Source organism: Phaseolus vulgaris, chromosome 8, assembly GCF_000499845.2.
Source record: "Phaseolus vulgaris cultivar G19833 chromosome 8, P. vulgaris v2.0, whole genome shotgun sequence".
Taxonomy (NCBI): Eukaryota; Viridiplantae; Streptophyta; class Magnoliopsida; order Fabales; family Fabaceae; genus Phaseolus; species Phaseolus vulgaris.
In genome coordinates, this window is record NC_023752.2 from 9,207,658 (window position 1) to 9,325,311 (window position 117,654).

The window sequence follows — 117,654 nt, forward strand, 5'->3', positions numbered from 1 at the left end:
TGTATTGTGAGTGCCCCTGTAAAATTGAAAACTGGTTTCACGAAGAACAAGAAGATAAAATCTCTTGATTTGTTTTAACAAAATCAATTTCCCTATACGAATTATTATTTTTACAAGAAATACGAATTAGTTATCATTGTCAACAAATTTCAAAAAAAAAATATTTAATTGTAATATTAAAAATTGTAAAAAACATTTGAAAAATAATTTAAAATAAATTAAAATATATATTAAAATATTTATTTTTAAAAATTATAACCTTAATATTTAAAATATATAAATTATTAATATTATTATATAAAAAATATTAAATAAAAATAAATAATATTTAAATATTCATTATTACAAAAATTTAATTAAAAGTAACTTTTATTTCAAATTTAAATAATAATAATAATATTATATATTTTTATTTTTATAATCAACATTATTATTGTATAAATTTATGTTTTTTATAAATAATTATATATTCATTATTATAATTGTTCATATTTATTTTTAATTATAATTTTATTAAATATTATTATTATTTAATATTATTTTATTATCTGATATTATATAATCAATTATATATATAATCAATTAAAATATTTATATATAATAATAAATTAATTAATATATTTTATTATTATTTTTAAATTTAAATTATAAATTGATATTTTGTAAAGATACGTAAATACAGACAACAACAAAATGTAAATAACAAAAATAAAATACATTTACTATTAAAATGAAAAAATGGCCCTACTCTCTCCATGCTCAGTTTATTTGCAAGACAAAAAAAAGAAAAATGACATTGCTGAGGTGGTTTTCCTCTTAAATCTCAACATCTATGTGAGGAACAAGTTTGAACTTCTCCACTCATTTCTCTCAATTCTCCACAATTAGGTTGATATAAACAAATTTCCTCTGCAAATCAATGCCTTTCTATCCAACTAAATAATATTCACTCATATCCAAACTGAGCATTAAAGAAATTATGAATACTAGTTCTAGTTTTCATGATAATATTTGGGGTGAAGCATTTCTTTTAAAATATTTTTTACAAACTAGGATATTACATAAGAAAAAACATTGAGTTATGGGAAGGTTATCAACTTAATCTTAAATATCTAAGAGTGTGGGTATCTAGTTAAAGGGATGTTACCTTGTTCTAAGAAAAGGAAATATGTTCTAAAACTTCTTATCATATGTTTTTAGGTTATGCAGACGTAATATTGCTTATAGGTATTTTATGTTGGATTAGGATTCCTCAATCATATAATGAAACGAGAATAATGATGATTAAATAATACCTGGTAGACCCGTGATCGTATGGCTGAGGGACGAAGACATGATCTTGATCGGGTTCCCTGGTAGACCCGTGATCGTATGACTGAGGGACGAAGACATGATCTTGATCGGGTTCCCCTTTAGGGTGTATCGCTTAGAATGGAATTATGTGAGCAGAGAGACAAAGAGATGAGAGGCTCGAAAATCCCTTTAGGGAATGAGTTTCGACCGTGTGATGTTAGAATATGAGAGTGTCTCGTCTCTTTAGTTGTTTGGTAATCTCTATTTATAATACACCCAAGGGGAAACCCTAATTATTTATGGTAATAGTAATTACGTCTATCTAGTAATTACCAATAATATAAGGTAATTGATCAATTAATAAGATAAATAATCGTGAGGTGCCACATAATATTCTTACATTTTATTCTTAAAAATAATGTAATTGAACATAATATTATAGTATATATGAAAAATGTTGAGTTCTTTAAGCATATTTTTCCCTTAATGGTTAATGAACAACACACACATATACATACATATATATATATATATATATATATATATATATCGACAGTGATGTCGAGGATTTGAGGATAAATAAAAGACAAAGAAAAGAATTCTTCTTTGGAGATGACTTTTACACTTACCTTGTTAAAAATAATTCAAGAATTTGTTTAGAAGTTTTTTATGCTCCTAATGCAAAACATTGGAATAAGGCTAGTAGGATTAAAATTGATTCAATTAAGAAAAAAAAATACATGGACTTCAATAGATTTTTTTTAAGGAGTAAAACTCATTGGTTGTAAGTGAATCATTAAGAAAAAATATCATCTTGATGGACCCATAGAAAAAGATAAGGCAAGATTACTAGTGAAAGATTTTATTCAAAATTCAACATAATGATTACTTTGATAAATTTGTCCTAGTTACTAGGATTTCCTCGTGTTGTTAGCCCTAACATCTATCATAAGTTAGTTATTCACTAAATAGATGTTAAGACAATATTTTTGAATGGTGAATTAGAAGAACAAATTTATATGACTCAACTTGAAGGGTTGTTGTTTCAGGTCAAAAAAACAAAGTATGCAAACTTCTAAAATATTTATATGGACCGAAATAAACTCCAAAATAATGGCATGAAAAACTTATAATTTTTTGTGATAAATGTGTGTACACTAAATATGAAAAATGAAGTCATTATATATTTATACGTTGATGAGCTCAAATTTTGGTACATGTTATGATATAGGTTCTAGAACAAAATTATTTTTTTGATCTAAAAACATTCTAAAAACAAATTTATATTTTTTTGAGATATATCATTTTCCTATTAAACCATTCAACAACTATCTTTATAAAATTTCCTAATTGTTTTAACTAAACGAGTAAATGTCTATATTTGTCCCAATCTCCTTATTAAATGCAGGGTGCTGAATTTCTGTTAACTAAAAAATAAATGTCTATAAATCAATAATGGCCCAAAAGCAGAAAATAAGAAATAAATATTTAAATATAAAAGGAAAGTAGAAAGGTAAAATGTCCAAGATGGTATGGCACATATAAGTAATATTGCACCATGCTATATATTTAATAATGCAAAACATAAACAGTGTACTCAACAATGGCATCCCTAGTGGAGGGTGAGAACCAGTGAGTCCTAAGCTGAGCATAACCCCTAGCAAATCGAAAGAGGCCACTTCCACCAATCACAGGCATCTCCCTCTTCTTGTTGAACACAGGGTTTCTTCCCAGAATGGTGATGCTGCTACCATTATACTTCCCTTCAGTGATGGCAAAGTTCATAGCCATCAGCAAGGTAACCTCACTCTGGGACGTCGAAGCATAGAACCCCTGCGCCATCCCCACCAACTGAGAGTTCAATTGGGGTTCCAATGTCAAAGGGTTCTCTATCATGTTCACCGATCCGAACGACGTCGTTGAGTTCTTCCCTGATGAAACTACTTCTATGGAAGAAGGGTTGCGTCCACTCACCACGTCGTGCCAATAGAACCTGTGTAAGGGAATTCAAAACAACAATTCATGCAATAAGTAACTTTTAAAAACATTAGATCACAATTTAAAGATAAACCATGGATTTTTAAAGACTACAACTGCAGAAACAGAAACGAATGGTTATCTCGAAAAAATGGTGGATCAAAACCTAAAGACAGATTGCAATTTAGAAACAAATAGAGTGAAAAAAGAGAGTATGAAATATATCAAATGATGTAATAAAAATTTTAGGAACTGTTATTGATTGCAGTGTAAAGATTTTTTAAGTATCTGTAATGGCTGCAACTGTGAGCTTATTACGTTAAAAGATGTATATGGGAACTTAACCTGAAACGGCTGAACTTTTCTTGGTTTTCGTCCAACCCCGACATTTTGCGGTCTAAGGTACGGACGAAATCATGGGTTTCATGTGGTGTGGTGGAGATGATGGGAGTGAAGAGGAGAAAGAAGATGAAAAATTGGGTGAACATGGTTATGTTGATGAGATCACAAGATGAACTGGTTTTGGAAGGAGGGGTTAGCAAATGGAAAGACACGAGTCCTTATAATGATCACACACCAACCTTGCAACTAATGTACACGTAGTGGGTGTCACAATCATTTATCAATGGACACTTCTATGTAACATAACACCATGTAATTTCTATTTTTATATTTTTCAAAATGCTTCTCCATACTTTTTTTTTCTTGCATTTTTTATATCTTTTAATTTTAACATTTTGATATTTTCTTATAAACATTAGTGATTAAAATAAATTTTGTACTATTTTTATTAATAATGATCGTATTTTTCTTCGTTTATTTTTTTCACATTTTTTTAAAATCACAAAACTTAAAAAAAATAAACAGCCAAATGTGAAAATGGAATATAAAACTCAATTGAAATAGCATAGAAAAAAACCTAGCTATACATGAAATCATTATCTTATTTTATGTATTAGTTTTATGGTGAAATGTGCATATTGCAAGAATATAAGTGTTTATTGGACGGATCTAGTTATTAAAAATTAATCAGCCAATTTAAATATTTACTTGATGTTTGGAGTTGATTATTTATTAACATATTCATAAAAAAACAATAGTTAAAAACCAAAACTATTTTTTAAGTCAACCATAACTGCTAAGAAAAAACATAAGCCTTCAACACATGATCAAACATTGGAATTTTTTGTAGGGTTTTCTTTGATTCGAAGCAAAAAATCATAATATAATTAATACCTTGCTAACCTAAAGTTCTTTAATCATTGTCCTCTCAATGTCCCACAACTTCATAAACCATTTTGATGTGTTACTACCAACGCATTATAGGTAGTTTTATATCCACCTTGTTACCAATTATGTCCTTAGTAACAATTGTACAATAGTTTTGCTTATTCTACATACATATGTTACTAAATCACAAACATTAATGAGGACAGAAAAAGAAAACAAAATGAGTATTAATCTAAAAATTTTATTTACTTAGAAATATTTTTGTATTATAAAATCAACATTTTTTTTGTCTATTAAGTTTTTTTTCCTTTTAAGATATACTCTTTTTTTTTGTATTTATGAAAACAGTGTAAGAATTCAATGTAATTGAGATACAATTTAATTAATAAATACATAAAAATAAGTAATACACACCTTATCATTTATATACTGAAGGCTTAGTCTAGTGATTAGGTTGTAACATTGGTTACCTTACAAGTATGTTATAGCTTAGGTAAACAACATTATCTTAAACTATGAAAAAAAAATTAAAATTTTTATAGAAATTTATTTTTAAAAAGATTTAATTAAAGTTTAAGTATTTTATAAATTTAATAATTTCAATTGAGTTTTTATTAAAAAAATTATTTTATTTAGTTTTTAAAATATCTTTATTATTTAATTTTTGTTGTCAACTAACTAAATGATGTTAATATTTTTATTTTTATTTTCTTATCTACAACTCATCAATCATTTTACTCGTTCGCACATTTATTTTCCAAGAGTGAATTAATGATAAAATCAAATAATATTGGAAGGTATTTACATAAAAATAGAAAATACTTTAAAATTCAATTTTTTTTTCAATAAAAAGTCAAATTAAAACAATCAAATTTATATTAGTTAGAAATTAATTAATCATTTAAAATGTCTTTATATTATAAATAAATAACTAGTTTCAATAACTAGTATCATGCCTTTTTTTATTTTTATCATCTATATATAATTATGTTTAAAAATTAAAGAAAAGATGTCAATTAAATTAAAATAGTGTTTGTGTATCCAATTTTTATTTTTATCATTTATATATAATTATGTTTAATATTAAAAATTAAATTAAATATGTCAACTAAATTAAATAATAAGAAGAGATAAAAATTATATAATTTTCAAGTGATAAAGATATGAAAAAGTAAATTGTTTCATGTCGTGAGAACATTTCCATATCTAATAAATTATTACACGTTTAATAAATTGTTTCTTTCATTTCACATTTGACAAACTATTCCATATTTAAAATTTAAATTTCATAACAAATTTTTACCTAGTATTTAAAAAAAACAGTTTTTAATTAATTATAAGAATAATTAGTTATTTAATAAATATTTAATAAATATTTAAAAAATAGAAAATGATTAAAATATTAAAAAAAATTACTCCTCCACCTTTCTTTCAATTCAAAATTGTCACTTCATGTACATCAAATATTTTAAAAAAATAAAAAATAACGCAATTCTCATAATAATAAAATAAAATAAAATATTAATTTAAAGATAAAATAGAAAAAAATTAGAAGAGTTAAAAGAAAGAATATTTACGTTAAATATACGTTAAATAAGTGAATATAGTTTAATTGAGATTGAATCACCCACCACTTTATAGAGTCTCTTTCTATTTGTTCTAATTTTTTTCTCTCCTATTTTAAATTCAAACTTTTTTTTCCAATTTCTTTTTAGTGTTGGAAATATATCCTCAAAGTAGCTTTCTCTTTTTGAAAGTGTAAAGTTCCGTGACTTTATGTCCAAACCTATCAAATCTGATCCACAATATTTTCATACCTCTAAATATCATCTTTTATATTTTCATTTTCATGTGATTTTCAATTAATTATATACTTTTTATTTTACTCGTTAGGTTGTAATAAAAATTAAATATTTATTAACTTTATCGATTGTTAATATTTTACTTCATTCGATTTTCATTTCAGTTTGGGCCAGACCATTATGTCAGCTTTTTATTTATCATGTCTTTATTATATTATTTCTTTTTCTATTTCTTTTTCATATGTACATTTTCAACGCATATTTCCCCTTTTAATAATTTTGATGATAATCATACTTATTTTTAACTGAAAGAGAAAGATTTTTTTTTATATTAATTTTTCAATAAAAATGATTTTTTATTGATCTTATTTCATAATACTGGTTGATAACTAAATATTTTAATTTGACCATCAATAGTTAATAAATGTATATAACAACAATTTTCATAAAAATTATAATATTAAATAAATTTGAAGTCTTTTATAAATTTGATTATTTTTATTTTTATTTTAATAAAAACATTTTATTATTTTGATTATTCAAAAAAATTATACTTTTCAATCACTATTTAGTATTTGATTTTGTTGACTCGTCATTTTACATTGTCATTATTTACGTATTTTTACGTAAGAAAAAACAACATACTTAAAATTAAAGTTTTTCAATTAAGTTTTTAAGTTTCGATCGATTAAACATCTAAATATTTATATTTTTCAGTATTTTTATTTAATTTTATATTTAAGTAAAATAACATAATCACAATTTTTCAATCGTAATTACAATCACAAATTTATACAATAATAAAACAAATCTACACACTTTAATTATCTCTATAAAAAATATGTTGTTTCTTTTATATTAAATATTTTTTAATATAAATTCAATTAAAAATACTTAAATTTACTGGAAAATAAAAATTTAATTATGTTGTCTTTTAGTTTTTATGTAAAGACACACAAATAATGATAATATAATGATTATATTACTTTAGTTGATAATAAAAATAAATAAAAAATATAAAAAATTGAATACTTAATCTAATAAATTTTTCTAATAAAAATTGGAGGACTTCAATTTAATTAAATCGTTAATTAACTTCTGTTTTTATATTATTATAAAATTTCAACGAAAAAAAAAAGTGAAAAAGGTTATTATTTTTTGGTAATGATATTTTAACATTTTGCTCCACTTTACATCCAAAATAAAATATTAATATTTATAATAAAAAAATTTAAAAAATAAAAAAGTCCCTAATGAAAATATAAAGTAAAATATTAAAATAATTTTCAAAATTTTTAAAATTAAAAATAATTAAAATATTAATATTTAGTGGAGAATGATCATTTTCCTTATTTTTTCGCAGAAGCTGAATTTTATAATCAAATTCATAATTTTGAACTTTATGTGAGCAAACTTGCAGAGAAAGTGACAGAAGGTGGAAAAGACACTTCACATTAAAGCATAACTTTATTGTAATTTAAAATTTGACAGATATAATATAACTTTGTTCTAAATTATCATTTTTTAGTTTTTTTTTAAATCAAACGCTTAAATAATTTAAAGGTCTGTCACAAACTTTTTATATAGTCGAAGAAAAAGCTGTTACATAGCCATATTAGATAATAAATAAGCACGATGAAAGGAGAAATAAAAGAATATGCAAAAAAAATAAAATAAATGTGTGAAAAGTATATACGAAAAAAATAAAAAAATAAAATAAAAAGTTAATTTCTAATATATGGTGTCCTTACAAATAGGGCAAGGACAGATCCTTACAGCTCGTTCCCGTGAGGGAAAACAGTAACGTGACGTGACGTACATCTATTTTTTTATCTTATTTTCAATTTATTTTTTAGATTTAATTACTCATTTTTTATTTATTTATAAACAATCTATATTTTTATTTCTATATTTAAAATTATCTACTTTAGTCAGTATATTATTATTTTAATATTTTTAGTTTCTCTATATATAATTTTAGTTTTAAAAAAAATAGTTTCCAAATTCAAAGACACTAAAACAACTGAAAAATATTTTCCATTAATTTTTACTATTAATATTCTTGATCTTCAATATTCATCGACGATATAATTGTAGTCTTTATTTTCTAAATCTATGATATCCAATGCTTTTACTAGATTATTTTAATCTCGGTATTAACAAAGTGCTCTAATATTTATCTCTTCAATGTAATAGAAAAAAAAAAGATAGATACTAAAATTTTTCTTTGATTTAAATTAATCCAACTTTGATATTGATATTTTTTTATTTAATCACATTGTTTAACCTGGTAGCGCAAAATTGAATAATCATAAATATCCAAGAAAATAATTTTAATTTTAAACAATTACTTCTTTCAGTAAAAAAATAATATTTCTCTTTTATGTATATTTAACCGAAATCCATTTTCCATTTTCAATGACATTTTTTTATTTTACTTTTTAGAAATCAAAGTCATATTTAATTATTTTTACTTTATATTTTAGAAATCGAAGTTATCTTCAAAAAAACAAAATCGAGAAATTTAAGTCATCATAGTTTTTTTTCTTTTAGAAGAAATCAAAATCTTCTTTGTTTTTAACAGTTCGAAGTCATCTTCAATTTTTATTTTTTGTAAATCGAGGTCATCTTTCATTTTTATTTTTCTTTTGAGAAATCGAAGACATTTTTTTTCTTTTGACAAATAGAAGGTATTGTCAAATTTTTCTAGATAACCAATGCCTTTTCATTTATATTTATTTCAAAATTATTTTGGAAGATTAAAAGGACCTGGTTTTGCATTCGCAAATAACTTCATTAATCCGTTATAACTACGAGAATTAATAATGATGTTTGATTTCACAAAGTTTTTAACAAACAAGATTTCGAGCAAATTGAAAACAAGAGTAAGGTATTTTTATGCAAGGAAACTACTTTTGTACCATTAGGATGATTTGATATATAATATTTAAGGAGTTATGTTCAAAAAATTGTGTAAAAAACAAAGTTTGATGATTTTTACCTTTAGATAGAGATTTGAAAACAATAAATACAAAATTAACCGATATAGTATATTTTGAAAATTTTATATTTAACAAAGAACTATGTTTAAATTAAAATAAATAACAAATTTTAAACTAAAAACATAAAACAAAAAATGTTATTTACACGTAAAAAACATTAGTTTCGAATAGGACATGTAACACAGAAAAATAATTATTTTAAAGAGAATATGTAATAAGGAGAAGAAAATGATTTCAATATGTGAGAATAAGTTATTTAAACATGTAACATAAGTGAATTATTCTCTAAAGATGATTAAGTGGTTAAGCTATGTGGTACATTAGTGCATATGATAGTATGAACTTATATAATTTATACTATAGAGCCAATTGTAAAGTTTTAGGTAATTCAACACTTACAAAAATTCTTCTGAAACCTATAACAACATTTATCATCATTATTATATAAGTATATGAAAAATTGTATATTTTTATCCACTTCTAACTTTTGTATTTCTTTTACCTATATAAGTTTTTTTTATAACTTGTTTTTATTTCTCTAACTATATAACTTCTTTATCTTTTTATAACTTGTTTTTTATCCTTTACCATAACAATGGTATCACTAATACAAAAATAATTTTCATGGTGGTTTAAATAAATCTTTTTGTGTCGATTTTAGAACCATCATAGATATACTTGAGATAGAAAGCATGCACTTTGTCATAAACACTTTCTATGACATGCCTAAAAGATTTGTCATAGAAAATTCACTTTCTATGACTGATTTACCTTCAACCATCATAGAAAGTAACAATTCTAGGATAATTAAAATTACACCCGTCATAAAAAATTTAAGTTTTTATGATAGATAATATTTTAATTGTCATAGAATGTTATTTTTTATGACAGGTAGTGTTTTAATCGTCATAAAATATGTTACTTTCTATGATTGTTAAAAACAAATCAGTAATAGAAAATAATATTTTTTATGATAGGTTTAACAATAACTATGATAAAAAGTGTATTTTGTTTAAAAATAATAATTTTTTTATATATTCATTTTCCTACTTGCATAAACCCTTCATAATTTTCAAACAAATATTTTCAAAATAAAATTTTAACGTTCTAGTACATAAATAACTATAAACTTTAAGTTAATATGTTCACGTTCATACAAAATTATTTAAAAAACTTCTTTTGGAAAGCATGTTTAAAAAAGCTAGTCACTAGATAAAAGGATTCCTAAACAATTCAATCCTTGTTTTTTTTTTCATACTTCAACATCTAATTATCAATGTAATGTTTATTTTCTATTTCTAAATCCAATGTCCTTCCTAGTGTTGTAGTGACGTTCACAGTTACTTCAAATTCTTATTCTAAGTAAAAAAATGATAATAAAGAGTAAATAAGACACGTATGTCACAAATTTAAACATTTCATTTATTTCATTGCCTGTTATAACTTCATAAGAAATGGTTTACAATTTTCAACATAGTGTTTGTACAAATAAATTCACATAGACCACATCACAACACACACATAACATGACTTTCGTATAGAGGAAAGACCAAAGTATTACGAGAATGACCAAGTCTTACCACCTCGCACATTTATTATCTAGAATTTGAGTCACATACATGTCTAGAGAGCAATAATAAACAATTGCACCAAACTGAAGAAACAACATTTGTGATGTGATTATCAGAAGCAAAACTCCTCTAGCACATAACAGAAGCAAAGCACAGCCAAACTCACAAGTAATGTAGGATTCTTACTCTTGTTACCGCTACATAAACTAACAAGGTATGAGTTAAAGAACAAAAACTAAGAGAATATTTCATAAAACTCTATAGGACTTTATTAATGATGCGTTAGCAAAGCTAATTGAAGAATATTCCCACAAACCATTCAGAGCATTGCATGCCTATGTGAGAAAGAATTGGTAAGTTTTGTAGAAAATTATGAGAAAATGTTTCTTCCTAACAAATTGGGTAATGTGTACCATTGCAACTTCTAAGCCCCCACCTAAGGCAAGGCCATGAATGACAACAACAAATGGTTTCTTAGCTGTTGAGAAATGAAATGAAGAAATTTAACATAACACAATGAAAATGAATAAAAAATAAATAATTTCATAAAAGCAAAGTACCTTTAATAGTATCAGTTATAATTTATATTGATATTCAACCAAGTTTTGGACTCTCTATATAAGAATAGAATCCGATATTATATTGAATTACAAAACTCAGCATATTAAAAAGCAAGAACATACCGTAACTTATTTTTCAATTAGCCTTCTTGAATCCAAATAAAGCTTTAATACTTTAGTAGGCATTGAGGTATCACATGAAAAAGAATCAACATGTCATTAATAACAAAAAACATACAAATTTATAACAAATTGGGAATTAAATACCACACCCCTCCCCCGAAAAAAAGTCCATACAATGTCAATTGGTCTCCAGTAATCCTCATCAACAATACAAGTTCTTGCCCCTACTTTCTTATTTTTCTACCCCCACACCTTTCATAGGTGGTGGAAAGAAACGTGATTATATACCACATTCTCATCCATTTAAAAGAAAATTGTAGTATAAGTAAAGGCATATAATGGTTATAATTAGGCCAAACTTATGGCTTATTTGAATATGACCACTAAGTTAGAATATGCCATTTTTTTAAAGGTAAAAAGTAACACTGATACAGGATAACTGATGTACAAACTAAAGCTCAGGGAACACACCGACCATTGCAGTTGAATAGGGAAAACCTTAAAATTTCTACACAAAATATGGACTTGAACATATCACCTTACGATATATTAAATTGAAGAAACTAATAACTATTATATAAAAAAACAATCAGAATCCAAACCTATGTAACAGTAAAGTCCACTAAGAGAATTTAAAAGATGGAAAATAATAGAAACTAATCCAATATCAATAAAGTATTTACAAAAACAATGAAAAACTAGTGTATATATTTCCTCCAAGTTGTAAGTTACACATCTCGATCCAACAAAAACAGAATAATCGACTAACATCAATTCCAGACTAATATGATTGAATAACAACCCTAACATATAAAAGTGGTTATTCCAAATTAAGTAGAACATGAACACAGAGAGAGATACATAAAATATACTTAGATTCTATGAATGTATCAAGCATAAATGGCTACAATGAAAATGGAAAGAAAGAAAAAATGAACCGTAAAAGGTGTAACCAAAAAAACCAATGGCTTTGGATAAGTGCATTGACAATGACATATTTGAGGAAGTTTCAGCGCCTCAGAGAGGTGTCAAAAAAAGGAGTGAAAGTTGCATTGGTGTATAGGAATCGCTTTGATGCAAATGAAATCACACGAGATCGAATTTCCCATGACATAAGTGGATTTTTGTGAACAGTGAAAGAGAGAAATGGGTTCAAGTAGGGTTTTGCTCTAGCACCTTCCAAAAAGAATTATCAGCTTCTATTATAACCTGTTTGGCTAAGTGTTATTCCATTACTTCATATTAACGCTTTTTATTTATATTTATTAATTAGTAGTAGCGTATTCACAATTTAAATTGCTTTATAAAAAATATTTTTAATTATAAATAACATTATTAAATACAATTTATCACTTTGATTATTTATTTTTATAAATATTATTTAATGAAATTTAAACTTAAGATACTATTAATTAAAACCAGTTATTAAAGATATAAAAGAAATGAACATTTATTTGAAACCTAAAATATATGATACTTTTTATATTAAAAGATAAAAGAAGATTGTTGAATATTTTAAACTGAAGATTGTGAATGTGGTTTAATATGAAATAATGATTAATTGCTTACTAATTATACTCGATTATAAGTTCTTTTTGGACTTTAGATTTTTGGTGTATTTTGGTTGTTATAGTTTAGACAACAATTATTTATTTTTGCTTGATCTGGACTTTTCTATTTACACACCTTTTTGCTATTAGTTCTCCTTGTTTTACACCACCATCGAGATCTTCCACAAGGACTTCAAGGTCATGACCATCACTATTATGTGTGCTAAGGGTTGGAATGGAGTTTTGCTGATGCAAAAGTTGGAGATTGGGACGCTTGGAACTAATACAACATTACCGTGTGTAGATGACAATGGTAATGCTTCGAAAGTGGTTGATGAAGATGAAAGAGGAAGGAATGCAAAAACCTAAATGTAGTGAGAGGGGAAAAACTAACACGAGAGAAAATGAAGAGACTAAAAACAACGTGTCCATGCAAAAAAAAAGTTATATGTAAAAGTATTTACTATGATAAATTATTTTCAATGGATGTAACAACTATTTATTATGTCACTTAAAAAAACAACCAACATAATAAGTGAGTTCATATTTACAATTTCGTCATTGTTTCATTTATTATGATGGATAGATTATAACTATCATAATAAGTTAGTTCATATTTACAATTTTACCACCATTTCACTTATTATGACAGGTAGATTATAACCGTTGTAGAAACATAATTTTGCAATAGTGTATCAATAAGTCAAAGAAATGTAAAGCACTACATTTCAACAATGAAAGCACAACAACACTTCATTTAACTACAATGTCACCATAATTTTTCCATGTTAACATAACACAATACAATACTACATATTCTAAAACTGATAATAATATACAACTTTGTCACACTTCATGAACTTTTGAACAAAAACAAACTTTACTAGGAAATTCATATGATCACTAATCAATTACTCCATCGTCATTATTCATGATACAACTTGCATATCCTTGTGTTCCACCTTCATTAACTTAACAAATAACGAAATTAAAATGTATGATGAGAATTATGAGTGTCAAACAATCATGTTATGGATACTGCATTGCTAGAAATATGAATGACTTCGTAAACTTCAACTACAAGATGCATTGGTTTCTGATGTAATACATATGTAACTTCTCTCCCATTTGTACACATGTAATCACTTCCCATTATCTGTTTCAGGTGATCAAACATCACGAAGTTTTGAATCCCAAACTTGAATAAATACCACCTTCATATTCAACTTTGGCGAAAAATGAATTATGCACTTGAAGTTATTCCTTAAAAACCAATTTTGTTGGTATAAATTTAAGTACTACTTCAATTAGTTATGCCCACAAATTTATACGTATACAACAAGGGATGGGATTGACTCGATCATGTTGCTTTGGACAATTGTCACCTATAAATCATGTTTCCTAACATGCATTAATGTCATGCCAATGTCATCGCAAAAGTGTTGCCGACATGAATAGTGATTAAAAGAGTTATCCCTAGCACAAATGATGTGGTATGGATTACTTTAGACCTTTGTTACCCTTAAAAGATGGTCTCTAACACATATTAAGGATTATCAACATCACCTTGAAAGTTATGCTAATGTGAACAGTGCTTCGATGGGATGTGACTCTAATATGAATTTAGTGGATCGAGTTCTAATGGATAGGTACAACCTATAAAATGTGTTCCTAACCCATGTGATCAACTTGTTAACGTCTCCACAAAAGTGTTGTTGACATAAATAGTGCTTTGACAAGACTCCTCTTTGGCACAAATTTAATGGATCATGTTGCTTTGGACAACTGTCACCCTTAGAACATACTCCCTAACATGCATGAAGGATTTCTCAACATCACCATAAAATTTTTGCTTACATCATTAATGCTTAAATTGAATATGACCCTGCCATAAATTTAGTGTTCTGGGTTCCTTTGGATAAGTGTGATCTATAAAATTCTCTCACTAACATGCGTGAAAGACTTTGTCAATGTCATCGTGAAAGTGTTGCTAACATTTGTAATGTTTCCATGGGACATGTCATAACACATGTCATTCCAAATACATGTACTAAGTTATAAATTTCAACTATATGTTGTCATTTACATAACACTTTATCCTCTAAAGTCCATGTTTTTTTGTGTTTCAATCCCACTCTCACTTTCACCTATTTTATAAATAAACGACTTCAATATACGTCATTGTTGAAGATGGATGAAGTCTCTTCTCTACCTAGTGTTGTGTGTGTTTGATGTAGAAAAATAGCTAGTTTGCTTTGAAGTTTGTAATAGGTTTAGATGATCTTGTATGTAGGCTTGTATTTGTGTAAGGTTGCCTTTTGTTGTATGACCCATCCTAGATGCCTAACCAAGTCTAGATCAAGCACATGATGTGGTTAAAGGGTTTTTGAAAAGCTTTTAAAAGTGCTCTTAAAAGTTTTAAATCAGTACACAAAATAAATCTGTTTTATGGAGAAAGAATTGGTTTATTTCTTCTCTGTTAAAAGGCTTTTCTAAAATTCTGTTAGGGCACCACAAGTAAAGCTTAGTTAGTTATTTCAGTTAAAGCTGAGCTGGCCTGTTTGCTATATTTTAATCTGTTTCACTGTGAAAGAACATGTTTATTCTTTGGTCAGCTGAAAGGTTTTTCACAAGTTATTTATGGCACCAAAGGTACAACTCAAACAGTTATTTCAGTTAGCTGAGTTGGCGGTTTTCACAAAATAAATCTATAAAGTTCAAAAATGAATCTGTTGTTTTCATAACTGCTTTTCAACTGTTTTTTGAAAAGAAGTTAGAAACTGTTTTCTATATAAAGAAAAGTCTCTCTCACATGAAAAGGTGCTGAGCAATTACGTTTTTGACAGAGATCAAACAATTTCCATGTGAGAAGAAGGATTGAAAGATTTTTGAAAGGTTTTCTAAAGAGATTTTCAAGTGTGCTTGTTCTAGGAAACCTTTGATCTTGGTGAAGGTGCTGGTGCAGTTCTGCAGCAAATTAAACTACTGGTTTTGAGTTCTTGCATCTTCTTTTCAGGTGTAATCTTTTCTTTATTCTGGTTTGTAAAGGTGTAAGTGTTAGTCACTCCTTGATAGGGTTTCTTGGAGTGCAAGGTGTGTTGAAATAGGGTTTTTCAGCATTGATTGTGTTGTTCTTGTAGTGTTCAAGAACTGTTGTGTCTGTAAATAATTGGTACTGTTTTTTAGTGGATTCCACCTTGGGGTAAGGTGAGACTAGACGTAGCTCTGTATGAGTGAACCAGTATAAAAACTTGTGTGCCTTTTCTTTTCATCCCTGCACTCATTTCTGGTTTTGCTTAATTCTGTCAAGAACTAAATCTGTTCTTTTGAAATTGAATCTGTTAATTCTGGGTTTAAGTAAAAACTGTTCTTCCTGATTTGTTAATGTTCTCTAATCACAAATAAGACAGTTGCATATGATGGTTTAAGTGATCTGTGAACAAACAGTCTAATCATTAAAATCTGAGAAAGAATCATTCTCCTTAAAACCTTGTGTTGAGTAAATTTGTTTGATTCCTAAGCATAGTCGTATCCTTCATCCTCATAATATTCAGCTAATCTGATTCTGGTATAATTCTCTGTTGATCACAATTTTATATTGAACAAATTCAAATTGTGCTAGACTGCTCTGAAGAATCAATCTGTTTCATGTAAAAACAATCTGTTCTTTTTGCCTCTGGTATACTGAAAATTGTGTGTTCTTGCAAAAATTTTATAAGCTTAATTCACCCCTCCCCTCTTGAACTTAGACACTAATAGACCCAACAATTGTGCATTATGATAGTGTGATGAATGAATGCCTCATTGAAAGAGTTACTTTTATTTATGTAGCACTTATTAATGGATGTCGACCTTTCAACACCAGTTTCTACAATCATAGTCCACATTAAATCAAGCTTGTGTTATACAATAAGATATAAGAAGGCATGATTGGGAAAAGAGTTGACCATAAAAAAATGTATATGAGAATTGGGAATAGTCCTACTAAAAATTATCATCCCTCTTAAACATGATGCAACTTTATGTTTTAGGCTTTATTTGGAAGATCAATACCCAACTAGAATATCAAGGCAACTAGTTGAATGTGGACCACATTATCTTCAAGAGGGTCTTCTAGACCTTCAAACCATGTATTGATGATTTCAAATTTTACAAATCGATAACGTTCTTGTACGATAAATATAGTGGTGCATTATTGGTCACAATTTTACAAGATGAACGCAACAACGTATTTCCGATTTCATTCGCCATCTTATGTTGAGACTTGATTCTTTTTCTTGTGAAACTTGGGAACATATGTAACTTCACAGGATGACATCTACCTCATTTTTTACTGCCACAAATATCTCAAAAGTGTATACTCTAAAGATGATAGCAATTGAACTGACAACAATTATGTGCATGTTTACTTCGTTTGACGTATAACACAAAACTTCATGAGTGATTTAGAAATACAATACTTAAGAAAGATGTTGTGAACATAAGTAATTCTTTTGATTTATATTATCATTCAATTCATAATTTTTCATTTCTTTTTTGTCCAATTGTTTTAATAACTACATTTCCAACAAATAATTGAATAAAAATCCACATTTATTTTACTACTACAACATAATAAGAGAAGTAAATCCTAAGGTAGCAGAATGACTAAATGATATCACGATGGATAAATGATATCACGATGGACAAGTAGACTCTTTCATGGAACAACAATCGACGATGCGACATATGACTATAAATCTTGAAGAGTCGATCGACTTGATTCTAAAGAAAACAAGAAATCCTTCAATCTCTTCTATGGTGATGACACATACACCTGTTACAACAAGTTCTTCACATATAGGGGCAGGCAGATGACAACCATGATGATTGTTGGTCATATCTACTTTGAAGTGACAACAAAGACATTATATGATGCATAATATAAAACAAACACTCATATAATGCTTTCTTGAACATGAAATTTTTGGTGGAGGAAACACAAAATTCAAGAGAGGTACAACCATTAGGGCTATTTACAATCTTCTTGGACGATTTATGGTGGGACGATGGGAAATTCCGAAAACTACACATACCATGTCCCTATGTGTTTACTTCATGCAAACATGCACACAACGATTTTGCTATGTACAACATAATTGTGTACATATTGGAATAAGTCTCTCATATTTATGAAGGTTCTCTGGAGAACTCATAAATGAAAAGTATTGGTCTCCTTACACTAGGAAGATAATATACCTAAATCTAGAAATGGAAAGAGCATCAAAGGACATACCTAAGTTAGGCCAGATAAACACAAAGATTGACATAAGGGAACAACATTGTCAGTCCAAAAAATATTCTTACTATTACAAATCATAAAGAACATATCTCAAAATTGTTGGGGCATCCAATTCTCGTTGTTGGTTATGTTTTATTTAAGACAACATATTTTGTGTACAAGTTCTCAAATATTTAATGAATGTACATTTCATATTGTTTTCCTCTTCATCTTTAACATATACTTCAACATTGTAGTACTTAACAAAAAAATTCAATAATGAACAAACATCTAAAATATTTCACAATGACAATAATGTTACACAAACAATACCCCTCCAAAATTTGCTTTGAGTATATACAAAAAGAGTCCACATGTCTCCATAATGTGATTTATGGCAACACACGTTGGACATCGTCACATCAGTCACCTATAAATAGTTTTTTGTCAGGACACACAACTCAACAATGTGAATAGCCACATCAACCCTTCCTAAATGACTTTTCATCAAAGCACACAACACAATTATTTTTTGTTATATGCACCTTCACATCAATCCTCCATAATTATTTTTTGTTAGCACACGTTAGGAATATGTTCCACACGTTAGGAATCTCACCAACACCAATATTGTAATACCATTTTATCATTTTATATGCCTGCATTCAGACCTGTCAAACATAGTGATCTAATATACACCATTAATTTCACACGTCACAACAACCTGTTAGAATGGATGGCTTTAAACTAGAGGGGGGGGGTGAATTGTTTAAAGAGGGTTTTCGCAAACTTTTAATCCAAGAATGAAATTTCTTTGAGAAACAAATAATAAGAAATTCAGTTTTCCAAAACACAAAGTATAAACAACAGCACCAGAAAAACAATCGGTTGTTTATACCAGTTTGCAAATATTAAAACTAAATTTAAAGAGATCAATGATAGAGAAAATGCACACAGAGATTTATACTGGTTCACTCTAAACCCAGAGCTACATCTAGTCTTCTCAGAAACCACTGAGGAACTTCACTAAGCAATCAAACCTAGATCACTTACACCACAACCAAAGAAGTGACCTTGATCCCCTCAAGACACACACTTCTCTTCGTCAACACACCAACACTAAGAATGTTGATCTTGATCCCCTCAAGAACACACAACACTTCTCAGCAAACACACAAAGTTCCTTTCAACAGATACAAGGATTACACTTGTTACAAAAGCAAATCTGAAATCAATACAAGAGAAAATCCTATCTCACACTCTTTGATCAATCTCAATCTCTAAGCAATCTCAACTTTTCAAAAACTCAAAATTTGTGTTGTTTTTAAAACCCAAATCTGTTTTTCTATTTGTAAAACAAAGTTGTTGTTTGTTATCAAATCTTAACCAACTATTCATTGGATTTAATGATTAGTCAAAGCATTAAAAACTGGAGCGTAAACAGATAGAAAATCATTTAATGCTCAGTCAAAGCACAAAACAGTTTTTCTGTTATGGTACCAAAACAAACAATCGGTTGTTTCCACGAATCAATCGGTTGTTTTGGTTTTGACAACTCAACCATTTGAAAAACAGTTTTCAACCTTTTCTAAAATCACCTAAGTATAAAACAATCGGTTGTTTCGACAAAACAATCGGTTGTTTTTCACTTAGCTTGAAAAACACTTTTCTTTTAAAAGGATTGAGAATGTCTATGCTTTAGATTCAATCAAGAGTGGATTACATAAACAATCTACCCCATATCCTATCTAAGACAGCTCAGCAACAGCAAACACAGTCAGCCTTCAACATCCTTCAAAGGGTTTGGATTCTTCAAAGCTTGAACATCACTTGGTTCAACACAACCATGTCTATTTTTAGGCATTTGATTCCTCACAATAAATTTAACCATCCACCACACTAAAACCATTATGCTAAAATACATCCTTTTTACCAAACATACAAAATCTTCCATCTTTTCACAACTTGAAAATTCTTCTTCAAATGGACCAAATTTGTATCACAGACACAAATATTTTTTTTTTAATTCTAGTTGTGTTGTTGTCTTTGCAAATAGTCAAATAACAGAAACTATTGAAGCAATCTATTTAGAATGTCCATATCCTAAATTGTTTTGTATCTCACTCAACTATACCTTTTCTCATTTTGAAGGAAAAAGTGTGCTTTATTTGGGACTTTCCGATCAAATAACATTGAAGAAGTTGTACTGCTACCAATCTCAACTAATGAAACACGATCAATTTAGGTTCAATGTTTGTTCAAATATTACTAATGACAATGTTTCTCAATTGTTAATTTGGAAGTTTCAATTTTCATTTGTTACAATGATTGAACTCTACGTCATTTTAACAATATCCATGGAAGAATTTTATGGTTTCTAAACTCACCCACTACATCAAACTCTTGAACAAATCAATACTCAATCAATTCCACAAAAGCTATAATCTACTACATTGTAGGGATGGCAATGCGAGTTGGCCCACCCCGCGTAGAGATTGTAGGTTGATTTTATTGGCCAACTCACATAAATTTTTTTTTTAAATTAATGAAATAAAAATTATAAATAAAAAATTTGGACAAATTTATTTTTTGTTTATTAAATTAATATTTTTTTCTTATTTAGATGAATTAGGTAAATGATCTCATATTATTATTCTCTCAATAAATGCATAAAAAAATTATAATGATGTCCAAAGACTTACCGAGTTATAGAATCTGAAAGTTAAAATTTGTGTTTCGAATTGTACAATATTCTAGATTACACAATCCATATTTGTATTTCAGATTGTAAAATTTGGAATGGATAATTTTAGAATTTTTTAGAATATGAGGTGCAAGAAGAAATTATGGGGTGCAAACATAAATTTCTAAATTTTTAAGATATGCGGGTTATGCGAGCCTGTCTGTCCCGCACTTGATCCACGCATGTTGCGGGTTATACAGCGTGAACTGAAATGGGCCAACGAATTGAAATAAGCAATCCCTCTGTAATTTTTCTTAGCGGGTCGCGGGTCAATCGATAGAGTTCGTCCTCCTTTGTCATTCCTACTACAAAGCACTTATCCAACAAATCATCATAATAGAAAGTCCAAATAGTTACGGTCTAACATACAAATGTTGAACGCTACAAAAATATCAATCTCACACAACTACTTTTTTAATAAGTTATTTGACATATCTGAAGTACTGAAACAATATGGAGGAGACCGAAAAGAAGTTACAAAAATAAATTATAAACATCCAATTCAAGTTCTTAATTGAAAACTTATATTGAACTCAATATAAATACAAAATGATGCTCACATCATACAAATGATCACAAACAAAAAATTTACATAGGACAATAACAAATGAATTAGTTTGAGACTTACTATATAATACCTACATTAACCATTACGACATAAAAAATCTACACTTAAGTGAATGTGTATCGCTTTTCCTACAATCATAATTACATTCTATGAATTACAACTATTTTCTCTCGTACTCTTGATTATCACTACAAGAAAATCATTAAATAGAAACTAATTTTAGAGTCTAAAAATAATTAGTTGTTATAGTGACTAAACTAGAGACCATATTAAAGAATAAAAAAATTATTGATTTCTAAATTAGTTTCTATTATTGATAAATAGTTTATAAATTGGTATCAAGGTTTTTGTTACCAAATTTAGAATCTAAATAATTGGTAGTTTAAACATTGGTAGTTAATTAGATATTAATTTAGAAACTATTTATCAATAATAAAAATTAATTTAGAAACCAATAATTTTTTAGTCTCTAAATTATCTCTAACTTAGTCACTATACCAACTAATTATTTTTAATTTTTAAAATTAGTTTTTACTTAATGATTTTCTTTTGTCTTATTGTTGTAGTGTATTAAATAAACTATACTTCAATTAGTATTCAATACATATTCAAATTTCATTATGTTTTTTTCATTTAACTCTTTTCATAAATATTATTACATTAATTTCCTATCACAGGTTATTTAATATAAAATTATGTTATGTTTATACTAAAAATAATTTTCATTCCAATTACGATTTTTGTCTTAATTCCAGGTCTTCAAATTATAATTTTAACCCTACAATCATTATTTATTATTTTCAATTTTATCCCCAAATTTATAACATCAATTATATTTTTTTAATAATCATTTATGTAACATTCCTATTTTTTTTAGTCATATTTGTTAATATATTATGCATGCAATATCTAATTAACATGTAAACATGTATTAGGTTATCATATTTGTATCTCAAAAAGATATCCCTCTTCATAGGGAGTTAATATATACATCAAAAGTTAAAAAAAAAAAAACAAAAGAAACAAAACATTCAAAGGTAAATCTATCCAATACTCCAGCTGCTCACAGAGGAGCTCTATTACCTGCAATCTCATTTGCTCCCGTGTAAAACACGATCATCACAGATAAAGAAACAAACACAAACAAATAACAGGGTAAGCTAGCTATATAAAAAAATTTCTATATAATTTCAATGTCAAATTAATCAACATAATTCATCAAGTCTCATACAATTTCTCAAATCATCAAGTGTCTATTAAAATTTTATAATTCATCTTTCACATGTCAGACTTCTACTGACTCATAACACATAGACACTTGACTCTACTTCCGGAAGACTCGTGCATTGACTTAGACTCAGAGATCTGCACTTGTCATACTACATCACTGTGAAATCCGCACAGCTATGTGCATAATTAATCTCAATATCATCTCTCTCCTAGTATGACAAGGTTAATTCATATAACAGGTCAAGTTAATTATATTTCAAACAACTTACCCATTCATATGAACCTCCTTCAACTCTCACCACTTGAATAACTTCATCTATATGATTCCATTATCTCAGGAGAGTCAGGATATCTCCTTCTAGACGAATCCCTAGTCAATGCACATCCTAAACAATCTTAACACGGTAATTTCTTTCCTGAAAATACTATGTCTTGATTAGAATTCATATATTGACCTCATAATATCCACCATCAAACAATCAAATCATACCAATGATTAGAATTTCCAAAATACACAACAATTCATTGACTAATCATATAAATATCTAATTAAAGAGATTTTCAATTAACTATACATGAAATATAAGTTTACATACTTTATAAGAAAAAGTATATAGAAATAAATAAATCAATCTTTTAAAAGCAAATAAAAATTAGTTTAATAATTTTATTTTTATTTATTTATTTATTATTATTTATTTATTTATTTTGACTTTAGCTTGAGCTAAAATCCACCAGAGAGCACCCAGAATTTTAGCTTGAGCTAAAATTTGCTAGCTTGGGCTAAAATCCTCCAGAGAGCACCCAAAAATTTTAGCTGGAGTTAGAATTCGCTAGCTTGAGCTAAAATCCTCCAGAGAGCACCCAAAGTTTTAGCTTGGGCTAAAATTCGCTAGCTTGAGCTAAAATCCTCTAGAGGAACACCCATAATTTTTAGCTTGAGCTAGCACTTGCTAGCTTGAGCGAAATATTCAGAAAAATTCTGCATAACTTAATATACCTATTAGATTATAAATCAATATCTCATTCAATTCATAAATTATAAATCTACACATTACATTGACAGTTCCTATTCATCATGATACAATCACTCTCATTGAATCATTGAGTTATTATGTCCATTTATACATATATATGATTTCTAATTCCAAAACCATTTAAATCAAACAACCAATTCTCAATCACAACACTTTCAATTTCAATCAAACTACAATCTACTTAGAACAAGAAATCTTGCAACAAAATCTGGAATTGGTGACCCCGTCACACTCACATTCAAATCTTCTAACATAGGGTTCTATTGCAGATTTTAAACTAGCTTCCCTTACCTTTACTTGAGCATATGCTCACGAAGAGCTCCAAACCTACCAAAATCTTCAAAAGTAGCTTAACCTGCACCATAGAGTCCTGATAAAAAATCTAACTATATCTCTAAGACTCTGATCTACTAAAGACTAATCCTAAAACTAAAAGAGGCACATGCATACACTTAGATTGAGATAGACCTACAAGTTTAAAATTTGACTCAGAGAAGGGTAAAAATTGTTGACATTTGTACTGACTTTCTACTCAAAGCATCAGCAACTACATTAGCCTTCCCTGGATGATACATCTGTTGGAAATCATAATCCTTCATAAACTCCATCCATCTTCTTTGTCTCATATTCAATTCTTTCTGATCAAACAAGTATTTCAGGCTTTTATGATCACTGAATACCTGAAAATGAGCTCCATACAAATAATGCCTCCAAATCTTCAAAGCAAACACCACAGCTGCCAACTCTAAGTCATGAGTAGGATAGTTTCTCTCATGAACTTTAAGATGCCTTGAAGCATATGCAACTGCTCTTTTCTCTTGCATTAAGACACCACCCAAACCTTGATGTGAAGCATCACAATAAACCTCAAAAGGTTTTCCTGTATCAGAAATCACTAACATCGGAGCACTAGTTAACCTTTTCTTCAACTCTATGAAACTCTGCTCACATTTGTCAGTCCAAGCAAAAGGTTGATCTTTGCGAGTTAAATGTGTCAAAGGAACCACTATCCTGGAAAAATCTTCAATGAACCTTCTATAATAGCCAGCTAGACCCACAAAACTTCTTATCTCTGTGATTGTCTTAGGGCGTTCCCACTGAAGTTCTGCCTCCACCTTTGTTAGATCCACTGAGATCCCTTGAGCTGATATTACATGTCCTAAGAAGTTGACTTCCTTAAGCCAGAACTCACACTTAGAGAACTTAGCATATAATTGCTTCTCCCTCAGAATCTCCAACACTGTCTTCATATGTTTTTCATGTTCTTCCTCGGTCTTTGAATAAATAAGTATGTCGTCTATAAAGACTACAACAAACTTATCCAAGAAAGGACGGAAAATTCTATTCATGTAGTCCATGAACAGAGTTGGAGCATTTGTTACTCCAAACGGCATCACCACATACTCATAGTGTCCATAACGAGACCTAAAAGTTGTCTTCTGAACATCTTCAACCTTTACCAAAATCTGATGGTATCCAGATCTCAAATCAATCTTTGAGAACATTGAGGCTCCATGTAATTGATCCATCAAATCATCAATTTTGGGCAGAGGATACTTGTTCTTGATGGTCAACTTATTCAACTGCCTGTAATCTACACACAACCGAGTCCCTCTATCTTTCTTTTTAACTAGAAGCACCGGAGCCCCCCATGGAGATACACTTGGCCAGATGAACTGTTTTTCCAACAAATCTTCAATTTGTTTCTTTAGTTCTATCAACTCAGCTAGAGCCATTCTGTAAGGTCTCATTGACACTAGTCCAGCTCTAGGTACCAAATCAATAGAGAATTCCACTTCTCTCTTAGGAGGTAATCCAGGTATTTCTTATGGAAATATATCTATGAAATCCTTCACCACATGTATACTACTCATTTCTTCTTCATTCTTAACTTCCATCTGAGTTAAGATTACAAAGCATCTTGATCCTTCTTTCAATTCCGACCACACATGTAGAGCAGACATCATATCTAACTCCTTGGAATCTGAAAATACTATTTTCTGTTGACCACAATCTATGAGAATGTGATTGGCAGATAGCCAATCCATTCCTAGGATAACATCAAGATCCTGAAGAGGTAGACATATCAAATTTATTTTGAACCTGCGTCCCTCTACTATTACTGGATATTTGGAACAAACTATAGAGGTCAATACTTTTCCTGATGTAGGTGTAGAGACCAGCAGTTCAAACGACAATTCCTTAACTGGAAGACCCAACTCAGCTACACATAGACTTGACACAAAAGAGTGTGTCGCTCCAGAATCAAACAAAGCTTTTACACATCTACCAGCTATATGACAAACACCTTGTACTAAGTTACCTGACTGAGATGCTTCAGCTCCTGACATAGCAAAAACTCTCCATGCTACCTAAGGTCTACTGCCTTCACTCCTAAACTGTTGAGAATCGCCTGATAGAGTCATCCTATTCTTGTTAGGACAATCTCTAGCAAAGTGTCCCATCTTTTGGCATGTAAAACATCTTTTCTCTAGAGTCCCCTTGGGGCACGTATTGGTGGTATGTGGTCCACCACAATAAAAACATCTAGGTTTCCATGGTTGTTGCTATTGAAACTGAGGCAGAATTGCTCTTGCCTTATGATGTGGAGGTCTAGCATAAGGCTTGTGTTGTTGATGTTGTACCTTGGCCTTCCCATAGAAAGACCCTCCTGGATTTGATCTAATCACCCTAGAATCACCCCTTTCCAGGGTCTCCATCATCTTCGCTTTCTCCACTAAGGCATGAAACTCCCTCATGCACATAGGTGTTATGGTCTTCTTCAGTTCATGCTTTAAACCTTCTTCAAACTTCCTACACCTCCAAGCCTCAGAGGTAGCTTGGGTGTAGAATCTGGCTAGGTACTCAAACCTAGCAGCATATGCATTTACTGACATCTCTCCTTGCTCCAACCTGAGAAATTCAGCTTCCTTTGCAAACCTTACTATCTGGAAAATATTTCTCCAGAAATCTCACTCTGAAACTCTCCCAATCCAATACTTCAGCTCTGGCTTCCATCATCTATTGAGCTCCCATCCACCAGAACTCTGCTTCTCCAGACAATAAATATGTAGCAAAAACCGATTTCTTATCCTCGGGGCAGGAGGTTGCCCTAAAGATCTTCTCTAACTCCCTGATCCATTGGTCTGCTTGGTTAGGAGTGGCATTCCCACTAAACTTGGGTGGTTTGTGCCTCATGAACTCTGTCAGCCCCATCTGCTCCTACGACTTACTGACATGGGAAGTTGCTGCAACAGATCTAGTATTCTCCCAATGATGCATTGTTGCCTGGTGATTCTGAGTCATTGTCATATTCTGTTGTTGGATAGCATTTGTCATCATCTTGACAGCCCTGGCAATCTGGTTCATCTCAGAAGAAGGTTGGGGAGGGGTAGCAGGTCTAGGAGCCATTCTATAAAATACAAAGTAAAGATTTAGGATAAATCTTTAGAATTTTAAATTATGTAGTTTTACTAACAAACCAAATAAAACACACACACAAACAACTCCATAACCCTTAGGTCTCCTAAGGTTCGAACAACTCTGATACCAAAATGTAACATCCCTATTTTTTTTACCCATATTTGTTAATATATTATGCATGCAATATCTAATTAACATGTAAACATATATTAGGTTATCATATTTGTATCTCAAAAAGATATCCCTTTTCATATGGAGTTAATATATACATCAAAAGTTAAAAAACAAAACAAAAGAAACAAAGCATTCAAAGGTAAATCTATCCAATACTCCAGCTGCTCACTGAGGAGCTCTATTACCTACAATCTCATTTGCTCCCGTGTAAAACACAATCATCACAGATAAAGAAACAAACACAAACAAATAACAGGGTAAGCTAGCTATATAAAAAAATTTCTATATAATTTCAATGTCAAGTTAATCAACATAATTCATCAAGTCTCATACAATTTCTCAAATCATCAAGTGTCTATTAAAATTACATAATTCATCTTTCACATGTCAGACTTCTACTGACTCATAACACATAGACACTTGACTCTACTTCCGGAATACTCATGCATTGACTTAGACTCAGAGATATGCACCTGTCATACTACATCACTGTGAAATCCGCACAGCTATGTGCATAATTAATCTCAATATCATCTCTCTCCTAGTATGACAGGGTTAATTCATATAACATGTCAAGTTAATTATCTTTCAAACAACTTACTCATTCATATGAACCTCCTTCGAATCTCACCACCTGAATAACTTCATCTATATGATTCCATTATCTCAGGAGAGTCAGGATATCTCATTCTAGACGAATTCCTAGTCAATGCACATCCTAAACAATCTTAACACGGTATTTTCTTTCCTGAAAATACTATGTCTTGATTAGAATTCATATTTTGAACCTCATAATATCCACCATCAAACAATCAAATCATACCAATGTTTAGAATTTCCAAAATACACAACAATTCATTGACTAATCATATAAATGTCTAATTAAAGAGATTTTTAATTAACTATACATGAAATATAAGTTTACATACTTTATAAGAAAAAGTATATAGAAATAAATAAATCAATCTTTTAAAAGCAAATAAAAATTAGTTTAATATTTTTATTTTTATTTATTTATTATTATTATTTATTTATTTATTTTGACTTTAGCTTGAGCTAAAATTCGCTAGCTTCGGCTAAAATCCTCCAGAGAACACCCAAAATTTTAGCTTGAGCTAGAATTCGCTAGCTTAAGCTAAAATCCTCCAGAGAGCACCCATAACTTTTAGCTTGAGCTAGCACTTGCTAGCTTGAACGAAATATGCAGAAAAATTCTGCATAACTTAATGTACCTATTAAAAATCAATATCTCATTCAATTCATAAATTATAAATCTACACATTACATTAACAGTTCTTGTTTAGCATGATACAATCACTCTCATTGAATCATTGAGTTATTATGTCCATTTATACATATATATGATTTCTAATTCCAAAACCATTTAAATCAAACAACCAATTCTCAATCACAACACTTTCAATTTCAATCAAACTACAATCTACTTAGAACAAGAAATCTTGCAACAAAATCTGGAATTGGTGACCCCGTCACACTCACATTCAAATCTTCTAACCTAGGGTTCTATTGAAGATTTTAAACTAGCTTCCCTTACCTTTACTTGAGCATATGCTCACGAAGAGCTCCAAACCTACCAAAATCTTCAAAAGTAGCTTAACCTGCACCACAGAGTCCTGATACAAAATCTAACTATATCTCTAAGACTCTGATCTACTAAAGACTAATCCTAAAACTAAAAGAGGCACATGCATACACTTAGATTGAGATCGACCTACAAGTTCAAAATTTGACTCAGAGAAGGGTAAAAATTGAACTTACTCTATCAGAGATTCTGATCGGGTAGTCTTGTACATCTCGCTACCAGGAGTCTAATGGTGGACTCCGATCATCAAACTGATGAGTGAGAAGGTTAGAATTTTAGAGAGATGGTGGTTCTTTTGAAATGAAACTGAATAACTGAATTTTCTATTTATATGTCATTTTCATTTTAATAATAAAATATTCAAAAATCATTTAAAATATACCACTTCTACTCTAAAGTAATTTTCTAGATCCTTACAATTTCAAACACATAAGTAATTTTCTAGATCCTTACAATTTCAAACACATAAGTAATTTTCTAGATCCTTACAATTTCAAACACATCCAAGGTATTATTAAACAACTTAAAATTTTCTTTCCATTTTTTTAACATTCATAAAATTATTTATCATCGTACAAATAACAATAAAAATTATCAAATTAATTCACTTTTATTTCAATTATTTACACCACGAATAATAATTTCAATTTTATTTAAATCACTGTATTCATTCTAACAAATTCTAATTTATATTTCAACTTTTTTAATAATTTATATTTTATTTTTAAAAAGTATTATTATCAATCATATTAATAATATTGTAAATTTTAATATTTTTATCAATTCTTTCATTCTATCTTTTCTATAAAACCACTGCACTAAATAATAATTTTTTCCTAAATAATATTATAAATCAATATTAAAAAATCCTATCTTTTCACATTTCAATAATTTTTTAATTTTCTCTTTCTCAATCCAACCAAAATTTATTCTCAAAATTTCTATTAATACTTTTAAATCATTATTTTTATTTTAAATTTTATTTAATTTTTTCCAATTATCTTATTCTTTATATATTTTAAGATAATAATAATAAATATTTTCTTGAATCCAGATTTGTAAGAAATAAAATTTCGGAAGGATTTTAAACGGAGAAGAAAATGTAGGTGGGAATTTGACTATCGGAGAGTCAAATTTTCTTGAATAAATAAAAAATGTGGAGTTAGAGTTATTATTGTGATGAATGCATAACGATAACGAGTATTAAATATTAAAAAGTATACATACTAATTACTTTTTCATATCAGCATAAATAGAAAACACATTGATGATTTAAATATCCTTATATTAAAGTAATTAAATTATTTTTTTTCAAATGAAAACTTAAATTAATAAGGCATTTGAATTTTTTTAGTCTTAAAAATTGTAATTTTTTTTATTTACTTATTGTTTATTTTTAACAATACAAATATTGTTTGAATTTATTCTCTTGGAACCTTATAATTTTGATTATTTAATTTTTATTTGTTTGGATGAAGTTGGGGTAGAGAGGAAAGGAAAGTAGAAAAAAAAGTAAAAAATTATGTTATTTGGATGAATGTAAAATAAGTAGAAAGTAAAAATATTTGAGTGTAATACTCACAATCACCAAATTGAGAAATATTTAAATTAAAATAAAGATAAATATTTAAATATCTATATTTATACCTATATTTCTAGGATTTGAAATAGAGAATAATGTTTATAATTAAATATATATATATATATAATTATTTTTATTTGAAATTTATAATTAAAAAACAATTATAATATTTAAACATTTTTAATCAATATTTTTAGATAAAATATTCGTAATTATAATATATATCGTGTTGGTAGAAAATTAAAATTCGTAATAAACATACATCAAAAATTATAATTCAAATGTAAATGAAATAAGTGTCATAAAAATATAGTAACACAAGTAAAATAATATTAAAAACAAAAAAATATATAATATTTTAATTACTATAATTAAATAAGAAAAAATTAAAAAGAAATAATATTAAAATAAAACCGTATGTATTATTTTTTGTCTGAAATTTAAATATTTATTAGAATACTTAATCAAAAGATGATAATTTTATTTGAATTTACATATTAAGTGTATATGTTACTTTTAAATAGTTTTACAAACAAAATACAATTAATGAGTTGAGGTAGGCCAAAGAAAAATAATATTGCAGGAAATATGATATATATTTATTGCATTTTTAATATAGTATACATTTTTATCATAAAGTTGATCAAATAAATAAAATAATTATAAAAAAAAAGTTTGAAAAACGATGGATGTACAACACAAAATAACAACAAAGTTTTGAAATCCAATATAACGTGATACCCTCTTTTAAAATATTATTTAAACCATAACGGACTATAAAAAATTAATAATTACTTATGAGAGACTCCATAATCAATTACGATAGTATTTATTCACCATAACAAATTGGCTCAATAATCCAATGCACGTAAACTTTGAAAGAACATTAATAGTTGAACCATTCATACACAACTTTTCATTTTCATCTTTTTTCCCTCCAAAATCATTGTTCCTCAAATCTACACTTGCCTCCTATGTATCACTGACACGGATACTGATACGATACGGACATGAGTCTATATATTATATAATTATAAATTAAATAAATTGACAATAAACATTTATGTACACAAGTATGTTCTAAATTTTTTTAGCAGAAAAATGATTTTTATTATTGATTCAAAAAAAATTAGTTTCTTATTTTTATAATCATAATAAAAATTTATATAATAAGTTTGAGATTTTAAAAAATTAATATATTTTTCTTTTTTAAAATTGTGTTAGAATTATCAGAAATCCATTAAATAATTTTTGAACTGGACACTTCACGGATACATGTCCTACGAGTATCGGTATCCAATACGTATATTCCACACTAACACGTGATAAGTGTATGAGTTTCCTAATCAAACAAAGAATTAATGTTCCTTGTGAATGAATCAATGTGGTCCCGGCTCCTTTTGCTGATATGGAAATGCTTCCATCTTAAGCACTGTGTGGCATTGCCATTTTTAGCTAAATTTTTGTTCTTTTATTTCTTACAAATTTTGTTCGGATGTTGAATTCAGTGAACGTAGCTTCTGAATAAGGTAAGTTGTTTGTCATAAAAATAAAATACGATTTCACTTTATTGTTTTTTCTATGGTGAACTATATTTCTTGTGTTAATTTTCAGTTTAATATTTCTATTCTCTTTATTTATCCACTGCTTTACGGTTTCTATCAACATTTTTCCTAAATACGGCCGCTATATTATTCCTGAATAATTTATTAATGAAAAACTTTTCTTTGACACTGTGAATGATAAACAACACACACTTCACATATCTTTATAATAATGTAATAATATTTTAAATTGAAAAGCAAAATAAATATTATTAAAATATTAATTTATTAGTATATTAGGTATATGTACACGTCAACATATCTACACCCTTTATTAATTTACGTCTTTATCATTTTAAATAATTAAATGTAATTAACAATGTTGAGTTTTACAAATTATTGGAAAATTGCCATGAGAATACTAAAAGTATTTCTTATTTTAAAATTCAATTGTTTATGACATTTAATTGAATAAACCGTTTATTTTATTTGATTAAAATGAATAAAAAAATCAAGTTTATTTTTTCTTCTTCGCTCTAAACTGTTTCTTTCCGCCTAAAAAAAACCGAAGGGAAATGCTTTCTTGCCCTTTATTAAAAACATTACACCGTTGTGTAATAACCTGTTCCTTCTTTCTTTCCAAACCTTGTTACGTCTTCGACACTATTTGTTACCCTGTCCCTCACCGGAGCATCTCTCGTTATTCTCTCACTTTCTCTGTTCATCATCGTTCGCTTTGTGTATGCCAGAAAAATGTAAGCTTCAAAACGCACACACTTTGTTTTTGGTCCATTCTTGCAAGTTCTTTGCATGTTGTTCTCTTTTCTTGTTCCTAATTGCATGGGCAGTGAATGCCACCTATGATGTTTGATACATTGATCGAGTTTTTAGGCACTAGAGTTTGTACTGTTGAACTGTTCTACATCTGCTTGGTTCTTGTGAATTGAAATTTAAAATATGTTGTAGGATCGTTTTTGCTGTTCTTGAGAAGTGCTTTCTTTGTATGTTTTCATTGTGCCATTTGTGTTTTATGCTAATTTGGAGATAGATTGTAAAGGAAATAACCATTCTCTTCTCATGCCAGGGCGAGGACATGGAAGAAAGCACAAACTTCTCAGTTCAGTGGGAATCAACCTTTCTCTCCAAATCCATCATTTGGTAGAAATTTGAGGAAGAGTGAACTTGGTGGCGTAATCTTTGGATGCAAGAACGCCACAAAGAAAGAGTGTCTATCGAAACAACTCTTTGGTCCGTTCTTCTCTTTCTCTCCCTCTTCTTTTCCTTTTTAAAATTGCGGCCGCATGTCTGCAATGTTAAGGATGACAACAAAACTGCATCTGTGAGTGCCTCAACAATTTGAAACTATTTACGATATTCAGAATTTTGAAATGAAATTTCTGTTGTGTTATTCTCTATATGACATGGCGATACTTATATCTTTTCATGAACTTAGTGCTTAAAATTTGTAGTATTTATATATGAAAATCAGTACTGGCAACGAAGATAAGGATTGAAATCTCTAGCTCATGTACACATTTATCTGTTTTGAACAGGCTTACCAGCTCAGCACTTCTCTTATGTGAAGAATATTGATCCAGGGTTGCCTCTGTTTTTGTTTAATTATACTAACAGGAGGCTTCATGGGATTTTCGAGGCTGCTAGCAAAGGGAGAATGTTTATAGACCCCTATGGATGGACTAATGATGGTTCAGAGAGAACACTATATCCTGCACAGGTATATCACTCACTCGAAGACAATTCTGGTCATGATACATGAAAAGCCTTTTATACTCATACTCTTTATTATAATATTTAAGGTGAAAATTTGTGTTCGACTTCAGTGCCAGCCACTGTCTGAAGATAAATTTAAAGAATTACTTGCAGACAACTACTACATTCATAACCATTTCTGGTTTGAGCTAGACCATGCACAAACAAGCAAACTTATTTCCGTACTATCATCTGGATCAATTGTCTCTGGTAATTCTGTCCTACAGAATACACAGAACTGGATGCCTTTGTCTCGACCTCTTACATCAAATGATACTTGGGGGGAAGATGAAACATCTAAAATGCTTGAATTAGAGACAGACTATTCTGCTCACTCAAGTACAAGAACATATTGGACTGAAAATGATTCTTCTTTAGCAGAACACATCCAGCCATTAGATACTAATGAGGTTGAGAACGAAGTAAATGAGGACGAGATGAACAGCGTATTTCTGAAACTGAAGGAATTAACTGTTAATGTGAATGATTCTCCTGATATGAATAGCATAGAAAAAGGTTATACGGAAGTGTCAGATGGTTTAGATAAGAAGGAAGAAAGTTTTGATCCTCCATTTGAGTATCAATACAACATAGCTCAGGTGGTTGAGGATGTTTGATGGAAAACATTAAATGTCATGTTAATTTTGTTTCCAAGCAACTAACTTCTAGTGTATTTGTAGTTATTGGAAGAGGTCAAAGAATTGACAAGTTTCAAGAAAATACAGACAGAGAAGAATTCCTACCTGGAGCAGAAGCTGGTAATCTTTTCTCAACCTACCACACTTAAAGATTCTTGTAAAGTAATTAAACCCTTATGCAACTTTTAACTTCTATTATACTGTTTGAAGTCTCCAAATATGTAGATCACCTACTGTTATGCTTGTTTTTACTCATTACATTCTGTTTGCAGATTTGAAATTTCATGTTTAATTGACTCATTTTCACAAATTTGTTATACTGCAGCAAATGCAGTGGGAGAGTGAAACAAATAAAGCAAGTTTAATCCGATAGTTTAAATGTAGTGAAATTTTACTTTTTTGGGTTATAGTAGAATCCAGTTGCAATAAGTCTTTCATTGTTAGTATGCAATTCTGGTGTGGGTTTATGAGGCTTTGGGTTCTTCAACTACCATAGCTAGCTTTTTGTGGTGTGGTTCTCCCAAGGTGCTAATCCATTGTATAGAATCTGGTTTCCACCATGTCTCGCAGCTGCAAGCAAGCAGCACAAGTCGTTACACCGACATTGTAGTGTTCATCTCAGATTAGTCAAAGGTCTAGTACACTGCCATCCACATGTGGGTGCGGAGGTGGCAAATTCTGGTGGATGTTACAATGGGATTCTGTTGTAGGGTTTATACGGCCTTGGATTCTCCAAGTACATGAAATAGCTTTTGTGGTGTGGATCTCCCCAGGGTATTCTTTTCAGTTTCTTTCTCTCCCACTACATCTATGGAATGGCCTCTGAAGATCCAAACCTGGAGTTTCTTTCTTCTTAAGTTTGAGAACACTCTTAAGTGTGAGAACACATAGTTTCATGTAATTTAGAGTCTTTAGGAAGGAGAAGATTATATAAGTTGAAACTTGAAAGTATTAATGCATGGCTGACTGGCTGGATAAGTCAGAAAAACTAAGAAATGAAGTGTGCATTAAACATGCCAAAAAAGCTTGCATTGATTACTTGAGATAATTAGTTACGGCTCAAAAAGGTATAAATGATTGCAATTGGTTGGAGATAACTTGAATAAATTTGAGTGATATAGAAGTTAGAACATCTTTTGGAAGTAATTTCGGCATACCTTTACTTGCCCTCATTTTCTATTTTTCATATAATATTTTTTTTTCCGTATCAATTTTGACTTATTTTGTACTTATCATTCAGATTGAGGCAGAAATGGAGATTCAGCATCTTAAAGATCGTTGTACACTTCTAGAATATCAAGGCAACTAGTTGGATGTGGCCGATATTATCTTCTAAGAGGGCTTTCTAAACCTTCAAACCATTATCTTCAAGAGGGCTTTCTAGAACTTCAAACCATGTATTGATGATTTCAAATTTTCCAGTTCTTGTACACTATTGGTCATAGTTGTAAAAAATGAGCACAACAATGTATTACCAATTGCCTTTGCCATTGTATGTTGAGACTTGATTCTTTATCTTGTGGAACCTACAAACATAGGTAACTTCAGAGGATGGCATCTACCTCATTTTTTCCTGCCGCAAATATCTCAATAGTGTATACTCTAAAGATTATAGTAGTTGAAATAACAACAATTACGTGCAGTTTACTTCATTTGACGTATAACACAACTTCACGAGTGATTCAGAAATATGTTGTGAACATATGTAATTCTTTTGATATGTATTCTCATTCAATTCATAATTTATCATTTCTTTTTTGTCCAATTGTTTTAATAACTACATTTATAACAAATGAAAAAGCCACATTCTTTTACTACTATAACACAGTAAGAGAAGTAAACCCTAACGTACAGAATGGCTAAATAATATCACGATGGACAAGTGGACTCTTGCATGGAATAATAGGTGGGACATATGACTATAAATCTTGGAGAGTCGATCGACTCAATTCTAAAGAAAACAAGAAATCCTTTAATTTCTTCTATGGTAATGACAACATACACCCTTTACAACAAGTTCTTCACAGGTAGATGACAATCATGATGATTGTTGGTCATGTCTACTTTGAAGTGACAACAAAGACATATATGATGCATATATGAGACATAATATAAGACAAGCACTCATATAATGTTTTTTTTTTAACATTAAATTTTTGGTGTTGGAAACACAAAAATTCAAGAGAGGTACGACCATTAGGGCGATTTACAATCTGCTTGGACGATTTATGGTGTGACTATGGAAAATTCCAAAAACTATACATCTCATGTCCCTTTGTTTTTACTTCATGCAAACATGCACACCATGATTTTGCTATGTATATCATACATGTGTACCTATTGGAATAAGTCTCTCATGTTTATGAAGGTTCTTTGGAGAACTCATAAATGAAAAGTATTGGTCTCCTTATACTAGGAAGATAATATACCCAAATCTAGAAATGAAAAGAGCATCAAAGGAGAAACCTAATTTAGGTAAGATAAGGGAACAACATTGTCTATCCAAAAATAAGGGAACAACATTTTCGATCCAAAAAATATTCTTACTATTACAAGCCTCAACACACTAAAAGAACATATCCCAACATTGTTGGGGACATCCAATTCTCGTTGTTGATTATGTTTTATTTAAGACAACATAATTTGTGTGCCATGTTCTCAAATATTTAATGAATAAACATTTCATATTGTTTTCCTCTTCATCTTCAACATATACTTCAACTTTGTAGTACTTAACAAAAAAATTCAAGTAGTAAAGAACAAACATATAAAATAATTCACAATGGCAATAATGTTACACAAACAACACCCATCCAAAATTTGCTTTGAATATATACAAAAAGTGTCCACATGTCTCCATAATGTGATTTATGGCAAGACACGTTAGGCACCGTCACATCAGCCACCTATAAATAGTTTTTTCGTCAGGGCACACTACTCAACAATGTGAATAGCCACATTAGTCCTTCATAAATGACTTTTCATCAAAGCACACAACACAATAATATGCACCGTCACATCAATCCTCCATAATTAGTTTTTGTTAGCGCACACAACTAAAAAATATGTTCTACACGGTTGGAATCTCACCAACATTAATGTTGTAACATCATTTTATCATTTGATGTTCCTGCCCTCAGACCTGTCAAAAATAGTTGATCTAATATACACCATTATTTTCACATGTCACAACAACCTTGTTTAGTTGTAGGCATTTGATTCCTGATAATAAATTTAACCATCCACCACACTAAAACCATTAAGCTAAAATACACCCTTTTGACCAAACATACAAAATCTTTCATCTTTTTACAATGTGAAAATTCTTCTTCAAATGGACCAAATTTGTATCATAGACATAAATAAATTTTTCAATTCTAATCGTGTTGTTGTCTTTGCAAATGGTCAAATAACAGAAATTGATGAAGCATTCAACTTAGAATGTCCATATCCTAAATTGTTTCGTATCTCACAATTGTACCTTCTCTCATTTCGAAGGAAAAAGTGTGTTTTACTTTGGGACTTCCTGATCAAATAACATTGAAGAAGTTGTACTACTACCAATCTTAACTAATGAAACACGATCAAATTAGGTATAATGTTTGTTCAAATATTAATTGATGACAATGTTTCTCAATTATTAATTTTGAAGTATCAATTTTCATTTGCTACAATGATTGAACTGTAGTCATTATAACAATATCCATGAAAGAATTTTGTGACTCTAAACTCCCCACTACATCAAACTCTTGAACAAATCAATACCCGATCAATTCTGCAGAAGCTATAATCTACTAAGAGGTAGGGATGATAATGTGGGTTGGCCTGCCCCGCATAGAGAATGCAGGTTAATTTTATTGGCCTGCTCCGCATAAGGGTCAACTTGCATAAAAAGTTCTTTTTTAAAAAAAATTAATGAAATATAAATTTTGACTAAATTTATTTTTTGTTTATTAAGTTAATTTTGTTCTTATTTTGATGAATTAGGTAAATGATCTCATAGTATTATTCTCACAATAAATACATAATAAGATATGGGTAAAAATATTATAATGATGTCCAAAGACTTCCCGAGTTATAGAATCCGAAAGTTAAAATTTATGTTTCGAATTGTACAATATTTCAGATTACACAATCCATATTTGTATTTCCTATTATAAAATTTGGAAAGGATAATTTTAGAATTTTTTAGAACGAGGATGCAAAAAGAAATTATGGGGTGGAAACAAAAATCTCTAGATTTTTAAGATATGTGGGTTAGGCGAGCCAGTCCGCCCCGCACTTGACCTACACGAGCAGCGGATTATGCAAGACGAGTCTAAATGGTCTAACGGGATAAAATAGACAGTTCTTCGTATTTTTTCTTAACGGGTCGCGGACCAATCTTCATGGTTAACCCTGCTTTGTCATTCATACTACAAAGGACTTATCCAACAAATCATCATAATAAAAAGTCCAAATAGTTAGAAAGTCCAAATAGTTACCGTCTAACCTACTAATGTTGAACCCTAAAAAAAGTCAACCCCACACAATTATTTTTTCAATAAATTATTTGACAACATATGAAATACTACAATATAGAGGAGACAAAAAAAAATAGTTACAACAATTAATTATTGACATCTAATTCAAGTTCTTAATTGAAAACTCATAGGTAACTCAAAATAAATACAAAATAATGTTGATATCACACAAATCATCCATCATTAAAAAAAAATAATTATCTTTCTTAACTCATGTCCAAAGATTTACATAAAACACTAACCAAAGATTTACATAAAACAATAACTGATTAATTAGTTTGAAAGTTACAATATAGTACCTACATTGAATATTACGACATAAAAAATCTACACTTTAAATAAATCTATATCACTTTTATTATAATCATAATATTTCCATGAATTACAAGTATTTTCTCCCGACACTCTTGATTATTAAATAAAAGATACTTTAATTAGTAGTCAATACATATTCAAATTTCTTTGTTTTTTTCCTATATAACTCTTTTCATAAATATTATTACATTAATTTCCTATTACAGTTTATTAAATATATAAAATTATGTTTATATTAAAAATAATTTTCATTCCAATTACGATTTTTGTCTTAATTCCAGGTCTTCAAATTATAATTTTAATCCTACAATCATTATTTATTATTTTCAATTTTTATCCCCAAATTTATAACATCAATTATATTTTTTAATAATCATTTCAAACATTCTTACCCGTCCAAGGTATTATTAAACAAAAAAAATTTCTTTCCATTTTTTTAACATTCATAAAATTATTTATCATCGTACAAATAACAATAAAATTATCAAATTAATTCCCTTTTATTTCATTTATTTACACCACGAAAAATAATTTCAATTTTATTTAAATCACTGTATTAATTTTAAAAAATTCTAATTTATATTCCAAATTTTTTATAATTTCTATTTTATTTTTAAAAATTATTATTACCAATCATATTACTAATATAGTAAATTTTAATATTTTTCTCAAATCTTTCATTCTATTTTTCTATAAAACCACTGCACTAATAATAATTTTTTTCTAAATAATATTATAAATCAATATTAAAAAATTATATTTTTTTAGATTTCAATAACTTTTTAATTTTCTCTTTCTCAATCCAACCAAAATTTATTCTCAAAAATTCTATTAATACTTTTAAATCATTATTTTTATTACAAATTTAATTTTTTTTTTCAAATATTCTTATTCTTTAGATATTTTAAAAAATAATAGTAAATATTTTCTTGAATCCAGATTTGTAAGAAATCAAATTTTGGAAGGATTTTCAACCGAGAAGAAAATGTAGGTGGGAATTTGACTGTCGGAGAGCCCAATTTCCTTGGATAAATAAAAAGATGACATTTTAGGGATTATTATTACGATGAATCCGTAACGGGTATTAAATATTAAAAAATATACATAATAATTACTTTTCTATATCAGCATAAATAGAAAACGCATTGATGATTATTCTCTCCTCATAACATTGTTTAAAAGTCCTTATATTAAAGTAATTAAATTATTTTTTCAAATGAAACTTAAATTAATAAGATATTTGAATTCTTTTAGTATTAAAAATTGTAAATTTATTTTTATTTACTTATTATTTTATTTTTGAAGATACAAATATTGTTTGAATTTATATTCTTAGAATTCTCATAATTTTGATTATTTAACCTTTATTTGGATGGAGTTGGGGTGGAAAGAAAAAAAAGAAGAGTAAGAAGAATGAAAAATTATGTTATTTGGATAAATATAAAATGAATAGAAATAAGTAGATTTGAGTGTAATAGTCTTTTCATGAAATTTAAAAATAATTGAATTAAAATAAAAATAAAAATGAAATATTTATATCTATTCCGATATTTCTAAAATTGAATTTGAAATAGAATAATGTTTATAATTAAAAGTATATATATATATTTAATTATTTTTATTTGAAATTTATAATTAAAAAAAAAATTATAATATTTAAATATTTTAAACCAATATATTTAGGTAAAGATAATAATATTTGTAATTATAATACAATGTAGAAAATTAAAATTCGTAATAAACATACATCAAACATTGTAATTCGAACATAAATGAAATAAGTTTCATAAAAATATATTAACACAAGTAAAATGATATTAAAAACATAAATAAGAAAACATAATATTTTAATTACTATAAGTAAATAAGAAAAATACAAAAAAATATTAAAATAAAACCATATGTATTATTTTTTGTTTTAATTTTAATATTTATTATAATACTTAATCAAAAGATGATAATTTTATTTGAATTTATTAGGTGCATATTGATGACTTTCTACAGCAAGTGCACCGTGTTGTTAGAAGTAATAATTGTTTCTAAAGACATATATCGATTCCATAAGAAACAATTGAATTATGAAGGACAAAATTCGCTAAATATAAAGACATAATAAAAAAATGTGTTGAAATTGAAGGAGTTGGATATGATCAACAAGAAAATAGACAAAGAATTTGGTTGCTTCAAGTTGGAATAATAGGGATTAGGTTTCATCTTTCTCACTCTCATGTATTTTGATTAGCATGTTAATATTAAGTTCTTTGATTGAAAATGATGCCGGTAGAAAATTCATTTATATCGATTTCTCGCATATAAAATTCTTAAAAATATTTCCTAAATATCAATTTATCGCATATTTATACAAAAAACTTATAATCACACTCAGACGTTAATGACAATTAACATTTCAAACGTATTTCTAGCACTCAAATATGTTAAGCATTGTTGTCTAGGTTAGAACCCTAAAAATACCTCTCGGTTCTCAAATTGTCGCAACTGTTTAGAAGTAAAATAATAATACTAATAATCAATCAAGAACAAATATTAAATCTTTAAATATGACTTCAATACATAAGAGTTTGAACAGATTATTCGTAATCCCAAAGCGTAGAATTAGCCATGCATACTTCTAGCACCTTCCATTCTCCCAATTGGTTACAATTCATTCAATGGTGTTTTCCCCTCATCTTTTTTTTATCAGCATTTTCCTCTCATATGACACCCTAAGGTTGTGACTTTAGCCCCCTATTCAAGAACACCTCTCTCCTTATTTATTATTTTTTCTTCATCACTTCTCTTCTTTTCTCTCTCTTTCTCATCTATTTCCCTCTCAGACTCATCTTTTTTCTTTCTAAGCCCCTACAATCTTACCATCCCTCTCTCCTATTATTTTACCACGCTCGGTGGCAATTTCATTGCAATGCTCTATTGGGTTGGTTTGGTTGTTGACTGAAAACTAGTCACTTTGTCCTTTCGCAATTTGTGCAACTTGTTTGGCCATATGTCCCATCTGAATCTCTATACTCCTAATCATGGTCATGCTATTGTCCTGCGCTTTCACAATATTGTCCTACGCGCTCACAATCTTTGCTAGGGCATCTTCAGCTTTACTCATTCTTTCAAGAACTGATGGATCCTCAGCTTCAGGTGAATTGTTATGATAAGAACAATGCCATTAGAATGATCACCTCCACAAAAATATCATCTGATTGATTGACTCTAGCTTTGACATGAATGAACAACATATAGTTGTTGGGGCAATTTAGCCATTTGTGCAGTTAGTTGCTCAATCTGTTGTGTTAGAATCTTATTTTTAGCCAATAGTGCATCTTCTAACGACCATTTATTCTGAAGACCTTGTTCATCATGTTGGGCTTTATAATCAATTGATGCCAATGCATCAATAAATCTTGTTGCTTGTTCTACATCAATGGCCATCATTGTGTCGCTAGCTGCAGCATCTAAGAGTATCTTTGTGTCAAATCTGAGACCAGTGAGAAATATGCTCAGTTGAGCAATATCTTCAAACCCATGATTTGGGCATTTTCTAAGCATCATTTTAAATATTTCCCATGTCTCATAGAATGATTCATCTACTCCTTGTCTAAACACAAAAAATTTCAAACTTTGCTTTGATGTAGCGATAGATTGGAAAAAATCTCTGCAAATTTTTTTTCTCTACATCCTTCCAGCTAGTGAGGCTTTGATTTGGAAGTGATTTGAACCATTCCTTAGCCTTTCCTGCCAATGAAAAAGAAAACAAGCGCATATAAACATTTTCAAGATCACTTGATTGAAAACCCATTGTTCCTACCAATTCATAAAATGTATCCAAATTTGAATATGAATCTTCATGTTCCATTACTGTAAATTGATAGGCACTGATGAGAGAGAGAAAATCAGGATTATTTTCAAGGCCTTGGCGGTAGCAGGTATTGCAATACTAGAAAAATGCATTGACCCTTAGTACATGACATAATCTCCAAGTGTCCTCTTAGGGAGTGATGTTTGTTCTTCTGTCATGTTACTATCTTATTAGTGAGAAAAATAGAGTATTTTTTTTGTTTAAATAACATTGAAAAATAAAATAAAATAAATTCAAAATAGATTTAAGGATAAAATAAAAACAACTTAATTTTTTTTTGCAAAATAAACAAAAATAAAACAATAAACAAAATAAATAAAAAACAGTAAACAAATATAAACAAAATTTAAAAAAAAAAACAGAATGAATTCAAATCAAAATAAACAAAATAAAATAAAAACAAAATCTGCAAATAAAATCTAAAAATAAAACAAATATTCAATTAAATAAATAAAGCAAAATAAAAACAATAAAAAAATATAAACACAATCAACCAATATAAACAAAAATTAAGAACTATTAACAAAAAAATAAAAATAGTTAAAATATTTACAATATTTAGGAATTCATACTAAAAAATCAAATTGATATCTGAACGACGCCAAAAACACTTTATGACTTTCTACGACAAATGCACCGTATTGTCAAAAGTAATAATTGTTTCTAAGGATGGATATCGGTGATGCAAGAAACAATGAATTATCAAGTACAATAATTGCTAAATATAGAACAAAACAATAAAAAAAAGTGTTGAATTAATTGTGTTGGCAATGATCAATAAGAAAATAGACAAGGAATTAGTTGCTTCAAGTTGAAAAAATAGGGATTATTTTTCGTCTCTCTCACTCTCGTGTATTTTGATTAGCATGTCAATATTAAGTTCTTTGATTGAAATTGATGCCCGTAGAAAATTCATTTATATCGATATCTTGCATATAAAATTCTTATGAATGTTTCATAAATATCAATTTCTCGCATATTTATGAAAACAACTTAGAATCACACTCGAACGTTAATGACAATTAACATTTCAAGTCTATTTCTAGCACTCAAATATGTTAAATATTGTTGTTTAGGTCAGAACCTTAAAAATACCTTTCAGTCAGATTTAGGATACCAATAATCAATCAATAAAACAACAATACCAATAATCAATCAATAACTGAATATTAAATATTTAAATATTTAAATATTTTCTCAATAAAAAAGAGTTCGAATAGATTACTTCCAATCCCAAAGGATAGAATTAACCACACATACTTCTAGCACCTTCCATTATCCCAATTTGTTACAATTCATGGTGTTTTCCTCTCCATTTGACACTCCAGGGTTGTGCCTCTAGCCCCTATTTAACTTAATTTGCTGACTTCCTGCATCACGCTCATGAGCTTAATGATAAAACATAAAAATAGCCTAATTAATTTGACACATTCTCGCTGACGAGTTAGACTTTTTTTTCTCTCTTTTGTGCGTTATGGGCTTCGAGCTTTCTCCTTTTATCAAATATTATTCTTCTTTAGTTCAAATCTCCATTCTTCCCTAAAAATCTACAACTAATACTAAATTTGGGAATAAAATACTCTTATTTAATTAAATATCATAAAAAAATTAAAAAATATAAATTTATAAATTAGAAATTATTTTATATATAAATTAACAATTAATACTCATAAATGTCTATATTTTAATATGAAATATTAAAAAATTAGACAATAGTATTTTTAAATAGTTTTACATACAAAATTAATGAGGTGAGGTAGGACAAAGAAAAATAATATTGCAGGAAATATGATATATATTTATTGCATTTTTAATATAATATAATTTTTTTTATCATAAGTTTGATCAGATTAATAAAATAATTACAAAAAAAGGTTTGAAAGTTTTGAAATCCAATGTAACGTGATATCCTATTTTAAAATTTTATTTCAACCATAACCGACTATAAAAAAATTAATAATTAATTATGAGAGTCTCCATAATCAATTACGATAGTATTTATCCACCATAACAAATTGGCTCAATAATCCAATGCAGGTAAACTTTGAAAGAAACATTAATACTGAATTCATACACAACTTTTCATGTAACTCTACCCTCTCATTTTTCCCCTCCAAAATCATTGCTAATTTACCCAACCAAGCTGTGGTCCAGGCTCCTTTTGCTGTTATGGGAAATGCTTCCTTCTTAAGCACTGTGGCATTGCCATTTTAAGCTATTTTTTTGTTCTTTTATTTCTTCCAAATTTTGTCCTGTTGTTGGATTCAATGAACGTAGCTTCTGAACAAGGTAAGTTGTTTGGTATAAAAATAAAATATGATTTCACTTTATTGTTTTTTCTATGGTGAAGTATATTTCTTATGTTGCTGTGAATAATTTATTAATTTACGTCTTTACCATTTTAAAGAATTAAATGTAATTAAAAATGTTGAATTTTACAAATTATTGGAAAATTGCAATGAGAATACTAAAAGTATTTCTTATTTTAAAATTCAATTGTTTATGACATTTAATTAAATAAATATTTTTAAAATTTATATGATTGTATTAAACGAGTCAACGAAAGTGTTATTACACCCTCTTGCATAACTAAACTTTCCTTCTAAAACTAAAACTCACATTTTCATCTCTTTATAAAGAATAATTTTATGAAAAATATGAGTAAAATTAACAGTAAATATTAATAAAATATAAAAAAAATAGCAATACCGTTTATTTTATTTTATTAAAATGAATAAAAAAATCAAGAAATTTTTTTTTTCTTCGCTCTAAACTGTTTCTTTCCGCCTTGAAAAACCAAAGGGTTTATGCTTTCTTGCACTTCGATTAAAAACATTACACCATTGTGAAATAAGTTGTTCCTTCTTCCTTCTTCCTTTTTCCTTTCCAAACGTTGTTACGTCTACCCTGTCCATCATCGGAGCATCTCTCGTTATTGTCTCACTTTCTCTGTTCATCGTTCGCTTTGTGTATGCCAGAAAAATGTAAGCTTCAAAACGCACACACTTTGTTTTTTCTTTCCAGTTGTTAATCACAACCACTTTGAAAGCTTTTGGTTTTTCCAAGCTGTTTTGGAGTTTTGACCCCATTTAATCAATTTTGGATTTTTGAACTGGGTTTGTCAGTTCTCTTTTTTGGTCCATTCTTGCAAGTTCTTGGACAGTGAATGCCACTTATGGAAGGTTCTTAAGTTTGCACGTTGTTTATGGGATTTTTGGGGTTAAACCCCGTTTCATTCAATTTTGAATTTTGTTCTCTTTTCTTGTTCCTAATTGCACGGGCAGTGAATGCCACCTATGATGTTTGATACATTGATAAAGTTTTTAAGCACTAGAGTTTGTACTGTTGAACTGTTCTACATTTGCTTGTTCCGTGGTTCTTGTGAATTGAAATTTAAAATGTGGTGTAGGATTGTTTTGCTGTTCAAGTGCTTTCTTTGTATGTTTTCATTGTGGCATTTGTGTTTTATGCTAACTTTTTTGTTCAAATGTATGTATTTTTTGGGTTGTGGATAATCTATCCATCTTTTCAATAACTTCAATAAGAAAACCCATTTTTACTCTCCAAACCTTGATTTCGTTTGTCACTAGTGATGCTTTTCAAGATGATGACAACTTTTACTTCTTTATACTGTAATTTGGAGATAGATTGTAAAGGAAATAACCGCTCTCTTCTCATGCCAGGGCGGGGACATGGAAGAAAGCACATACTTCTCAGTTCAGTGGGAATCAACCTTTCTCTCCAAATCTATCATTTGGCAGAAATTTGAGGAAGAGTGAACTTGGTGGGGTAATCTTTGGATGCAGGAACGCCACAATGAAAGAGTGTCTTTCTAAACAACTCTTTGGTTCGCTCTTCTCTTTCTCTCCCTCTTCTTTTCCTTTTTAAAAAATATAGCATGAAATACTAATAGTATAAATTTAGAAACACTTACATGACAATATGGCTCTGAAAAATGGTATGCAACCGCAATTGCGGTCGCATGTCTCCAATGTTAAGGATGATAACAAAACTGCATCTGTGAGTGCCTCAACAATTTGAAACTATTTACGATATTCTGAATTTTGAAATGAAAATTCTGTTGTGTTATTCTCTATATGACATGGAGATACTTATATATTTTCATGAACTCAGTGCTTAAAATTTGTAGTATTTATATATGAAAATCAGTACTGGCAACGAAGATAGGGATTGAAATCTCTAGCTCATGTACACATTTATCTGTTTTGAACAGGCTTACCAGCTCAGCACTTCTCATATGTGAGGAATATTGATCCAGGGTTGCCTCTGTTTTTGTTTAATTATACTGACAGGAAGCTTCATGGAATTTTCGAGGCTGCTAGCAAAGGGAGAATGTTTATAGACCCCTATGGATGGACTAATGATGGTTCAGAGAGAACACAATATCCTGCACAGGTATATCACTCACTCGAAGACAATTCTGGTCATGATACATGAAAAACCTTTTATACTCATACTATTTATTAAAATATTTAAGGTGCAAATTTGTGTTCGACTTCAGTGCCAGCCACTTCCTGAAGATAAATTTAAAGAATTACTTGCAGACAACTACTATATTAATAACCATTTCTGGTTTGAGCTAGACCATGCACAAACAAGCAAACTTATTTCCGTACTATCATCTAGATCAATTGTCTCTGGTAATTCTGTCCTGCAGAATACACAGAACTGGATGACTTTGTCTCGACCTCTTGCATCAAATGAGACCTGGGGGGAAGATGAAACATGTAAAATGCTTGAATTAGAGACTGACTATTCTGCTCACTCAAGTACAAGAACATATTGGACTGAAAATGATTCTTCTTTAGCAGAACACATCCAGCCATTAGATACTAATGAGGTTGAGAACGATGTAAATGAGGACGAGATGAACAGCGTATTTCTGAAACTGAAGGAATTAACTGTTAACTCTGAAAGTCAAGAGTTCTCTTTGGCGAACAATGTGAATGATTCTCCTGATATGAATAGCATAGAAAAAGGTTATACGGAAGTGTCAGATGGTTTAGATAAGAAGGAAGAAAGTTTTGATCCTCCATTTGAGTATCAATACAACATAGCTCAGGTGGTTGAGGATGTTTGATGGAAAACATTAAATGTCATATGTTAATTTTGTTTTCAAGCAACTAACTTCTAGTGTATTTGTAGTTTGTGCAAGAGGTCAAAGAATTGACAAGTTTCAAGAAAATACAAAAAGAGAGGAATTCCTACCTGGAGCAGAAGCTGGTACTCTTTAATATATTCTGTCTGAAATTTATCATATTTCTGAATTGTTTCTCCTCCTAACATTTTTAAGCATATGGGTAGCATGCATAAAATGTATTGGGTTATTAAAGAAATTGACCAAGCATGTGGAATTTCTCAATCTACCACACTTATAGATTATTGCCAAGTAATTAACAAATATGGATCACCTACTGTTATGCTTGTTGTTACTCATTACATTCTGTTTGCAGATTTGAAATTTCATGTTTAATTGACTCATTTTCACAAATTTGTTATACTGCAGCAAATGCAGTGGGAGAGTGAAACAAAATAAAGCAAGTTTAATCCGATAGTTTAAATGTAGTGAAATTCAACTTTTTTGGGTTATAGTAGAATCCAGTTGCAATAAGTCTTACATTCTTAGTATGCAATTCTGGTGTGGGTTTATGAGGCTTTGGGCTCTTCAACTACAATAGCTAGCTTTTTGTGGTGTGGTTTTCCCAAGGTGCTAATCCATTGTATAGAATCTGGTTTCCACCATGTCTCGCAGCTGCAAGCAATCAGCACAAGTCGTTACACCGACATTGTAGTGTTCATCTCAGATTAGTCAGAGGTCTTGTACACTGCCATCCACATGTGGGTGCTGAGGTGGCAAATCCTGGTGGGATGTTACTATGGGATTCTGTTGTAGGGTTTATATGGCCTTGAATTCTCCCACTACAAGAACTAGCTTTTCTGGTGTGGTTCTCCCCAGGGTGTTCTTTTCAGTTTCTTTCTCTCCCACTACATCTATGGAATGGCCTCTGAAGATCCAAACCTGGAGTTTCTTTCTTCTTAAGTTTGAGAACACTCTTAACTGTGAGAACACATAGTTTCATGTAATATAGAGTCTTTAGGAAGTAGAAGATTATATGAGTTGAAACTTGAAAGTATTAATGCATGGCTGGATAAGTCAGAAAAACTAAGAAATGAAGTGTGCATTAGACATGCTAAAGAAGCTTCCATTGATCACTTGAGATAATTAGTTACGGCTCAAAAGGGTATAAATGATTGCAATCGGTAGGAGATAACTTGAATAAATTTGAGCGATATAGAAGTTAGAACAATCTTTTGGAAGTAATTTTTGGTATACCTTTACTTGCACTCATTTTCTATTTTTCATATAATATGTCTTTTTCCATACCAATATTGGCTTATTTTTTACTTGTCATTCAGATTGAGGCCGAAATGGAAATTCAGCATCTTAAAGATCGTTGTACGCTTTTAGAATCTGCTTGTAATATCCCTAGTTGTTTGGAACATGTCGAGAAGGGAGTAATGAAGTCGACAGTTGAGCAGCATTTAGATCCCAAAGATTCATTATTTTTAATTGGAGGTTTTGATGGAAAATCATGGTTGGCGACTATGGATTTGTACTCTACTTCTCAGAGTGTGATCAAACCTTGTAAGCCTATGAACTCAGTTCGTTCATATGCTTCAGTTGTGCGGTTGAATGGTGAAATTTATGTTTTTGGTGGTGGAAATGGTTATATTTGGTATGATACAGGTATGAGATATAGTTGCGCTTTTCAATTAGTTATATTTTGGAATGAGATGAAGTTTTGACAACCCTTTTATCTTCTATCTGTGTAGTTGAATCATACAACCCTGTTCATGATAACTGGACCATGCGCCCTTCTTTAAACCAGAAGAAAGGAAGCTTGTCTGGTGCTGCTTTCGATGGCAAAATTTTTGCTGTTGGTGGCGGCAATGGAGTTGACTGCTTTTCAGATGTTGAGATGCTTGATTTAGATATTGGGCGGTGGATCCCTACAAGCTCAATGCTAAAAAAGGTAAAATGGACAATTAAATGGTCAATATTTTAGGTTTTGTTTGAGATTTGAGAGGTGTAATTATGGTAACTTCAAAATGAACTGAGATATGTGGTTTTGAGCCTTATAAGCTCCTAATTATGTGACTTTTGTCAGTTCTTTTTTCCCAAAGATAAATATAAAATGGTTTAGTGTACACCTTTCAAATACTTCGGCATATTGGTCCTTTGTTGGATGACCCGAGTCTCCTCTTATCGCGTGGAAGAAAACCATTTCGATAATTTCTTTGAAAATCTACAAAATATTTAGCGTATAACTTGATTGCTCTTTATATTTCCAGAGATTTGCTCTTGCTGCAGTTGAACTCAATGGTGCAATTTATGCCACTGGTGGGTTTGATGGAACTGATTACTTAAGGTAATATGTATAACCTGATTTTGGTTTAATTTATTTATGTCATTAGTTGAAACTCATCACGCAAACATGGTTGATCTAGACTATGATATTTTTTTTGCCCATATAATTTATGCTATTTTTTGTTTGTGCTAATGGGAATGACACTTCTATATAAGTGCAGGTCTGCTGAAAGATTTGATCCTAGGGAACATTCTTGGACCAAATTACCTGACATGAATGTAAAGCGGGGCTGCCATTCCTTAGTTGTTCTAAATGAAAAATTGTGAGTTCAACATTTTCTGCTTAAAAGTTACCAACTAAATTTTATAAATCTAAATTTGTATTTGTTTGGAAATGCTCAACTTAATATCATTTTGGACAAAGTTCGTAATCATAAACAGGGTAATATTCTATAGATAAAGTACCGCCGTTCTAACTATAACCTAAATCTGATTTTTTTTGGCTTGGCCGAAAGACGTTTTTCACATAAATTTCATGATTTGCATAGGTACGCTCTTGGTGGCTTTGATGGCGACAAAATGGTTCAAAGTATCGAGGTGTTTGATCCTCGTCTTGGGGCATGGACAATGGGGGAACCAATGAGTCATCCTCGGGGGTATTGTGCTGCTGTAGTGGTCAAGGAATCCATTTATATGATTGGAGGAGTTAGGGTTGGCGAGAACATTGTAGATATAGTAAGTAAATCTTTTAGTCCAATGTTTTTCTTTTGAAGATGCACTTTTTACTAGCCTCACATACTTTTTTTTATCTTAAATATCTCTAAAAATGTATACATTACAGGTTGAGAATTATACTGAAGGTCAGGGATGGCAGGAAACTTGCACAACAACAGCTGTTAAAAGATGTTTCTTGTCAGCTATTGCCTACAGTGATGAGCTATGTAGGACTGATATGGATACAGGACTTGACATAAACAAAGACACTTCAACATCTGTAATCTTTAAAATGTAAGACAAGAGGATAATGATTTATGCATAAAACTTTATGCTAGGCATTACCATGATATACCCCACACAACATGAATAATTCCAACCAGTCTAATATCACAAACCTATGCGCCTCTATTAACCTGCAAAATAGAAAGCATAATTGATAACACAATTAAGCATGCATTATAGTCAATTCCACAACTGAACTGTCACTTTACACTCAAATAACAGACGTAGAGAAGGCTCTTGAAACTGTATACGTATACATAAATTACAAATCGAATATATATTAATCCCTGTTTTCAGATTATTATCCAAAGGGAGTCTAGTCAAAATTAATTTCCAAAACATCAGAGATTTGGTAGGAGGAGACGTAGGCCTAATGGCCAAGTCACAATAGAATCATGATACTTGGGTTGTTATGTTATTAAGTATAAAGAGTTGTGTCTTGGGTTATGTTATTAAGTATAAAGAGTTGTGTCGTGATTATTAGTAGGGGTAAGTGTGTTTTAATTGTTTAGGGAAATATTATTATTACAAAGGGCACAATTGTCCTGTGGTGTATGTTAGGTGGGTAGATTCACAATCGAAGAGTTTGATTTTTAGTAGGACAATTGCTAATGGAGAGATTGATGTAGGGTGCATCATTTATCCTATGGTGTAGGCCAGATGAGTTTAGTCACAATCTATGTAGCACAGACACTGACACGGACACTGATACGACAAAGATACGAAAATATGTATAATCTCTAAAATGTAGGATACGAGGATACAGATCTATATTATTATATAATTATGAATTATATAAATTGACAATAAAGATTTATGTGCACAAGTATGTTCCAAATTATTTTTTGGAGCAGAAAAATGTTTTTCATGATTGGTTCACAAGGATTTGTTTCTTATTTTTATAATCATAATAAAAATTTATACAATAAATTTGAGTTTTTAGAAAATTAATGTATTTTTCCTTTTTAGAATTCTTTTAAAATCGTACTAGAATTGTCAGAAATCCAACAAATACTTTTTGAATTGGACACTTCACAGATACGGGTCCTACAAGTGTCGGTGTCTGATACGAGTATCCAACACCGACACGTCATTTAAGAGAAGTGTCTAAGTTTCATAAGTTATAGTGGTGCCTGGATTATTAAGCTCTTTAGTATAAAAAGTTGTGCCTTAACTATCAATTATAATTTTTGACCTAGTGATAAACACTTGATCCAACACCTCCTCTCATATGAAAAAATTGCTTACCAACTTTTATCGATAGATAATCATCATTAATTTCAGTCCAAACCACTTCATAAGAATTGTCATTGATAGCATAATCTTCCAAAACAACCTGTAACCAAGATAATCTTAAACTCATAAGGGAAGGAATGCACCAATCCCTATCCCAAATGTTAACAACTTTAGCAGGACGATTAGTAGATACCTTATCTGAAATATTAAGCAAAATGAGCTTTAGATACATTTAAACAACAAGCATCATTTAGAAAATTAATAGATTTCCCATTACCTAAGTCCCGAATAAGCTTCCTTTTTGACAATGTCAAAATTGTAAAATTATTTATAAAATTTTATTACACTAATTATAAATCCTAATATTAATTTTAAATTTTAATAATATTAATTATATAATTAAAATAATATTATTTATAAATCTTAAAATTACTTATTAAATTTTATTACTCTAATCCCTAATATTAATTATTTAAATTATATAACTAAAATAATATTTATTATAAACTCTAATACTAATTATAAGACTTTATTAATATTAATTCTATGAATATTAAGTAAAACAATACTAATTATAAATCTAAAAACTATTCTACAAAATAAAAATACACGCAATACTAAACTAATAATACATTATAAATAAAATATAATTAATAAAAATTTAAAACCAACCTGGGTGCGGAGAAGACAAGCAAATGACAAGGACTGGGAGTGGGAGCAACCAAAAGCGCAAACTCTCTTCTCTATTTTTTGGTTTCTTTTAACTTTCTGTGTTTTCTTGGTTCAATAGCAAAGACAACCCTATGGAATGACAAACAAAATGAAAGAATTTCAGACTGTCAGCGGCTAAAACGCAAACAGCTAGTAGGCAAACCAGAAAACAAAGAATCCGGAATAAAGATATATGGACAACTCTAGGATCATTTCTCATAAAGAAAACCAAAGAAAAAAAAAACGACTAACCTTGCTTACCCCATGAAAGACAAACCCAAATACGACAAACCTTAAAATCACAAGAAAGCAGAAACCAACAAGAAAACTCACATCATGATAGCCCACGTGAAGACCTGCAGAGATCATCGAAAGAGGTAAAGTAACAAATAAAAAAGAGACTATCCTTGCCACCGTCACACGGCAACGAAAAACTTCTGTATGTATTTGTTCACAACTTCTTTTTCCTCTCTAATCGGTATGTAAATAGCAAATTTTTTGTAGTGAGTGAAGATTTCATAATGATCCACCACATCACTTTTAAATATGACATTGTTCCTATGACGCCAAATCTCACTAATCGTCGAGATCCGCACACTCCCCATAACAGAGTTGAAAGGCTTAGGTGCATTACAAAACTACATGAAATGAACAATAGGATCAAAGGGAGCAACCGACGACACTCCTAACCACGAGAAACATTGAACTCATACAAGCCAAGCAATTCTACAGTCAAAGAGTAAATATGACTAGTAGACTCCTCTTTCAATCCGCAAAAACAACAATCAAAACCATCAACCACCACCCCGCCTCGTGCCAAGTTAACTTTAGTAGCAATCTTGTTTTCCAACACCTTCCACTTCAAAACCTGGGCCGCAGACAAAGCCTTAATGCTCTAAAAAAAGTTGTACAAACTCGACAAAACCTCATCGATTTCTCCCCTTAAACGCCATAAGCAGATTTAACCGAGAATTCAGGAGACACGTCATCTTTCCAATACCAAGTGTCATCAATATCATAAACAAAACTCAACCCTTGAATCTCATAAAAAAGTTGGCATACCTGAGATTTCTCCCACTCAAACAGATTTCTTCTCCACCTCAACTTCCAACTTCATACTCCTTCTTCCCAAACCCCACAGTGCTCCAACAACAAATCTTTATCCCCACACATAGAGAACAACCTCGAGAATTTATTTTTTAAAACAAAGTTACCCACCCAACTGTCTTCCCAAAACATAATTCCCTTCTAATATGATTCCACTAGCAAAGTAAAGATGATTATTTGACATTTTATGGAATCAACTTGAGTTGGAGAAAGAATATGCACTTTTAATAGAATTGGATCAATGTTCTATGTTTCAAGAACTCACCAAAACTTGCACCAAACACCAAACTCACATGGAAGATCCATCTATTGCCAATTGAACTGATTAAAATGTGTTTAAAAACAAATGAACCGAATAGAAAGCTTCAAATACAGAATTGAACCGAACAAATCAAGCTAGAACAGAAAAGAACCGAACATAAAGTGGAAAGAAAGCACAACACCGAATAGAAAGAAGCTTAAGACATGTTTATCATTTCGTAAAGCATGGAAAATAAAATGGAAGATGAAGGAGAGAAGAACTTATGAAGATGAAGAGCTTGACTAGTGATCACGCCACTAGGAGTGTGAAGGATCCAAGATAAGTGAGCAAATGCCGCCACTTGAGAGAGCCAAGGCACTCAAGATAAGACAAGGTAGAGGAGAAAACAAGTTCTCACACAATTCTCTCTCAATTTGAGTAGAGTTTCTCTAATTCCAATTTCAATTCTCAATTCTGAATTTTACAAGAGCCCACACCTCTATTTATAGTGTGAGGGTGCTGGAAAATAGGTGGGAAAATTCAAATAAAACTCATTTGAAATTCCCACCAAAAACAAGTCACATGGGAGGTGTGACCTTTTTCTACTATGACACCTCCTAAAAACTACACCTACACCTACTCTCCTAAGTCACATGGACAATGTGACTTTATTTTACATATTCATACTCCTTTATTTAATATCCACACCTCCTACAAGAGTAAATCAAATGATGCTCTTTTATTTAATGCTTGGCCTTGCCCCTCATGGGATGGACTTGGGCTTTTTGGGCTTTGGCCTTCTTGGGCTTGGGCTTTGGGCTTGGGCCTCATCTTTATTTTATGTCTTCTTTTAATTTTGAGAAGACTAGTAGGAAGAACTTCAAATGTGAAGGCGAATGTCCTCTTCCTTCATTAATAAAAGCCTCCTTTATTTGATTCTCATCACCTTCCCATTACCAACTTCCCATTTAATACGGTCCTCGAACTTTTCACCCCACTACTTCATCGACCAAATTGTTTTTAGCTCCCGCCACCAAAAAGACTCATTCTTGTTTGAAATGGGCCCTTTCATATTTCTCCAACCCCCATACTTGGAATCTAACACCTCTTTCCATAGAGCACCTTTGGAATTACCCAACTTCCAAATCCAATTTCCCAATAAGGCAACATTGAAAAGTTTAATGTTAATAACCCCAAGACCACCAGCTTCATGTGGCTCACACACCTTCTCCCAAGAAGCCCACGCAATCTTTCGCCCACCAGACCCCCAATCTCATAGGAAATTCCTCTGGATTTTCACAATCTTCTTCACAACAACATCAAGAATTTTAAACAAAGACATATAAAACAAAGGAATAGCCAAAAGATCGGACTTAATCAGACAGATCCTCCCAGCCATCAAAATAAGTCTACCTTTCCACCTTCCTAATCTCGTCTTTAACCTCTCAACCACCCCGTCCCAAAACGCTTCCTTCTTGTGATACCCCCCAAAAGGCATCCCAAGATATTTGAAAGGAGTTTTCATCACATCACAATTAAGCATTTTTGCGAAGCACCTAATCGAATAAGCATCAACCCCCACACCTCCAATACTACTCTTCAAGAAATTCACCTTAAGACCTGAAGCCAACAATATAGCTTTTAAACTGAAAATACTTTTGGTAGACGCTTTGCAAAGGAACAAAGTATCGTCTGCATACTGAAGCATATTAACTTTAACCTTATTCGTCCCAACCTCCACACTCTCCACTAGATCAGACATAACAACATTCCTTACCACTCCTGCTAGACCTTCAGCCGCAATAAGAAACAGAAACGGGGCTAAGGGGTCACCCTGTCTCAATCCCTTTGAAGGAACGAATTCCTTGGTTGGGCTGCCATTAACCAACACAGATACAGTCGCAGACTCCAAACAAGATTTAATCCAATCAATCCATTGCTCACAAAAACCTAATCTTTCAAGCATGTAACTGATGAACTCCCACCTCACCGAATCATAAGCCTTCTCATAGTCCACTTTGAAAAACAAACAACTTTTCTTCTTCCTTTTTGCCTCCTCTAACACCTCATTGGCCACTAGCACACTATCCAAGGTTCCCCTACCGACGAGAAACGCAGACTGTCTTGAGTCAATAATTTGACTCATCACCTTTTTAAGCCTTAGAGAAAGTAACTTCGATAATATTTTATACAAACACCCAACCAAAGAAATAGGTCTGAAATCGCATAGGTTTTGTGAATTCTCCAACTTAGGGACCAAGCACACAAACGACACATTTGTCACCCTAGGTCATTTTCCAAAGCTAGCAAAATCATTTACAGCCAAAAGAATATCATCCCTAAAAAACTCCCAACATAACTTAATGAGCTCAAAGTTAAAACCATCTAGTCCAGGACTTTTCAAGCTATCATAACTCCAAACACCATCCTTGACTTCCTCTTCAGAGAAGGGACTGACCAACATCTTATTGTCAACAACAAAAATAGAATTAAAGGACACATTATCCAACCTGACTTGAAGCCCAACTACACCTTCAAACCTAGCCTTAAAGAAATCTCTGATCTTATCTTTAACCACCTCCTTATCTTCACACCAACGACCATCAACAAACAAACCATTAATCCCATTTCTCACCCTCCTCCATTTAACAGCCGAATGAAATTTTTTTGAATTAAGGTCACTATGTTTCAACCACTTAAGACGGACTATCTGATGGATAACCGCTTCTTGTCTAAAAGCATTTTCGTTTTGTTCTGCTAACAAAGACCTCCTCTCTAGTCTACATTCCTCATCTAAGTCTCCAACATCATCGCGTACATCTAACTCCTGAATTTTATTTTTTAAAATCTCCCATGCCTGGTTAACATCGCCAAACACTTCTTTATTCCACACTTTTAAATCAACTTTTAGCTTCTTCAATTTTTCTTTGAACACAAACAGACCTCTACCATGAACTTCATAACTAAGCCATTTACAACGAACAAAGTCTTTGAATCTGTTGTCCTTTTGCCAGATATCCAAACTACAGAAAGGTTTCGTACCCCAGTTCGGGCAAGAGTCTTTAATTACCAAAACAAAATGATTGGGTACGGATCTGCTATAAATGAACTGCTTACTGTTCGGCCACACTTCCATCCATTTCTTAGAAACCAGAACTCTATCAATTCTACTTTTAACCGTACCATTCGGTTTGTACCAAGTGAATTTCCGACCAACCATTGGGATGTCCAATAATTCAGCCTTTTCAATAAATTCATTAAAACCATGTATTTCTCTACTGTAATTTGAACTAGAAACCAAGCTTTTTCTCTCATCCTTTGTTCTAATTGAGTTGAAGTCCCCTACAACACACCAAATCTTGTTTAACTGACTTGCTCTGCAAGCATTGATCTCATCCCAAATCAATTTCTTTTCCTTCAAAGAACCTGACCTATAAACATTCACAATAGTGAGTTTTACTCCGTCACCAACCTTCCATTCTCCTTCAATAATTGAGGAATTATTCCCATTAAAAAAACTTGATAATTGAAAACAACTCCTTCTACATACCGTAATAATCCCACCTGCATTATTGATAACCCCGTTTTCAACCTAGTCAATTTCATTGGATCCCCACATATTAAAGCAATTCTCTTTTCCAAACTCAGAACACTTAGTCTCTTGAATACACACCATTCCTACTTGTTCTTTGAAAATAAACTCTTTTAAATATCTTCTTTTGTTGCTTCCTCCTAACCCCTTAACATCCAGACTAATTATTTTCATCATCAGACACTACACACTCCTTCCTTTTAAGATTCATATTGCCTCTGTCCCGAACTTCCAAAGCCTGCAAACTTTTTAAAACCACTTCTTCCTTCCCATCAAACGACAACCCCAAATCTTTTCCAATGTTCCAAAGTTTTTGGGCTTCAGATTCCTCATTTTCCAACCAAAAACGACAATTACAATTCCTTACATCATTATCAGAAATAGATGAGATAGAAATTTCTGACCTCATAACCTTTGACGAAGGAGATAAAGCTTTCCTCCCTATTGTCAACAAACTGTCATTTCCACCTTTGCAAGACCACAATTCCAGCACAAAAAACACTAGGCAGTTCACAAGATTATCCTCCGATTCGGTATTAAGATTCTTAAGAATGGTTTCTAAGGAAGACAACGCCTTGCCAAGTCTCTTTCCTCTTGTTGATGTCACCGGAAACACCATCTCACACGTCCCTGTTGTCCCCGTCCCGACGCTCCGACTACCACCGTCCAGTTCCCCTCCATCCACTGCTTCGACTGTGCCACCCAACACCGACGTACCATCCATAGGATTGCCGCAAAACGCTCCCCGTCCGACTGCGACCTTCATCCCTTTGTCGCAGCACTCAAGCATCTTCGTCGCCTCATCGCACTTCGACTCACCTAAACGACGCCCAACTGGTGACGAGTCTGTTTTCGTTGCTGGAAGGAAGGTAGCGGAAACAGAACCACCACCTTCCGTTGTGGCCACGCTGCTTGAAGGGACACTCAAACAGCACCCCATCGGAGACAAGACAACGGTCATTGCCGGAGCAATAGGTTCAGGAAGAGAGTCTTCATTGATCGCCTTTTCTTCGAAGCCACCTTCGCAAGATCCGCCATCTCCGCCCAAGCCAGCGTCACAAGCTGCAAGAAACCCTATGATGTGATTCCACTAGCACACTTTGAATGATTCTTGACATTCTTAGGAATCATCTTGAGTTGGTTATGAGATAGGCACTTTAACATAGAATTGGATCAAGGTTCTATGAACAAGAACTCACCAAAACTAGTACCAAAACACAAACTCATATGGAAGTTCCAACTATAGTCAAATTGAACCGATTAAAATGAAAGGAAAAGCAATTGCACCGAACAAAACAGCATAGAACTGAAATGTACCGAACATAAAAGCTAGAAAATGCAAAAGAAGCAAGGATGAATCAGTAGAAACACAAAACCAAAGCAAGAACAACAAGAACAACAAAAGTACCGAACAGAAAATCAAAGGAAGCAAACTAGGAAATGAACAATTAAAGAGAAGGAAGGAAGGAGAAGAGAAAGCTCATGAAGATGGAGGAATGGTTGGATGATCACGCCACTAGGAGGATGGAGACTCCAAGATAAGTGTGCAAGCCGCCACTTGAGGTAACCATTGAACCATCAAGATAAGACTAGTGAAGAAGAAACAAAGCTCTCCAATGCTCTCTCAAAAATTGAGTATAGTTTCTCTAATCAAAATTCCAATCTGAAATGTACAAGGGCAGCACCTTAATTTATAGCCTAGAGGTGCTGAAATGCAAGGCAAATTCAATTCAAAATTCCCCCCAAAAGCTAATGAAAGTGGCGCCAACTATGGTCATGAAGAAGGTGTGACCTTCTCTCTCACTTTGGCACCTCCCTAGTTACTCATACACCTATCTACTAATGCACCCCCCCTAATACTCCTAACTAAGGACCTAAATATTCTTTAACAAAAGAGGTTTCTAATGTTTCCCTCTTAAGCACCTTCACACAAAGAAATTACAAAAAGAGAAAATAAACGTCCATTAGCTCCTAAAGCTTTGAACATGCTTCTTGTAAGCCTTTGAGGTGGGCTTTGACCTCCATGGGCGTCCTCCACTTGAGCCTCAACCTCTTCTTGCTCTTGATGATTGGCCTCCATGTCCACTTGAGATTGATCTCCATCACCCTACATGTTCTGCCATGTCAACAATTGGGTATGAACCCAATGACTCCCCCACCCCACATTCTGAGAGTGCTTCTTCCTGCACTTCCATCCCTTCTTCAGCCACCTCCATACACTTTTAAAATTCCAAAATTGTCCTTCAGTAAAAAAAGATAAAAATATAAAATTTGTTTTACCTTTCTTCGCATAGTGAAAACGAAGGTGTTTGGTCCTTGGTGCTTGCTGCTTGCTGCTTGCCGTAGTAGTGGTGATAGTGGTGCTTGTGGTGGTAGTGCCAGTGGTAACCGTGGTGGTGGTGGGTGGTCTTCACGGCTCGTATTCTCAGTTCGTTATTGTAAGGTAAGTCTTCGGTGCTTTAAACACTTATTTCCCCGGATTGGGTTAATCCGCTAGATCACCAAATTGTATAATCCGTGCAATGAACTTCATGTTATCCACCCCTATAATCCAGAATGTTTTTACAATCCGTAAGACAACATTAAAGTGATCCGAATTAGTTAAACCGAAGGTAAACCGGATCCGGAACAAACATACTCACTTTTCCGAATTGTGTAATCTGGTACAAAATGAACTATGGATTACATAATCCGGAAGTCATTTTAGAACTTTAAATATGACTTATGGATTATGTAATCCAGAATGCAATTTGCTATTTTAATTTGACTTATGGATTAAACAATCCGGAAGTCACTTTGAAGTTGTGAAATGCATTACGGATGATCTAATCTGGAAGTTACTATTTTACTTATGGATTACACAATCCGGAAGGGTAATTGAATGTTGTTTTTATTTTGCATACTTGTGTGAATTTATGAAAATTAGAATGAAATAGAAATTTATGTTTTATGAATGAAGGTGTAAGTATGGACATGGAGGTTGGATTGATTACAAAAAGATCGGATGAAGTATAAATGATATATATGGAAGAGTTAATGAATTATGTGCATCAACATGAATTAGTTGAAGAGGATTATGGTACTCATTTTACAACAGATGAGGTGAATAAAATTTCATTCTATTTATGTTTATTGCTTTATAATTTGAAGAAGTGATTTTGTAATATTGTTGGAATAACTTTGTGTAGGTTTTTCCTTCGCGAGAAGACTTACTTGAATGGGTCCGTAGGGTTGCTTATAGACTTGGTTTTGTTATTGTCATTATTAGGTCAGACATAGCAAATGGAAAGCAAGGGACAAAAACATATGTCTTGTTAGGCTGTGAAAGGGGGGGTAGTTACAGAAAGTATAAGGATGGTTTGGAGGTTCCTGTAACTGGTACTCGAAAATTTCAATGTCCCTTTAAATTGCGAGGTAAACCTATTGGAAAGGGTCAAGGTTGGGTACTTAAGGTAATATGTGGTACTCATAATCATGATTTGTATGATACATTAGTTGGTAATCCATATGCGGGCAAATTAAAAGCGAATTAACATTCCATGCTTGTTGATATAACTAAAAGCATGGTTAAACCGAGTAGCATACTACGTACTTTGAAGGAGAATAATGAGGATAATATGACAACAATAAAACAAGTATACAATGTAAGATACTCATACAAGAGATCAATTAGAGGACCACGAACTGATTTACAACAGTTAATGATGTTGTTAGACCGTGACAACTATCTTCACTGGAGTACGTGTCATGAGTCTTCCAATATTGTTAGTGATATTTTTTGGACTCATCCTGATGCTGTGAAACTTTTGAATGCATTTAACATTGTATTCTTGATGGATACGACTTACAAAACAAACAAATATCGACTGCCTTTGCTTGAGATTGTTGGTGTGACTTGTACAGGTTTGTCCTTTTCTACTAGTTTTGCATTCTTATCTAGCGAGAAGGAAAAGAACTTCATATGGGCACTACAAAAATTTAGAGGGTCACTTTTGACATCGCATGTGGGGCCTGAAGTCATTGTTTGTGATAGAGATCTTGCTTTGATGAATGCCATCAATATTGTGTTTCCTAAAGCAAGAAACCTTCTTTGTCGGTTTCATATCAATAAGAATGTTAAAGCAAAGTGTAAAATGTTGGTTGATTCTGTCGAGGCTTGGGAAGTTGTGATGGATTCATGAAGGACTATCATTGACTGTACAGATATTGCTAAATTTGATGAGTTTGTTAAAAGTTTTGAAACTATTTGTTCACCGTGGCCATTACTTGTTGAATATGTGAAGAACATATGGATTATTCCGCACAAAGAAAAATTTGTAAAGTGTTTGACAGATTCATTAATGCATTTGGGAAATACAACATCAAACAGGTATATCAATGCCTTTACTTTGTTTAGAACATGCATAACGTCTAATTGTTTTATGTTTTATACTTATACAGGGTTGAATCAACTCATTGGTCTTTGAAACAAATATTACAAAATAGCATGGGAGACTTGTGCTCATGTTGGGATGCTATCAAGCATGTTATTATACTTCAACATAACGAAATCAAGGCATCCTTTGAAATGAGTTTACATGTGATAGGACACACATTCAATGTGCAGTTGTACAAAATGTTGGTTGGCTTTGTATCTAAACATGCTTTGATTCTCATTGCTGAAGAGTTTGATCGAGTCAATGATGTGGGGTTTGATAGTGAATGTTGTGGATGTGTACTTAGACGGACTCACGGATTACCATGTGCTTGTCAATTAGCCAGATATGCTATGGGTGTCATTCCTCTTAATGAAGTTCATGTTATGTGGACGAGACTAAGCTTTTCAGATTTATCTGAATGTGATTCATCATCTGAGTTATCAATTCAACAAGAATGGGATGTCATTCTATCCCGGTTCAAACAGGTTGACATGTGTGGCAAAGTGACAATTAAAAATAAGTTGCGTGAAATTTCCTACCCAGACATGACAACATTATGTGCACCACTTAATGTAGTCAAGACAAAAGGATCCTAAAAAAGTCAAACAAACAAATTTCAGAGGTCTACAAAACGCATCCCTTCATATTTTGAGCATGTAGATCGCATCCATATTGTAAATGATAGCTCATCATCTTTGAAGACTCCTAAGGGAAAGGTTAAGTTGACGGCCAACACCAATGCAATTCCCATGCTTAATCAATTTCATCTGAAATGTCACCCTTATATTTTGGATGTAATAGATGTTAAAGCAGATGGACATTGTGGGTTTCGTGCTATTACCTCTTTGCTGGGGATGGGTGAAGAGTCATGGCCACTTATCATAATGGATTTATTCAAAGAAATATCTCAGTGGCGTGAAGAATACGCAACATTGTTAGGTGGTCATCAACGGGTAGAACATATCAAGAGATCCCTACTAGTGGATAACTTGTCAGTGGTAAGTGTATATTCATAAGAGTCATGTGCATTGATTAATTGAACTTGTATGCTATCTAATTTCATTATTGTATTTTGCAGGCTAGTGTTGACAAATGGATGACAATACCGGATATGGGATACTTAATAGCAAGCAGATACAATATTATCTTAGTCTGTTTGTCTTTGAAACAAAATATTACTATTTTCCCATTGCGTACTGCACCCCCTACCGATGTTGGTCTACACCGATTACTATGTATTGGTCATGTATATGATTCACACTTTGTGCAGGTAAAAATGGTTGATGATTGTCCCATACCTACCATTGACATTTTATGGTGTACACATTGTTACCCAGAGGCAAGGTTATGGTCATCATATTACGTTGGTAGTATGCAATCTTTTACCCAATTAATTAGTATTAGTCTGACATATATGAACCTTGGAGACGATTGATGTAGACATAATTTATTATGTGGGGTTCTTATTCATAATTTATTACTTAACTTCTGATTCATAATTTATTACTTCAGTTCCGATTCATAATGAATTCGTGTTTATGTCAGATAAAAATAAAATAGCAAACACTACAACATAAATTAATTAAACCATATTGTACACATACAAAGTTACTATTATTACAATCATGTAATAAATAAAAAATATCAATGACGTCCACGAACATTACGTGATCGTCTAGTGTACACCGCCCCGTCATCTGTCACGCTTCGGGCTAAATGCAGTGCTGCCTCTGTACTCTCATATGCATCAGTGCCTTCAGTGACCTGACGACAATCTATCATGCGTTAGAGAATACTAACAATGCGCCTAAATATACCCTGCACCAACTTCAAAATAAATTAAACTTCTCAAATATATTGTTTAATCACATAACAATAAAAAAAAACTTACCGAATGTGCATGCTCATCTTGAGACGAGAGACTTGCCTGCTCAGCATTTGGACTACGAAGGTGACGATGTGGTACAACATTGGGTCGATCTCCAAGCTCACCTCTGCGAATGTATGGGTGTGACACCGTCCTGAACCAAGATATGTACTCAGGAACACATGCAGATGGACTAGAAGTAGTTGTCAAACTGTCACCAAGTTGTGATCAAATTGCAACCACCTTTGATCAATGACATGTGCACCAGGACTCTCAGTTGGCATCGGTGATGGTGGAATGCTCTACTCGTAGCCAAATTAGCGCAACACACGCTCGGGCATATGTCTCTGTGATAAGCTGCCCAATCGTAGGTGACCTGAGAATAAATAAATGGTCTCAAATGGCCTGCTCAATCTGTGGTCCTCATATGGAGTCCAGATGACGCCATCGTGTGTGAGCCCATCCAACTGCACCCGCACATCACCAACCGCACAAATCTGATGGGCAACAATGTATCGTGCTGCCCGCGGATGTACCTCGTCATATGAGGGATTAATATCCCTTCTTCCCATGCCCGAGAAGTGCTCATAAATCCATGCCTGTGTAATTCGATCATATTAATTATAAAATATTTAATACAAAAAATTATGGAATGTAACATGTGATTGTTAATTATTTGTATGGTTTCATACCTGAACAAGTGTCACATAACTGCTCAACTGCTTTGTGTTAAAGTAGGAGGCATCCCTCAACTGCTCATATAGATGTGTAAGTGCTGCTGCTCCCCATGCGTATCCACCGCACATACGAAGATTGTTGAATAACAACAAGTACGAAACAGATACAGATATGGCACTTTTATCTGCAAAAATAGTGCATCCAACCACATGCAACAAGTAAGCTCTTGCAGCACACTCCCAAGCCTCTTGAGCGCAACATTCCGCATATATATCTCGAAGCCAATTCAATCGTACGTGGACGCCTCGACACTGCCTCATCTCAGCCTTCCCATGAGCCTCCTCCACCTCTAATAACTCAGTTAAAATAGTTGCAGCTCCGTTGTACTCTAAGGGCACATACGTAGGGAATTGACCCAAAATGGGGAAGTGTAAAAGAGATGACACATCATCAAGTGTGATGGTCATCTCACCTATGGAAAGGTGGAAGGAGTTTGTCTCAGCATGCCACCTTTCAACAAAGGCTGAAATCAACCCCCTATCCCCCACCTCATAGCTTATATTGCACAGACTAAATAATCCAGAATTTTGTATAAGAACTGCAATCTCAACATGAGGCATCCCAAATTTACGTAATTTCCTACCGTGGGATACCAATTTAAGTTCTCCCCGATCCTAATACAAAATTTGTATATATTTAATATAATTAAATCAATTTAAACAATAATTAACAAAAACAATTTAATTGAAGGTTTTTTCGTTCTTACCTCCCCATCCCAAAGCTTAACAACAACATGGTCAGCAAAATTTACCAGCAAAGACATATCAGAAGGTCCTCCAGGAAACCCTTCTCCCTGGTCCACTTGCCCACCATCATGTAATTCTTGTTGAATGTCATTATCAATATTAACATCAACACCAATTCTTTCCTCCACAACACCTCGATCTCTTCTATGGACGGATGTCGTTTGTCATGTTCGATCATGACCTTGATATCCACCACCTCTTGTTTTAGCCATATCTGTCATAGGTGAACCATGGCACATAATCTAAAAAAAAGTTCTTCAACGGGAAACAAAATAAACTAAACAAGATTGCATACGTGAAACTCCAAAAAAAGTCACTTCCGGATTAGCTAATCCGAAATCCTAAAATGAATACTACCGGATTATCTAATTTGAAACCAACTTAACCAACAACAACGTAATCCATAACATCCAAAAACACATACCGGATTATATAATCCGAAACTAATTAAATACTATCGGATTATTTAATCCGAAAACCTATGTAATCCGGAACTCACACAATTTTGAACTATTGAAAAAGACTACCGGATTATTAAATACGGAACCTAACTACACACTACCGGATTTAAAAATCTGTGTGATGCGGAACAAAGACAATGCATGCTTTAAAACAATTCCTCTACAAAGAATCCGGAACTAACCTTTTCAGTGTTGGATGAAGAGACTCAATGCTTGAACAGTGATTTGGAGTTCACAATGGAAGTGAATGGTGCCCCTTTGAAGGCGAGGATGGGGGTTGCTGGGAGAGGATGAAGGTCTGTTGGTGGTTTGAAGAAAAGGAGGTGAACTGTTGGTTCTTTGAAGGAGAGTGGTGGGTGTCGTCGCGCTTCTGCTGCTGCAGGTGAAAGGAAGCAAAGTGCTAAAACAAAGTGGAAAGGGGTAAAATTAGGTTTACTTTTAAATTTTTAATATTATTTTACTGAGGGGCATAATAGTAAAATCAAGTTTACTATGGGGGTAGCTGAAGAAGGGATGGAGGTGCAGGAAGAAGCACTCCATTCTGAACGTAACTGGACCAGGGCTGGCCCAACACAGATTAATTCATCTGACCACCCCCCCCCCTTTTCCAGAACTACTGATGGGTTGATACCAAAAGATGGGTTGTTCTTCTTGGAAGTTTGAAAAGGGTGGCGGAAGCAATGGATGTGATGGATCAAGGAGGGTTCATATAGAGCTATGGATTCCTTGTAGGTGCATGAAAGGTATGGAGAGTGATTGGTTGGGCCATATCACTTGGAGAAAGGTGGAGGTGAAGATCAAAGTGTCTAACCTAGAGAGACTAGACAAGGGAGTAGAAGCTTGCAATATTTGGCAGCAATTTACTCATAAAATTGATCTTATTAAAACATGAGCCAAGCACCCCATTATATAGGTTCAGGTGCCTTGGAGAACAAGGAGCAAGGGTAGGAAGGGGAATACACAAAAGAGCGGCTGCTAGGGTTTTGACTAAAGTCAATGTCGCACCCTAGGAGCAAAGTTTTAGAAGCTAGGTTAACTTCTTACCCTAAAAGGCTTTACTCAAGCTACAATGATAAGCACACCCCCCCCCATTATGCTAAATGAACCCTATTCTACTGAAATTACAAATAAAGAAACTAGCTCTCATGGCTTGGGCTTTACTTCTAGTGGTCCTCTTTGAACATATAAAGAAATATTTCTTTGCCTTCAGTAGCAGAATCTCAATCTTCTTGAATCCTCTTTGCCATGGACCTAGTTGTTGGGCTTGAACTAGGGCCCAAGCTTGGGCCTCTTCCATCATCCCCTCCCTCTAGAAGAGGATTTGTCCTCAAATCACTTGCTTCTGCCTCTTCATCTTCACTACCTGCAAAAGGTGTTAGATCCATAACATTGAAGGTAGTATGTACTCCATATTCTTTAGGCGGGTCAATTTGATATGCATTATTATTGATTATTTTGAGAACTTGGAAGGGGCCATCACCCCGGGGACTAAGTTTAGACTTCCTCTGATTAGGGAATCTATTTTTTCTAAGGTGAAGCCAAACCCAATCTCCCTCCTCAAAAATCACCTCTCTCTTCCCCTTATTGCTATGTTTCCTGTATTTCTCTGTTTGTTGTTGTATTTTGTATTTAATCCTCTCATGCATTTTCTTTACAAATTCAGCCTTTGTTACTCCTTCCTTATGCACAAAATCTTGTGGGTTAGGTAGAGGTAACAAATCCAAAGGAGTAAGAGGATTGAACCCATACACAGCCTCAAATGGAGAAATGTTAGTAGTTTTATGAACTACTCTATTATATGCAAACTCAATATGAGGAAGGTACTCATCCCAAGATTTGTGGTTTCCTTTCATGATTGACCTAAGCATAGTGGAAAGAGATCTATTTACAACTTTAGTTTATCCATCCGTTTGAGGATAACAAGAAGTTGAGAAATTCAACTTAGTTCCAAGCCTTTCCCAAAGAGTTCTCCATAAATGGCTTACAAATTTAGGATCTCTATCCGAAACTATGGTCTTAGGTAAACCATGTAGTCTTACCACTTCTCTAAAGAAGAGCTTAGAGATGTTGGTAGCATCATCCACTTTATGGCAGGGTATGAAATGAGCCATCTTGCTAAACCTATCCACTACCACAAAGATGGAATCAAAACCTCTATGTGTCCTAGGAAGTCCTAATATGAAATCCATGCCTATATCTTCCCAAGGAGCACTTGCAAAAGGTAAAGGAATGTAGAGTCCGTGAGGCATTGTCTTAGATTTAGCTTTTAAACATGAAATGCATCTATGACAATGTTTTTGGACATTTTTCCTCATGTGTGGCCAAAAGAATTTTCTTTTTAAAAGCTCAAGAGTTTTATCAACTCCAAAATGGCCCATGAGTCCTCCTTCATGTGCTTACAAGGAGTTTTCTATGTGTTCCTTGGGGTATGCAAAGTTTTCCTTCTTTAAATAAGTACCCCTCAGAAACATAAAAACCTCCTTGTGCTTTATGTTGACACTCAGCAAAAGTGGGTGCAAAATCATGATCTTCTTTATAAAGTTCAGGTATGTTTTCAAATCCAAGAATTTGGGCTCCAATTTTAGAAAAGAGGGCATGTCTCCTTGATAGAGCATATGCCACAATATTTGTATTGCCCTTCTTGTATTTGATAACATATGAAAATTGATCAAGAAATTCCATCCACTTTGCATGTCTTTTGTTCAACTTGTGTTGACCCTTCAAATATTTCAAAGACTCGTGATCACTATGTATGGCAAATTCTTTTGAGACTAGATAGTGTTCCCAAGTCTGCAGGCCCCTCACAAGTGCATAAAGCTCTTTGTCATAGGTGGGATAGTTGAGGGCGACACCATGAAGTTTTTCACTAAAATATGCAATTGGGTGCCCACCTTGCAACAACACAGCACCTATTCCTACTCCCGATGCATCACACTCTAGCTCAAAAGTTTTTGAAAAGTTTGGTAAAGCTAGAATGGGTGCATTAGTGAGTTGAGCTTTCAACCTTTGAAAGGCTTGCTCATGCTTCTCCGTCCAACAAAATGGAGTGTCTTTCTTCACTAACTCATTGAGTGGTGAAGCTAGACTTGAGAAGTTAGGAACAAATCTCCTATAGAAACTTGCTAGACCATGCAAGCTCCTAACAGCTCCTACATTTTGTGGGGTTGGCCACTCTTGGATGGCTTTGATTTTCTCGGGGTCAACTTGTACCCCATTTTTGTTTACTATAAAATCTAAAAACACTACACTATCTACACAAAAACTGCACTTATCTATATTAGCAAACAAACTATTTTTCCTAAGCACTAAAAGAACCTCCCTAAGGTGACTTAGGTGGGACTCTAGGCTTTGACTATATACTAATATATCATCAAAATAAACTACTACGTATTTACCTATGCAATCCATAAGGACATGATTCATAAGCCTCATGAAAGTGCTAGGTGCATTAGTGAGTCCAAAAGGCATCACTAACCACTCATATAATCCAAATTTGGTCTTAAAAGTAGTTTCCCACTCATCACCCTCTTTAATTCTTATTTGGTGATATCCGCTTTTGAGATCAATTTTAGAAAATATAGTGGACCCATGCAATTCATCAAGCATATCATCAAGTCTAGGAATTGGATGTCTGTATTTGATGGTGATATTATTGATGGCCCTACAATCACAACACATTCTCCACTTGCCATCTTTCTTTGGCACCAACAAAACAGGTACAACACAAGGACTTAGACTCTTTTGAACCCATCCTTTCTCCAACAATTCCTGAACTTGTGACTCTATCTCCTTAGTCTCCTCAGGATTAGTTCTATAAGCTGGTCTATTTGGTGTTCTATACCTCTAACAGGTGGAAGTCCAATGGGTCCTTCCTTAGGGAATATATCACCAAATTCTTTTAAAAGATTTTGGACTTGAGAAGGTAGCTCACAAACTTTAGAAAGTGTGGCAGTACATATAAGTGTTCCTTTACAAAGAAGGAGGCCTGAAGGTTGTTCAGATAGAAGTATCTTTTCAATCTTATTTTCAAATTTTCTTCTTTCTGAATGACCTTGTGGGAAGGAACACTATTCTCCCACGCCTCAGCTTTCTCTCTAAGGTCTTCTTCTATTTTCTTTCTTTTTCTCTCATTTTCTCTTTTTAGTTTCATTTGTACTTGGTCCTTTACCACTTGTGAGGGTGTTAAAGGATAAAGTAAAAATTTCTTTTCCTTATGAGTAAAAGTAATCTCGTTGGTAAGACCATTATGCATAACTTTCTTATCAAATTGTCATGGTCTTCCCAATAAGATATGACAGGCTTCCATGGGTACTACATCACATAAAATCTCATCTTTATAGTTCCCCACAGAAAGACTAACTTTTACTCGCTTGTCTACAGTTAATTCTCCATCTTCATTGATCCATTGAAGTTTGTAAGGTTTTGGATGAGGTACTAATTGTAGATTAAGTTTTTCAACCATCCTAGTGCTACAACAATTGCAACAAGAACCACTATCCACAATAAGAGAACAAATGTTTTCTAAAACTTTACATCTTGTATGAAAGATGTTCTCTCTTTGTGTTTCATGGTTCACACTAGGGTGATTGTTGAGGGTTCTTCTAATCATCATTAATTCTCCCTCACAAGGATATGCCCCCTCACTATCTTCTTTCTCTTCTTCCCTACTAGACTCGTCATCTTGGCTGCTATACTCACCCCTCTCTCTTAAGATCATGGTTCTCCTATTTGGGCATTGGGATGCTATATGACCTCTACCAAGACACTTAAAGCACTGGATACCTCAAATGCGGGGTTGTGAGGTAGACACATCTTTTCCTACACGTTTGGGAGTTTCTTTGGGTTTATCTTTTGAAATATTATCCTCCCTTTCTCTTCTATACTCTTTCTTGGGATAAGAGTTAGAGTAAGAACTCTCCTTGCGACTTGATCCTTTTCTCAAATTTTGTTGCTCAACTTTTATACAAAGTTGGATCCAGTCATTCAAGTCCCTATAGGGCAAGAGTTCCACTTTATCCCTTATCTCAAGATTGAGACCACTGAGGAACCTAGCTATGGTGGTGGTTTCTTCCTCCCTAATAAAGGCTCTCATCATGTAAAGCTCCATCTTTTTCCTGTACTCCTCTACACTCATGTTCTTTTGTTGGAGTCTTTGGAGCTTGTCCATTAACTCTCTATTGTAGTATGAAGGAATATGGCGGTGTCTCAAGGCTCCCCTAAGGTCATTCCAATATTCTATGGGAGGGTCCTTGTGGAGGCGCCTATCTCTCTCTAGTGTTGTCCACCAATACATAGCATTCCCTTGGAAGCTTAAGGTGGCTAGGGGTACTTTCCTCTCTTCACTAACATGGTGGCAAGCAAAAAGTTGTTCTACCTTCATCTCCCAATCTAGATAGGTTTCAACATTTTCTTTCCCATAAAAATGAGGCAAGTCTACCCTAGTCTCTTTTGGGTGTTCCCTTCTAGTTCTTCTAGGTGGAGGTTGATAATAATCATTAATTCTCAGACTCCCCTCAGCATGTGACTCACTCGACCTAGATGCATGTGATTTTTTTAAGTTTCTAATATATTCATCCTTTTCTTTCACAATTTTCAACTCCTCTTCTAACATAGCAAGATGAGCATCCCTTTCTTTTTTATCTTCTATGATTTGGGCCTCATGTTGCAATTGTCTATGTGATAGTGATTGAAAGTCTTTGGCTAATTGTTTTAAAAGAGATTTTATATACTTTCTATCACTTTCACTTGGACAAGAAGAATGAGAAGACATGTTGAAAGTTATGTGTCAAAAGCAATTTACCAAAAGAAAGATAGGTGGAGTACCGTAGGTAGATTCCCAGGAAAGGGAGGTGGACCCCTTGGATCACTTAAGTACCAAGCCTTTCCTAGCCAGATTTTAATCCACAATACTTTCACAAACCCTTCTCTAAGTAATTCACTTAGAGCACAATGAAAGATGAAAACAAAGTTTTATGCAAGAAAACAATGTAAAGCAATAAAACACACAAGAATATTGCTATCTAGAAAGCTTTAAAACTAGTCGAATCCTAAGGTGAGGCTTCTTAGCACTTTGGAACCTTGAAGACAAACTCACCGACTAAAACGTATTAATCCACTAATTAATCAAAGTTCTTGCAAATTACAACTCAAAGAAATACAATGAAATTAGGTCAACAATTTTTTTTTTTTATGCACAAAAATTAAAGTCCTATTCTTTGCACTCCTTCACTTGTAGCTCCTTTGTGCATATTTGTGTATTTTTCAAGTGAGGTCCCTGCTTTGTCTCCTTAGGTTATTCAACCTTGAGTCTTTACTCCAACTCCCTTTTAGTGATATAGCTTTCACCAAAACAAAATTTTAGCTCCACTACTCACCAAAACACTTTTTAGGTAAATTCCACCAAAGAGAGGTCAAACAAGTTTTAAAGCAAAAAAACTCAAATTTTAAAATCAAGGACTACTGCAAATGGAGTTGATATTTGACAAGACTTAAGAGTATTCAATAAAATTGACAAGCAAAAAATTAAGGCACACAAGAAAAGGTAGCACACAAAGTAGAATCCTAGTGAATGGAACTATAATAGATGAATAAAACCAAAACAGCACTACATAATTTTTTTGTGTAAATTTTTCACAACTTCCCAAATTTATGCTGGACAGAATACTTCAAAATTGAGCTTGAAATTTTAACCACAGAAACTTCAATGTCTTAGCTCAAAATAGGCGTTGGAATTTTACCAAAACATTTTAATATTTTTTTCAAGATCACTGCCGCATCACCGTTTTTCCAGAGTCAGAATTTTTGCACTCTGTTCGTATTTCATTTTTCATTTTTTTTTATTTTGAATTTTGATGTACTTTTTTTTCACTTTTTCTCAACAGATAAAAATACTCAAATCCAAAATTTCAGAATTTTTCACCCACAAAATTAATTTCTGGGAAAGATTCCAGCCAGCACAATAACAGTGAAAACATAGAAGTCCTAAACTGGAATTAGAAAACAACAAGGAAACTTCAAAAACACAATGGAAATTATAGGAAAAGAACTTGTATGGAACTAACACACAAGTATGAACTCAAATATGAAAATATAAAAGGCACCAAAGCTTCAAAAATATAAATATAAGCTGCACTCAAAATCAAAATCAAGCAACCAAATCAACAATAAAAGGCACCACTAGGAATTTATGACATTGTAGGATGAACATGACTTTGACAAAACTTGTATGGATTCAAAAATAAAAAAAGACTCAACCACAAACACTTTGTACCGATTAAAACATCAATAAGACTCAAATAAAATTAAAAACAAAACAGCCAACACAAAATAATCAATGGAACCTAAAAACAGTTTAGAAGCTCAAGAACAATTTGAACCAATTTTAAAACAGCAACACAATTAAAATGACATAAAAAAAACAGCAAGACAATCAAGGCAAGATGAACAACATGGATTTGAAGAAAACTAAAATAAAATAAAATTAAGAGAACACTTATCTTTTGAAGAACCAAAGCTCTAGATACCAAATGATGGGTTGATACCAAAAGATGGGTTATTCTTCTTGGAAATTTGAAAAGGGTGGTGGAAGCAATGGATGTGATGGATCAAGGAGGGCTCATATAGAGTTATGGGTCCCTTGTAGGTGCATGAAAGGTATGGAGAGTGATTGGTTGGGCCATATCACTTGGAGAAAGGTGGAGGTGAAGATCAAAGTGTCTAACCTAGAGAGACTAGACAAGGGAGTAGAAGCTTGCAATATTTGGCAGCAATTTACTCATAAAATTGATCTTATTTTAACATGAGCCAAGCACCCCATTATATAGGTTCAGGTGCCTTGGAGAACAAGGAGCAAGGGTAGGAAGGGGAATACACAAAAGAGCGGCTGCTAGGGTTTTGACTAAAGTCAATGTCGCACCCTAGGAGCAAAGTTCTAAAAGTTAGGTTAACTTCTTACCCTAAAAGGCTTTACTCAAGCTACAATGATAAGCACACCCCCCATTATGCTAAATGAACCATATTCTACTGAAATTACAAATAAAGAAACTAACTCTCATGGCTTGGGCTTTACTTCTTGTGGTCCTCTTTGAACATATAAAGAAACATTTCTTTGCCAGTAGCAGAATCCCAATCTTCTTGAATCCTCTTTGCCATGGACCTAGTTGTTGGGCTTGAACTAGAGCCCAAGCTTGGGCCTCTTCCATCAACTACCCACATTTACTCCACTTGACACGTGGCACTTGACCTCATTTAATGCCCCGCCCACCTCCAACATTTCCCATGCACTGTTTTGACTTCCCAACAAAGGCAACACTCCCTTTTTTTAAACCTACATCAGCTTTAATAAAAATCTCTGCCATCTCTGGAACCTGAACCGTTAAATCCAAATTACCCTTAACATCATCACCTTCTCCTCCAAAGTCGGAGAACACAGACTCACACCCACCTTCATCATCAGAGACTAAAAAGCGTGCCTCAGAATCCCCCTCAGACATCATCCCTTAGTTCATGCACTTTCGGCACCTAGTCTGAGGATAAGGAAAACACATATCTTCTTCAAAAGTAATCTGACACGAATAATTATTAATATTAATAGTCTTTACCAAATTTGCAATCCCACCTGCCGGAATCTTAATCCATAGCCTAGCAAACTCAAAAGTCTCTCTTGCCACAGTTGCCTCATCCACCTCAACTAACGGAATCAAAGCATTGTCTATTCCAAACTGTATTTTTAATATTATTATTCCAAACTGTATTATACCATTATTAGCATAATTTATTTTATTATTTTATATTTTATATTTTGCAATTGTATTTTCAAATTCAATTAACTATTTACAATAAAAAATTACCTGTGATAAAATTATTAAAAATATATTTCATAATTATTTTTATGAACATAATTTTTTATAAAATTTAATAAAAAAATTACTTTAATAATTACGATAAATTTTTATTTATTTTTAAAGAATAAAAATTTAATATTTTTATTTTATTCTTAATTATTTTATAACGTGATAGATACATTCAAATATTTAAAATTAACTCACATAAATATTTATCATAAAAATATTTTTATTAAATTAAAAAAGATAGACACACATGCTTTTTTTTTGTGTTTTTCATATTTATAACCATACATATAAAGGATTTCCCACTTTTTCAGAAAATATATACCACAATGTATAATGATATTTGTAAATTTATTAAATATTAATTGAAAATTATTATAAATTTATAGTATAATAATATTATATTAAAAATATTTAAAAAATACAAATACGTCTATGTTTCCATTAATATATTTAATATATTTTTTTACCTTTTAATATATATAATTTATTCTGTAAAGAAAAAAGTTGTTATAATTTAATAAATAAATTTATTAAAAAATATGTTTTATAAATTGAAACTAAGTTCAAATAGATCCACAAATTTTAGTTTGGTATACTATTTAATGAATAATTTATGTTACAAGATTATAAAAAATTATTAAACTTTGAATTAGTATTTTTTATATATATATAATAAAATTTGTAATGACATTTGTAAATTTATGTGATATATTATTCAATAAAATTATAATTATTATAAATTTATAATACAATATTTATAATAAAAAAAACACAACAAATTCTTTTAAAATATTAAAAAATATTTGATAATATCTGTGTTTCTGTAGTAATATATAGAAAGGTTTTTTTTTGTTTGGTATAATATATTTAATATTTTACTTTTACTTTTAATTATATTTTAAAATTAAAAAAATAAAAACTTATTTAAATAGTAAAAGTACATACGGATACACTTCAATAGCATGACACCCAAAACATCATTATCATCTTTCAACGGTATAATATGTCAGGAATTACTCATGCAATTACTCATACATAATGTCTTCTTTCTTTACAAAGTATATATTATACTATTTTTATGGTGCCAACTTAATATTATTTTTATACGGAAATAGTTCTTGGGGTTTGCAAATGCTGATTCGTTCCAAGATTGTAGGGAGAAGATGTAGAGGAAGGACAAGACTAATGTTGCTGTTGTGAAGAAATATTTATTTCTTGGAGGGAAAAAACGATTGTAGTAAAATTATTGGTGAAAAATGTGAATCTTTTTTAACGTGAAGGAAAGATGGCAAAATATATTGAATCTTGAAAGTGTATTTGATGCAGTGAATATGAGTTTTGAAAAATCATAAAATAGGGAAATGATGATCTAATGAGTTTTTATATTATGTAACGAGTAATAATTCAAACTTAAGATCGAAAGTAAGGAAATAAAAATTAAGATGTTATAATTTCCAAATGACACATTTTTTTATGAAATAAAAATTCATAATATCTCATCTATAAAATGCTGCGTTCTTAGATGCTTTGAGCTTTCAATTGTTATTTTTGTTTAAGGATTTTTTATTATATTTCGTAAACGTATGATTAATTTTAATAATTTTATACTGATATGAATATTTATTGAAAATGCATCCTTTCAGAGTTGATCACTACAAAATACATCACTTCTTTTGTTTCTTTTCAACTATCGATTTATTGAACAAAAAAGTATAATTATTATTTTCAAACATTAATATATTATTACTAATTATTTATCCATTATATATTTAATTGTATATGATTTTTATGATGTAGAAACAAAAATAAATTAATTAAAAAATGTATACTTATTTTATTTAAATGAAAAAAAATTATGATATTTCTTAGTTTGAAAAGAAACTCTTAAATAACACGTTGAAAGGAACTAAGAGATCAGAATTTATTGAGCAGTAGTTTCCACTAGCATAGCTAAAAGCAAGAAAAATAATAACAAATTAATCTTTATTAACCTTGGAAAGATAAACTTGTTTTTCTTTACAAAGAAGTACTAGCTCACGTTTTGGTCCCCCAAATCTTTGGACTGGACCAACATTTTCAAACAAACATTCTGCACCAATGCAAACCTTCAATGTAAGACATAAAGCTTCTGCTGTTCTGTAGAACGGCGCAACAAATGTAAATTTTCTTACCACTTCAGAGCCTTCAAAACAGTCCAAATCAAGAAAGACATGTTGTATGAAACCATCATCCAAAGTCATCCTTAGCCACAACTTGCTCTCACTTGAAATATTATGGAGAGTGATTTCACATGGTACACCAACGGGTAGCCCTGAAACGAAGGGAAGAGGGTGTTCCATGTCATTGTTGGGAATGCTTAGTTCTGCGTTTACATGTTTGATTGTTCCATGAAACATAAACTGCTTCAGAGAGAAAAACTCCAGACATCCATCAAACTGAAGTGGACTGCAAGAAGCTCCATCGGTGGAGATGGTACTTAATACTTTCCCAAGTTCAACTACGAATTTGGTTGGCAACGCAGAACTTTCTTTAAGGATAGATTCAACACGTAAATATAGAGTACTCAATCTCTTGAATGTATGATTAAGACAGATGATTTCATTTTTACATATCCTGAGGGCCAACGTCAATAACATTAGCTCCAAGACGTTCAATTCCTCTTCTGCAGAAAAGCCTATAAACCTACTCATCAATTCTTTAACCCTCCTATCAAGCTTTCCCAGTTTGAATTCCAATTTTCCTATTCGCTGAGAACACAACCTTTTTGCTGGCAGTAAGTGCTCCCATACTTCCGCAAGTAGCTCTATTACCCGGAGATATAGTATAGTAAATGCCAAAGCATCAGCATCACCAGATCCCAAAGAATCAAGTTTCATGGCAGTTAACTCCTTCAAACACCTGCACAAAGAAATGAATGGTTAAAAAGAACAAGGAGAATATTAGACACGTGCATGCTGAATTTAACAATCAAAATATAAGAAAAAGTGATATTTAAGTATACTATAAAAGCTTGCAGAACATCTTAAATTTCAAGCAAAAAACAAGATGCACACAACCAACTAATTAGATCCCCATATTTTGTATAAGCATAAATTCATCACACAAATGTAAATCAATATGCCCAAATTGAGTTTATTTTAAATGATATCTGTACACAGGCTTCGGTTACTTTTATGCAACTCACTCGATACAAATATTGGAAGAAACAACAAAAAATACCAAGGCACATATGTTACTCAAGTTATACAACAATTCATCACCTTAAGGACCTTAGAACTTCATTGGTATCACCTGACTGTATCCTCGGCCACATAGTAGGAGGCTTTGCAAGGATATAGTTTGTGAAGTTTATAACTTCATCATACAGAGGTTGTTGCTGTTCAATCTGATTATTTGCTAACTCTTCCGGCTCCCTCGTGATATGTGCGCCAATCACCTCATTGCTAGTAAAATTTGGAGCATCACCTTCAGATAAAGGCAACTGTTCCTCCCCTTCCATGAGGTTAATATTTGTTGCGGAATACTCTGTAGATCTGCTTTTCTCACATAGGCAGGCCAAAAGGGCATCCCTATCCATGATATCACTAAAAGCATTATAAATTCTACCTAGGAACGTAACTGCATAAGAAAACATAACTGGTGGTATTCTGCCTACATCAGCATTCAAGAGTGGAGCAGATATACAAAGAATTAACAGTGCAGCTATCCTTGCACTATCAAATTCTACATTTCCTTCCAAAGCCGTTCCTACCTTTAAAAGTGAAATAAAAAAGTAATCAGTGCCACTACTTCAAATATATATAGGTATATCTGTCTCATTGACATGCAAAATATGCGGAAGGATCAAGAAGTTCTTGGATAATATACAATATTCCGAACAAGCACACCTCTTCAAACGTGTCCTTCATAATCAGGCTAACAAATTTCTTGTGATTTCGGCCCAGATGAGAAAAAGTAGAAAACACATCAGCTTCATCCTGAGAACACCAAAGTTATAAAAGTTAAACATATGGAATATAGAATGGTTAAGAAGTAGTTGTATTGAGAATCTTGGCTCCGTCTTCTGAAAGAAAAGGATTACCCCTTACAAAGAGGGATGACTTTGTAGAAAATGAGCAAGCAAGTAAGGGGAAGCAACTAAAGAGGTTAGGAAACTGACCACAATTGCAGGTAGTTGACTCACTTACTTGTTAGAGTAAGGAGGAATAATTTGGCTTTATTTCCTTTTTTTTGGGGGTTATGGAAAGTGAAAGTTGTTTCATTAAATACAATATCAATTCACAGCTCGCTGTGCCTACACCTCTTGCCAATCAAAGTTTAATTCAAAAACCTCATCCGAAGAAATATGCATGAATCAATAAAGCAAAGACAATATCTTGGATGGATCATTGCATCTTTCACTTCCTACTTTTCCAGTGGTTTGTTTATTTGGATGATATAATTAAAAGTGAGGGAGTGAAAAAAGAAAAAAAAAAGAGAATAAGAAAAGAAAGTGGGTTGTTTGGATTAGGTGAAAGGTTGAAAATGAATGGAAAGTTTGATATTTATTAGTTATAAATAATTATATTTATTATTTTTAACATTATTTTTAACATTATTATTATATAACAAAATGATATAAAAACACCCGTAATCAATTATGGATGAAATCACCTAGTATTTTGTGCATATAATCTATTATGTGAACATTTTATACAAAATCCATGATCATCAATTCGAAAATCTATTCTTCCCTTTGATCTCATTCTTTAGCTCAAATCCACACTAAGCCCCTTAAGCAAACAAGGGGAATCTGTGCACATTCCCTCCCCTCCATTGAAACAAAGAGACCGTTAGAGAAAACAAGTTCTTTGAAGGGTCATTAAATGTTCCTTTATTAATGGCTGGTTCTGAATGCTGGAGGACTACTTTGGTATGTAATCCACCCATGCTGTGGTTAGTCTAGTTTTCACTTAAATAATATTTATAGCTCTATTTATCTTATTCGGTTCTGCTGCACATCTTTATGGCTATTACTAATAATTTTGAAGGCATAACAAAAAGTTAAACCATGATCGAATATTAAGACAATGATGCAGCAAAGATAAAAATATCATGTAAAAGGGTGAAGAATACACGTAATGAAGGATAAATTGAGAACGTATAAAACTTCCAATGGTGCACTGTGAAAGAAGAGATGATGATGCAAAACACAAATTATTGCATATTTAAAAATTACAAATAGAATATAAAATGGATAAAAAACGGTTAAAAGATATAATTATATGCAGTCAAGGTCCTCAAGCCTGAATTGTGAAATAAAAATACATGTAGTGTACATGGGTGTTTGGTTTTATTGTTGCAGATAAAATAACCTTGCATATTGAAAATAAAATAAAAAAATTAACAAGAGATTTTACATAGCCGTTGAAAATATAAAAGACACGCGGAACCGAGTATAAAGCAAACCTGTGGATAACTGTCTAAATTTCGCAGGAGTCTGTCAACAGATGATTTGAACAATGCCAGATTGTTTAGCTTCATTACTTTAAGTATTTTCCTATAAGTATATCTTACATCCCAACTAGTATCCACCAGAGCTCCAAGAAACTGAAAAATAAAATGAAAACATATGACTAATATCAGTAATAAAGTGCATCTAGAGAAAAATTCATAATTTTGGCAATTGAGGTTTATTAAAAAATATTAAGATCAATCCAGAATTCAACTAAGAAAACACTCAATGTCCATAACTAATCTCAATAAAATCCCCACCACTGGTTCATGCTGTTCGCCAGGTTTTGTTTATGAAAAAGTTTTTATCAGCTGAAACTTAAGGACAGTTTTTAGTAAAATATTTCCTCCTTTTAGAAGAGGCAAAAGGCACAACAGTCCCCGGTATTTGATTGTATCTTCCCACCGATACCCAAATAATCATTCTTATATGTTTGGTAAACCTCAAAACAGGCAATCTAACCAATCACACAAACCACGGCTTATTGGTCTCCAACAAAAATAACTTTTTCCAGGCACCCGCTACTCATTCTTCACTTTCCAAATGTAATTTTGTCAACCCTAGGGCCCTAGTTCATTCTACAAATCTACTAAAAAGCTTAGGCCATTTGGTTTGAGAAAACAATTTCTATTTTTTTTTTCACTTTTTTTAATAACAAAATTGTCGCATTGTTTTACTTTGTTTTCTTTCTTCACAAGCTTGTAATCTGTATAGGACATGGTGAGAAAAAAAACAATAAAAGGTTATATTTCACTTATTCCTACACAAACTTTTGAAAATAGGGAGTGTTAATATTACTAGATATAATTAGATATTATTTGATATTATGAGATATTATAAATATTGTTAGATATCTCATATTTATGTAATGGGCTTAGCCCATATGTTTCTTTTCCTATATAAACATAACCCTATGTGTTCAATATACACAAGGGATTTACCCTATTCTTTCTTTTCCTTTAATATGGTATCAGAGCATAAGGTTAGGGTTTAGGGTTCAATTTATATTGGTGAACCCACTATTCACTGGAATTTTCCAGCCACCGCCCCACTGTCTCGTCGGACCCGTCGCCGGAATCTCGTCGGAGCCTCCGCTAGAGACGCTGCCGGAGCCTTCATCTTTGTTGTTGCCGCCAATTAACCAGTGACTGGATTTGTCCTTATCTTCTATGGCTTCTTCCGCTTCCGCTGCCACTATGGCGTCTTCCATTGTCGCTACCACTGTGGCTTCTTCTGCAGTCATTATGCCGAATTCATCTATTTATACTAATTACGTCAATGTTCATCTTTCCATTGACAAATTGGATGGAACCAATTATGACACTTGGGCATCAGATATTAAATTATGGCTTAAGAGTCAAGGTTATGTTGATCATCTTACTCATTCCACTGTTGCTGAAAATGAGGTTTTCCGTTGGTTGAAAATTGATGCTCAATTATGCATTGTTATCAAATCGACCATTCACTCATCTTTAAAGCAAATTTTTCGTACCTACGAGACATGTTCAGGAGTTTGGGAACAAGCAAAATTATTATACACCAATGATACTCAACGTCTTTATGGTGTATGTCAAAATCTTCTCACAATTGTTGCTCCCAAACGTCTTGATGGTACAATGGCAGAATATCTAGGTAAACTTCATGCTCTTCTTCATGATTTTAATGAGTTATTTCCCATGGCCCTTGGGTTCTAGATTCAGGTGCCACTGATCACATTACTGGTAATAAATCCTTTTTCTCTTCCCTATCTACTACGGGTTATTTACCTTCGGTTACCATGGCCAGTGGATATAGGGTACCATCACATGGTGTTGGTACTATTAATTTTTTTTCTTCTTTATCTATTGATAATGTTTTGTATGTCCCTGGGTCTCCGTTTAACTTATTATCCATTAGTCGTCTCACCCGTTCCCTTGATTGTGTTATTTCTTTTACCAAAGATTTTGTTACTTTACAGGACCGGAGTTTGGGACGGATGATTGGCACCGGATGTGAGTCTCATGGACTTTATCAACTACAGATCTCTACACATGTTGGCGCAATTATGGATTCTCCATCTCTCATTCATGCTCGATTGGGTCGTCCTAGTCTTGCTAAGATGCAGCAGCTTGTTCCAAGTTTGTCTAATGTGTCTACTTTATCGCGTGAGTCGTGTCAGTTAGGGAAGCACATTCGTAGTTCTTTTCCTAGTAGTGTCTCACAACGTGCTTCATCTCCTTTTGCCTTAGTTCACTCTGACATTTGGGGACCAAGTCGTATTAAGTCTAATTTAGGATTTCAGTATTTTGTTACTTTTATTGATGATTATTCAAGATGTACTTGGGTATTTTTAATGAAAAACCGTTCTGAGTTGTTTTCTATATTTCAAATATTTTACAATGAAATTAAAAATCAATTTGGAATTTCCATCCGAATTTTGCGCAGTGATAATGGACGTGAGTATCTTTCTCATTCTTTTAAAAATTTTATGGCTTCTCATGGTATTCTTCATCAAACTTCATGTGCTTATACACCTCAACAAAATGGGGTAGCTGAGCGCAAGAATAGACATCTTGTTGAAACAACTCGTACTATTTTAATCCATGGTGATGTTCCTCAGCGTTTTTGGGGTGATGTTCCTCAGCGTTTTTGGGGTGATGTTGTTCTTAGTGCATGTTATCTCATTAATCGCATGCCATCTTCAGTTTTAGATAACAAAATTCCTCATTCTATTTTATTTCCACATGACCCTCTCCACTCTTTACCTCCCAAAGTTTTTGGGTCCACATGTTTTGTTCATAATTTTAATCCTGGTCTTGATAAATTATCTCTTAAGTCACACAAATGTGTCTTTTTAGGGTTCACTAGATCACAAAAAGGATATAAATGTTTCTCACCGTCCTTAAACCGTTATTTTATTTCAGCAGATGTCACCTTCAGTGAATCTTCCCTTTACTTTAAGTCTTGTCCTTCTCCTTCAATTTCTTCATCTAATCACGTTAATATTCCTCTTGTTGTACCTAGTGCACCTAACGATTCACCACCGCCACCAACTCTTCAGGTGTATAGTCGTCGTCAAACGTCTCATCGTCCATCAGCAGACTCTGTTCCGGTGCCAACACCTCATCCCCCTCCGGCTCCTACAGTTGAACCTCCGACTGTTGAACCTGATCTTCCTATTACTATTCGTAAAGGTATACGTTCTACTCGTAATCCCTCTCCACATTATACTGCTTTGAGTTACCATAGACTATCTCAACCCTTTTATACCTGTCTTTCGTTTATTTCTTCTGTATCCATTCCAAAATCTGTAGGTGATGCCTTAGCTCATCCTGGTTGGCGTCAGGCCATGCTTGATGAAATGAATGCGCTTCAGAATAATGGAACTTGGGAACTTGTTCCTTTACCATCTAGGAAATTTGTTGTTGGTTGCAGGTGGATTTTTGCTATCAAAGTTGGTCCTGATGGTACTATTGATCGTCTCAAAGCTCGTCTTGTGGCTAAGGGTTATACCCAAATTTTTTGTTTAGACTATGGTGATACTTTTTCTCCAGTAGCAAAGATGGCCTTTGTTCGCTTATTCATAGCTATGGCTGCTCTTCAACAATGGCCTCTTTATCAACTGGATGTCAAAAATGCTTTTCTTAATGGGGATTTGCAGGAAGAAATTTATATGGAGCAACCTCCCGGGTTTGTTGCTCAGGGGGAGTCTTCTGGATTGGTATGTCGTCTTCGCAAATCCTTATATGGCCTCAAGCAGTCTCCTAGGGCTTGGTTTGGAAAATTTAGCAATGTTGTTCAACAATTTGGTATGACTCGCAGTGAAGGAGATCATTCAGTTTTTTATCGTCACTCGAGTGCTGGGTGTATCTATCTTGTAGTATATGTTGATGACATTGTTCTTACAGGCAGTGATCACCATGGCATCTCACAAGTAAAACAACACCTTTGTCAACACTTTCAGACCAAAGATCTTGGCAAACTCAGATATTTCTTGGGGATTGAGGTAACACAATCCAATACTGGTATTGTTATCTCTCAAAGAAAATACGCATTAGATATTTTGGAGGAAATTGGGTTGATGAATTCGAAATCTGTTGATACTCCCATGGATCCCAATGTTAAGCTTCTACCCAATCAGGGGGAGCCTCTTTCAGATCCTGAGAAGTACAGGAGATTAGTTGGAAAATTGAACTATCTCACTGGTACTCGTCCTGATATTTCCTTTGCAGTCAGTGTGGTGAGTCAATTTCTTAATTCTCCATGTGAAGATCATTGGAATGCAGTCATTCGTATAGTGAAGTACATTAAAGGCTCTCCTGGAAAAGGTTTGTTATATGGTCATAATAACCATACTAAAGTCGTTTGTTATTCAGATGCTGATTGGGCAGGATCTCCATCTGATAGAAGATCAACTTCTGGTTATTGTGTCTCCATTGGTGATAACTTGATCTCTTGGAAGAGCAAGAAACAAAGTGTTGTGGCAAGATCTAGTGCAGAAGCAGAATATAGAGCTATGGCCTCAGCTACTTGTGAGCTTATTTGGCTTAAACAGTTACTTAAAGAATTGCAATTTGGAGAGGTTAATCAAATGACACTTATATGCGATAATCAAGCTGCTCTTCATATTAGCTCAAATCCAGTTTTTCATGAAAGGACAAAGCATATTGAGATTGATTGTCATTTCATTCGCGAAAAGATTATATCGGGAGATATCAAGACTGAGTTTGTTAATTCAAATAATCAATTAGCAGATATTTTTACTAAACCCTTACGAGGGCCTAGGATTGATTACATTTGTAACAAGCTGGGTACATATGATCTATATGCTCCAGCTTGAGGGGGAGTGTTAGATATTATTATATATAATTAGATATTATGAGATATTATAGATATTGTTAGATATCTCATATTTATGTAATGCGCTTAGCCCATATGTTTCTTTTCCTATATAAACATAACCCTATGTGTTCAATATACACAAGGGATTTACCCTATTCTTTCTTTTCCTTTAATAGGGGGAGAAAATGAAAACAAAATGGAACTTTTGTTCTTAAAAATCAAAATAGAAAATGAAGATGACAATTTTGTAATTAAAAGTGAGATAACGTTTTCTCCAGCCAAAGGACACCTAATTAATTTGAAACCATAACAACGATAACCACACCACGTCGTTAACCACACCACTAGCAAAACTCCTTAACCATAAAACTTCCGAACAAAGACATTAGATTTACCCCCAAATTTCGTCCTACCTCCTAGCACAGTAAATAAGGTAAAATTTCCAATTAAGGAAAAGAAAAGAATACAAATAATCAATAAATCTCCATACAGCAATATGAAGGAGGTTCCATAATTTGGCCAATATGAGATGCATCTTGCAGTTTCAGAGAAAAGAAAAACCATTGGCACTAAAATATATGCTGGAAATAGAGAAAAATGATTAATGAAGGATCAGAAACACACCATGTGCAAATGTTTTTCCTGTAGCTTTAAACGACCATCAATTGCCATATGATGCATGGTTTCTAAAGCTTGTAAGCGAACCACTGCAGAATCATCATTCAACACATCCATTAAAGAGTCCAAGGCTTCACGTGCAAACGCCGCAGATAGGCTTGTGAGTGTGCGTAAGGACTCACATACAGACTTCCTCACCTTCACATCAGGCATAAATGAAGAATATATTATCAAACAATCACACAAGGAAAAAGCATTATAACTATACTAGATTATTGCTGTCAATTTTAGATAAACCTCTACTAACAAGGGATTTTCAAAAGTTACCTCAAAGAACTCATCCTCAAGTCCATGAACTAGTGCACCAGCAACACTACTTGCCAACATGACAAATTGTTCAGATGTGCGCTGACCCCCAGTATCCTTTTGCTTTCCACGTCCTGAAACTCTCTTTGCTAAACTTTGCAAAAGAAGATCCTCCGATACCATTTCCATCTTTCTGAGGCCATTAAATGCTTCAACTCTAACCTTCATATTCATATCTCTTGCCATGGAGCATAGCTATATGCACATACAGTGAATGTGTTACGTGATATTGAGGGATCAGCCAACAAATGTCCGAAAAGCTACAAAATTAAAACAGATACGTAACACCAAAAAATTTGTGACATGCAACCCAACCCAAAGTATACCTTGGCAAATACGTCATTGGACCAATAGGCTTTCATCTCTGAGCTAGAAGCTGCCAACATCATACCCCATGAAGCCACCTGGAATATATAAGTTTGCATCATTCAAAGACTTACTTACCACCATCAACTAGCTCAAAAACAGAATATTAATCATTGACAATTGACTAAACTCAACAAGACACTATCTGATTGACACCAATACTGAAGTATCTGATTTTCTCATTTCTAATATTTCCGTAACACAATAACTAGCAATAACAGAAAAGGACTAAGCACTCCGTTTAGTTAGTCATCTAAAAATATTCCCTACATCACATTGGGCATTGGCTGTAGGTGATATAGGTCATATCAAATTAATCTTCAATGCAGTATACTTCCATTCTAAAAAAAATGCACTTTTACATCATATTAGCCCTTCGTTCATATATAATATATCCATTGTCTTCAAATTGCAAATAATATGCCGCTATCATTTTACTTTGGTCCAATAGAAGACCAATTTCATGGTATTAACCTACTGAAATAGTATGATGTCACCATGGTTTTAAATACGGTTCACTGCAGTCATAGTATTGCAGTTTTTAAAATCCCAGCAATATGACCACAATTTCAATAATTATTACAGTTAAAAATCATGGGCATCACTATATATTGACAACATGTATAATTGAAATATATTTCAATAATATAAGGTCATTTTAAAAATTTCCTCTGAAACAAATATTTTGAAAGTCACCTTAGATGAATTTGTGTTCAAACTTAAAAACTCCTCTCAAGTTAATTACCCTGAAAAAAATACCTGCACTGTAGTTGCTGGATTTATCAGCATAAACAATTAGTCATGGTAACATGGCGGGTCAGGAAAGAATTTCGCTTTCTTCGTCTATGTGCTCCTCAAAGACGAAACAAGATCATGTTCAAGTTTAAAATGGATGAAAGTTAAAAATTTAAATTTAAACTAAACCACGTCCTCACCCAGTCTTCTTCTAAACTTTAATTAACTTATATAATTTAATCAAATTATTCAATGGTTATTTTAGATAAAAACTAAAGAATAATAAAAAAAATCTTTAAAATTATCTTACTTCAAATTCAAAAATATTCAATTAATTATTAGAATAGTTAATTTGTTCTCAAATGCAGGCACTTAGTAATAGACGGGGGAATTACACTTTTAACCTCCATATCGTTTTTGTAAAAAAAAATCCAATCAAATCAAATTAAATACTCTCATCATTTTCTTTCTTTTTCACTCATTTAGAAGTGCTTGTTCAACCAACCAAAAATTACGTCTCACAATTGATCTTCACCCTCTATTATTCATAATTTACCCTTTCTCTGAAATTTAAATAATTAAAAATAACCATATAAAACAATTTAAATTATTTATTTAATCTAAATTAAAAATATATATAGGAGAATATTTATCTATTTTAAAAATTTATTTATAACATAATTTACACATCCAAAAATTATCATATGTAATTTATTTCGTACAATGTCCAAGTTAAAATATTAGTTTTTCCCGTTATAAGGGCAAAGGAGTAAATATAAACTCTGATGAAATAAAAAGTTGCCGTGAAAATGAAATGATAGCAGAAGAGAACCTTACCACGCGAACCGCAGAGAACCTAACACAAGGATCGACGTCCCGAAGCAACTGAACGGCGCGTCGATAACACGCGTCCACAAGGCCAACGTCTTTCAACTCTCCACCGCGCTCGATGAACCCGAAGAGCCCTTCCAGCGCCGCGTCTCTCACGTAAGGGTACGGATCCTTCGTGAACCCCAGCAGCACCGCCAACAGCAAGCCAGGGCGGACCTGGAAACTCCAACCCGCGTTCCGGAGCATCCACGCTCGGGCGGGCACGGAGGCGCCGAAGCACAGCGACGTGAAGCGCGCGTCGTCCAGATGGAGTCCCGACAAGGACGCACCAATGGCCTCCACAGCGAGGCGGGGAGAGGACTCAGCAGCGGGGAGAGCCGCGGCGAGGGCGAGGTCGGGATGGTGCACGGCGACGTCTGAGAGGAGCTTGAGGGAGTGAGGAGTGGGGTGTTGGGAGTTTGTTAGGGTTTGGAGGATGTTGGAAACGGTGCGTTTTGAGGTAGAAGGGTGGAGGAGGTGGGACCTCATGGTGCAGAGGGTGCGGAGAGAGAGGGTTTCGTTCGGATCAGAGGTTTCGTCTTGATTGGCCATTGCCGGAAAATGACTGCGACGGCGCCGGTCGTGTTGAAGAAGGTGGTAGTGGCTCCTAATATTCAGATTTTCATTTTCTTTTGCCAAAAAAAAAACCTATTTATTTTGCTTTAGAGTGAAACCAGTTTTTTAAATGGAGGGAATGATTTTGTTTTTGGTTTTAGACTGTTGGGAAAGTAAAGTGAGAGTAAACAATTGAAATATCAATTTGTTTAGAAGAGAAAAATGTAATTAAATAAAAAAATGTATTATTATTTTGTTAATTATTGTTTTCCCACCATTCAGAAAGCCCAAATCGCAAAATTCTAACGGTCAAGTACATTGGGCTTCTGCAATAGATGAACGGCATTTTCTGCACCATATTAATTTTAACCTCCATCCTATATTTTTTTTTAAATTTATAAAATTATCTTTATTCCAGATTTAAAAATCTGGAATAGTAAAAATAATTCAAAAATAAAAAAATACATTCTGCATAAAAAAATTCGGAACATAAAATTAAAAATGCTAGATAAATATTTTTGGAATTCAAAAATGTGTTTCAGATATCTAATTCCGAATATTTCCAGATAAAAGGAGGTAATTTTTATTTACAATCTTTTTTAAGATTATTTTGGTCATTTTAAAAGGGTATCTTTGTCATTTTCAATATCAGGTTGAGTCTGTTGGAATTATATATGCTGCAGGGAGAGAACTATTTCCAAAAACAAATTTCTTAAACCTTCTAAATTTGGCAATTTAGAAGTCAATATTACTTTTAATTATGCAATGTATATTTTTTTTACTTTTATTTTATATAATTTGAAACTTTTTTTATTTTTAAATTGTGCAACTTGAAAACAAAGTTTGGATTGTGCAAATAAAAAAAAATAACTTTTTTATTGTGTAATTTATAAATTATTTTTTACATGAAAAAACTTTTGTACAATTTAAAAGTTATTTTTTTATTTTTAGATTGTAAAATTTTAAAAGAAAAATACTACTAAATTGTGTAATTCAAAAAGTATTTTTTCATGAAAAAGAAAAAGCTTCAAAATTATATAATTTGAAAGTATTTTGGATTGAACAAATCAAAACACTTTCTTCTAATTCTTTCACCACACAACACATAAACAATAGTGATACTAGTGACAACAATGACAATAATAGATCAATTTTGTCTTTTAACAATTCCATAAAAACTACGAGATTGCATGAATAGATGACCTTTTGAGAAAGTCCATATTAAATAATCACATTTTTTAGGTATAATTACATTTTTGTCCTTACATTAAGGCTTAATAGTCAATTTATTATAGTGATATTTATAAAAATCAATTTCATCTTAATTTTTTTTAAAGTATGTAATTTGATATTTTTTATTAGATTGGTATGTTAACTGGTATTATGTGACACACAGAGTGACACATTTATGAACAAGTGGACTCTACGTGTAATATGAGTCAGATTTGGAGTTGCTGGTGGAGAGTTGAAGAATTTGATAAAAATGTTGCTAGTGGTGCAGGTTTACCCAATGTTCTACAATATCCAAAATCAAATTCTTCATGTCCTACAATACTCCCAAAATCAAATTCTCATTATTTTACAATACCCAAAATCAAATTCACAATATTCTACAATACACTCAAAAATCAAATTCTTAATGTTTTGCAACACCCCCAATGTTCCCAAAAGTTCCTTCAGTAACCTCTCGATGACGGCCTTGACAAGCTCAATGCTTTGGAAGATTGAACAACCAAATTAAGAACTATTGGAACTATTAGAATCAATACCAAACTAACATATAGGCACACTAGCAAGGTTCATTTCAATTTCAAATGACTTCTTCCAAAAAATATCATTGTTCCTACTAACATAAAAATAATCAACACTTCATTCTTATTTTTAGTAAATATATTTAAAATATTTGAACCAATCTTGAAAGGTAGAAAGTCAATATTACCAACACAACAAAGTCATAACATGAATGGATAACAAGATGAAGATCCCAATTCCTCTACAATGCGAAATCATAAACATAAAATATCTCAAACATATATGGGTCTATGTTGAAAATTGTGGACTGTTCCCCCAACTTTTTATTAAATTGGACAACCAAATCCATGTTACCCTTAATTGGACTCACATACAATACTTCATTTTTGAAGAAAAAACAAATAAGAATATTTTCCTATGGACACCCATTAACACACATGGTCTGGAGAACATGTAGTCTTCCACTAAAAGCCCTACCCAGTGGCAAAATTCAATTGAAATTGAATGTGAAAAATTATCATAATAATGCGTGATTAGAACACAAAACCCTTACCTTTTATGAGTATATTCGGTTTCATTCAAAACCTTAAAACATCAAAAAAATCTTTACACTCTTGTTCCTTCTCTCACACAATGGTCATCGTTCAATTTGTCACTACAACCATCCTCGAAACTAGATCGTTGTTTTTTTGGAAAATCCTATACAACCCAATAAACCATTGTCATGTTTTCAAACTCATCTTATTACTTGGATCAGGAACTCATCAACTAGTTCAGGAACTCATTCTACAGCTAGGAACAAAAACAAAAAACTATTAATGTGATTTTTACAATTAAAATCAGTAATATTAATTAACATAATTATTTTATTTTATGCAGGTCAAAATAATGTTTTAAAACATGAAGATATCTAGTGCAATATGTTCTTACAACGTTGAAAAGACCTCTATAAAACACTTTATCCTTTTATCTCCTCTGTGATTTGGGTAATCCTCGATAATCTTGAGAATATCAGACTGGTTAGTCTTGATTTTAGAAGAATAATGTGTTCACAAAGATATTTTAAGACTCAAATTAGCACAATAATTATATTAAATGTGATAACTACAAACCTTAAAATTATATATATATATTATTGTTGATGGATGTTTACTTATATGAGTTGGATATATAAAATCATTGTTAATTATCTCTAACTTAAACGTTTATAAACATCATCTTATTATCTTATCTATATCATCTTAAAAATAACATAATAGTTAGTATCTTTTGACCTTGTTTGTACTACCTATCTAGATGGGGCACAAGGGTTATGAGATTAGTCAATTTTGTGTCTAGAAATAGTATGCTAGGTGGATAGAAGAAATAGTATGCTAGGTAGTACACAAATTCTTATTTTATATAAGAGTTGGAACATTCATATTCTTCTTTATTTTATTAGGCTATTTTGGTTTCTTTGGATGTCTGTATAAGCCATGTTATAAATTGTGTAATGTCTGGCATCCTCCCCAGATATTTTAAACTTTTTGAAATCGAGGGAGTTTCGATATTAATATACATTACTCTTAAAAACAATATTGTAGCTCTATAATGGAGTGCTAATAAAATTTAGGTTTTTTGCACTTACACAATAATTATACAATAATCATAATAGTAATTATAATTTGTTATTTTTATTTCATATCATTTTTTTTCTCCCAATTTCTTCCATAATCCAAACAAAATAATCGTTGAAGTTGTATCGCGTTTCTTATTATTAAGAAGTGGACTTTAAGTCTAATTCAATCTCATAAAACCAACTCATAGATAAAGTTTACATCTACTTATATGAAATACTCGATTCCAACATCAATAAAATATAAACAATGTTTATGCATTTGAACCAAACTGTTTTATCAGGAGCTATATTTGACTGGAGCTATATTTGACTGGTCCTAGAGGAAATTAGAAGAATTTCAAAAAGTTTCTTTTTTATAAGAAGAATTTAAAAGTTAATAACTCTCAAAGTTAGAAAGTCAACTCTTTAGCACAAACACCAGCATGATTTGACATTTATTTCAATCACTATTCCAACCCTAATATTATAATAAAATAATTACGAGGTTTCTTATTTTATCTATTTTTATCTGTACGTCATAATAAATGCATAAGTATAGATTAAAGATTAGATACACGAAAATAAAAGATAATTAATATCATTTTAAACATTGAGAATGATATATAGATATCAACGAACATAGCATGTTATTATTCTCATTTCTTAAGAAGAAGAATATAAATGATTGTATGACCCACAAAGAGGAACTTTCTGTTCATATTGCAATTCCAACATCTACCATTATATATATATATATATATATATATATAGATATATAGACACATATACACATATAAAGAAGTTGGCAAAGCACCACTGCCTTTTCCATCACCCTCTCACTCACTAGTGTCACTTCACAGTTTCTAATGCTCAAATGCCATACATTTCTAATCCAATATACGCCATTGTCGAGTTAACTTACTGGTCTATATACATAGTTATGTAAGACAAATTTTGATTTCTCAAAAGTAAAATAATAACAGATTTGAATCTGGTTGCTACATACTCTTCAACTGAAAAAAGCTAAGATAACAGTTTATTCAAACGATGATGGTGTTTTTAGTCAGACAAAAACATTTGAACTTGTATTCTTATCTTCAACTTTTTATACCAATAGTTTTTGTCTCTGTATTTTGTAGTATTCAAAGTTTTATTCCTAATAAAAACCATAGGATCAAAGATGGAACATTTCAAAGTTTGTCTCTATTTTTTAAAACACCCAGTCTATAAAGTAAACACTTTTTTCTACAAAGGAAATATTGAATATTTAAAAAATTGAGACAAGTATAATATTTGAAAAGTATGATTAGCTAATGTTTTCAAACGTAGGAACTAAAACTATAATTTTAAAAAGAATCGTAGAATAAAAATATATCAACTCTTACTTAAATAATTGGTTTAATTTTTATAATTAATTTATCATGTATAAAGTAAATAAGAGATCAAGTTACTCTTAAAAGAATTATTCATTATTTTTATTTTAAAAATTTAATGGTCCTGGTGAATAAGTAATTTAAACCAACAATTTTTTTAAGACATGAATGACAAAAGTATAGTAATTTTCTTATAATATGTTTATTGTGCTATGCATTATAAAGCTTGTGGGTCTTACATATTCCAAGACAACTAGTAATTATTTTCCAACTTTTAATGTCTGCTTAAGAACAATAAGAAGTGGAGCATTATATAGATGGAATTACACCTACATATCACACATACCAGTAGAATTGCAATTCTTCTAAGAGAAAATGATATATTTTCAGGCTTAATCAATTAAAAGTTTCAGCACATTTTTTAAATTGATTAACAATTGTTTGTTTATTGTATCTATTAAGTGATAATGCAACTAACTAAGATTAAAAAATAGGGTTGATGTTTCCCTAATGTTTAAAGTTTATTCAATATATATAATATTAAATAATTAAAGTGTATATCTCTTAAGTAACAAAAAGAAATAAGTATAATTTTATTCCCATCACAAGAAAATAAAGATTTAGCATGAGGCAAAAACAAACGCAAAAGATAAAAAAAAACGGACGCATAAGCGTCGAATTTTCGTTGGTCACCATTCCGACCAAAAAACCTTGGAAGCAAATGAAAATTAACGTGGGCCACGAGTTGGAGTCCACGCAAAATGGACGCAAATTGCATAATCTGAGTGGACGCACAAGTGACGATATGCGTGAGCTTATGCGTGGGCCAAAGACCGACGCATAAAGGGATGAAAAAAAAATATTAAGCAAAATTTATATTTAATTTCTTATTATCATTTTCATCATTTGTCATATTATGATTTTTATTATACTTATTATTATTAATAATGTGACTCATGTGAAAATTTTCATAAATATGTAGCTTAAATATAATTTAATAAAAATTATATTAAAACTTTCAAAAATTTAATTTAATTTATTTTAAATTTATATAACAAATAAATAAATTTAATGTATAAAAGAAATGTATATAATTTATAAAAAAAATTCTTTAATTTATACAAAACAATTAAATTCAATTTCATTTATACAACAAAAAGTTATTTTAATTTATACAACAAAAACTTAATTTCATTTATAGAACAAAACATATATTTAATTTATACAACAAAAAATAAATACATAATATTTTTAAAATTTAAATATGTATTTTTTTTACCCAATTATTATTTTTATACATCTTTCAATTATTTATAAACTTTATAAGATAATTTCTTTAAATAATTTTAAATTAAACACTTAATCAATTTAATAAATTTAATTTAACTAATTTATATCTAAATACTTATTATAATATTATAAATTAAATTAAATTAAAATAATTATTTTTTAAAAAATTTAAGTATTTTATATAACATTTATAAATTTAATTACATTTTTTCATTTACTCAATTATTATTTTTTTAACATTTTTCAATTCTTTTTAAATTTTTTAAGATAATTTTTTTAAATAATTTAAAAATACGTAATCAATTTAATTTAACTAACATATACTAAAATTATTGAAATTTAAAAAATTATTATAATATTAAAAAAACTAAAATAAATACAATAAACAAGTAAAAATTATAATATTTATTACCATGTTATACATTAAATAAATATAAAATCAAAAACTTTAGCCCACGCTTCCTATTATTTGCGTCGGCTTTGCGTCAGCCGTAGCCCACGCAAACTGAAATTTTTTTTTTTATTTAAATCTGTACCTGCGTCCATTATGTGTCAGATTGACAAAAAAATATTACTTTTGCGCCGGCTTTGCGTGGGTTTGGCTGACGAAAATCGCGTCCACACTTAGTCCATGCATAGATATGAAAGTTAAATCACTGTTTCCTTGTAGTGTCTCATGCATTTTTTAGATAAGTTTATTTTTAATTTAAAATTGATAACTTGAGTTATTATTTGAAAACTATTTCGTTAGTGTCTTTGTCATGAATATCTATTTAGATGAAATAACAAGTTTAATTTATTTATATGACAATATATTTCAGTTGTACTTTTTTCTAATCAAATGTTTTTAAATATTTATTTTAGCAATGTTATGTATAAAACATTTCAATCAAAAGACCAGAACAAGTTTTTCAATTTGAAGGAAAGAAAACAAACTTAACAAAGGTATAGATATTAAAAATATATTTAAATTAAAAAAGTAACTTTAAAAAAATAGAAAATGAGGAGAAATTTAATAAATGTCATTGACATACGAGGGCAGTTTTTATTTAGGAAAAATTAAGAATAACAAGACAAAAACAACTGCGATATTCATGTCAGTTTAAAAATAAGTGAATAATTTGCCGTAACATAGTAAACATCTTTAGTTAAAAAAATACTATAAAAATATTTGCATATTCACCTTACTTTAAATTGATAGATATAGCTTAAATATGTGAAAAAATATGTTAAAATAATGTTAGGAAGAATTCAATAAGTTAGTCGCAAACCCTTAATTTTTTTTTTTAAAAAAAACTTTTATATTAGACATTATTATGCAATTTAACATCTCAACTAGGCTGACACTTCAAGTAACAACAATAATTTATCATCACATAAAATAATATTATTAAAAAAATACAAAAAATATGGGAGATTAGACCAAAACTTATATGTTAACAAAAATGATACATATGTAGATTATATCTATTAAAAAAGAATTCTAAAATTAGACTAGATGAGAGTCTGTTATACCAACGAAATGATTCTCTATGAATAAATTATAAATTAGTCAACTTATCAGCACACGCATTTCCTTCACGAAAAATATGAGTAACCCTAAACCTGATTTTTCCACAATAATTAAGACAAGTATTCCATCGATTATGAAGCATCCGCGAAACATTAGTCGTAGTAGTAAACGCAGCACAAACCAAAGCAAAATCATATTCAAGCCAACCATTAGTAAGCCCCATCTTTTAAGCTTCCTCCATAACATGTATAACTCCATAAAACTCAACAACCATAACAGTTTGAACTTCAAAAAACGCAAAGAAAGCACTAATAAACACCCTCATACTCTCACGAAAAAAAGTTATCACAACAAGCTTAATCAATTTAACTAAAGGACTACCATAAGTCTTAATAAAAGAAAGAAGATCATTCTTATTAGAGGAAGAATGAGAAGTAAGAAAAATCTCCCAAACCCAACTCCAAATATGCAAAACATTTAAACATTCAAAAAATAAATGTTGAATAGATTTCTCATGTTTTTCACAAAGCGTAAACATAGAACATATATGCAAACCTTTATTCTGAATATGTTGATATATAGGAAGTCGCCCATGAAAAAATTTCCAGAGTACTAGAGTTTTGGAAGGCGAAATAGATAAAGACCAAATGAATCTACCCCAACCATAGGAAACTCCTGGTTCCAAGAACAAAGTCCTAGTCGATTTAAGAGTGAAATGACCAGACTCATCTAGAATCCAATTAGGAATATCATGTTCCTCCCTAACCATGATATGATTAAAAAAATGAGGCATCTGCTGTAAAGACAAAGGAATATTCCAATCATAACCTGTCCAAAACTGAGAGACTGTATCCGGAATGCGTGCACCATCAGATAACCCTGCAATATTTGCTAAAGTAGTAGAACACCCTTTATCATTCCAGAAATTAATAAAAGTACCAGTACCAACAGTCCAAGAAGTATAATCAAGTATAGTATAACAAAACTACTTAATTTCAGGCCAAAGAAATGAGGATCTATAAATCATTATAAACTCGTATTTTGATTTAAGAACCCTAACTTTCTGGAGAAAAGACCAAGGCCTGTTGTTATAAGCAAAGTTCCAAGCAAGCTTAAGAAGATATGCATTATTTTCAAGACAAAGATTAATAATCTTCAAACCTCCATTCTCAAGAGGAGAACAAATCGGATCCCAATTCACAGTGAGTATGCCTTTTTTTTCAGAATATCACCAGTCCAAATAAAATTTCAATACCACTGCTCAACTTGGCTAAGAAGTGAAATATGTAATTTATACATATTAAAGCTATAAGCTAGAAATCCAATAATCACCGTATTGACCAATTGAATTCGACCCATCATGCTAAGAGATTTACCTTTCCAAGATGCTAGCTTCAATTTGATTTTATCAGTCAAATGTTGAAGAAATCGACACTTTGGAGCACCAACAAAAGTAAGCACTCCTAAATAATTGAAAGACAAACAATCATGACTACAACAAAGAATACGTTGAATTTTGGTGACAAATCTTGCAGAATTATCCATGGTGGAAAAACTTCTTTTACCGTTATTAACATATTGACCAGAAAAATCACCATATGTATAAGAAAAATACTCAAATTTCTAAGAGACTTAATAACCCCCCTTGCAAAAAATAAATATGTCATCAACATATAAATTATGAGAGGGAGTGAGATAACCTTGCGGACTAGCCATATGTAAAATTTTCTTATCATTCACAAGCTTAGAGATACCTCTACTAAGAACTTCCTCTGCAAGAAAGAAAAGTAAAGGAGACAAATGATCACCTTGTTTAACACCACTACTGCAAGGGAAAAAAAACCCCACCAAACTGCCATTTATTATGAAAGAAAGCATAGCTGAACAGTGAATTGTACTAATCCAACCGACAAACGAGGGGTGAAAACCAAAGCGTTTCAAAACTAATAATAAGAACTTCCAGCTCAAAGTGTCATAGGGTTTTTGAATATCAACTTCGTAAGCCACATTACCTCCTCTAACCATTTTAGAAAACATGTTAATAGCTTCAGAAGGAATACCAATGCAATCCTGAATTTGTCTACCCTGAACAAACCCATATTGATTAGGAGAAATGATTCTAGCAGTCACAAGTGCAAGCCTATCCACCAATATCTTGGAAATAATCTTAAATTTGAAATTAACAACAACAATTAACCTGTAATCTTTAATAGAGTAAGCACCCTGAATCTTAGGAATAAGAGATACCACATTATTGTTCATTCTAGTGAGAACCCAATTTTGTTTAAAAAACTGTTGAACATCATTGCAAACATTTGTCCCAATAATGTCCCAGCAAGAATGATAGAAAACCAAAACCACCATGACCAGGAGCACTATTACCATTAAGATTAAAAACAACAGTCTTGATTTCCAAAAAATTAGGACATTTAATCAACATCATATTCTCCTCAGAGGAAACTAGCTCAAAAATATAAGAACTAATAAAATCTTCCATATTAGTTGTATCCGGAACATTAGAAATAGACTCAACATAATTTTTTTTATAAAATTCCAAAATATGATCCTCAATGAGTTTAGGATCCTCAGTAGCCTCATTATCAATTCGTAGACAATGAATCCCACTAGAATTATTTCTCCTTTTGACCACAACATGGAAAAAAATAGTATTTCGATCTCCATCTTTGAACCATAACATCTTAGCCATTTCATTCCAAAACAAATATTGACAATGAAGAGCATGATCAAGCTCCTCCTTAACAATCTTTTCTTGACAGAGAAACCCATCAATATCAGACAAATTAGCAGTCTCTAAGTTTTGTTGAATATCAAGGAGACCCTGTTTAAGAAGAACTACATTGTGAACATTACCAAAAGAAATTTTATTCCAGTCTCGGAGCTCAATTTTCAACATTTTTAACTACAGTCCCTACAAAAACCTAGCTTTGAGACGTTGTTGCCTCCTATGCGAAACCCTAACTTTGGAACGCCACTACAGTCCCTGCGAAAACCTAGCTTTGGGACGTTGTTGCCGCCTATGTGAAACCCTAACTTTGGGACGTGTGCAGCCGCAATTTTCACATCTTGTTGATTAATTTCTGCTGATCGGATCTCTAGTGTGTAAACGAACTAAGCTCTAATGCCACTTGATGGGAAAAAACACACGCGAAAGTAATACACATAATCACGAATCAACTGCAAAAAATAAACAACACATGATTTAACGTGATTCAGTCGCCAACTGCAACCTACATCCACACGGGCAACTATTAGGTTTTCATTCTATCATGTTGCACACCAATTACAAGTACAAACTCGACGCCGCTCGAACATTGTCGTTGCACCAGAGCGTAACCCTAACGAGCCCGCGCCACCGCACAAAACACCCACTATCGCCGCTCCCGTTGCCGCACATGCGCACCAGATCGCAATCCTACTTGTGTCGTTGTTGCACACACGAAACCCTAATATGTTAATGTGTTGCCTTACCTATCCCCAAAAGCCAATCGTCTCAAACCCTTAATTTAAGCCTTCCAAGAATAAGTTATTTAACATTACTATTTATACAACTTTTACATTTAATTTAATTTATTTAGTATATGTTAATATCTATAGAGTGACATGGTAAGAAAGAGAAGCAAAGGAAAAATATTGTATTTATGTATATTGAGAGAGAAAGATGAAGAGATTATATAAAGCAAAGACATAATAAAGGAGTAATTACGTAACTCATACCTCTAACACCCCCTTGAAAGTTATGGTTGTAGCGGGTTCAACTTTGAGTTTCGAATGGTGAGAAACATGAAACCTGACAGAGGTTTTGTCAAGGGGTCAACAACTTGATAGCGTGCAAGGATGTGAAGGAGAGAGATCTGTTTAGTCTGGATATTGTCACGAACGAAGTGTAGATCCAATTTGATGTGTTTGAATTTATAATGCATGACATAATTAGCACTCGAGAGGACAACGCCAAAATTGTCTGAGAAAATTCTAGCAATGGATGTGGGAATGTGAAGCTCTTGAAGAAGAGATTTGATCCAAAGGAGCTTAATCCTTACAACTGCGACAAGATGGTACTCAACTTTAGTGCTACTCCGAGACACTATTTTTTGTTTATGTGTGGACTTGGAGATAAGGTTTGATCCTAGGTAGATGCAGAAATCGATTGTGGATTTGAGATTGTCAATATTCACACCACAATCTACGTTTGAGAAGACAATGATGGAAGAGGAAGATTGTTGATGAAGAAGAAGGTCGTGTTGAGGAGTGTCCACTAGGTATTAGAGGGTACCAATGACTAATCTGTAGGAGGTAGGATATGGAAAAAGCCTTAGAGAAATTTTGTTGTAAACAACATTGGAGACCATGGGTGTTGGTTGAGGTTTGGAGGTTGTTATCTGTGTTTTATTCAAGAGTTCACGAATATATTGAGTTTGAGAGAGATGCATGTCACCACATGTAGAACGAGTTACAAAGAGAGAGATGAGAAGAGAGAGAGAGAGATTTTCTATTATTATTATTTTTTATTTTGATTCTCTGAACATTTTCATATTTACAAATTTTTTTGAAAGTTTTGAAATTCATTAATTCTTATTAGAGAGGGAGGAGAGAGATATTTTCTATTATTATATTTTATTTTGATTCTCTAAACATTTTTATATTTACAATTGAAATTCATTAATTCTTATTACCATTTACTAAAGATGTCTTTTGCATTTAAATATCAAGTTTCACTGTCATTTTATTATTATTATTATTATTATAATAATAAATTAGTTTTATTTATTTATTTATTGATCAGCTTATAAATTAAATGACGAAGGGTTAAAATTAAAACTCGTCGTATTCACAAATCTAACAAAACACACACACATAAATTTTACTTTCTAAAATAATTTTACTTCCACCATATTTAAGAGTTACACAAGATATTAATTTCTCCAATCTCTCTTCAAAATCCAAATAAAATTCAATCGTGATAAAAGTCATTCATTATCTTGAACTGGTTATATATTTTTCGAAAGGGAAGTGTGTTTACACTTCTACCATAAAAAAGAAAATATTTTTTTTTTCAAACATAAAAGTGAATGCTATGAAGAATCTGATGATATTGTTTTTAGTTTCTCCATCTCTCATCAATATGAAATTCCAATTTTTTTTTTTCATTTAAACAGTCTATAACAGTAAACCACACTAATATTTTTGTTAATTGTTTGGTTTCCATTGGAGAATAGAAGCATGCACCATCTTAGTGTGTTTGACGTGGCCTTTTCATTTAGTAGGGAGCATAACTACTATTAAGTCACATCTTCTATAAAGGTTTGCTTTTTGTAGATGGTTTCACATTAAAATTATTTTCCTTAAGGTTTTTTTGAAGATGATTTCACATAAAATTTTGAAAATACTTGGTGGTGGTGCACCACACCCACTAAATTCTTTTTATCAACAAATAAATAAATTTTAATATTTTAAAAATGTTTCATTCCTATTACAACCAATATGTTATAATTTTGGTATAATTCTAAAAAATAAAACATTTAAAAAAAATACTCTAACAAATAGTAGTAATCCCTTAAAACATTAAAAAAAAATGTATAATGTTATTGTATGAAGTATTTGAAAAAAATTATGATTTGCAAACTATTTTATCTATTTGTCCAGGATGGTTGGATTTTTGTGTGTAGGTTCTTGTTTTTACTTTTAGTGTGGTTATGAATAGAGAATGTGGTTCTCATAATGTAAAAATTATAGATTTTTGAAAGTGTACTTTTTTTTGTAAATAGAAACTCTTTGGTTCAAATAATTGGTTTTAAGAAGTTCAAATTGTGATTATTTTTTATATCTTCTTCTAAATTATGCTTAAACTTTTCAAGTGATATTGTTCCCTTTTGCTTTGTAATTTCTCTGTATTTGATCTTGACTATTGTTATCCAGAATGTTGCTTGTGATAGGATTTCTTAAGGTTTTTTTTTTTGGAAAACTTGAAATATAGTACATTGCTTTAACCAAGGTGATTAGGGAGTTGGCTTGTTGGGAAAAACAGGTAATTTTTTCACTAAAACAGAATTCTAATAGAGCTACCCGACAAATAATATTGAATAAATAAAGCGAAATAATAAAAGAGATAAAGAAGAAAAAACACACCAGAAAATTGTTAACGGAGTTCAGCCAATTTAGCCTAATCTCCGAGCACAGTAAAAAGAGCTCACTTTTATTATTATGGGAGAAAATATTACAAATTGGGATATATAACAGTGAAGGAGGAAAGTTTAATTTATAACCCTCAAACCTCCTTCCCAAACAATGAACCCACCGATGTGGGACTTGGGATTAAGCCAAAATCAACAAATCTCCACCTTGGCTTAATTTCAAGTCCCACCTAAAACAAATTTTCTCAAAACATAAAAAAACAAACTTTACAGTGCCTCAAATTTGCGCCTCCGGGCGCCAACTTCAAATGTGCAAGATATTAACTAAGTCTAAACAGTGTTCAAACTTGGTCCTTGTAACCACCTTGGTGAGCATATCTGCAGGATTCTCCGTAGTGTGAATCTTCTGGAGAATAATCTCCTCTTCTTCGAGAATCTCACGCACAAAGTGATAATAAACATCAATGTGCTTCGTCCGTGCATGAAAGACTTGATTCTTTGCTAAATGAATAGCACTCTGACTGTCAGAATATAACTCAAGTTGTTTATGACCAACTCCCAAGTCTTTAAGCAACCCATGAAGCCAAATTGCTTCCTTCACAGCCTCTGTAATTGCCATATACTCTGCCTCTGTCGTAGACAAAGCCACCGTAGATTGCAAGGTAGACTTCCAACTAACTGGCGCTTTTGCTAAAGTGAACAAATAGCCAGTTGTAGACCGTCGCTTATCCAAATCACCTGCATAATCAGAATCACAATATCCAACTATGCATTGACCAAGTGATTAATCTTGCTCAAATGTCAATCCAACATCTAAGGTATTTTGGAGGTACCGTAGAATCCATCTCACAACTTGCCAATGACCCTTGCCCGGATCATGCATGTACCTGCTAACAACACTCAACCTGTGAAATATCTGGTATCGTACACACCATTGCATACATCAAGCTTCCAACTGCATTTGCATATGGGACTTTCGCCATGTATTCTCGTTCTTCATCAGTCGTCGGAGATAAACGGCTACTCAATTTCAAATGAGGAGCAAGTGGAGTACTTACAGGTTTTGTATCTTCGTGTATACCAAAACGTTGTAGTACCTTCTGCAAATACTTCTTCTATGACAACCAAAGTTTTCCCCTCTCTCTGTCCCTGTTTATCTCCATGCCGAGAATCTTCTTGGCTTCCCCCAAATCCTTCATCTCGAACTCTTTACTCAACTGAGCCTTTAGCCTATCAATCTCAACTTGGCTCTTTGCTGCAATCAGCATATCATTAACATATAAGAGTAAGTAAATGTAGGAACCATCTTCAAGTCTGCGCAAATACGCACAGTGATCATATTTGCTTCTCTTGTACTTCTGATCCTTCATGAACTTATCAAATCGTTTGTACCACTGTCTCGGAGATTGTTTCAGTCCGTACAACGATTTGCTAAGTTTACAAACCCAATCTTCTTTACCATCAACCTTGTATCCTTCTGGTTGAGTCATATAGATTTCCTCCTTCAAATCACCGTGTAGGAACGCGGTCTTTACATCAAATTGAGCAAGCTCCAAATTCAACTGTGCTACCAAGGCCAACAAAATTCGAATGGAGGAATGTTTAACAACTGGAGAAAATACCTCATTATAATCAATTCCCTCCCTCTGAGCAAAGCCTCTAGCAACCAACCTTGCCTTGTAGCGAACATCTTCTTTATTAGGAAATCCTTCATTCTTTGCAAATACCCATTTGCACCCAATTGCCTTCTTACCTTTTGGTAATTGTGCCAGCTTCCACGTCTTGTTCTTCTTCAAAGACTACATCTCCTCTTCCATCGCACCTGCCCAATTACCACTCTCTGAACTCAAAATGGCTTCTGGGTAAGTGGATGGAATGTCATCAACAACTGGAAGTGCATAGGCAACCATATCCATGAAACGAGCAGGCTTCTGAATATCTCGTCTCTGTCTTCTAACTGCAATTGGCGCTGATTGCTGTTGAGATTCTTGGGTAGGAACTTCTTCCTCATCTGACTCTTCTTTTGCCATAGGAGAGTCACTTGTGGTATTTCGTGTTGGGATCACCACTGTCGGCTCAAACTCCACCTGCTTCCGGGCACACTCCACCTGTTGTGGAGTACTATCAGCTCCTTCTGGATTTACCTTCTTTAACATGGAAGATTCATCAAAGGTAACATCCCTGCTGATAATCGTCTTCTTTGCCTCTAGACACCACAAACGGTATCCCTTCACTCCAGGACTAAAGCCCATGAAAAGAGCCTTCTTTGCCCGTGGATCCAACTTTGATTCAATCACATGATAATATGCAATAGAACCAAAAACATGCAAAGAATCATAATCAGTTGCAGGTTTTCCAGACCATACCTCTAACGGGGTTTTGCCATCTATAGCAGATGATGGCAAACGATTGACGAGATGTTGAGCGTATATCACAGCCTCAGCCCAAAACTCTCTGCCTAACTCAGCATTAGACAACATACACCGAACTTTCTCCACAAGTGTCTTGTTCATACGCTCCGACACTCCATTCTGATGTGGTGTTTTTCTAACAGTGAAGTGTCGAACTATGCCACAATCTTGGCTTACCTTCAGGAACGGATCACTCTTGTATTCTCCTCCATTGTCTGTTCGGAGAACCTTAATACTTAATCTTCCTTCCTGTCTGGTTTTCAACTTGAGTTTTCCACTTAAGGAAAATTTCAAGCACATCATTTTTGTTCTTCATAGTAAACACCCAAACTCTCCTGGAAAAATCATCCACAAAAGTGACAAAATAATGCCTACCTCCGATTGACGGAGTCTTGACAGGTCCCCACACATCTGAATGCACATAATCCAGAATACCCTTCGTATTGTGAATTGCAGTGCCAAACTTCACTCTTCGTTGTTTTCCCAGAACACAATGCTCACAAAATTCAACTTTGCAAGCCTTCGTACCTTTCAACAATCCCTGCTTGGTAAGAATTTGCAAGGATTTCTCTCCAGCATGTCCCAACCTCATATACCACAACTTCGTTGCCTCAGCATCCTTCTTAGTGCTAGAAGTTGCTACCGCTACTGTCCCCACCACTGTACTACCTTGATAGTAAAACAAATTGTTCTTCCTCACGCCTTTCAACATCACCAGTGCTCCTGAAGTTGCTTTAAGAATTCCATCTCGCATCATCACAACTAGGCCTTTAGATTTTAAAGCCCCCAATGAGATGAGATTCTTCTTCAACTTTGGCACGTACCATACATCTCGCAAAATTCTGGTGGATCCATCATGATTCTGCAACTTGATTGAACTTATCCCAGCTGTGTTACATGGATTATCATTACCCATGTAAACAACCCCGCCATCAAGTTCTTGAAATTCAAAGAACCAATCCCGAATGGGACACATATGATAGGTACAACCTGAATCCAATATCCACTCATCTGGATACGATGATGCTGAAAGCGAGACAATTAAAGAGATATCTGATTCCACATCATTTTTGCATTCTGCAACATTTGCATCTTGCGGAGCCTTCCCTTTCTTTTGCAGTTTTGGACAGTCTTTCTTCCTGTGTCCTTTCTCATGACAGAAAGCACACTCATCTTTGGCAACGACTCGACCTTTAGACTTAGACCTCCCTCTTCTCCCCTTTGTCTGACTTTGCCGAGGACCTCTTGCCATCACAAACTCAAAATATTGTATTCAATATTACAAACAATTTCAAACAACCCAAGGGCGAACCTTCGGCTCTTGATACCACTTGTTGGGAAAAACAGGTAATTTTCCCACTAAAACAGAACCCTAACAGAGCTACCCGACAAATAATATTGAATAAATAAAGCGGAATAATAAGAGAGATAAAAAGGAAAAAACACACTAGAAAATTGTTAACGGAGTTCAGCCAATTCAGCCTAATCTCCGAGCACAACAAAAAGAGCTCACTTTTATTATTATGGAAGAAGATATTACAAATTGGGATATATAACAGTGAAGGAGGAGAATTTAATTTATAACCCTCAAACCTCCTTCCCAAACAATGAAACCACCGATGTGGAACTTGGGATTAAGCCAAAATCAACAGTTGGATGTAGATGTTTTGAACCAATCTTGGTATATATATATATATATATTATATCATTGTTTAATGTTCATTGTTTTATAATAAAGCCATTGTTTTATCTACTGTCTATGTTTGCTTTCTTAATTTTAACATTTTTCCTATCTCTTATCTCTTTGTGGCATCATCACTTTCCCAAGCACATGCCACAATTACTTCTCTCACTAGTGCAAAAAGAAGAAAAGGATACGCTTTATTTAATGCGACTTTTGCGCTACCCGCTTTCGTAAAAAACGTGGTGGCATTTTTGAAATTATTTTGATTTACGAATGCGGTTATTTGAATAGCCGCATTCGTAAATCAAAACTTGATTTACGAATGCGGCTATTTGTATAACTGCATTCGTAAATCAAAGCGCTTGATTTACGAATGCGGTTTTACCTTTAACCGCATTCGTAAATCTTTTTTACCCTAAATTTTGAAGCGCGCCACACACAATTTCAAACTTTATTTCTCGTCTTTGCCTTCGTTTCGCGTTCGCACTCTGAGTTCGTCTCCTTCTGCTGCATCTGCATTCCATTTGTGCAATGTAAGTTTCTTGAACTCTCTTTCTTCCTCTTCCTCTTCATCTTCACAAATATATGCATAAATGTTTTTCGTTTTTCTTATATATATTTTTTTCCTTGCATTGGTGGTCTCGAAGCACTGTTTCGTTGGCTGACATTCGTTTTTCTTACATTGTTTGGTTTATCGCATTGCTCAATACTCTTTCATTGTCTTCGTGGTTTCTTGTGGATTTTTTGGTTTGCTGCGTTGCTGCTTCCCTGTCCGCTGTCGCTTCTGCTGCCGCCACCGTTGTTCGCTCCCGTGACTCTTCATCAATGTTGGCTTCACACAAGATTGACGATGTTTTAAAATTTTTAATTTTTTTTAATGATTTGACATATACAAGTGCGGTTAAAGCAAATAACCGCACTTGTAAATGGTATTTATAAATGCGGCTATATAACCGCATTTATATTTCTTGATTTACAAGTGCGTGTTGATCAAATACGGTTATAAAGTCGCATTTATAAATTCAAAATAGCCGCATTTGTTTTATGTTTCTGTACTAGTATCTCTTTTACCACCTCATTCTTTTAACTCAGAGGGTTAAAATCAGAAAAGCATTGGCACATGAAACATTTAAGAGAAGTTACTCTCAACTAAGTGTTGTTCTTGTTAAAAACAGAAAAACTTTGTCCAGAAAAACTTTGTTTAATGTTTTTCTCTCAGCCTTTTTCCAGTTTCCTTAATTCTTCAATCCAACATCCAAAAATTAACTCATAAACCATATCAGATAACAGCTAGCTTTTATTTTCTATTTTATTAGCAAGACATTCCAAAGCAAAATATACTAGTTACTACAATTGAATGACATTAAATGAAGGCCATGTTGGATTTGGATTCGATTTTAGTTTTGGATTGAATTCTATCTTTCTATGCTTGCAACTTTTTACATTCACGAGTTGCAAATTCTCATTTAAAAGAATTACTCAAGCAAAATCTAAATAACACTAGAGTTGCAGAGAATAAAAAACTTTTTGAATATCAAAACACCTTTCTACAAATTATATAAGATTTCATTATTCCATACTTCCGGTCAATCAAGAAAAAACAGATTGAAAACAGTACAAAAAGCACCTTACCACTGGAACAATATCACTGAGTCATAAAGATAACTTTAATTAAGTAACTTTATAACAACATTAAAAGAAAATAGAGACACCAAAAAATTTGGTTGTCTCATAAACTAGTTCCAATCATGCATCAATTTTAAAGGGAAATCATAACCATAAATTAGTAAAATTTGTGCAGAAAGCTATCTACAAAACCCACCAAACGACATTTGTGCAAGATCAATTAATATCAACTTCAAAAAGAAACAACCAAATTGTAATAAACTACAACTCACAAACATTCACATCATAAAAAGAACATCAATCATCAAAAACTTTAATAGCATAATCAGATTCTTCCACGATTCCAAAACCTACAACTTTCATTTCTTACAACTTTACCAAATTAACGATATAAGGATGCGGATAATATATAATTAAGAAACAATAAAATATTCATTAGAGCTAAACCAAAATAGTCCCAACGCTAAACGAATAAAACATGAATCAAAACCTACCAAAACTTTAATAACTTAAAATAAAGATAAAAAAAGCAAATCCATTACAAATTAGGCATATGCTTTATGATAAACATAAGTGAGACCAATATGAATGTTCTAGTTAAATAACAAATAATCTCACATATTATTACTCGGAAAATGAAGGATCATTGTACAAAAATCACCAAAAATAAACTAACATTTTAGTCACTGCGAAAATAGCCAGCAATGTTCTCAATCAACTCAACTTCTACCAGACAAAAAATCTGCAAGGTTCGTGTTCATCTTCCATTATCTATACTTCATCACCGCCACTTCGAAAACAATGTAACCTACAATGCACCATTGAAGCAACAAAGAAAGAAAATCAGAGACTGTGAAATTAGAGGGATGGTGAAATGAGAGTGAAATTTCCTTATGATTTGCAATGGCACCACCTGTGAAGAGAGAAAAATGAGAACGAGAGTGAAATGCGAGAGTGATAGTGAAAGAGGGAAAAATGAAGGAGAGTGAAATGAAATACTGAAATAAAATAAAAAATAGTAAAGTTACTCCGCGCAGGTGACATTCCACACTCAACTAGTGACGAAAAAACGATGGCCCAACCGTAACTTTAGAGACTGTTGGTGTTGAGGGAATAAAACAGAGCAAGATATTTGTGAACAAAAAATATATATTTTATTTCACTGTTGTTTTTCAAATAAGAATACAATCTCTCTAAATAGTCTTACAATAGACTTCTCAAATTCTACATTCTCTCTCATAAAACCTATACTATAATTTACATTTAAATCATAGTATAAATGACTTTCAAAACTAGAATTAAAGATAATAATTATTGTCTATTCAGATGCTAAAATAAAACTGATGACGGCTGAAGGCTTTGAGTTTAATGCTAACAAATTCCCCCTTAAACTCAAACCTTTCATATTATTCATTCAGATTGTTGCTTTCCTGATTGTCATCGCTCACACTGCCTCCAATATTTTCCTTCACTGCATCAATCCGTGCAGAATTTTGAATTGAATTACTTTTAATTTTCCAAACAAAATCTTCTCCACTTTCACCCTTTGAATTAAAAGGATTTAAGAAAGACTTTGACTTCAATGAGCTTCGAAGATAATGATTATACCATATTTCTCTTTCAGATGATGTCTCAACACCATTCCATTTATGGTCTTCTCCTAAGTCTAAACCATTATTTTCAAGTAAAACACATGAACCAAAAGGGGCTTTTAATTTGAATTGTAATTCATTCACCTTTTCTTTTTGTGCCAAAAGCAACAAATGGAGTTCTTCAACTTGATTGACTCTACTTTCCTTGTCTTTCTCCATATCAACATATTTTTCTTCCAATTTTGTAAACCTTTTTTCCAAGTTATCAAATTTTGCTTCAACACTCTCCAATAATTTTCCCATACTGAGAATATTATTCTTCAAGTCAGGTACATAAATTTCTGTGACATTTTCTTTGGATTTAAAGGCAATGTGCTCCTCCTCCATTGGATTGAGAGCAAAACTTTTTCCCTTCATTTCAACTTTAAACAAATCTCTGCCATCAACATCTTTGATTAAACAATGTTTATTTTCAAACATCACCTTATAGCCTTTTTCCAACAATTGACCAACACTTAAAAGATTTTGATCAATCTCTGGCACAAAAAGAACATCTGTAATGATTTTTATACCTTTATAGCTTGTGATAGCTATTGTGCCTTTTCCTTTTACTGCCAGGTGTTCACCATTTCCAATCCTCACCCTTTTAACATCAGTAGTTCTCAATTCCTTGAAGAGTTCCTTGTCATGTGTCATGTGGTTGGTGCAGCCACTGTCAATTAACCAAGATGCACTTGAAATATTGCTGCAAAAACCAGTTGCAACGAAAAGCACATCCTCCTCCTCATTTGCAATTTGAGCATCTACATCTTGTTGCTCACTTTGGTTTCTACAAATAATTGCTTCATGCCCAAGTTGATTGCACTTGTTGCACTTAGCATCAGGTCTTCTCCAACACTTAAACGGTGGATGACCTAACTTGTTGCAATGCTTACAAGGAGGATAATTTCTACCTTTGTTTCTCCAGCCACCTTCATGTTTGACTAGTAAGGCTCCTTCTATTGCTCCATCTTGTCTCATGGCTCTCCTTTGTTCTTGTACTTGTAAAGCATTTAAGAGCTCTGCAAGAGAAATCTTTGATAGGTCCTTTGTGTTCTCCAGGGTTGTTATGGTGGCTTCAAACCTCTCTGGAACAGTTACAAACAGTTTTTCCACAATTCTTGAATCTTTAAACACAGATCCAAGCAACCTCACTTTGTTGGCAATGGTTAGAAGTCTGTCTGAGTACTCTTTTATGGATTCCGACTCCTTCATTTTCTGCAATTCAAACTCTCTGATTAGATTCAGGGCTTGCATTCCCCGAATCCTCTCATCACCTTCATATTCTGCCTTGAGGTAATCCCAGATTTCTTTTGCTGACTTCAAGGACATTATCCTTGTGAATACCATAGGAGATACAGCTGCAAATAGGCATGCTTTTGCCTTTGATCTCTTCATCTTTTTATCTTTCTGTGATTTTATTTGTGCCACCGTAGGGTTTTCTGGAAGGAACTGAATTTCATAGTCCTCTTCTACAGCTTCCCATAAATCCAATGCTTCTAGATAGGTCTCCATACGAACAACCCACATTTGATAACTGTCTCCATCAAAGACAGGTGGTGCCATTGCTGAAAAATTTGATCCTCCTTCCATTGGTGCACTCTACTAACCTCACAGATCTCTCAAGAAAATAGCTCCGATACCAATTGTTGGTGTTGAGGGAATAAAACAGAGCAAAATATTTGTGAACAGAAAATATATATTTTATTTCACTGTTGTTTTTCAAATAAGAATACAATCTCTCTAAATAGTCTTACAATAGACTTCTCAAATTCTACCTTCTCTCTCATAAAACCTATACTATAATTTACATTTAAATCATAGTATAAATGACTTTCAAAACTAGAATTAAAGATAATAATTATTGTCTATTCAGATGCTAAAATAAAACTGATGACGGCTGAAGGCTTTGAGTTTAATGCTAACAGAGACAGTGAAGCTCACTCTCAACGTTGGCTACTTTAAAATGCATGTCATCCACAACCAAGCCCTTGCTCTCTTTCTCAAGCGTCATTACGCGTTGGATACAGCGACGAGCGACATCTTCCACGCTCCAAATCACTCTAGAGTCCGCCCAACACTAGCCAAAGCCTTAGCATGTTGGTTGTCCGTGTGTCGATTCCCTTCCCATTGTCTTTTTTACATCTAGTTGTGTTACATTTACGACTCCGTCACTACAACAATTATTATTTTAGGCAACAATATAAAATCGTGGTTTAAAGCATTAAAATCGTGGCCTAAAGCTTAGGTAACGGTTTTTTAGTCGTAGTTGTTGGTAATAGACCACGATTTTTATAAAGACAACAATTTTAAAACCATTACCTAAAATCTTGATAACAGCCACAATTTTAAAAGCGTTGCTTAAAGTATTGACAAAAACAACAATACATTTCTTTAATTTTAAAAGAATTACTCATACAAAAGTTCACAATGGAAAGAATAAATATTGAAGAATAATGTATATTGAAATAGAAGTGAAACCAACAAGAAATCTCACATTCCATTGGATGTGTTCAAACTACATAATAAAAAAAAATTGTCTTAAAAGTATAATGATAACAATCAAGTCTTCAAAATTAAAACTACAAACTTAGTTAAAAAAAAAATAATGTATTGTTTCTTTACTACATATCAATAAATACATTCTTCTTCATGATTGTCTTCATAGTCTTCATTTCCTTCAAGCTGAAAAAATACATAAATATATACTAATTAAAAAATATATTACACAATCAAAATGGCACATCTCAAGGAAATAAATTATTAAAAATGCTAATTTTATACTTGGAGTTTGATTTTCTTCAAACAAGATCTCAAGTAGATATGACAAAAAAAATCATTATTATTGATATTTACACATAAATTTCACTATAAATATAAAAATAGGTATTTTTAATGGATATCCTTAATAAAAAATATCTATATGGTAAGTAATATATTTACATAAGTATTTTAACTATATTTTAATAGGGTAGGTACAGGAGTATCATGTTATCTATATACTTATATATTTTATTTATAATTTACATTATGCAACAAATAATAAAATTTTAATTTTAATTTTAACAATAGTTAATAGTTTTTATTTGGAAGTTTTTAAAATCCAAATTATCAGAATAAATTTTTTTCACAGAATAAAATATTATTAATTGAAGAAGGGATTACAATTTTATTTTATAGATTAATTTTTTTTATTTAGATTTATTGAAGAAAGGTTATTTTTAAAGAGATCAATTTCATTTAACCTTAAATTTGTTGTACAACTTATTTGAATTTATTTTTAGAGAGATCAAAAGGAAGTGAAACTATTTGTAGAAGATGCTGAACAACAAAATATGCCAATTAAAAGCTTGTACTAAAAAGTGTTAAAATTGTACTACCCGGTGATGACAAAATCGTTGCCTCCAAAAGTGATGAGTACTAGTGCTTGCAGATGTGAATGATGTGCAGCTGCCAAAACAATTACATACCCCACTCTATATATTACTATTATACCTTTAGTTATATAATAAGTAAAATTAAGATGAAGTAATTGAACTTGCAAACTGAATTCCAATCCCTGCAGACGCAAAATTTGCACCAACTAGGAGTTTCTCTCTGATAAGTAGAGGGTTCAAATAGGGAAGAAAATGTAAATATCTTGATCTGGTTTAAGGTATAGTTACAAGTTGAGCTTTACATGCTATTGGATTCCTACTGAGAGATCACTAAATCCAATCTGCATAATCATGTGAACAACTTAAATAGTCAACTAATTACTTATTAGAATTTAAATCTTGAAGACTTTCATTGAATTTAGCATAAGGTAAAAATGGATATATGATATCTCAAATAGTACAATGAAGAGACATACTTTTGAAGAAGTTGAGCTTTCATTGGTTAAAATGATACTTCACAGCATAGTGCAAACAAACATTTAATCTCATACATGGTTCACTAGAATCAGCCCTATCTTTATGCTTCAAATATTGAAAACTGTTAATAGTGTTATAAGTCAGAAAAGAAAAAAGTTAGATGTTTTGAGACAAATATTTGCATGCACAACCTTAAGCATCTGCCACATGAGACAGAGAACCTAGTCAAGGGTCCATTCCTGTGGGACATTAACCTTATGGCCCCCATTTTCTATATTTGATGAAACCATATGGATATTTGGAGCAGAGAAACAAAAACATCTTTGTGTAATAGCACTTTTAAATACATGTCAGAATATGACTCTTCCTATCTTGAATGTTATCTTGGAGTATCCATGTCATGCACGAATCTTATTGGTTTGAAGAGTTGCAAAGATGATAAAAGCTTATGGAATGACCATGTTCCCTATACCCCAGAAGAGACTAGGTTCTCTGAACAATCTAACCATTAGAAAAAGGACATGTCTAAGCAAAGATGAAAAAGGAAAATGACTCTTAGAGTGAATTAATTTAATATTAGTTCTCTGTCTTTCTGACTATTTCACCTGAAAATTGAAACTCAAATTCTTTCAAGCCTTCCCAATTCTGCTTATAGTAATAAGGTTTTTACTCAGTTTTGTTAGGAAAAGTGAAAAACTGATACTCATTTTTAAGCAACAACCGTGCGAATGCATTAAGCATCTTTTACTGCAGAAACCATTATCCTATATTTTCTCCACCATTATAATACTCCAATCATAGTTATAGTTATAGTGACTAATCATAGTCATCAACGTGGAAAAATTATGAACCAATATTTTTGTGTTGTGGTTGTGACTGTGAATGCGTAAGACCCTAAACCCAATTAATCCAATGTCAATCGTATTTCATTTCTTGAAAATTAAAGTGAGCGAGTCGCATCGGGGAATTTGTTTCATTACAGACTGAAGAAAAAAAAAACAGATAAGGGTGTACAAATTAATCGTTCTCACAAAACAAGTCAGAACACATTCTTGAAACTTGAATTCAAAATACTATCTCATTCTTCGGGTGCAATCCTAGTCTTAATGCAAAATACTACAAACCTTCAAAATCCCAACCCCTTCAAATCAATTTGGCTCCTGACATGTCTTTGCACAGGAAAAAAATTCATTCAAAATACCGAAATCAAAGTACTCAAACAAAAAAACAATAAAAAAAATGCATTCAAACAAACCTAACAATGTCAAAGGAAGAACATGAGACGAAGAGGGTGAGAGGAAGAACGCCTAAAACCCTAAGAAAACAGTAAAAAAAATGCATTCAAACAAACCTAACAACACTAGAGGAAGAGCGTGAGACGAAGACGATGAGAGGAAGAACGTCAGAGGAAGAAGGTGAGACAAAGACTGTGAGAGGAAGAATGCCAGAGAAAGAACGCCAGAGAAAGAACGCCCTAGGAAAGAAGAAAATGTGCGTGAGAGGTATAGTGCATTTTTACCCTCTGACACTAACACACATTTGACGTTGCTGACATGACAATGACGTGATAAAGTGAGATTGCGCGCCAATGAGCAACGTGAGTTTCAAAATAGGGTAAAAAAGAATATTACATCGGTTCTTAGTAATAACCGGTGTAATATATTTTTTTTACTCATAATGACCCATATTACACCGGTTAAGTCATCTAACCGATGTAATATATGGTCCATATTAAAAAAAATGATTTTTTTTTCATAAAGAGTGGGTGTGTCATAAACGTCTCATAGGTAACCACTTACATACACATGAGTAACCAGTTTTGCGTGTGTCAATATATGTGAAGGAACCTGTGACTGGTAACCAGTTCTGGTAGGGTTATTACACCGGTTAAGCCATCTAACCGATGTAATATATGATTTTTACATCGTTTAAGTCCTCTAACCGATGTAATATATGGTTTTTATTAAAAAAAATGATTTTTTTTTTCGTGAAGAGTGGGTGGGTCATAAACGTCACATAGGTAACCATTTACAGACACACGAGTAATCAGTTTTGCGTGCCCGTGTGCCAGTATATGTGAAGGAACCTATGACTGGTAACAGTTCTGGTAGGGTTATTACATCGGTTAAGCCATCTAACCGATGTAATATATGGTTTTTATTAAAAACAATGGATTTTTTTTCATGAAGAGTGGGTGACCATAAACGTCACATAAGTAACCACTTACAAACACACGTGTAACCAGTTTTGCGTGTGCCAGTATATGTGGAGGAACCTGTGGCTGGGTAACCAGTTCTGGTAGGATTATTACACCGGTTAAGCCATCTAACCGATGTAATATATGGTTCTTATTAGAAAAAATTGATTTTTTTTTCATGAAGAGTGGGTGACCATAAACGTCACATAAGTAACCTCTTACACACACGGGTAACCAGTTTTGTGTGCGTCACACAAGTAACCACTTACTGACACACGGGTAACCAGTTTTACGTATGCTACGGGTCGTATATTATAATATAGAGCTAGTGTCACATCCTCACCAAATGTCACGTTTGCAACGTCAATTAATGTCACGCAAACGGTGTCAAGTATGTGTTAGTGGCAGAGGGTGTTAATAATGTGACGTTTATGGTCACTCATTGAAAAAAAATCAATTTTTTTTAATAAGAACCATATATTACATCGGTTAGATGGCTTAACCGGTGTAATAACCCTACTAGAACTACCCAACCACAAGTTCCTCCACATATACTGACACACGCAAAACTGGTTACCCGTGTGTCTGTAAGTGGTTACCTATGTGACGTATATGGTCACTCACTCTTCATGAAAAAAAATCAATTTTTTTTTAATAAAAACCATATATTACATCGGTTAGATGACTTAACCCATCTAATAACCCTACCAGAACTGGTTACCCAGCCACAGGTTCCACATATACTGACACACGCAAAATTGATTACCTGTGTGTCTGGAAGTGGTTACCTATGTGACGTTTATGACCCACCCACTCTTTATAAAAAAAAATTCAATTTTTTTAATATGGGTCATAATATATTACATCAGTTAGATGACTTAACCGATGTAATATGAGTTATTCTGAGTAAAAAATATATATATTACACTGGTTGTTTCTAATAACTGATGTAATATATTATTTTTTACTCTATTTTGAAGTTCGTGTTGCTCATTCACATACAATCTCACT

At 32.2% G+C, this 117,654-nt stretch overlaps 8 protein-coding genes, 1 long non-coding RNA gene and 1 pseudogene across 13 annotated transcripts; 4 read left to right on the forward strand and 6 right to left on the reverse strand.

Moving 5' to 3' along the window:
• Positions 1 to 2,767: 2,767 nt before the first annotated feature.
• On the reverse strand, positions 2,768 to 3,848 carry LOC137826303 (dirigent protein 22-like). The gene is made up of 2 exons (XM_068632222.1): positions 3,616 to 3,848; positions 2,768 to 3,286 (listed from the first exon to the last, which is right to left on the reverse strand). The coding sequence occupies exons 1-2, from the start codon at positions 3,756 to 3,758 to the stop codon at positions 2,863 to 2,865; spliced, it is 567 nt and encodes a 188-aa protein (XP_068488323.1). The 5' UTR covers positions 3,759 to 3,848; the 3' UTR covers positions 2,768 to 2,862.
• Positions 3,849 to 32,839: 28,991 nt separating this feature from the next.
• Positions 32,840 to 36,195, forward strand: LOC137827250 (uncharacterized). The gene is made up of 6 exons (XM_068633521.1): positions 32,840 to 33,027; positions 33,357 to 33,520; positions 33,826 to 34,007; positions 34,090 to 34,641; positions 34,723 to 34,800; positions 35,921 to 36,195. Coding segments are annotated over exons 1-6 (1,047 nt in total). The 5' UTR covers positions 32,840 to 33,025; the 3' UTR covers positions 35,990 to 36,195.
• A 9,939-nt stretch (positions 36,196 to 46,134) lies between these two features.
• Positions 46,135 to 51,837, forward strand: LOC137827249 (uncharacterized). Of its 3 annotated transcripts, none has more exons than XM_068633520.1 (11): positions 46,135 to 46,367; positions 47,067 to 47,230; positions 47,697 to 47,799; positions 47,882 to 48,466; positions 48,550 to 48,627; positions 49,822 to 50,152; positions 50,239 to 50,438; positions 50,758 to 50,834; positions 50,995 to 51,096; positions 51,322 to 51,508; positions 51,615 to 51,837. In XM_068633520.1, the coding sequence occupies exons 3-11, from the start codon at positions 47,737 to 47,739 to the stop codon at positions 51,783 to 51,785; spliced, it is 1,794 nt and encodes a 597-aa protein (XP_068489621.1). In that variant the 5' UTR covers positions 46,135 to 46,367; positions 47,067 to 47,230; positions 47,697 to 47,736; the 3' UTR covers positions 51,786 to 51,837. The 3 variants fall into 3 exon arrangements, with proteins under 3 accessions (XP_068489621.1, XP_068489619.1, XP_068489620.1); XM_068633518.1 differs by having other exon boundaries at positions 46,149 to 46,367; positions 47,618 to 47,799; XM_068633519.1 differs by having other exon boundaries at positions 46,180 to 46,367; positions 47,618 to 47,799; positions 48,062 to 48,466.
• LOC137827251 (uncharacterized) lies at positions 51,605 to 54,187 on the reverse strand. 3 transcript variants are annotated; one of them, XR_011083693.1, is made up of 4 exons: positions 54,053 to 54,187; positions 53,681 to 53,809; positions 53,021 to 53,108; positions 51,605 to 51,903 (listed from the first exon to the last, which is right to left on the reverse strand). It is a non-coding gene; the product is annotated as an uncharacterized lncRNA (long non-coding RNA). The 3 variants fall into 3 exon arrangements; XR_011083691.1 differs by lacking the exon at positions 54,053 to 54,187 and having other exon boundaries at positions 53,681 to 53,895; XR_011083694.1 differs by lacking the exon at positions 54,053 to 54,187 and having other exon boundaries at positions 53,021 to 53,206; positions 53,681 to 53,895.
• A 3,170-nt stretch (positions 54,188 to 57,357) lies between these two features.
• On the reverse strand, positions 57,358 to 58,637 carry LOC137824528 (uncharacterized). Its single transcript, XM_068630194.1, has 2 exons — positions 58,618 to 58,637; positions 57,358 to 58,498 (listed from the first exon to the last, which is right to left on the reverse strand). The coding sequence occupies exons 1-2, from the start codon at positions 58,635 to 58,637 to the stop codon at positions 57,358 to 57,360; spliced, it is 1,161 nt and encodes a 386-aa protein (XP_068486295.1).
• Positions 58,638 to 60,805: 2,168 nt separating this feature from the next.
• Positions 60,806 to 62,192, forward strand: LOC137824529 (uncharacterized). Its single transcript, XM_068630196.1, has 3 exons — positions 60,806 to 60,905; positions 60,954 to 61,102; positions 61,848 to 62,192. Exons 1-3 carry the CDS (start codon positions 60,806 to 60,808, stop codon positions 62,190 to 62,192), a joined length of 594 nt encoding a protein of 197 aa, XP_068486297.1.
• A 30-nt stretch (positions 62,193 to 62,222) lies between these two features.
• Positions 62,223 to 64,602, forward strand: LOC137824530 (uncharacterized). Its single transcript, XM_068630197.1, has 7 exons — positions 62,223 to 62,562; positions 62,863 to 63,028; positions 63,100 to 63,580; positions 63,698 to 64,075; positions 64,156 to 64,227; positions 64,348 to 64,421; positions 64,590 to 64,602. The coding sequence occupies exons 1-7, from the start codon at positions 62,223 to 62,225 to the stop codon at positions 64,600 to 64,602; spliced, it is 1,524 nt and encodes a 507-aa protein (XP_068486298.1).
• Positions 64,603 to 64,721: 119 nt separating this feature from the next.
• LOC137824531 (protein MAIN-LIKE 2-like) lies at positions 64,722 to 66,640 on the reverse strand. The gene is made up of 7 exons (XM_068630198.1): positions 66,610 to 66,640; positions 66,389 to 66,504; positions 65,637 to 66,296; positions 65,481 to 65,543; positions 65,202 to 65,320; positions 64,969 to 65,098; positions 64,722 to 64,841 (listed from the first exon to the last, which is right to left on the reverse strand). Exons 1-7 carry the CDS (start codon positions 66,638 to 66,640, stop codon positions 64,722 to 64,724), a joined length of 1,239 nt encoding a protein of 412 aa, XP_068486299.1.
• A 1,469-nt stretch (positions 66,641 to 68,109) lies between these two features.
• Positions 68,110 to 72,659, reverse strand: LOC137824532 (uncharacterized; annotated as a pseudogene).
• A 5,048-nt stretch (positions 72,660 to 77,707) lies between these two features.
• On the reverse strand, positions 77,708 to 89,820 carry LOC137825538 (protein SIEL). Its single transcript, XM_068631227.1, has 8 exons — positions 88,979 to 89,820; positions 87,367 to 87,444; positions 87,002 to 87,235; positions 86,681 to 86,872; positions 81,190 to 81,330; positions 79,629 to 79,718; positions 79,002 to 79,492; positions 77,708 to 78,639 (listed from the first exon to the last, which is right to left on the reverse strand). The coding sequence occupies exons 1-8, from the start codon at positions 89,561 to 89,563 to the stop codon at positions 77,718 to 77,720; spliced, it is 2,733 nt and encodes a 910-aa protein (XP_068487328.1). The 5' UTR covers positions 89,564 to 89,820; the 3' UTR covers positions 77,708 to 77,717.
• Positions 89,821 to 117,654: the final 27,834 nt, after the last annotated feature.

Excerpts from the sequence above, each read along its gene's own strand:
- LOC137824531 (XM_068630198.1), bottom strand. The coding sequence starts at position 66,640 with ATGGCTAAAACAAGAGGTGGTGGATATCAAG. Across the intron at positions 66,505-66,609 it reads AAGAGGTGGTGGATATCAAG|AATTACATGATGGTGGGCAA; the intron begins GTCATGATCGAA and ends ACATTCAACAAG. Across the intron at positions 64,842-64,968 it reads AAGATGAGCATGCACATTCG|GTCACTGAAGGCACTGATGC; the intron begins GTAAGTTTTTTT and ends GATTGTCGTCAG.
- LOC137824528 (XM_068630194.1), bottom strand. The coding sequence starts at position 58,637 with ATGCAGGTGGGATTATTACG. Across the intron at positions 58,499-58,617 it reads ATGCAGGTGGGATTATTACG|GTCAGGTTCTTTGAAGGAAA; the intron begins GTATGTAGAAGG and ends GAATGTTTATAG.
- LOC137824530 (XM_068630197.1), top strand. The coding sequence starts at position 62,223 with ATGGTTAAACCGAGTAGCATACTACGTACTTTGAAGGAGAATAATGAG. Across the intron at positions 63,029-63,099 it reads GGAAATACAACATCAAACAG|GGTTGAATCAACTCATTGGT; the intron begins GTATATCAATGC and ends ATACTTATACAG. Across the intron at positions 64,228-64,347 it reads GCAGATACAATATTATCTTA|GTAAAAATGGTTGATGATTG; the intron begins GTCTGTTTGTCT and ends CACTTTGTGCAG.
- LOC137825538 (XM_068631227.1), bottom strand. The coding sequence starts at position 89,563 with ATGGCCAATCAAGACGAAACCTCTGATCCGAACGAAACCCTCTCTCTC. Across the intron at positions 87,236-87,366 it reads CCAATGACGTATTTGCCAAG|CTATGCTCCATGGCAAGAGA; the intron begins GTATACTTTGGG and ends ATGTGCATATAG. Across the intron at positions 79,493-79,628 it reads TGAAGGACACGTTTGAAGAG|GTAGGAACGGCTTTGGAAGG; the intron begins GTGTGCTTGTTC and ends TCACTTTTAAAG.
- LOC137827249 (XM_068633518.1), top strand. Across the intron at positions 48,628-49,821 it reads CCTACCTGGAGCAGAAGCTG|ATTGAGGCCGAAATGGAAAT; the intron begins GTACTCTTTAAT and ends CTTGTCATTCAG. Across the intron at positions 50,835-50,994 it reads GATGGAACTGATTACTTAAG|GTCTGCTGAAAGATTTGATC; the intron begins GTAATATGTATA and ends ATATAAGTGCAG.
- LOC137824529 (XM_068630196.1), top strand. The coding sequence starts at position 60,806 with ATGACTCCCCCACCCCACATTCTGAGAGTGCTTCTTCCTGCACTTCCA. Across the intron at positions 60,906-60,953 it reads AATTCCAAAATTGTCCTTCA|TGAAAACGAAGGTGTTTGGT; the intron begins GTAAAAAAAGAT and ends TTCTTCGCATAG. Across the intron at positions 61,103-61,847 it reads TCTCAGTTCGTTATTGTAAG|GTTTTTCCTTCGCGAGAAGA; the intron begins GTAAGTCTTCGG and ends AACTTTGTGTAG.
- LOC137827250 (XM_068633521.1), top strand. Across the intron at positions 33,521-33,825 it reads TCTATCGAAACAACTCTTTG|GCTTACCAGCTCAGCACTTC; the intron begins GTCCGTTCTTCT and ends TGTTTTGAACAG. Across the intron at positions 34,008-34,089 it reads GAACACTATATCCTGCACAG|GTGAAAATTTGTGTTCGACT; the intron begins GTATATCACTCA and ends ATAATATTTAAG.
- LOC137826303 (XM_068632222.1), bottom strand. The coding sequence starts at position 3,758 with ATGTTCACCCAATTTTTCATCTTCTTTCTCCTCTTCACTCCCATCATC. Across the intron at positions 3,287-3,615 it reads GAAAAGTTCAGCCGTTTCAG|GTTCTATTGGCACGACGTGG; the intron begins GTTAAGTTCCCA and ends TCCCTTACACAG.